This window comes from Cavia porcellus, unplaced genomic scaffold (assembly GCF_034190915.1).
Source record: "Cavia porcellus strain 051 isolate PalLab524CR breed Dunkin Hartley unplaced genomic scaffold, mCavPor4.1 scaffold_13, whole genome shotgun sequence".
Lineage (NCBI taxonomy): Eukaryota > Metazoa > Chordata > Mammalia > Rodentia > Caviidae > Cavia > Cavia porcellus.
In genome coordinates this window covers 5,316,735-5,453,638 of record NW_026947496.1, presented here as the reverse complement: position 1 = coordinate 5,453,638, position 136,904 = coordinate 5,316,735, and the positions used below count along the sequence as shown (strand labels likewise).

General features: G+C 50.6%; 6 protein-coding genes, 29 non-coding genes and 1 pseudogene across 40 annotated transcripts in view; 15 read left to right on the top strand and 21 right to left on the bottom strand.

Moving 5' to 3' along the window:
* Znf184 (zinc finger protein 184) overlaps nucleotides 1-2,227 on the bottom strand; it is an 11,751-nt gene extending 9,524 nt beyond the window's left edge. For 5 of the 6 annotated variants that reach the window (XR_010051060.1, XR_010051062.1, XR_010051061.1 and 2 more), the window contains exon 1: nucleotides 1,788-2,227. Coding sequence is in view for 3 of the 6 variants with exons in the window: in XM_005000626.4 (XP_005000683.1) it covers nucleotides 1,788-1,794 (7 nt within the window). In the remaining 3 variants the exon portion in view is untranslated. The remainder of the gene's footprint in view (nucleotides 1-1,787) is intronic. The other variant, XM_005000627.4, reaches the window with a different exon arrangement.
* A 4,144-nt stretch (nucleotides 2,228-6,371) lies between these two features.
* On the top strand, nucleotides 6,372-6,453 carry Trnas-aga (transfer RNA serine (anticodon AGA)). Its single transcript has one exon. It is a non-coding gene; the product is annotated as a tRNA-Ser (tRNA).
* Nucleotides 6,454-6,625: 172 nt separating this feature from the next.
* Nucleotides 6,626-6,697, top strand: Trnad-guc (transfer RNA aspartic acid (anticodon GUC)). The gene has a single exon. It is a non-coding gene; the product is annotated as a tRNA-Asp (tRNA).
* Nucleotides 6,698-11,805: 5,108 nt separating this feature from the next.
* LOC101788911 (large ribosomal subunit protein uL1-like) lies at nucleotides 11,806-12,566 on the bottom strand (annotated as a pseudogene).
* A 15,399-nt stretch (nucleotides 12,567-27,965) lies between these two features.
* Nucleotides 27,966-28,037, top strand: Trnaq-cug (transfer RNA glutamine (anticodon CUG)). Its single transcript has one exon. It is a non-coding gene; the product is annotated as a tRNA-Gln (tRNA).
* Nucleotides 28,038-30,337: 2,300 nt separating this feature from the next.
* Nucleotides 30,338-30,419, top strand: Trnas-aga (transfer RNA serine (anticodon AGA)). Its single transcript has one exon. It is a non-coding gene; the product is annotated as a tRNA-Ser (tRNA).
* Nucleotides 30,420-34,143: 3,724 nt separating this feature from the next.
* On the top strand, nucleotides 34,144-34,225 carry Trnas-aga (transfer RNA serine (anticodon AGA)). The gene has a single exon. It is a non-coding gene; the product is annotated as a tRNA-Ser (tRNA).
* Nucleotides 34,226-35,103: 878 nt separating this feature from the next.
* Nucleotides 35,104-35,175, bottom strand: Trnam-cau (transfer RNA methionine (anticodon CAU)). The gene has a single exon. It is a non-coding gene; the product is annotated as a tRNA-Met (tRNA).
* A 6,949-nt stretch (nucleotides 35,176-42,124) lies between these two features.
* On the bottom strand, nucleotides 42,125-42,206 carry Trnas-aga (transfer RNA serine (anticodon AGA)). Its single transcript has one exon. It is a non-coding gene; the product is annotated as a tRNA-Ser (tRNA).
* Nucleotides 42,207-43,225: 1,019 nt separating this feature from the next.
* Nucleotides 43,226-43,307, top strand: Trnas-uga (transfer RNA serine (anticodon UGA)). The gene has a single exon. It is a non-coding gene; the product is annotated as a tRNA-Ser (tRNA).
* A 2,629-nt stretch (nucleotides 43,308-45,936) lies between these two features.
* On the bottom strand, nucleotides 45,937-46,008 carry Trnaq-cug (transfer RNA glutamine (anticodon CUG)). Its single transcript has one exon. It is a non-coding gene; the product is annotated as a tRNA-Gln (tRNA).
* A 3,561-nt stretch (nucleotides 46,009-49,569) lies between these two features.
* Trnas-aga (transfer RNA serine (anticodon AGA)) lies at nucleotides 49,570-49,651 on the bottom strand. Its single transcript has one exon. It is a non-coding gene; the product is annotated as a tRNA-Ser (tRNA).
* A 2,863-nt stretch (nucleotides 49,652-52,514) lies between these two features.
* Trnar-ucu (transfer RNA arginine (anticodon UCU)) lies at nucleotides 52,515-52,603 on the top strand. Its single transcript is given in 2 exon segments — nucleotides 52,515-52,551; nucleotides 52,568-52,603. It is a non-coding gene; the product is annotated as a tRNA-Arg (tRNA).
* Nucleotides 52,604-55,054: 2,451 nt separating this feature from the next.
* On the bottom strand, nucleotides 55,055-55,159 carry Trnal-caa (transfer RNA leucine (anticodon CAA)). The gene is made up of 2 exons: nucleotides 55,122-55,159; nucleotides 55,055-55,100 (listed from the first exon to the last, which is right to left on the bottom strand). It is a non-coding gene; the product is annotated as a tRNA-Leu (tRNA).
* A 760-nt stretch (nucleotides 55,160-55,919) lies between these two features.
* On the top strand, nucleotides 55,920-55,992 carry Trnak-uuu (transfer RNA lysine (anticodon UUU)). Its single transcript has one exon. It is a non-coding gene; the product is annotated as a tRNA-Lys (tRNA).
* An 8,707-nt stretch (nucleotides 55,993-64,699) lies between these two features.
* Trnak-uuu (transfer RNA lysine (anticodon UUU)) lies at nucleotides 64,700-64,772 on the bottom strand. Its single transcript has one exon. It is a non-coding gene; the product is annotated as a tRNA-Lys (tRNA).
* Nucleotides 64,773-65,026: 254 nt separating this feature from the next.
* Trnam-cau (transfer RNA methionine (anticodon CAU)) lies at nucleotides 65,027-65,098 on the bottom strand. Its single transcript has one exon. It is a non-coding gene; the product is annotated as a tRNA-Met (tRNA).
* Nucleotides 65,099-66,535: 1,437 nt separating this feature from the next.
* Nucleotides 66,536-66,640, bottom strand: Trnal-caa (transfer RNA leucine (anticodon CAA)). Its single transcript has 2 exons — nucleotides 66,603-66,640; nucleotides 66,536-66,581 (listed from the first exon to the last, which is right to left on the bottom strand). It is a non-coding gene; the product is annotated as a tRNA-Leu (tRNA).
* Nucleotides 66,641-75,982: 9,342 nt separating this feature from the next.
* Trnai-uau (transfer RNA isoleucine (anticodon UAU)) lies at nucleotides 75,983-76,076 on the top strand. The gene is made up of 2 exons: nucleotides 75,983-76,020; nucleotides 76,041-76,076. It is a non-coding gene; the product is annotated as a tRNA-Ile (tRNA).
* Nucleotides 76,077-85,054: 8,978 nt separating this feature from the next.
* On the top strand, nucleotides 85,055-85,127 carry Trnaf-gaa (transfer RNA phenylalanine (anticodon GAA)). The gene has a single exon. It is a non-coding gene; the product is annotated as a tRNA-Phe (tRNA).
* A 1,179-nt stretch (nucleotides 85,128-86,306) lies between these two features.
* On the top strand, nucleotides 86,307-86,380 carry Trnai-aau (transfer RNA isoleucine (anticodon AAU)). Its single transcript has one exon. It is a non-coding gene; the product is annotated as a tRNA-Ile (tRNA).
* A 698-nt stretch (nucleotides 86,381-87,078) lies between these two features.
* Nucleotides 87,079-87,151, bottom strand: Trnar-acg (transfer RNA arginine (anticodon ACG)). The gene has a single exon. It is a non-coding gene; the product is annotated as a tRNA-Arg (tRNA).
* Nucleotides 87,152-87,857: 706 nt separating this feature from the next.
* On the bottom strand, nucleotides 87,858-87,939 carry Trnas-cga (transfer RNA serine (anticodon CGA)). The gene has a single exon. It is a non-coding gene; the product is annotated as a tRNA-Ser (tRNA).
* Nucleotides 87,940-91,489: 3,550 nt separating this feature from the next.
* On the bottom strand, nucleotides 91,490-91,562 carry Trnav-aac (transfer RNA valine (anticodon AAC)). Its single transcript has one exon. It is a non-coding gene; the product is annotated as a tRNA-Val (tRNA).
* Nucleotides 91,563-95,232: 3,670 nt separating this feature from the next.
* Trnat-agu (transfer RNA threonine (anticodon AGU)) lies at nucleotides 95,233-95,306 on the bottom strand. Its single transcript has one exon. It is a non-coding gene; the product is annotated as a tRNA-Thr (tRNA).
* Nucleotides 95,307-95,762: 456 nt separating this feature from the next.
* Nucleotides 95,763-95,836, top strand: Trnai-aau (transfer RNA isoleucine (anticodon AAU)). The gene has a single exon. It is a non-coding gene; the product is annotated as a tRNA-Ile (tRNA).
* Nucleotides 95,837-99,162: 3,326 nt separating this feature from the next.
* Nucleotides 99,163-99,245, bottom strand: Trnal-uaa (transfer RNA leucine (anticodon UAA)). The gene has a single exon. It is a non-coding gene; the product is annotated as a tRNA-Leu (tRNA).
* A 731-nt stretch (nucleotides 99,246-99,976) lies between these two features.
* Nucleotides 99,977-100,049, bottom strand: Trnav-cac (transfer RNA valine (anticodon CAC)). The gene has a single exon. It is a non-coding gene; the product is annotated as a tRNA-Val (tRNA).
* Nucleotides 100,050-104,947: 4,898 nt separating this feature from the next.
* On the bottom strand, nucleotides 104,948-105,020 carry Trnav-aac (transfer RNA valine (anticodon AAC)). Its single transcript has one exon. It is a non-coding gene; the product is annotated as a tRNA-Val (tRNA).
* A 14,782-nt stretch (nucleotides 105,021-119,802) lies between these two features.
* On the bottom strand, nucleotides 119,803-119,874 carry Trnaq-cug (transfer RNA glutamine (anticodon CUG)). Its single transcript has one exon. It is a non-coding gene; the product is annotated as a tRNA-Gln (tRNA).
* Nucleotides 119,875-121,655: 1,781 nt separating this feature from the next.
* Trnaq-uug (transfer RNA glutamine (anticodon UUG)) lies at nucleotides 121,656-121,727 on the bottom strand. The gene has a single exon. It is a non-coding gene; the product is annotated as a tRNA-Gln (tRNA).
* A 6,409-nt stretch (nucleotides 121,728-128,136) lies between these two features.
* Nucleotides 128,137-129,306, bottom strand: LOC100735982 (histone H2B type 1-C/E/F/G/I). The gene is made up of 2 exons (XM_003463213.4): nucleotides 128,881-129,306; nucleotides 128,137-128,238 (listed from the first exon to the last, which is right to left on the bottom strand). The coding sequence occupies exons 1-2, from the start codon at nucleotides 129,255-129,257 to the stop codon at nucleotides 128,178-128,180; spliced, it is 438 nt and encodes a 145-aa protein (XP_003463261.2). The 5' UTR covers nucleotides 129,258-129,306; the 3' UTR covers nucleotides 128,137-128,177.
* A 219-nt stretch (nucleotides 129,307-129,525) lies between these two features.
* On the top strand, nucleotides 129,526-130,028 carry LOC100734314 (histone H2A type 1). Its single transcript, XM_003463208.3, has one exon. It carries the CDS (start codon nucleotides 129,571-129,573, stop codon nucleotides 129,961-129,963), a length of 393 nt encoding a protein of 130 aa, XP_003463256.1. The 5' UTR covers nucleotides 129,526-129,570; the 3' UTR covers nucleotides 129,964-130,028.
* Nucleotides 130,029-131,298: 1,270 nt separating this feature from the next.
* Nucleotides 131,299-131,799, top strand: LOC100735425 (histone H3). Its single transcript, XM_003463212.4, has one exon. The coding sequence runs from the start codon at nucleotides 131,338-131,340 to the stop codon at nucleotides 131,746-131,748; it is 411 nt and encodes a 136-aa protein (XP_003463260.1). The 5' UTR covers nucleotides 131,299-131,337; the 3' UTR covers nucleotides 131,749-131,799.
* Nucleotides 131,800-135,321: 3,522 nt separating this feature from the next.
* On the bottom strand, nucleotides 135,322-135,791 carry LOC134478450 (histone H2A type 1-H). The gene has a single exon (XM_063259776.1). The coding sequence runs from the start codon at nucleotides 135,735-135,737 to the stop codon at nucleotides 135,351-135,353; it is 387 nt and encodes a 128-aa protein (XP_063115846.1). The 5' UTR covers nucleotides 135,738-135,791; the 3' UTR covers nucleotides 135,322-135,350.
* Nucleotides 135,792-136,031: 240 nt separating this feature from the next.
* Nucleotides 136,032-136,520, top strand: LOC100734596 (histone H2B type 1-C/E/F/G/I). Its single transcript, XM_023562138.2, has one exon. It carries the CDS (start codon nucleotides 136,052-136,054, stop codon nucleotides 136,430-136,432), a length of 381 nt encoding a protein of 126 aa, XP_023417906.2. The 5' UTR covers nucleotides 136,032-136,051; the 3' UTR covers nucleotides 136,433-136,520.
* The last annotated feature ends 384 nt before the right edge of the window (nucleotides 136,521-136,904 follow it).

Here is a 136,904-nt window from a genome sequence, read left to right as displayed (position 1 = left end):
AGTGGGCCACACGGCACAGCCCACGATGGCAGGGCCACCATGGGCAGCTTGTTGGGGGCAAAGCTACAAGAGTACAAAAGTTTCATCTGCCTGGAGGAATACGGATGTCTCTTTTTGTTTAATATATGTGTGAGTCCAAAAAAATCTTACCTTAAAGGTGTTATCCCTCAAAAGGTACAGGAAGCGGTGGGGAAAACTACTCTACTCTCAGTGTTGCTCTAGAACAGGAAAACTGTTTTGTAATAGAAATCTTAAGGGAAAAAAATGAAGATGTTAGCCTGGAGTTTTCAGCAGTAAAAGGAAATGCAGGGCATGGACAGTTTCCTAACCCAAACTCTGGGAAAACAGAACCAAGAGAAATGTTTCTAGCAAGTGGCTTTTGATTCCAAGAAGCAGAAAACAAAAAAACCAGTAATGATGACAGTTATACAAATTTGGAGGGTACCTGGCTGGCCCAGTAAATGCTCATTTAGTGTACAACCGAGAATGGTCTCCGAAAGAAAGATGAAACAAATACTTCATGAAATCATTTGGCCAACTTAATTGAGGAACTTAGAATTTAAAAGAGCATTATAAAGTGAGAGAAGGTGCAAAAAAGGACAAACATAAACAGTACCTCAGACCTACTTGAACAATGCTAACCTTTAAAAACATTATTTTTACGAAGTGCAAGAAAAAGGACTACATGGTAACAGATTAAACCAAACTGGACTGCATGGTCACACTAAAGAACATAAAGACGCTGGACATGGTGGCCCACACTTGTAACCCCGCAACCCAGGAGGCTGAGGTAAGAATTGGAGTCCAGCTTGGGCTACAAAGTGAGTTCAAGGCCAGCCTGAACTGCCTGGTGAAAAAAGAGAGAGACAGGGAGAAAGACAGAGACAGAGACAGGGAAGGATGGACGGACAGACAATGACAGTGCAGAGCAAAGCCCATAGTGACATGTCACAGCGCTTGGTCCACCCTGACGTGTTCCTTGGGATTCAGAACACCTGACCACCACCCCCAAATCGGGCAATCATAAACACAAACTCCTGACATGAAGAACAGTAACACCCCATTACACAAGAACGCCATAAATCTAGTTAGTGCCGTATAAGATACAGATCTTTGTAAAGCAAAAGAAACGTGATGTTGAGCAGCAAAAGTACGGGCAATACTTCTGCAGGCCGTTATCTTTTCAGGTTTCCTTCAAAGCACATCTAGAACTGCTGCTCTCTCTCAGACTGCGCAGAGCTAAGGAGAGGCTTGGCGCGGGCACGCGTCGCAGGATATTGAGGAAGCCAGGGATGCAGGAGATACCGGGCGGGTTCGCGACTGCTGCTCTCGCAGACGCGGGAAGGAGGAGGAGGAAGATCGGATGCCTGTGCTCTCACACAGCCAGAGCTGAGCTCCCACAGCGCTCCGGTCCAACGCGCACGGAACTGGAGAGAGAGCGCCGAGGAGCAGCAAGCAGTGCGCGCCCGGCACTGCGAGGCGACCGCGCGGGCGCACAGATGCCGGCGGCCAGGGTGTTTTCAACACCGATCCTAACACTGAAGGACAGTCACCGAGGGCATCATCCAAGACTGAACAGGGAGCAGTCATGCGGGAATCTGAGAGTTTGCGTCCTAGCTTCTTTCCATTGCCCGACCTGGACGCCGCGCAGGACGCGCCCGGGTCAGAGCCTCTGCCCCGTTCGGCCCGGCCACGCCACGCACGCTGCGCCCTCGCAGGCAGGATGGCCCCCCAGCCCCACGGCCCTCAGAGTCCCCACGGTCCCTACGCCCGTCCATGCCCCCTACCTTCCATGTCAGGCGCTCATCCCGGCCCGGCCCGCTCCTGGGCGCTGCGGCGACACCGGCGGGCACACCTGTTGACGCGCGTCGCGGGAGGCGTCTGTTGCGCGGGCCAGGCGGGTGCCACCCTCGCCCGGACCAGAACAAAGAACAAAGCGCGCGTTGGGCCGGGGCGGGACGCCCGCACGCGGGAGGCGAGGGGCGCCCCCTGCGCGGACCCCCCGGCTTCCTCCCGCAGCGCTGCGTCACGCGCCGCCGGGAGAGCGCGACGTCAGGCGCCTGCAGGCCCTGCGGTTGCCGTGGTGATACGTGGGCGCCCCACTGCCCACAGCCATCCACACTGTGGGATGCGGGCCCGGAAGCGCAGGAACCGTCGCCAGACCTAACCCCGGCCAAGCGGCTAGGAAGCCGTAGTGCGGCCTCAGTCCACGCCCACGGGAGGTGTCACGGCCACTTCCGGTCATGCCAAAGCCCCACCCCCGGGAAGATGAGGACTACAATTCCCAGGATGCGCCGCGCGAAACCTGGGACTACATTTTCCAGAGGGCCCAGCGGCTCCGACGTCACGCGCGTCCCTCAGCCACTTCCGCCAGGCCGCAGGTGAGGCTCGGGGCGCTAACTGTGGAGAGGGTGCTCACGCTCGTGTCCTTAAAGTCGCACTATCCTTATCTGACCTGCAGTGTACTGCGTGTTCTGGAAACAATGTTCACAACGCTAAGCAGATTTCAGAAACGAAGTATTGCAAGAGCGAGGGAAGCACAGGGAGCAGCTTGGGGTTCTCAGTGGGGCACAAGTAGACGAGGCACGAGCAGATCGGAGAAGAGCTGTGGGGGATGGGGGACGGCAGGAAGACCCCGGTTGAGAGATGGGAAAGAGCGAGCACAGCGGCACTGATTCAAGTCACACTGGGGAATTCAGTGGGTGCTGCAGGAAAGCGATTGGTCCTCGACGGGGTAGTCTTGATTGGAACTCAAAAGATGAAGCTGAGTAAGAGAAAGCCATTTATAGGAATTGTCCATCACAGAAGAGAGACCAGATAAAAACTGGCTGTCCTGTAACACTTTGTGGGCAGGCAGTGTTCCAAGTGCATAGCGGGTAGTAACTGACTGAATCCTCAAAACAATCTGAAGTTGCTTTTCTGTTATTTCTACTTCACCTCTAAGGAAACTGACACAAATTGCTTGATTTGCTCAACGGGTTGCATAAGCAGCAGAGGGGAGAAGCTAGGATTTGAATGTTAGTACTCTGGTTCCTAAGCACTGAATTTCCAAAACTCCCTGTGACACAACTGAGTATTAAAACACTTCATGAGAGACAGAGAGAACTATATATACATTGTCAAAGAAAATTTAGGAAAAGAAGGGAGAAAAAAACATATAAGCAGCCAAAACAACGAAACAAAAACTACAAAACTTCAAAACTCAAGATACTAGAGTTATTATGCTAGAAGCTGAGAAACAAAAAAAATTTCAGAGGACCTGTCTGTCATCCAAGAATTTTCTATCAGCAAATAATCATCTATAGATAATGATCTCAAAAATCTTAGAATCGAAATAATTCTAGATAACACTTCTTCAAATTCTTTCACTTGATCAGTATATGTTTGTGGTAACAGGTGATGGGATGCCTAGGAAACCAACACAGGTATTTGGTACAAATAACCTAAAAACGTGAAAGTGATTTTGGAACTTGATCAGTAGAAGCTGGAAGTATTTTGAGGTGTACGATTTTCAAAAGCCCAGCATATCTTGAAGGTAGAAATGTGGCCATCATGAGGATGAGGGTGAGAGAGAACATGTCAGTGAGCTTAGCGAATAACATGGGTTTATGCACAGAATGTTGGTTTTAAAAATGTGAATGTTAAGAGAATAGAGGGGCTGCAGAACACTGATATGCAAGGTAGTGATCTGCAAAACACAAGAAGGCCTCTTGAGGCAAGAAGTGCGGCTCTGCAGCAGAGCACGTTGCTTAGCAGGTACAAGATCTTTACTGTGATCCCTAGTGTCAAAAAATAAAACCAAATATTAAAAGAATTCTTGAGCCAGGCATGCTGGCGCACAACCTGTAATCCCAGCTCTCAGGAGGCTGAGGCAGGAGGATGATCATTGATAGATCTGTGAAGGGGGAAGGTAGAGGAGGAGGACTGGCGTCGGCTGAAAAGATAAGAAGTATAAAAATATAAGTAACCTTTATTTTGGGAATGCGGGGAGAAACACCCCCGACCCCCTGGGGCGTGGCATCTCCACCCTGGGGCCGGAGGAGATCTCTCCCTCGAACACGTGGAGTGAGGCACATAAGTAGCCTCGGCCTGGGGTGGAACCCAAGGGGCATTAGAGATGCACAGGTGGCCCATTGGTCTTAGTTTGGCGCCAGAGGTAATTTTCAAGGGTTGGGGGAGATAGGAGCTCCCTGGCTTTACTGGCTACAGTATCCGGCCTGGGCCAGCAACACTTTCAATCATGAGTTCAAGACCAGCCTGAACTCCATAGCAGAGACTCTGTCTCAGAAACCAAAACAAAGAATTCTTAAAAATCAACAACAACCAATTAAGAAATAAGCCACGACCGGATGTACAGTTCAGAGCTAGAGTGCTTGCCTAGTGTACACAAGGCCCTGGGTTCAATCCCTACTACAAAAAAACCTGAAAAAAAAGAGACACAAAGTTTGACACTTTAGCAATGATACACAGATGGCAGGTCAGCGTATGGAAAGATGCTTCACACCACACGCCACCAAAGAAGTGCAAATTAAGATGGCAATGAGAGGCCACTGTACACCTGTCAGAGTCCCCAAATCCAGTGCACTGACAATGCCACAGGCCCTCAAGGATGCAGATCAGCAGGAAAACTGTCTCAACACTGGGGGTAATGCAAACCGGGGAAGCCACTGTGAAGGGTGGGGTGACAATTTCTTATAAATTGAAAGATTCTATCTAGGATACCTCAACTTTGCTCCTTGGCATTTTCCCAAAGATACTGAAAACTGATAGCCATACAAAATCTGCACACATTTATAGCAGCTTCATTCACAGTTCCCCAAGCACAAACACAACCAACACACCCTCTGAGACACGGATATACTGTGCTACGGATGGACAGGGGACTATTATTCAGAAAGGAACAGAAATAAGCTACCGAGCTACAAAAGAAATGGTGGGACGTTAAATGCTTGTTACTAAGTGCAACGAGTCAATTGGAAAGAGCTACTTACCCCGTGTGAGCCTGCTATTAACATTCTAGAAAAGCCAAAGCCACAGAGACAATAACGCTCAGAGGGGCCAGAGGCTTGGGGGAAAGGAGGAAAGACGGGTGGGTGGAGTATTGGGGCGGAGAGTTCCCTGTTACACTGCATGGTGTACAGCCTGTAGGGTCCAAGGGGACCAGTATGCTAGTGAGTGTTCGCTTTAACAAGTGCACCGCACTGATGCAGGGTATCGGTCATAAGAAAGAAATGGGGAAAAGGGAAGGAATGTACTGGAATGCTGCCCTTTCTACTCAACTTTTCTAGAAACCTAAGACTGGGCAATAAATAAAGCCTATTCATTTTAAAGTATGTGAACGCTAAAGGAACTTGCGGGAAGGTCTCGGAAGGAAGCGATGGGCCTGGTATTAGAGACTGTGCAGGGCCCCGATTGCGCTACGTTCTGTAGCCGGGTGGCCCATAGCTGTCTAGGCGAGGAGCTTAGGGCCAGCCCGAGGGGGTGAGCGGGCAGCCCGGTTCTCACTCGATCTTTACACTAAAACGAGGCCAAACAGACAACGCGAGCAGCGCTGGGCAGAGCGGACCGGCGAGGGCCGGGAGCGGCTGAGTCCTGCTCGTGTGGGCTGTGGGCTCCTCCAGGCGCTGGGAGCACTTGTCCTCCTCTGTCTCTGTGCTCTTGCATTCCATCACATGAACAAAACAGAACAGTTCGTCCTTTTATTTAGGATAGGTAGAGATTAGTTTCCCATTAGCTCGCGAAGGCAATTAACCGGGAAGTTTTTGTTTCCTACTAAGTTCTGACTCTTGCAAAATCCAGTCTGCCTTGTTTTTATGTCAATCCAAACAGGACTGCATCGGTGGCCAGTCCCTAGCCACTGATACCTGAAGCAAAAAACCAAGCAATTACTCATTTAGTTCCTAAACATCACTTGCACCGGTTTTGCTGCGTTTGTAAGGGTGTGATGTTTCTGACGTTTCTTTGGCGTAGCAACTTAAGGCTAGAGTTCCAAATAAGCAGCCAATACACGCTGGGCTGATGAAACGCACGCACCACACCGCAGAGCCAGGAGTGGCACTGCTCGCGCAGGATGACAATTCCCGGAGCCCCGACTGCCCCCACAATCGCCAGGGTCCTCCGAATCCGCTGCGGAGCCTGCTCAGAAGCCCGACCTCGGCTCTCCGTCCGTCCTGGCCCTTCCTCCCGCCCGCCCCCTTCTCTCCTCCTCCGTACACGCAGGGCCAAGCGAGTCCCTCCTCTGGCCTTTTCCTCTGCCCAAGCGGAGGAGACAATCACCACGATCTCACGAGCTCTTCGCAGGTGCCCCCCACTCGGGGCGGGCGGCGTGAGCATGGCACACGCGCTTCCCGGAGCCAGCTCCAGCCAGTGGCGTAGTCGTGGCCGAGTGGTTAAGGCGATGGACTAGAAATCCATTGGGGTCTCCCCGCGCAGGTTCGAATCCTGCCGACTACGGTCATTTTTGCGTGGGCCCCAGTCCCGGGATCCCCAAGCCGAGGCCTTTTCCCGCCCAGCGCGGTCCGGTTCGGAGCCGCCAGTAGGCCACAAGGGCGCCCCCTTTTGGCCTGAGCGCAGGCGGAACATGATATCCTCATCAGGCGACACTGTGGCTCATTAAAACGCCAATTCCTCGTTAGTATAGTGGTGAGTATCCCCGCCTGTCACGCGGGAGACCGGGGTTCGATTCCCCGACGGGGAGGTGGTGATCTATTTTTTTTGAAGCGCATCTTTGTGCAGGAAAATATTTCTAGGAACTGGCACACAGCGAGTCACTTCACAGTGGACGTTCAGACAGGACGGCCAAGCTGTCGCAGTGCCCGAGGCCCGCGGGCCGCCGCTGCCAGCGCGGGTCTGACAGTTAACTTAATGGGGGAAAAGGAGCCTACCCTAGGTGTGAAAAACCTGACAGCAATCGAGGAAACGTGGTGAAAAACGAAAGGATCGTCTGAGCCCGAGCGCTTCCCGCTTTCTACACTCCGGACTGAGGACGGAGACCCCAGGGGCGCCAGGCGGGAAACGAGAGCGCGGTGGGCGGGGCCGGGCCCCTGCTGAGCGCGGTGGGCGGAGCCTGGGAACACGACCGTGGTGGGCGGAGCCGGCAGACCTCTAGCGCTCTGGGGGTGGGGTCTAGACCTGTGGGCGGGGCTGAACGGCTCGGTAAGGTACCCCTGGCGGGAGGAGGCGGGGCCCTACGGCTCCACAGCAACACCTTGCGACCTCTAGGACACCCTGAGATTGGGACATGACCCGGTGTTCAATTTCTCTATGTTCAGCCTTGTGGAGGATGTAACCGGGGTAGAGAAAAAAGACGAGAAGCAATATTGATGCTGCGATGTAAAGTGTTCGTTATTGGGAGAATCTTGCTTATGAATGTGCGAAACTGAGAAGGTCTAAAACGCTATTGGAATTATTGACTGAATGTGGTGTGCTGCTGCTTTTGTGGCCAATCCTCAAATTACCAGTTATGATAAATATACTAACAACAAGCAAGTGAAAGTGAAATTTAAAAGCTTGAATTTGTATCAGCATTAGAAACATTAGGTAAGCTACAAATAAATCTAACAAAAGCTTGTAAGAAATCTACTTTAACACTGCTGGAATAAGGAAGACCTTAATATGTGACGTGATGCATCATCAGTTTTATATTTTGAAAGATTCAATGGTGTTGGTGTGTTAATTTTCCCTAAATTGATTAATAGATTTAATAAAGTCCCAATCAAAATCCCAACAAGTAATTCAAAAATTGATTATATGTTTAGAAGTACAAAGAATCTTGAACAGTCACTATTGTAGAAGATAAACTAAGATTGACCAGGTGGGTGGTGCAAACCTGTAATCCCTGTACTTGGGAGGCTGAGGCTGGAGGATTGCTGCAAGTTCCTGGCCAGCCTGGGCTACATAGTGAATTCAAGGCCTATCTGAACTTCACAGCAAGACAGTCTCAAAAACCCAAGAAGGGGGAGAGCCAAACCTACATTAGAATTCATGCTGTCTTTCAAAGTAATTCAGGTAAGTCAAATTAGTCAAAATATTTTAGTAAATGATGCTGGAACACTGATAGAACAATCTTGATTTCAATACATAAGTGAAGGTATAGCAAGATAGATCTCTTGTGATAGAAAAAGCAAGGTTTTAAGGGAGAACACTGTAGAAAACCTTCATAAACTTGGACTAAAGTTTCTCAAGCAGAATTAAATAACTTGATCCCGCAAATAAGCTGATGAACTTCATTTACCTTAAATTCAAAATGTATCATCTGAAAAAGACACTGTTAACAAAGAAACAACCATAGGATTAAGAAGGCTTTTGCAACATTATGTCTACATATCTTTCTGTGTGTGGACTTCCAATGACAAACATACAGACAGATATGTGAAGAACTATCACAAGTCAGAAAGAATTATGCAATCTAAATTGAAAGTGGACTAGACTTGATATACTTTGCAAAAGAGATTCCAAAATGCTCAGTAGGCATATGAAAAACCAGTTGTCATCGTTAGTCATTAGCAGAATCTAAATTGAAACCAAAAATAGATAGCACTATACACCCACCAAAAAGAGCCAATTGTTGATATAGTTTTACATGCAAATAGGAGTATAAATTGGGATAACCACTTGAAAAATATTTTCACCATAATTGTAAAATTAAAAATATTTCCTGTAATTCAGAACTCTACTGTGTACATAAGTAACCAATGAAAGTGGCATATACAAGAAGATTCATCACAATTTAATTTTTAAATAGTAAATTTGAAACTGCCTGGATATTCATCATGGCTAGAATGGATGTAAATTTTGGTGTAAATATACACTGGAATAGTACACAACCGTTATAAAGAACACCTGTGCCATGACCTGGATGAATCTTGTGGATATAACAACACTTACAAGAAGACACAGGGACCCATTGCAATAGCACTGACACTAATGTCAAGGACACAGAGTGACTCTTCCACAAAGATGGCATGCAAACTTGCTCAGCATTTTGCCATTTTAGAAGCAGACCAGAGTACATTTGAAAGGAAACCCACAAAAAAGAGGTCAGACTTTACATTTCCACCTAAAGAAAATATAAAAACTGCAAAACTATTGCCAAAATTAAAATAGGAAGATGGTAAACTTAAACTCAACTAAATATTTTTCTGGCTGTAAATATACTATTTCAATTAAAAGACAGCAACTGTCATATGAAAATAATCTTTTTTCTTTCTTTTTTTGGGTAGAGGGGATCTGATCTTACAACCTTGCACTTGCCAGGCAGGCACTTATGCCACTAAGCTAAATCCCCAGCCCTGGGAATAACCTTCCCAACCTGTGAACCGTGGCTGCTGGTGTGGTTTTTTGATGGATTGATAACTGGTGGTCAAGGTGTGGTGCTGGGTGTGGAGGGCCCACAAGAGGACTGTTGCCAATGAAAGGAGAACTGGAGAGGAAGAGCAGGTTCTTTCAGGGCTGTTGGTTCTCTTAGGAGAGCGCGTCCTGAACGCGGCTGTTGTCATTGGAGGAGCTCAGGACCCCGCTGTCGCTGAGAATGGCGGGGGTACTTTCTGGGGGAGCCCTGCTCCTCACTTGAGTGCGGCTTCTTGGCTTTAGTACAGATCCCTCAACCTCCTGGCACAGCTCCTTCACCCCATTGGCATAGACTTCTAGCTTCCACCGCTGACCTTGGGGCCTTCCCAGCATAGATCCATGAAACAGGCTCACATGAGACACTGTCCTGGGCTCTAGGCCTCCAGCTGGATTCATAGAGGGCTTTGTCATGGCTCTAGGTCTTCAGATGGACTCATAAGGACATTGCTGTGGGATCCAGGCCTTCAACGATTCTTGGGTCTTAGTGTGTAGGCAAATTTCTTGCATTTCTTGTATTTAACTCTTTGGGTGACTATTACAAAATAATTCTGTAAATTGTGTGTCCTGTATGCAACTGTTTGCCCTGCAGTCCCTGAGTACAACAAGCGTGGATGTCACTGACCGATGAGCTCATCTTGGGAGTCTGTTTCTCATGTCATAGGTCCTCCTGGCATTTCTGGGGTGGTGGGGGTGGGGGATAGGGGTCCTGAGGTCCCAGGGAGGCTTCCAAAGGGCCCACGGCAGCTCTCTGCAGTACTGAGCCTGCTCCACGAAGTCTTATTCCAAGGGTGAGCCCCACCCTGAAAGGTTCTCTGGCCTCCTGTTTGGTGTTGTCCTCTCCTGCCCACCGGGTTGTCGCCTGTGATGGCAAGCTGTCATGGTGTCCTCCACAACCTCGAGGGTCACTTTATTAGGAAGCTATTGCAACCTCGTGTTTGTATGCATGTAGCAATGACATCAGAGTGTAGACAGCAGGAACCTGGGCACTGGCTGGGGAAATACGAAAAGTCCAGGATCATAGCTGAAAATGTTAACACTTCCACCAAAATAACTAATGAGATAAACAGACAAAATTCTAGTAACAGAAATTTCCAGTAGTAGGATGGATCCCAAATGCAGAAAGCTATGTTTCTTTTTTAAAAGATATTTCACGACACAATTATTGTTAATGAATTTTTTGGCTTTTTAGCTTTCTATTTTTTATTAGTACATATTTTTCATACATATTGATTGCCTTCATGTTAGGGAATTTGTACCTGCACATAATCTGTATCTTGATTCATCTTACCTCTCACATTCCCCTTCCCTCCTCCAGCTCTTCTCCCCTTCGCATTTAGAAAAGCTTTGCTTCCGTTTCTTTCTTTCTATCCTTCCTTCCCTTCTCCCCGCCCCTTCTTCCCCTTCCCACTTGAACACCGTCTTCCTACTTCTCAATATCCCTCCTCCGCTGTGCTCCTTACTTGCCCTTTGGGTTTCTCACACCCAGAACACAATCTTTAGGCCTGCATGACTGACTGATTTCACTTAATGTCATGACATCAAGGTGCAAACAGCTCAAGTTACCCCATTTTAGGAGGGAGCAGTGCTCCCTTGTGTGTGAATACACACTTTCTTATCCACGCAGCAGTTATGAGCATCTGGGCTGTTTCCAAGATGTAGCTGTTAAAATGTGGGTGTGCATATATCGCTGTGGTCTGATGCTTTCGACTCTTTCAGGAGGATATCAAGAAGGGGAATAACTGGGCTAAAGGAAACCTCCAGTTTTCATTTTTTGAGGAATCTCCACACTGATTTCCACAGTGGTTGCCCCCGTCTACACTCCCACCACAGTGGAGAAAAGTGCCTTTTTCCACAGCTCCACCAGCATTTGGTATCAGTTGATTTCTTTCTTTCTTTTTCTTTTTGAAACAGGGTATCTGTGCAGTTCAGGCTGGCCTTGAACTCCCTTTGTAAGCTAGGCTGGCCTTAAACTTGCAGTGATTCTCCTGTATCAGCCTCCTGAGTGCTGGGATTATAGGTGTGTGCCACCATGCCTGGCTATCAGGTGATTTGTTGACAAGAGCCATCCTTTCTGCAATGAGATGGAGTCTCAGTGCTGTTTTAAATTGCATATCCCAAATGACCTGTGATGTTGAGCATTTTTTCATATATTTATGTGCTGTTTGTACTACTACTTTTTCTGAGAAGTGTCGATTACGATGAGGTCCCAGTTGCTGACCCTTTGTGATATTTCCTATGCAACCAGGGCTTTGTTCATAAAGTCTTTGCCTGCACCTTGTGTCTTCCGGAGCTTGTTCTATCTTCCAGCAGATTTAGGGTTTTTTTTTTTAATGTTTAGGTCTTTGATCCATTTTCATTTTAGTGTGGTACATGGTGTCAGACATGGGTCTCAGTTTAATCTCTGCCCTCTGGGAAGCCAGGTTTCCCAGCACCTCCTGTTAAGGAGGCTGTCTTTTTCTAGTCAGAGTGTTTGGCCCCTTTGGAGAGGGTGACTTGGCATGCTTGGAACTGTTTCTGCATCTTCTGTTGGGTTCCATTGATCCTCGGGTTTGTTTCCATTTTGTTTTTTGTGGCGACACTGATGTTTACTAGGATGCACCCTACTACAGGTGCTGGGGCTGGCCATGGTGCTCTGATAGACAGAGCCTCCTCCACATTCTGCCGGTTCTTCTTAAGCGAGGACACCAGGAAGCTGACGGCCAGGTAGATGTGGTACACAAGCTCCTCATCATCTGCTGTCTTCACAGGCTGACAGCCACCACAGCCACAGGACTCTCTTCATCTGGAACTTGATCTTAGCCTTAGCCCTGTCTACCTTGTCCACCAGGTTTTCAGGAAGGGAGCTTGCCAGCCTTACTGAGGCTGGGTCCCAGGATGCGTGGGATCTGCTCAGTCAGAGAGTCTGAGGCCAGAAGGGCATCGTACTTGGTGGCCAGCTCCTTGGCCAGCTTCTTATTCGTGCCGAGTTTCTTCAGCACCTCAATGTTTGTGTGGAGAAAGTCCACAGCCTTGGCCTTGTTGCAGTGCTGCTGCTCCCCTGGAAAGCACACAGAGAACTTAGGGTGCAGAGTGGACTTCAGCCTGAGGGTGCCCCAGAAGTGCCCGTCCTTCTGAGGGTCACAGATCTTCCAGCTGTTCTGCAGCTCCACAGTCCAAAAGACTTCTGGTGCTTGCACTGGTTCCCATACAGGACCTCGTGCCCTTGTACAAGGTGTCATGGGAGACTTTGCTCCTCTTGATTCCTTGTGCTGTGATAACCAGGAAAAAAAAAAAGAGACCATGCTGATTTTATCACAGTAACTTTGTAGTATAATTTCAAGTCAGAGATCACGGTGTGCCCTGCCTTGCCTCTGTTGCTCAGAATAGTTTTTGCTATTCTCAGTCTCTTCTGGCTCCATATGAATTTTAGGAATGTTTTCTCTAGTTCTGTGAGATATGACCTTGCAATTTTGATCAGGACTGCACTAAATCCATACAAAAATTTTGGGAATGTCTTAGTTACTTTTTACTCATCACTGAGACAAAATACCTGATGCCCAAAGTTGGGAAAGCAAAGATTTATTTCTTACAGTTTTTGGAAGAAGTTTTCTTTCAGTCCCTACTCAGTTGGCTCCAAGGCAGGCTGACATGGCTGGGCCGCACCTCATGGCAGCTGCAAGCAGCAAGGCAGAAACCGGCAAAAGAGCAAAACACACTTTCTTCCTATCATTACATAACATCCTGGCTCCACCCCTTTGTGGGTGGAGCACTGACACCATCAATCCAAACACTAGATAATGAACCATCACAAATGCATACTGCAAACTCATGAAGCCTGGGGGGCCACACATATAAACCATGACATTCCACCCCTGGCCCCCAGAACTCATGTACATCTTTTATACAAAAGACATTTAGTCCACCTCCAAGAGTTGCCAAAGTCCTAATAGTTTCAGCATTGCTGAATAGTCCAAGTCCCAAGTCTCCCCCAATATCTATGGTAAACTCTTGCTGTAACTCCCTGTACTAATGAAACAAGGTTAAACATTTCTGAAATGCAAAGGCACAAGATAAACATTACCATTCCAAAAGTTACAAACAGGGGGATATAAAGCATTGGAAACATAGCTGTTGTACTCTAAGAAAACAGCTTCGTTATATGTGTATTATAGCAAACCTTTAAGTGGCTTACTAAATGTGTTTTTTTTAATCCTTTTTCCTTAACTGATATGTTAAGTGACCTAATTGATATGTTGAGCAATACTCTCCTCTGTAAAGAATTGCAAGAATCTCACTTAATTGATATGTTAACCATTGTTGCCCTCTACAAACTACAGAAGTTGTGCTAAAACAAGCTAACAAGGGTTGTTAATCACTGTTAGGCGCCTCTATTCTCTGCTAAAGAGCTAAAGAAAACTAGAATGGCCCATTAATTTACATTTGTTTAAAGTAACCTGCTTGTGTGCAGAGAGATTTGCATATGAGTTTAACCCTTTACCTGATCTTGACACATAACCGCCGTTTTCTGTTCTGTATGGCGCCTTATTGCCTCCCTCTCCCCTCACCTATCTATCTAGGCCATAAAGAATTTGGGTTTCTGGTGACCTCTTCCCAACCCGGTGATGATCTGTCATAAAATGAGCCTGCCCCAATTTTAAGAACTGTTTAGCTTCAAAGAAATTACTGGGAAATACTATGGCCCAAACCCCAATCGGTGCTTTCCTTTTGTTCTGTATGCATCAAATGAGTTAGATATCAGATCTTTGTAAAACTTAAGTTTCAGCTTCTTATAACTCTGGACCCCTTCGCACCTACTAGCAAAAACGAGCTGTCCTGGGATAATTAACTGTCCACTTTCTTCCCCAAATATTGCTGCAGATGTGTCACTCCAAGATAATGTCAGTCTGTAGGATGGGAGTAATTTGAGAAACACCAGGAACTCCCGAGATCGTCAGAGCTAAGTGGACAGCAATACAGTTTCCAGACTCGGGTCAACAAGTTTGATGGCTCTGCAGGTTTCTTTGTTGTCCCCCCCCCCCCCCGCTTTTCCTCCAGCCTCTTTTTAAAGTCCTCCCTTCAGTCTCTGGGACACAGTCTCCAAATTGGCTCCCAGAGACTGGTCACCAGGCCTGGAAATAAAGCCTTTGCCACCCAAATTTTCGGTCTCTTGCCTCCTTGAATTTTATACTGGGGCCCAAGTTATAACAATAGCAAGTCCAACATTCAGTAGGATGAACATTAAGTCCTAGAGTTCCATGCTCAGCATCTGAAGCAATCTGGTTGCAAGTTCCAAAAGGCTTGGGTGATTCTACCCCCAGGGCACTTTCAGAGATTTCAGCTGCTGCAGCTTTTCTCTTAAATCCTCTCTATTCGATTTTGGCAGCTTTCCTTGGGTCACCCACGTTCCTGGCTTTTCCAAACTTCTGGGGTCTACCTTTGACTTTACCCTTACCTCTTACAAATTGCCCTCTCAGGGGCACACTGCTTGGCCTCCCAGGCCCTTTGCAATCAAGGTGGAAGCTGTCTTACCCTCAGAATTTGTGCATCTTCCTTTCACCTAAAGTCAGCACCTTGTGGATGTAGCCAAGGTCTGCTGCCAGCTGAAGCAGTAGCCAGGCTTTTGTCTTTCTTGGCTGTAGGGGTCAGTTGCCCAGATTGCAGGGCTCTGTTTACCTAATTGTGATGAAAAGCTTCTCTGTGTTGCCGCCATTCTGGAACCTCATGTGGCCTCTGTCACCATTCTGGAACATGGTGCTCTGCAGCTTTCTCCTCTGAACAAATTCTTTCACCTTTGCAATGAGGCTGCAAAGGTTGGGGACTTGCTTCCTGGGATGTCCTAGGGCCATCTTTCTTATCTCCGTGTTTCTCCTCAGCAATCAAAATCTCAACTCTGTCTTTACAATCCACAGCCTTCTTGGAATTTTCCTTCTGGCCAAACTCACAGTATTGCAAATTATCCTGCTGGGCTCTTTGCTCTTGATTTGCAACATAAAGCTGGCTAAAAGCCCCCAACAATAGCCATGCCACAGTCTCCACATTCAGTTGCCTTGAAATTTCCTGTTCAAGATTAATCAGTCTATTGCCCTTAGTCTCAGTCTCAGGCAAAGTCTCTGGGCATAAGCAAAATGCAGACAAACTTTCTGCCAAGCCATAACACACATGGTGGGGAGTCCAATAAACAATGCAGTCCTTCTTTCCAGCAGAAACCTCCCAAGCCTGGTCTCTACCATCAGGCTTTCTATCAGCCTTCTGGTCTCCTGAGCTCTGACCAGAATCTCCCCTACAGAACAGCCTAAGCTGCTCCAGCTCTATGCAATCAGGCGAAATGTCCAAACCTTTCCAAACTCTGCCCACATGCCATTTCCACAGTCTCTCAAAAAACATGGTCAGGTATAGTCATAGCAAACGACCCCACTCCTTGGTACCAAATTCTGTCTTAGTTACTTTTTACTCATCGCTGAGACAAAATACCTGATGCCCAAAGTTGGGAAAGCAAAGGTTTATTTCTTACAGTATTTGGAGGTTTCAGTCCCTACTCATTTGGCTCCAAGGCAGGCTGGCATGGCTGGGCCGCAGTTCATGGGGGCTGCAAACAGCAAGGCTGAAACTGGCAAAAGAGCAAGACACACCTTCTTCCTGCCATTACATCACATCCTGGCTCCACCCCTTTGTGGGTGGAGCACTGACACCCTCAGTCCAAGCACTAGACAATGAACCAATCACAAATGCACAATGCAAACTCATGAGGCCTGGGGGACACAGATATAAACCATGACAAGGAATATGGCCATTTTCACCATATTGGTTGTGGCTATCCACGGACAAGGGGCATCTTTTCATTTTCTAATATCCTCTTTGATCTCCTAGTTTTTCACATTCTTTATTAGACTGATTCCTAAGTATTACATTTTTCTTGGTGCTGTTGTGCAAGACGGTTCCCTGATTTTGAATGCTATTAGATATTTTTAATTTTAAAAACAAAACAGAAATGATTAAGAATTGTTTTAAAATTGTAGGAAATTAACAATAGTTAATATATTTTCTATTTTTATCTTAGAAGTAGTTGTTCAGGTTACAAGATTTAGGCCTTAGAAAATAAACAATGAAAGCACTTGAAAGTTATTTTTGATGAACTTACACAGATTAGTGTGTATAGTTATGTGTCTACATATAACCTTTACCTTCTTCCTTTTCTCCTTTCTCTCTCTCAGTTATTCTTTCTTTTTGAGAACTTCCTTTCACTTTCATTTTCACAATACCTAGTGTGTATTTTGGATCTTATTGGACTTTTGGGGTTTTTTCTATACTAGGGAGAAAATATGACATTTACACATGTGAGTTTGATTTATTTCACTTATGAGTATGGTCTCAGGTTGCCTCCATTTATCTGTAACAGCCTCAAGTGTATCTTTCTTTATATCTGAGTAATACTCCATTGTATAAAAATACTACATATTTTTTATCCATTCCATGGTTGATGGGCATTTGGGTTGTTTCCAAGATTTAGCTATTACAAATTGTGCTCCTATAAATATGGGTGCACATATATCACTGTGGTATGATGTATTTAGTTCTTTTGGGAAGATACTCAGGAATAGCTGGATTGAATGAGACCCAGTTTTTTGAGAAATCTCTACCCCGATTTCCACAGTGGCTGTACCAGTCTAATCTCCCACCAACAGTGGAGAAGAGTTCCTTTTTCCCTACAGTACTGTCAACATTTGTTATGGGTTGATTCCTTGATGGCAGCCATTCATTCTGGAATGAGATGGAATCTCAGTGTTGTTTTAATCTGCACTTCTGGAATGACCAGTAATGTTGAACATTTTTCATGTATTTATTTGCCATTCATATTTCTTCATCTGAGAAGTGTGTGTTCATCTCAGATACCCATTTTTGGACTGGGTCTTTGAATTTGTGGAAGAGGCTGATGTTTTCCAATTCTTTATGTGTTCTAGATTTAATTCCTTTGTCTGAGGGACAGTTGGCTAGAATTTTTTTATTCTGAGGGTTTTCCTTTTACTCTGCAAAACTTTTTAATAAGATAAGATCCCAGTTGTTGATTCTTTGAAGTATTTCCTGTGTAGTTTGCATTTTGTTCATGAACTTGCCTACCCCTATGTCTTCAAGATTTCTAACTACCTTGTCTTCTAGTAGATTTAGCGTTTTTCCTTTTTAATATTTAGATCTTTGATCCCTTTTGACTTTAGTTTAGTGTATGGTAATAGACATGAGTCTAGTTTTAGTCTTTGGCATGTAGAAAGCCACTTTTTCTCCAGCACCATTTATTAAAGAGACTATCTTTCTTCCAGTAAACATGTTTGGTCCCTTTGTCAAAGATAAGGTAGCTGAGTGTCTTTATAGTTATATCTGCATCTCCTAATCTATTATTTGGATCCTCAGATTTGCTTTTATGCCAGTACCATATTGATTTTATCACAGTAGCTTTGTAGTATAATTTCAAGTCAGAGATTGTGATGTGTCCTACCTTGCCTTTGTTGCCCAGGATTGCCTTTGATATTAATGGTATTTTGATTTGGATTGCATTAAATCTGTGTAACAGCTTTGGAAGTAAGGCCATTTTCACTATGTTGGTTCTTCCTATTCAAGAGCATTTTGTGATATCCTCTTCAATCTTTTTTAGAGTGCTATAGTTTTCTTTTCTTTCTTTCTTTTTTTTTTTTTTTTTTTGCCTTTTTCATTTTTATCGGTAGCAGGGATCAAACTCAGGACTGCCTGCTTGCAAGGCAGGCGCTTACTCCACTGAGCTAAACCCCCAGCCCTGCTATAGTTTTCAATGTATAGATCTTTTACATCCTTTGTTAGACTGATTTCTAAGTATATCATTTCCACAGGATCTGTTGTAATTTCACCCTTTTCATTCTTCATTGTATGAATTTAAGTGTTTTCTTTCCTTTTCTTGATAAGGTTGGCGAGGGGTTTATCAATTTTGCTTATTCTTTCAAAGAACAAACTCTTTCATTAATTCTTTGTATTGTTTTCTTAGTCTCAATTACATTAATTTCTACTCTGATCTTTAAAATTTCCTCCCTCCTATGAGCTTCAGACTTGATTTGCTTTTCTTTTTCTAGAAGGTTAAGGTACAACATTAGGCTGTATATTTGTGCTTGTTCTGTTTTCCTGATGTGAAAATTCATTGCTATATATTTTCCTCTTAGGATCACTTCCATTGTGTACCATGGGTTCCAATATGTTGTACCTGCATTTTCATTGAATTGTAGATATTGTTTAATTTCTTCCTTCATTTCATCTATAAGTCATTGATTGTTCAGGAGAGTGTTACTTAATTTCCATGTGTTTATATAGGTTTTGCAGTGTATTTTGCCATTAATTTCCAGTTTCAGTGCCCTATCGTTAGATAATGTGCATAATTTCAGTCCCTTTGCATTTACTGAAGCACGTTCTATGGGATAACATATGGTCTATCTTAGAGAATGGCCCATGTGTAGCTGAGAAAAATGTGTGTTCTGATGTGGTTTACATTCTGTAAACATCCAGTAAGTCCATTTGTTACAAGTTTGACTCAGCTCTGCTATTTCTTTGCTGACTTTTTGTCTAGCTGATCTATTTCTTTGTTACAATAGATCTATTTCTTTGTTACAACAATTTCCTTGTTGCAATTATGTTATTGAATATTTGATTTTTCATATTTATTAGTATTGGTCTTACATAGTTGTGTGCTCCCATATTTAGTGCATATATACTTATGATTGTTATCTATTGAATTTTTCCCCTAGCCAGTATGTAGTGAGCTTCTTTATCTCTTGTGATCTTTTTTGGTTTGAAGTTCACATTGCCTGAAAATAGCTACCCTTGCTTTTTTCTGGGTTCCTGTCATATGGAATGTTGTTTTCCATCCTTTGACTTTCAGTCTGTGAGTTTCCTTTTGAGTTAGATATGTTTCTTGTATACAGCATATTGTTGGATCTTGTTTCTTGAGCCATTCTGCCAATCTAATTGTTTTAATTGGTGAATTGAGGTCATTTACATGGATGGTTATAACTAATATGTATTGGCTTATCTTTGTCATGGGATTTTCCTGCTGTTGGTTTACTGGTTTCCCTCCTTTTAAAATTGCTTTGCCCTGCATAGTGGTTTCTTTCTGTTGTTCTGGAACTGCGGAACTGGTCATTTTTATGTCTAGCTAGTATGTCTTTCAGTAATCTTTTTAGGGTTGATTTTGTGGACATGAATTTCTTCAGTTCTTCTTTGTCATGAAAGTATTTTATTTCTCCATTAATTTTTTGTTTTGTTTTTGTATCAGGGATCAACTCGCCATGCAGGTGCTTATACCACTGAGCTAAATCCCCAGCCTCTCCATTAATTTTGAAAGACAATTTTGCAGGGTACATCAATCTGGGCTGAAAGTTGTTTTCTTTCAGGGGTTAAAATACTTCAGTCTAAACTCATCTTGACTTGAGGGTTTGTGCTGAGAAGTTGGCTGTGATTCTAATGGGCTTTCATCAATAGGTGAGCTGCTTCCTTTAAACAGCTTTTAGTATTCAGTTTTTATGCTGAATTTCTGGGATCTTATTAGATGTCTGGGTGTACATTTATTTTTGCTTATGGTTATTTAGAGTTCTATATGCCTCACTTATCTGGATACCAGATTCTTTTTTTCCATACTTGGAAAATTTTCTGCTATTACCTCTGCAAATAGATTTTTCCTTTTGCATTGACCCCTGAATCTTCACTGATGCCTATAGGTCTTATGTTGTTTTTCTTTACACCATCTTAGAGCTGTTGAATTGTTATTTCATGGTCCCTTGTTATTTTTAAGAGTTCTCCCTTTTCGTGATCACTAGGTGTGATCCTGTCTTCAAGATCTGACGTGGTTTTTCCTAGATATCTCTTTGAATTTGTTTCATGCATTCTATTTCTTTGCTATATGGTTCATTCACTTTCCCATGATCCCATACTTTTTTTTTTTTTAGCAGTTTCTTCCCTAGCTATACTGAGCATCTCCTTCATGAAGGTTGTCATTTCTTTCTTTACCTGAGATTATTTCTGATCTGACTTCCTTTACAGCCTCATGAATTTGTTCCTTTACTTCACTTGCTATCATCTAAGTAAATTCAGGCGTGTGCCCTTCAGTGTTCTCTATTTTGATGTCTCCTGTACTCATTCCAGATAGGCTGGATGTTTGGGATTGCGTTTTGCTTTTTTATTTTGTCATTTTCAACTCTTGGGCTAATATTTTGGTCTTTTCAATCCCACTAGTCTTGACTGACCATCAGGTGTATCTCAGAGTTCTACTGTGTGGCTGAAATTCACCTAGCTGCTGGCTCCCACTGTGCAGGGGAGGGGCCAGTCACCTGAATTCCTCCTGTGGGCCAGTTGTGTGAGTCCTGTATTCTTCCCAGGCTGACTAGCCTAGGAGTACTGATGTGAACCAACCCTTAGTTCATATTGTTACTATGGCTTCAGGCTGTCTGAGGCCACCAGATTCACATGTCTATAGTGTGCACCCAGCTGGCACCCTAGTGTGTCCCTGGTGGTCTTGCAGACCCAGTCGGTTCCTCTGGGTGGGAGGAGTTATCCCTGGCACCCTGACCAGCCCACCCAGGGTTCTCTGTATGGAAGAAGGGCTCAGCCGTGGTCTCACCAGCTCGCTAAGGTCCTCTGGGTGAGGAGACAGTTCTCTGAGGCTCCCACTGACCCACTGAGGTCCTCTGCTTGGCAGGGAACTCATCATGCTGTCACTGGCCTGTGGAGGTCCTCTGGATAGAGGAGGGTTCCTGAGGCTCTCACCAGCCCACCTAAGTACTTCGGGTGGTGCAAGGAGTTGCTGAGTTTGTCTGGTGAGGGGGAGTGGCAGCCCAGCCTCCCCGGGCTGCTGAGGTACTGTTATGTTTTTTTTTTTGTTTGTTTGTTTTTGTTTTGCTTTTTTGACACAGGGTCTTACTATGAGTTCAGGCTGGCCTAATACCGTGTGTCCCAGGCTGGACTCAAACTCGTGGCAATCCTCCTGCTTCAGCTTTCTGAGTGCTGGGGTTACAGTCATCCACCACCACACCCAGCTTTGCTATTGATTTCTGAGTGTTGGTTCTAAAATTTCAAATAGTTGATATTTAATCCAAACTGCAGAATGGCTAAGTATTCTTAGTTACACATGAAGTAGTTATCAAATCCCTATATGCATAACAGCAAATTTCAAGATTGATACCACACAGTTTGTGGTCTCAGAGCATGGAATAACAAGTATCAACAAGATAAATGAAAATTTCTAGCCAGGCATGGTGGTTTATGCCTGTAACCCCAATACTTGGGAGGCTGAGGCAGGAGGATCATTGTAATTTCAGACCAGCTTGAGATGCAAAATGAGCTCCAAGCCAGCCTGACCTGCATGGTGACACCTTATCACAAAAAGAAAAAAAAAAAAAAAACTAAATTTCTGAATGTTACAAAATTGAGTAATATACTGAACAACTTCATATTTTTAAAAAATTGAAACTATAAAATATTTTTAACTTAAATGGTAGTGAAAATAAGACATACCACAATTTATGCCTTGAAACTTAAATAGTACTTAGTAATTAAGTTTTAGTTCCAAATGTATACATTAAAACAGAAAAATTCAAATTTATTGTTCTAGCTTTCAAGAACCTACTTTTTAAAAGCTAGTAAATTAAACTTGAGAGTTGGAAGGAAAAGCCAGACATGGTGGTGCACATCTGTAATCCCAGCACTCTGAGAAGCTGAGGCAGGAGGATCCAAATTCTAGCCCAGCCAGGGCAATGTGTAACTTAGCAAAATCCTGTCTCAAAAATAAATAAGTAAATGCCCGCGGGTGTAGCTCAGAATTAAGAAAGGATAAAAAGAGAAAATAAAGCAAGTTTTTCGTTTTTTAGATACTAAAATTGTTACTTCAAATCAAGATTCTTCTATTGAAAAGGAGAAAAATATAAAGAACAAAACATGCAGAAGGAAGGGGGCGATATTAAATATGTCCTTGAGGTCAAGGTCGGAGCCCGGGACCCAGTGCGCTGCAACTGCCTGGGAGGCGGGGAGAGGAACCGGCTCCCTTGCTTCGAGGCCGAGGCAGAGGCCAGGGGCGTAGGTTCGAGTCCTGCCCCCTGCAGCTCCACGCCCCGCCCTCCCTCGCGCACGCGGGCGTGGCGCACGCGGGAGGAGGCTTTGCTCCCGAACTGGGGTGCAGACACCCCAGCACCCTCCTGAAGCCAGACCCAGGCCCGCGCGTGTTCGCAGGCGAAGACCCGCGTGGGCCGTGGTCAAAAAGACGGGAAGCCCACGAAGGGTCAAGGGCAGCCCGCACCTGGCGGAGCACGCAGTGCGCAACCCAAGCAGCCGGGCGGGGCGCCCCAGAGACTCCAGCCGGGCCACGGAAGGGCGAAGAGAAACCCGGAGCGGGAAAGCGCGGCGGCCAGGAGACCCAGCGGCATCGCGGACACGCTGGGACCATAGAGGGCTCCACTCGCTGGAGGTGGCTCGGGGGCGGGAGCCCGGCGGCGAGTGGCACACCCCACGCGCGGGTCAGCCGGGCCGCCTGTAGGCAGCCGGTGGGGCGCAGGCAGGAACAGAGGCCCAGGCTGGACGCGAGTCCGCTGGAGGAGGCCGAGGGCTCAGGCCCAGAGTGGAGGGCCCACGAGCTACGTAGAAGAGAACCCACGCCAAGGGCCTCGCCGTAGTCACAGGGAGGGAAAAGTGCTGTCACCCCCTCCTCGGTGCCACACGAGCTTCTTTGACAAGGCCAACGGCCCTCAGTGTGCGTTCATGTGCATTTAAAGACACTAGGCCACGCGTTGGCAGAGGGGCCACATCCCAGGCTGCCACGTGGGAAGGAGGCTGAAGACTCCGAGGGTCCCTCAGTCTTTGTTAACCCTAACCCTTCAACTGATCGGAGGCGGCCCACCCACGTGGTGGAGTGTGATCCACTTTACTCAGATTCAGCAGTTTGTAAAAGCTGCCATCAGCACGGGCTGCAGAGCATAAGGACTGTGTTCACTGTGGGGCCTGCACCGCGTGGAACCCGTCTCCGTTCTCTCCTTCTCCTCTACCCTTCTCTTTTGCCAGCATCAGATTATTTCTCTTCTAAACTCATAAAGTTAATCATGCAGATTTACACCCAGAACAACTGGCCAAAAAGCATTAAACACAAAAGACGATTGCACCAAATCCACACGCACTTTTAGTCACTTTTAGATACGCTGCTCTGATGGATTACAGTAGCTTTCCCTACCTCTCTCTCTCTCTCTCTCTTCTTCTTCTTTATGTCCTTCTGATATAGAGAAACCACGTGATGTCTAGCTTTGTGTCTGATTTACTTCACTCAACACTATAAAGTTCCCAGTTTAAATGTTAAGCTTATCCAAAAACACCTCGTGGAACCACCTGGAATTGTCCGATGCATTTCAGTCCCGAGGCCCAGAGGAGAGGAGCTGGCACTGTAGGCGGCCGTCCCAGCCCATCACTTCCCGAAGGGCACGTGTGAATAGTTAGGGGCAGAGCCCCCGGGGTCGTCCAGGATCTGGGGCACCCGGATTCTCCTGCATGGGAAAGGAAACCCTTCTCTGGCTTTTGGAAATTACTTGGCCCCATCACACGCTGCGGACAGCCACAGCAGCAGGGCACATGCGTGCCCAGCAGAAGTAGGGCATGCACAGGCGCATCCGTGGCAGCATCGCTGACCCAGCCGACGGGAGATGTGCAGGCCTCGTGCCTGGCGCAGAGAGGACGAGGGGGCACCCGGCTTCCAAAGCCCGGAGACACGGGGAGATGCTGTCACAGGAGAGTAGGAGAGGCTGCCCAGGGCCGTGGGGAGCAGTGCCCAGAACAGGAGGGGCCCCTGGGCCCAGGATCCCCGCAGTTGTCATCCTGCTGTTCTGTGCCGGCCTGCAATCTCCAGCTCCCCCTTTCTCCACCTCCACCTCCTCCTCTGCTGTCCTCCTGGGTTCTCACCTGGATTAGGACCTGTGCTTCTCGACATTCTTCCTGATGGGAACACACTGCCGAGCCTGTGAATTTCCCCTCGGTTTCTAAGCTCTCCTGCCAGGGCCTGACCCACGCTCTGGGCTCAGGCTCTGTGGCAGGCAGGAAGTGGTCTGAGGCCACAGCTGCCTGCAGGATGGAGCTGGCTCACATAAGGCGCCAGCAGGAAACCAGATGCATGAGCTGTTCTCTAACTGACTTTTCATTTTTAAAATCCCAATTTTTTATTAGCTGTGTGGTTCTACTCAGTTCTAGCCATCGTTTTTAATGATGTATTTTGAGACAGAGTCTCCCTGTGCAGTTCAGGCTGGCCTTGAAAACAGCCTCCCAAGTGCCCGATTAAAGGTGTGTGCCACCAACTGGGCTCTGGCTCTGTTTGTTAGCAAAGGAAACTGGAAACCCAAAGTGGTAAACGGCCTTCTAAGACCCAGCAGACGAACGGCACCGAGCTGTGGCATGTAAGATAAATGACTGAAGCTCAGACTCTTTGCTGCCCTGTGTGTGTTTCAGGTGAGCCCTGCCCAGGGATTCTGCACAGCCTGGTCTTTGGCAGATGAGGCCAGCAGTGGTCTCAGCCGCTTGCTCAGGGTAAAAGTTCTGAGCATCCAGTGACTGGCTGACCGTGGACACAGCCCGGGGTGACCCTAGTCAGGTTACTGGGCCTCAGTGTCCAGGCTGCATCAGAGATCACAGTGGGGTCACTTCACACCACTGTTGTTGACGAGCAGCACAGGGCCTTTGGGAGCATGGGGATCTGATGCAGTCTTGATAAGCAGGCCTTGTCATTTCCGCATGTGAATCATGCTAGGGACGAGTCTGCTGGCCACTGCGAGTGTCCCTGTGGCCGTCATTGGATGCCTCCTCTGGACTCTGCAGTGCAGTCTGGGCCTCGCCACTTCCCACTCCACTTTGGGGTGGGTGTCCCTCACCCCACAGGCTGCCCTGGGGTTGGAAGGTGTTGGGAGCCATTGAAGCTGAAAACTGACTAGGTGCAAGGCTGAGCCATGGCCATCCCAAGAACAAAGAGCAACCCCCGGGAAGCCAGGAGAAGAAGCTGCTTCAGCCCAGAGAACACCTGGCCCTAAGGCACTCTGTGTCATGTGACATTCAGTTGCTAAAAGGTATGAATAACCGCCCTGATGGTGAGGGGCAGTTCCTTTCCTCCCATCAGGAGGGTAGGGGCTCCCCCTGACCCCAGCTGTGTCCCTTCATTTTCTCTCCCCTCTAGGTCCTTAACCCTAAGAACCCCAAGAGCTGCGTGGGTCGTGGCAGAAGGGTACGGCGCCCATGCTGGACTCATAATGGTCAAGAAGGGGGCGGGTAGCCGTAAGGGTAAGGACACTTTTAGCAGCAAGAAAGTTCTTCTCCCACAGAGAACTGGGGGAGGGAGTGGGTTAAGGAGGCTGACAGGACTCTCACCTGCGTGGGGAGACAGCATTGGACTTTTGGTCCGCCCTGGAGCAGGTTCCTGTGGTAAAGCCTCTCCCTAGGTGGGGCAGATACCGTGGTAACACACCTCAGGGTGATTATTAGGGTAGGAACCAAGCATTCCTAGGTGCAGTCCAGCTCTCCGGAAAGGGGTTCATGCACAGCAACACACAACCCCGGAGAAAAAAGTGCACCTCATGCATGGGAGGCCAGCGGGTAGGGCCCCCTGCCCTGCAGCCCACTCTGCTTGCTGTGGACCCTGAGCATGAGCGGGGCAGACAGCGTCGGGGCAGAGGTTAGAGGCCCAGGCTCGCTGTGCAGCTCCAGCGTCTCCTGGAGCACCTGTCCCCACCCCACGGAAGGGCAGAGCCCTGCAGGCCCTGAGCCCTCGGTAAAGCCCACCTGTTCCCTGCCCAGGACTGCGCTATAGGCAGCAGGCTTCCCATCTCCAGCTCAGGGACATCCCTGTCCCCCCTGACCAAGGGCCCTGAGTGCCAGGCGGGAACGTTTCTGGGCTTAAAGAGGAAGCAGGAAACCAAATAGGAAATGCCCAGAACCAGGCCGGTGGGCCGGCTCTTGCGGGCTGATTACAGTGCAGGTGATGATGAGCCTGCGCCGCAGGAGCCCGAGCCGCGCTCACCCGCCGCTGCGGTTCTGGGCCGCGCTTCCCCTGAGAACCGGGCCGAGCCTCGCGCACCAGAACCCGGGAGGGCCTGGCAGTGGCTCCGGAAGCCCGGCCCGGGGAGGTGGCACCGCGCCTGCCCTGCCCCGGCTGCCCCTGGCCGGCCTCCGCGCCGGCAGCCTGCGGACCCGGGCGGCCTCCCTGCTCAGGAGCCGCGTGCGGCCGCTTCGCTCGGGCAGCGGGAGGCCGAGAGCGTGCGGGGCACGCGAGTGCGGGGCGAGGCCGTGGGGAGCGCGCAGTGTGCACCGCTGTCCTCGGGACTTGGATTTCCCGACGGCGTTCCCCTTCGGGACGTGCGGAAGAGGGTGAGCCCAGCCAGCGGCGGCCAGCGGCCCGCGGGCCCTGATGTCCCCCGGGCCACCCACATCGTTCCCTGCTCACGGCCCGAAGCCGACACCCTTGCGGCGTCGCTGCCGGGGACCCAGGGCTGGGACCCCGAGCCCACACCGCCCGACCCTCCGAGGTCCACACGTCTGTCCGCACCCGGCGCAGCCTGCGTCCCCCCGAGAAGTCTGGGCCAAGCTCCCTTAGGCAGCGGGCGTCGCTGCCCCCTGTCCTGCGGTGCAGTCCGGCTGTCCCTGGCCCGCCCTGGTGGGGCGTCAGCCCGAGCGCCTCGGTCTCCCCGTGCCGTCCGCGGCTGTTGCCAGCACACTTGGCGCTGTCTGCCCGGAGCCGAGCTGCTCCCTTTCCCCGGCTCCCGTGACCTGCGCAGGGTGGAAGTCGGGCGCTTGGCCGGCGCCCGGCAGCCGCGTTGGCAGCGTCTTCCCGGTATCTCGGGCGACCCGGCCCCTCACAGCGGCCTGCCCCGCGGGGTTCCGGAGGCGGGTGGGCGCGGGCACGCCGGGGGGCTCCCTCCTCTCCCAGGCGCTGCTCCCCATCTCTCGGCTGAGTCATCCTGTTCCGGCCACGAGGAGCGTGGGTTTCATTCTCTGGTTTGGGTGCTAAGCCAGCACTTGCCTGTCGCTGCCCGCACTGTTAGCTGGCCGGCGCGGACGTGATTTCTTAGTATTTTCCCCCAGAGCCCTCGACTGCACAAGCCCGGCCCTTGGGGACACTCGAGTGTCCGCGGTCGCCCGTGGCAGGGTCCTGGGTGGCGGCGGGTCGGGGTCACGCGGGGGTGGGGAGGCGGGCGCAGTGACCTCCTGGCGGAGGCCGTCCCGACCCCCGTGACCGCGCGGCCCCCGGTCCGCAGGGCCTCACGCACCGGACGCCTTCGCACGCGGCGGGAGCAGTGCCGCGCCGGGCTGCCGGGTCCGGGGGTGTCCGTGGGGGCCGAGCCCACGCCTCCCTCGGGTTGATGGTCCAGGTCCCAGGCGCTGTCCCCTGGCTCCGGCCGGGCAGCTCGCGGCGCGGGCCTGGTGTCCACATGGGGTCAGCCTGGGGCCCGCGTGGGGAGCGCCGTTCCGGGGCGGCTCGCGGCGCGGGCCGCTGCCCACCTGGCGACCGTAGGCGGGGCCGGGCAGCCGAGCTCGGGCCCAGACGTGCACGTGGGCGGTGGCTGCGGACGCGTTTGAGGACAGATGCCCATCAGGCCAGAGCGCGACAACTGCCCATGTGAGGTTCCATGGTGTAATGGTTAGCACTCTGGACTCTGAATCCAGCGATCCGAGTTCAAATCTCGGTGGAACCTAAGGTTTTTTTTTTCCATCCCGCTTAAAAATCAAGCTTTCAGAACAATCGTCTGGGAATGGACAACCGCGCTGAGCGAACACCCCTGCGACACTGCTTTATAAAACGCGGTGCGGTCAGTTCGTGTGGGAACCAAAGGCCAGGGGGGGAAAAATCTCTCGGAGGTCCTTCCACCGAGAGGAGGAGAAGGCTTTTCGTGATGTCGTCAGGGACAATCGCCGGGCAGGTCGTCAGCGCTCGTCTTCCACTAGGAAGGAAGATGGGGAAAATGTGTCCGTGAGTCGCTTGGCCTCTTTCGGATGTCTGGATACCTCAGAGTCCCCACGGAAAGAAGTCCTGTCCACACAAAGGGTAGATTCTGGGGCGTTCCTCCTTGGCTCCATGGATCTTAACTCACCACACAGAACTGTGGGCAATGCTAAATATTTCCATGGAAGTCATCAGCTTGCGCCATAAGGATGTCTCTCTGATCACCTCTTCATAAAACGGAGTATCTCCTATGGCAGCTCAGTCCACTTCCTGGTAAATGTGTGGGAGTCTCACTATTTAAGGAAAGACAGAAAAGTTACTGGGTCTGTTAGGGTTGATACATTGTATCAACTTGAGAAGTTTAGAAGTTTAACTAAGAGACTCAGCAGGGACCTGGGGTCCTTACTTTGTAAACATCCTCAGCCTGTGTAAGAGGCGGCCATGGAGATTTTCTGAGTGTTACACCCACTTGAGGGCAGTTCTCTCCCTCCTTTCTGCTCTTGTCACTTTGCTGCCTTCTGCCACCTTGAAGTGCTGCCCCTGTGCCACACCGCCAGCCTTGGAGGCAGCTGATTATGGACTGAAGCCTCCACAAACTGTGAGCTAAATAAACCTTTCCTTCTCTAACTTTTGGTATCAGGTATTTTGTTCCATCAACTAGAGAAAAGTAACCAAGACAAGCTCCACAAGGATTTAGTCCAAAGTGCTTCCCTTAGTTTGCTCTCAGCTTTAAAAAATTGTCTTTCAGATACAAAGTATCAGACTACTTTCTTCCCTTAATATTATGTTTAAAGCAAATTATTACTTGTGTTGCATGTAGACACCCTTGATTCTTTGTGTTACCTGCTGTATAATCCTCTTCCATGTGACTGCAGCACAGTTCATTGGCTTGCTTTTATTTCATGAGAAACCTGTAGAGTTGTACATAATGTGAATTTCACTTTGAATTCTGTCAGCTCTTAGGCCTCAAGAAATTTTTTAAAAAATTGAGCACACAGATACCATTGGAAAATGCAAATCAACTCTTAGATTTGAGGGTAGTGGTGATAGTGGTGGGATGCTGGGATTGTGTCACTGTGTCAATTTGGGCACTGTAACTTCACAGAACAGGCACACAGTGGAGCGGCATGTGTTTCTGTGTTTTCTTTTTCTTTGATAAAAATGAAACTACTTTCATTTGCTAGTGAGATGCATTTTTAAAAATCCAGCACTTCATATGGATTCAGCTCTATGCCAAGAATTTTTAAAGCCTAAGCACCTTCAAACATACTAGACCATTATAACCTCACTTAAAGGGAAGAGAAAATAACAGATAGCAACTCATTCAAAAATCATGCTGAGAGTGACAGTTGAGGCTTGGTCCCATTGTCCAGCCAGGGGAGGCAGGGATCACAGCCTGGACCTTGTAAAAATTTTTTTGACTAAGACACAAACAGAGCTCCTCCAGAGACCTCCAGAGATGGTCTGAGGCTGAAAGTGATCCTGAACCCGGGCAGGTGAGCCAGGCGCCCCAGGTGTGTCAGGGCAGGGGTGACGTTGTGGAGGGCTGGAGGGACAGGTGGAAGGGGAGGGCACAGGACGTGAGCTCAGGAAACAGTTTTACCCAGGGAAAGAGAGGGAGCAGCGGGGCCAAAGCTGTAAGTGGGGGTCACAGGCAGGGAGTGTCCTTTGCCTAAGTCAAAGTCACATCCACGCCACCTCCAGGAAAATGGAGCGGCCTCTGCTGCGGTTTTCCTTTCCTCGTCATTCGTATATCTCACTTAGAGGCGATCCCAGGCTCTCGAGGGGAGGTAAAGGGGCGTCTGCTCTGTCCCCTTAGTGCACCTTTCCAGGATGCATCGTGGGCCTCGGGACACAGTGGCGTCTGGAAGGCCCTCGCCTCCTCCGGGTCTGCGGCGCAGCTCCACCTCCACTGCCGCGGTCGGATATCCCCCGTCTGCAGCAGACTGACCGCGAGTGACCTCAGCACGGACCTCGCGGGTCGAAAACGTGGCCCGGGAAAGAGCTGCAGCTCACACAGCTACTCATCCTGCGGAGCAGCCAGTTTCCCATGTAGTCGTGGCCGAGTGGTTAAGGCGATGGACTAGAAATCCATTGGGGTCTCCCCGCGCAGGTTCGAATCCTGCCGACTACGGATACCTTTTCCCAGCACCCAGTGGACTTGACTAGGGTTTTCTTTTCCCTCAGATGAGCCCAGGTCCTGGCCATGCTGTCTCAACCTGTAGTAGGCTGTTTGGAGGACCCTGTAGAGAAGGCTGCTGGCCTTGTGTGGGGTCACCTGAGAAGCAAAATCTAAAATCAAATCACTACATGATTGCTGAAATTCAGCGAAGTCAGTCCTGCTTGTTATCCAATAAAGAGCTGACTGCATCATGCCAACTCGCCTGTCCTGGTGTCCAGATGCAAATGTTGGTGGACTTGTGTAACAGATACCTCTGGCTTAATCATGGCCAAAGATGCTGACCGCAGGGTAGCAGCTGCATGGGTTCCCGGGGACGCGGGTCCACTCTCCCCGGGACATCATAATCTGGGCCTCCTTTATCCCGGAAGCTGCCGCAAGGCTTCCTGACCATGAAGTTGGCCCTGTGGGTTAGCTGTCCCCAGAATCCTGCTCTGTGTCATGTCTGCTCAAGCACTGAGGCATAATAAAGAACAGGGCACCCTTGCTGAACAGCCTGGGACAGTGGACAGGACGGTCTGAGGGGTCTCACTGACCAGGCTGCTGCTAGGCCATGACTTCCTTCAGAGTTTTCTGTGGACTCCTGTGTTCCAGCACCAACCACACATCTCATGGAGAAGGCGCCCTGTGAACCCATCACTTTTTCCTTCTGGAGTTTAAGACTCCCTGACGTCATGTTTGCTGCCTCTGTTAGTCTTAAGAGGACAGAGTGCCTGACACCGAGGTATCCCATCCCTAGGAGGTCTGGAGGCGGAAGCCTCGCCTGTCAGGGCCGTGAGAATAAACACCTGTGGAAAGCACAGATCAGGGTCCCGGTCAGCGCTGACAGCTGAGCTCTCCTGTGCAGCCTCCCTCCTGAGCTCTCTTGGATGACAAGGAGCACTGCGGCCCGGGGATGTGGGGTGAGCTTGGAGCAAGGGCAGAGGCTGATCCGGATCCCAGCACTCTGCTGTCAGACGCCGGGCTCCCTCTGCCAAACCACCTGCACCTGCACTCAGGATACCACGAGAGCCTCCGAGAAAGGAACCGCTCACCAGGCTCACGTGGGCGCGAGTGGCCTCCTGATTCACCAGCTGCAGCTGGTCACCCAGCCGCCACACTGCAAGGTTGGCCTTCCTCTAGCAGCTCAGCCACCAGGAGACATGAGTCAGGCAGTGGACAGCATATCTGGCCTCCAGAGTGCGTGATGCAGGTCCTGCCATGCTCAGTCTGTGCCAGCGGCATCTCGCCACGAGCATGTGAAGTGCTCTGATTTTACACGGCACTGGGCAGGCTGAGCCCTTCTTCCTTCCTTCCTTCCTCCCCCCCCCCCCCCGAGTTCTTTCTTACTATCTTACCAACCATGGAATAGGAAAAACTTGCTAGCTCCATTTTGCTGTTGGGGAAATACATAAAGAGACTATGAAAAATAAACTTGGGCATCAAACAACTTCCTTATCCTTCGAGTGCAGGTCTCCCCCCCCCAGGAGCCTGACCTGCCCTCCACAGGCCAACCTGGGCTCAACGCATATGACAAAGAGAGCTGATTGGAGGTCACCTGGTTCACCACTGCCAGTCCGAAATCTCTTGATGTTCACAGACTGAAATAGGTACGGGGCTGTCCTGAGCAAACGGCTTTTAAGGCTTTGCCTGGTCCAGTCTTGGGGTGTGGCCAAACTTACACTTTACCTTTTACTTCATATTTACTACTTTCTGAGGATAAACAGGAAACACCATAGGAATCCAGTTCCTCCTGATGTGGAAAGAGATTTTATCCAGTTTATAGCTTCAAGTCTCTGCTTTTGTGCTCAGTCATAAGCAGTTTCTTCTGACTGTGTTTTCAGTATAGAGTATTGATAGAGTATTAATCCTGGTTACCCAAGGAAGGGGTGAAATATATACTCTGGCTCTGAGAAATACCAAACATTGTGGAATGAAAAACTGAAATAGTGATTCCTCTTTTGCAGACTGCAAGAGTTAATAATGTTAACGTGGCCAGTTGCGGTGGTGCACTCCTGTTATCCCAGCACTCAGGAAGCTGAGGCAGGAAGATCTTGCAAATTAGGGACCAGCCTGGGCAACAAAGTGAGCCCAAGGCCAGCCTGAACTACATAATGAGACTGTCTCAAAACAAAACAAATAAAACAACAAAATGTTAACATGGCAATTGATACTCTCTGTATCTACCTACAGACTCAGTATGATACTGTCAAAATTCCCGCTGAGTTATTTTAGACATTGACAGACTGATTCTAACATATATTTGGAGTTTTAAGGGACCTAGAACAGCCCCAAACATCATTTTAAAAAGAAGAAAAACATTTTAATTAAAGGACACACACTTTCTAAACTAGCGTGGACAACCACAGTCAGGACAAGACTACTAACATCAGGATAAACTTCCAACCAGCACAACAGAATGCGGGTCCCAGAAGTCACGGCTCTACAGCCAGCTAATTTTTGACAAGGGTGTCAAGATCCCAGGGGCAGAAAGAACAGTCTTTTCATCGAATAGCAATGCATTTGAATCAGGTCAGGAAATAAATGTAGCCAGTAATATTAATGAACTCTTAGAAACCCTAGCAGACTGCAGAGGCGGTAATTGTTAGATGATACCAAAGGCCCAAGCAACAAGGCAGAATAAATCAGAGTTCATAAAAACTTAAAACTTTGAGCTTTAAAAGACAGGCAAGATGGTGCATGCTTGTAATTCCAGCACCCAGGAGGCCGAGAGGGACGATCATGGAGGCCAGCCCGGCTACACAGTGTGTTCAAGTCCAGCCTGAACTACATAGTGAGATCCTGTCTTCAAAAAACAAACACAAAACAAAGAAACAAAACACGCAAATTATGTATCTGACCAGGGGTTTGTGTCTAGTATGTACAAAGAACTCTCACAACTCAATGTTTAAAAAAGTGACTCATTAAAATTGGGCAAGGAATACATATTCTCCGGGAACAACTGAACAGAGCTGGGTGGGTGCCATAAAATAGCAAGCACTGGAGGACACCAAAGCCACCGAGGGGCCCGCACAGCCGTTTCTGAAACTGTGAAGCAGGGTGACCCGACGGCGCAGCACTCCCGCTGCTCGGAAAGATCCGGAAACAAGGAAAATCTACACATAAATAATTAGTACGGTGAAACCCGAGTTGCAGTGAAGTCGGTATCGTGAAGACTAAACTCTCTTGTGTGTGTCCTGTCTGTTCCCCTCCGTCCACAGCGGCGGAGACAAGCAGGTTCAGCGTAACTTTTTAGAGTTGACAACATGCAGGGCATCACTTCCCACCCTCTCTGCGCCGCGAACAGCAAACTCCGGACTCTGTGCCAGCTCTGTCCGCGAAAGCGCACCCTGGAGCGAGCCACAGCGCAGAGAACGCGCTGCACTCGGCTCCTTGGTCGTGAACTTTCCACTCGGGCTGCTCCAGTCTGTCTGACCCGGCTCGGCCCGGCCGGCCGGCCGGGAGCGCCCCGCTGCGGGCGGCACGCGGGCTCCGCCTCGGAGCCGGCCCGGAGAGGACAGCGGGCGGCCAGCAGCGGGGCTGTCCGGCGGGTCTGAGGGCGAAGCGCCGCCGCCAGTGCGGTGTGGCCCGGGGTCGTCACCGGAGGGAAATGCGAGCTGCCGCCTTCGGGAACCAGACCTGCGCTTGCAAGAAGCTAAACTTCAGCACAGCCATGTTACTTAAGCACCTGCCTGCTTGTGTAGTCGTGGCCGAGTGGTTAAGGCGATGGACTAGAAATCCATTGGGGTCTCCCCGCGCAGGTTCGAGTCCTGCCGACTACGGGCTCCAAGGTGCTGCCGTTTTGGAGTGGGGGGAGCCCCCACAGGGCCTGCCCGGGGTACTGCGGGGGTGGGATGAGCTCTCAGGCTAACCCAAACCCTAATCCTCCCACTTGGAGGCCAGAGAGCCTGTTCCTCCCCAGGACAGCAGTCTGGATGTAAATGACGTCAGAATTGTTCTTTAGCTCAGTGTTCTAATGTGTGGGTTCATCTCCTAGGCTAACCCTAACCCTAAACCAAACTTTCAGACAATCCTTCTTTCCAAGGAGCCACCTGCTCTGCCAGAGCCAGAGGCTTCTTAGCTCCTCACAGAAACCGACATTCTGTTTCCCTCTCCTGGGTTACGTGTAAAACAATCCGCCCTTCGGAGCCCAGTTTTCCCTGGATCATTGAATGACTTCAAGGTTCTGCCCCTGAGAAGATGAGGATCTCAAGGTCAAGCTTGGCTGGCCGATTGTAAAAGTGAATGCAAAACTGGGTGGGGTGGGGCACACCTAGAATCCCAGCACTCTGGGAAGCTGAGGCAGGACGATGCCTGGGGAATTTGGTGACTTAGTGAGAGGCTGTCTCAAACAACCGAAAGGGCCGGGGATGTAGCTCAGTACTAAGGTCCTGGGTTCAATCTTCAGTACCGACAAGGGGGGAAAAAGGGTATTTGCCAAGTAGGAGATGTAAGTAGAGGGCAGGAAGAGAGGGGAGTTCTGAAGCCCAAAGTCAGAAGATCCTCAGCCCTGCATCCTGCAATCCCGAGGGAGAAGACGCGGGCCTCGTCTTGATGTAAAATGTAAAAAAGGTCGAGGCTCAGCTTGGGGTCGCACGGCCCCGGATTCAATTCCAGGACTCATTGCGCAGATCAAGCGCCGACTGCAGCAAAATGTAACTAGCAGAGGATGGTTTCGATCCATCGACCTCTGGGTTATGGGCCCAGCACGCTTCCGCTGCGCCACTCTGCTACTGATAGATGAGCTGGGCACGTCCTCACCTCGTGGCCGTGCGGTCCTCCCATGCGCGCCTCTCGCTCCGCCTCCCGCCCGCGCCCAGGGCGACTCTGTCGGACTCGTGGGACAGCAGCAGACGCGATGATCCGGCGGGTGGTTCCGGCCAGGGAGGGGACCGGGTTGAGGGGTGCCGAAAGGCGGGGCAGTAGCGGCCGAGCCCGCGTGACCCACCCAGGCGACCGCGGCCAGGGACTGAGCCCCGGGGACTGAGCGAGCCCCTCCGCGCTCGCCCACAGTTGCCTCCTCGTCCTGCGGGCCTCCGCCAAGTCGTGCGGCCTCAAACCCGCCGAGGCGAGCCGTCCGGGTGCCCTCGCCCATTCCGGGGCGCAGCCGAGTCCGCCCCGCTCGGAAAGCAAGCGCCCCGCGCCTTCCCTGCTGCGGGGGACACGAGGGCTGCGAACGCTGTCTGCGCGTCCCGGGCTCCGTGGGGCCTCCTCGCGGCTCCCATGCTGAGACTCAGTGCCCCGGCCAGCAGCTGCGAGCTCCGGGACTCTGTGCCTGGAGGCGCAGTAGGCAGTCCGGGTTGCCCGGAGTCAGCGCCAAGGACAGCGGCGTCGCGGGGGCCACGGGCAGGAGCAAAAGGTCTCACGGAGCAGGGAGGAGCTCCCGGCGGCGGCTCGGGGTGGGACTCAGCCCGTAGAGCGCAGGATTCGCGACCCTTTCGGAGGTGGCTTTCTGTGCTGCGGATTTCCCACAGTCCCATATTCAGCCGTCTGCGCTGCTCGGTAGACACTTGTGCTACACACACAATTCCGTGCCACGCGATGTAAGGGACAGCTGTCACCGGGCAGATAGAGGAAAACATCACTGCTGCCCTCCCAGGATCGTCGCCTCTGGGACAACTTGGTCCATTCGTCACCTTGGAGAAAGAGGAAAGGTCTCAGCGGTGTGGGTCCTTGGTTCAGTGATGATGGAAATTAACACCCAGACAACAGCACGAATTACAGGCAGAACTCGCAGAGCTAGGAGGCAGTGGGCAGGGACTCGAGTGTGAGGCGCTGAGAGCTGGAGGCACAGCTCTGACAGAGCTGGCAGCGAGGGCCACACCAACCTGTGAATGGGCAGGCAGGCGTCTCAGCGCTGGGCTATGGTTTACGGTGGTCTCGGGCTGGGTTTCCCATCTCCGCTCCAGAGGAAGCTTCCGGCATTCTGGGGGACTCACTGCTCCTGCTCGGGAGGAGGCAGGTTTGGCTCCCCTCACACGGTGGATGCTTCTGTGTGCAGGGTGACCCCACCGTGAGTGGGCCAGTGGGTCTGCTTTGCCTGGGGTCCAGGGGCTGCAGGTTTAGGACATGGCCAGAGACACCTCAGTCTCTCTCCAGGGCTCTGGAGCAGGACGGTGTGGAAGGTGGCGACTGGGCAGCCTGGCCAGCCCCGAAAGCTCGCTCTCTGCACTTGCTATGTTCAGTCTTGCATTGGGGGAGCCGGGCTGGGCCGGTGGTGGTGAAGCTTTTAAAACCTGTACCCAAACCAAAGCCCCAAACTCACGTATTTATTGTGAAGTGCTGTCACTTCAGTGAAACCTGAATGCAGCTGATATTTTAATTTAGAAAAAAACAACTCATGTGTTAACATCTTTTGTCTTGAAAAACAACATGTGTGCCATGTGTCTGCACCGGCGAGCTGGGCACATTTAGTGCTAACGACATACGAGCAGAACTCAGAGGGGCCCGCGCCAAGGCCGAGAGGGAGGAAGGGAGACATGCTGGAGAAGGCAGGGGTGCCAGGCTCCATCCTCCCTGAGTGACCCATCGGGCATCAGCAGGCGCGGCCTCTGGCTGGCTCTTGCCCCAGCCCTCTCCAGCCAGAAAACACAGAAGGGTCAACTTCCCGTGTGAGCTTCAGCCTACAGCGAATTTTAAGTTCGGTTCCAACCAGTACACTTAGAGCGAGCGCCTTCTGTGCCCGCCAGCTCCGGCCTCCCTGTGACCGAGGCATTAATGCACTGGACCTAGCAGACCACGAAACATCGTTCTGCCTCTCACATGGACACAGACACAACGTGGTGTATGCAGGGAATTTGGTGTTAAAACCAGAGCTTGTGAAGCACAAGGGATAATTTTCCCTCCTTCTGTAACTGAACTGCCGCTGGACACTCACTAGTGGCTCTGTGGGCAGCAGCCCTGGGCCAGTCCACAGCTGCTCCAAGAAGCTGCAACTAGAGGGCAGGAAGAGTGAGATGAGAGTCCGGAGGAAACACCCGGCAGGTTCACAAAGAAAGCTGAGGAGCTGTGCTCTTACCACCAGCTAAACGCCACTCTAGAAGCTCTGAGAAGGTCCTCGTTTCTACAGAGTTAATTTTCTTGTTAGGCTTGGTGCTCCAGACACAGCAGTAATCAAAACAGGCCCATTTCAACTTGACTTTGCTCTAAAAAAAAAAAAACAAAAAAACAAAAAAACAAAAAAAAAAACAGGCCCTTGCTGAGATGGATTAGTGTCTCACAGGACTACTCCACAAGCAGAAATCAGCTGGAGCAGGGAGCTGGGGACACTTTTTAAAAAATTTTATTTAAGGAGAAAAAGAAAAAACAGAAAAAGGGTACAAGTTGTACAGAATTAAAAAAAAAACAGAAATCACTAGTTAATAGATTACATATTGTCATCTTAGAAATAGTTCAAGTTACAAAGTTAAAGCATGTAAAGTGGACTTTCAAACAGTGAGACTGCAAATGGTTCTGTTAAATGATCCAACAAAACCTCAGTAATATGGTTATCTATCTTATACGCTTAAATATGCATGCAGTTATATCCTTTAGAGCACTTTCTTTTCCTCTCTTTTTTACAATGACAATTACACATTTTGGGTTTTATTACTCCCACAGTTCTTATTACTTTTTTTTTGAAGAGAATAAAACCAAATGTGACATAATAAAACAGAGTCAGTCAAATCAAAAGGATGGACATAGCACATGATGTAAAAACAGAATACAAAAAAAAAAAAAAAAAACAGAATACAAGGTGATCAACAATGGTTACCATAATGCTTCTTGCTATCTTAAAAAGAATTGCATATATCATCAGGTGTAATAAAATTGAACAAAACGGTAAAGAATAAAACCAATAAAACCAAAACATTGGAGACATTACAGGACTTCAAAAGAAGATAATAGTCAAACCAGAATGGGCATCATAATGAATCTTACTGTCTTCACAGTTGTTGCCTATACTCCTAAACTTGGTACTATCAAGCAAAACAGAATAAAGTAAAATCAGTCAAAGCAAGATAGAGCAATACAGGGTTTCAAATCAAGTTAATAGGAAATCAAAGTGGGTTACTATAATATACCCTGCTATTTTTATTTATTTTTTCCCTTAATTAGAAAGATAAAGATAAAAAATTAATAAAAAAGGGGATTGAGATAAAAGAGGACATAACAACAAAACAGCGTAGGTCAGAAGATAACCATTTAAGCAAAATAGTGTTTCACCACAAGATATCCCGACATAAAAGTAGTTACCATAGTGTCTCTTTCCTTGAAATCTTTGAATATAACTTTGTATACTGTAGCATCAAACATATCAAGACAATGTAAAACCATTCAAGAGAATGACAGTATTACAGGGTATTTAGAAACAACTAACAAAAAATGAACAATGGTTTCTGTATTATCTCCTTGTCTATAAAAGTTTTTGTTTATATTATCACATGTAATAAAATCCAATAAGATACAACATGTTAAGACCGATGGAGACTGAAGAACAAAAGCTTGATGGGACTTCAAAACAAGATGATATTAAATCAGCACTAGCTATTATGATGTCTTGTTTTCTCCAAAATAGCTGTTCTTACCATCCAACCTTCTCTGTCTCATTTCTGTTGAGCTCTTTTTCTGCCATTAGTTGTCAGTTTGTCTTCATTTTGCTTTCTGCTCCATTCGTTGTGGCCTCTCTGCCACTGTTTCTGGAATCTTGGTATTTTTTCTCTTTTAGAATGTCCTGCAGTATTCTCTGTAGAGTTGAATTGGTAGTTGCAAATTCCCCTAGTTCCTCTTTATCCTTGAAGTATTGTGTTTTTCCATTAATTTTTAGGGATAGTTGTGCAGGATATATCAATCTTGGCTGGAGGTTATTGTCTTTCAAAGCTTGAATTATTTTGCCCCATGCTCTTTGTGATTTGATGGTTTGTGCCAAGAAGTCTGCTGTAATTCTGATGGGTGTTCCCTTGTAAGTGATCTGTTTCTTGTCTCTGACAGCTTTTAATATTCTGTTTTTATATTGGGTTTCTGGAATTTTGATTATCATATGCCTGGGTGTAGTTCTGTTTGGGTTGCAGGTGGCTGGGGTCCTGTATGCCTCATACATCTGAGTATCTTTATCTTTTCCCATATTAGAGAAGTTCTCCTTGATTATTTTTGTGAATAGCCTTTGCAGTTCATTAGTTTGTATCCCTGCTTCTTCCTTTACATTCTTAATTCTTAAGTTATAGATCCTCTTATCATCTTCTAGCCTTTGTATTGTTACTGCTTGTTTCCTTGTTATTTTAAAGAAGTTTTTCCTTTCATGCCCCCACATTACAAATCTGTCCTCCAGTTCAGATAATCTGTCCTTAGTTTCTTTCAAGCTGTTATGCCAGCTTTCAATAGAGTTTTCAGTTTCCTGGTAATCTCTTTCAACCTGCTTCATGTATTCTACGTTTTCTCTATTTTCTCCATTTTTTCTGTTCTTCCATCCCACCATCTGTTTTTTCTTGGGAGGTGCTTAGCATTTCTTTAACTACTCTACTTATATCTTGCTTTACTTGGTTAAATACTTCACTTTTGAACTCATCTATGAGGTCCCGGAGATATCAGCTTATGTCTATTGGTGCCGTGTCTGATATTGCATGTTTTCTGTCCTCATTCTCCTTTGCATTTACCTTTCCTGGATCAGTGTTCTCAGCACTGGGGACTGAGGACCCTTTCTTGTTGCTCCCTCTTCCCATACTTTTTGTTCCTTCCATACAAGCTATACAGGAGGCTGTTTCTTTCTTTGTCGATTAGTTTGTTTGAATTCAACTGGCTAGGTCCCACCCACTGCAGTGTACTAGGGAGACACAGACCTGGGCAGCCTCTGCTGGGCCTGCCCCTCCAGGTCAGTCAACCTTTGAAGGCTTCACTGCATTAGGGTGCACTGCCAGGTGCAAGGACCTGGTTTGGCCTAGCCTACTGGGTCTTAGTCTGCTGGCATCACCCAGGTCAAGCGCTCCCCACCAATCCCGCTTGAGAGGGGAATATGCGACTAAAGTCACTACAGCGTCCTGTTCCTGCTAGTCTGCCCCGTCCCAGAATGTCCTCTGTTGGAGCCTCCTAGTCTATGGAAGCATCCCGTTCCTCTCTTTCACCGCAGGTTGATGCAGGGCTCCCCGCCAGGGAGCTGAAGACACTTGAGGCCCGCAGCACAGAGGCACAGGGGCGTTGCGCACACCTGTGTGGACCTCCTGACTCGGTTTCCAGGGGAGGGAGGTTGAGAGGCTGCGGGGAGAGAGTCCCGCGGCGAGGACTCAGGCCTAGGAAGAGGCACTGATCTCGGCGGGAGGGGACCGATGGATCTGGCCGCGGGGGTCAGCACGTGGCCCACCAAGGCCCCGACGACATTTCTTTCATGATAAATGTGGCCGCTTCTGTCTGTGAACCTCACAAATACTCTGGAGCGCAATCGTTTCCAATAAAGCTTTGCACTCGGGCGTAGCAGGGTCATCGCACAGCGCGGGACTGGCAACGCGCCTCGATTCTCGGGCCTTTGGAGACAGATTTCAGACAAGACACTTGGGCCGTCCTGTAGCAAAATGATGGCCTTTAGGAGACAGAGCAGCTTCGGGCGTGAGCATGGGCGGGCGCCCAGGCTGCAGCTGTGCGGAACAGGCCGGGTCTCCCCTCTGAGGTTAACAGACCCCCGGAGCAGGCTACCCGCCCCCGAGGCCAGCTGTTTACAGCAGCAAGGCTGTGGGCGACCCAGAGGAGCGGGTCCCCTGCCCCCCAAAGCGGAAGCGCCCTTCGGTTTGAGACCTTGCGTTTTCTCCAAGCTCTCGCCACCCCGCGCTTGCCCTTTGCTCCGACCTGGTCCTCGGCAGCGCAGAGGAGGCCGCGTCCTCTGTACCTAGAGTTAGAAGCCGCAGTTTGAGTGGATTTCGCCCCTGGCGAACGGTAGAATGAGGAGGGAAAGCATCGTTCTTCAAGACCCCGCCGCTCCCTGCCTGGTGGGCTCGTCGCGGGGGTCAGACGCATAGTCCTGTCGGAGAAACCCAAGTTCCCAGAAAACTCCCACTCGGGATCCACCCACTCGGGACCCACCCACTGCCGCGCACGCCCTTTACACATTTTTCCCAACAACACTGGCAGGCTCTCCCCGCTCCGGGGCCACCGAGTCAGCAAACAGCTGCTCACCTCTCCCGGAGCCAGGAGCTGCTTCAGGAAACCTGCGGGGGCACCGCCGGCGGCCGCGGCCCGAGCGCGGCTGGAGAGAGACGCTAGCGCTCCCGCGTGGGTACCCGATCGCGAGGCCGCAGCGCTGTCAGGAGGCTCCGGCCTGCGGACGGGAGGCCCCGACCGGCGCCCGCGGCTCTGCCCTTGCTGCCCGGTACGGGGTGCCTGCGTCCTGCGAGGGGTGCAGCGCCCGCAGCCGACCCAGGAGCGGCTCTGCGGAGACGCACACAGCCAAAGGATGCTTTCAATACGGCCTTTTTTTTTTTTTTTTTTTTTTTTTTTTTTTTTATAACAAACAAAGCCGAAAGCATCGCCATGCTTGGGCTGTACTTAGAAGAAAAACTCAAGAATGTGCTCGAATTGCTTAAAACTAAAACGAATTGTAATTTTCCCACTTTGTTTTGGGAAATACGCTGGTTAATGTTTTTAAAAATCGAAGCCATAAAGTGAACAGTCAGTCAGGCTTCTTTTAGACAACAGCAAAACATAAGCCTAAACAGCACCGTAGTCGGCAGGATTCGAACCTGCGCGGGGAGACCCCAATGGATTTCTAGTCCATCGCCTTAACCACTCGGCCACGACTACATAGGAAGTATAGACATCGTTAGGATAAGTAGGTGCATTCGGGCACGTGGTGCACGCCTGTAATGCCCGCACTCGAAAGAGTGCGGCAGGAGGATTACTGAGAGTTCGAGGGCAGCCAGGGCTACCCGGGGAGTCCAAAGCTAGCCGGAACTAGCTAGAGAGAAACAAAGCAAACCTCTCTGAAGTGGTAGCAAGAAAGCGATTGAATGAAGCTGTGGAAAAACTGAAATCAAAAGCAATCTCTGAGATAACAACAGAGATTACCAAAATACACACCGTGCTTAGCGACGTTAGAGCAGAGAGCAAAACAAAACAAGTTGGTGCGCTGAATTTTATTTAGCTCGTTTCCAAAAAGCAAACAAAAACAAAACATAGCTCTAAATTTACTTCTAATACTGCTTTTGGATCACAAGGTATTAATCACACTGTAGAAAAACAAGTAAACACGCATAATTCCACAGCGCGGAACCCGCACTGCCAGGGTTTTGGATCATTCCTCTTCCCCAGCGACCCGCAGACAGAACGTCCGCCTCTCTCCGGTTACAGCCCGCTCTTCCCAGCATCCCTGCGGCACAGGCATTTACTGAGGCTTCAGTCGCTCAGCGTGCTCTTTTTTAGTGCCTTTGAGGTGATTTGTCCAACTAGTGGACCCCAAATCCTCCTCCGACCTCTGCTTTTCCCGATCGTGATTGGAGTGCAGGGCTGTGCGCCGTGCCTGTCCCCGCCGGGGTGCGGCTCCCCGACGGGTGCAGGCGACTCCGCCCCTTCTCACACTGCAGGCCCAGCCCGGGCCGCGATGCCGCCACGACCCAGCGCCCCAAAGGCCCCACCCGCCTGTGCCTTCGGCGGCGCGCAGGCTGCCCTCCCGCAGTCTCCTCCGCGCTCACCGGGGCGCTCGGCAGGCTCCGCACGCGGGGACCCGCGGGGTGGCCGGGGCCGCGCTCGGGGCCAGGTCGGGGCGCACGGTTCCCCGCACCCGCTGCGTTCTCTTCATAGTCCTTTGAGTGCAGGCGGAGAAGGTAGTCGTGGCCGAGTGGTTAAGGCGATGGACTTGAAATCCATTGGGGTCTCCCCGCGCAGGTTCGAATCCTGCCGACTACGATTTTGCGCGCAACGCCCTACTTTCGGGTCCTGGCTCCCTTTGGACGGCAGACAGAATCGGGGCTGAGCGTCTTGGACACGAAAAGAGCCCCTTACACCTTGGCTGGAGAGGTCCCTTAGCTTAGGGGAAGACGCGACGGCGGCGGGGCTTGTCCTCGGTTCTCCCGCGGAGAGGCCCAGGGCAGCAGGTCCTGCCCGCGCATCCCGTTCAGGGTAAAAATGTTTCCACGTGTTTCACAAGTGACGCCAGCTAACAAACAGTTTTAGCCTTTGTCCAGAAAGACTGAAACAAAGGCCTGGAGCAAAGTGAAGAGGGAATGGCAGAGGAAAAAGAAAGCCAACATTACAGATGCGGAATGTAAGCACTGTAAGGAGACCAACGCTGCAGCATTTCCGGGGTGCGGGTGGACCCCAACGGGTCAGTATCCCGAGAATTTCTTATAAAACCACGTGACTTTGAAAATAAAGGAATAGCTATTTAGGGAGCAAGTAAAACGCTCACCTTATTACTGAGGAGAAGTCTTCAGTCCACAAGATGTGTAAGGAACCGGCGGTCCCCAGGGATTTTATTTTCAGCTAAGATACATTTAGTGTCAAAGAAAGTGTATTTGTGCTGCGTGTGGTGCCGCACGCTCACGATCCCAGCACGAGGGAGGCTGAGGCAGAAGGGCTGTAAGTTTGAAGCCAGCTTGGGCCTCCTAGTGTGTCCAAGAACTCCATAGTGAGATTCTGTCTCAAGAAAACAAACAAAAAGTGCATTCACACCAGAAAGTGGTATGCGGTATTTCGGAGGAATAGGTCTGCACCTGATATATGGATGAATTTAGAACTGTGGTAAAAATTTCAGAAGAATGAGATACAATATATAGCAAAAATCATTCACGTAAAATAAAAGTAATTGCACAGATATTAGTATCTACAGGAAGTAGTAAATATTATTATAATGTAAATGTTAAATATATTTAAAAATAGACATAATCCATTATGGGAAAGAGGAGAGAGAGAGAAGAAGAGAGTAGGAATAATCCATTCTGAAAATAAAGACGAATCAGTAAGTTCAGAGAAGGTCTTTACACGGGCCAATTTACAAATAAAAGTAAACGGAAAAGCCAGCAAGTGCTCAGAACTGCTATGCCTTAAAGATGCAGTTTAAAACAAGCGTGCATTGCTTCGTGCTTTTTGATTCAGAAAAGTTAAGATGGTAGAAATTTCAGAGTCATACAGAGATATATATATGCACATGATGCTGGCGAGAAGTTAGAGAACGTGCAGAAAAGTCTGGCACCGTCTAGTTTAATAAAATGCAAATATATAAAATGATTCCATGCTTTCCGTCCAGTATCTGTCCTGATCTTTCCCAGAAGTCTATAGGAAAATATCTGTGAATCAGTTACTTATACTGCTTGGATTTCTGCTCAGTCTTTTTGCCCAGAACAGAGTGGAAGCCTGACCCGAGTACGACACCGCAGGTCGATGTAACAAATCCAATATAAGAATGACACAAAGATCACTTTACTGTTTAGATGATTTTTGAGGAAAATAAAACAACTACGTATTTCACGAGAAACCACTGGAATAAAACATTATCTAACAATTTAAAAACAGCAGATGAGTGAAATGTGGAGTTGGAAGACAAACAGTTATTGTTTGAGAAGGAAAATACTAACAAATAATTACATGGAAAGTGGGACATTGCATGGACCAGTAGCGGGAGGCGCTGAGCTCAGTTTGCAGCCGCGCTGCAATCCCACCACCAGGTCGCGACTCGCACTGTGTGGGGAGCGCGGGCGGCTCCGGCCCGGGGTCCGGGGCGCAGGGAGGCTCTGATCCTCCGTGCAGCAGGGCCGAGCACCCTCCAAGTGCCGTTGTCTGCGGGGAGCAGAGACGCCCCACCCAGGCCTGCGGTTTGGAGTGACTCTGGGCGACCTCGGGCGCGCTCACGCTCAAAGCTCTGACGCCAGCCGCCGTTTCTAACAGTGACAGCGCGGCTCACACTCTCCTCGCCTGGAGCCGGCCTGAGCTGCGGTTTTCCACCTTCCTTCCGCGCCTGCGAATCTGCCGCTGCATTTTGTAGCTCACAGAAACGGGGTTCTGGGCGTCGGGGCAGGAGCCGTCGCAGGTGCTGGTAGAAATTTGCTATTAACCCTGCGTCCTCCGATGCCACTGAATCATTCAGCGCCCGCGTTTATTTGTTTATTTATTTATGTATTTATTGCCTTTTTGAGACAGGGTCTCGCTCTGCAGTTCAGGCTGGCCTTGAGCTCACTTTGTAGCCTAGACTGGTCTTGAACTCTCCGTGATCCTCCTGCCTCAGCCTCCCGAGTGCTGGGTTTGCAGGCATAGGCGTGCACCACCACGCCCGATTTGCACCCGCATTTTTGATGTTTGGTGTTTAAATCTTAAAACATGCCCAAAGAACAGAACACGCTTTACCTGAGTACAGGCGGCAGCCTTCCGCAGGCCTCTGCTGTCCCTCGCTGCTCAATCGCATCCTGCACGCGTGGAGCTCCGGCCGGGTCTCCTCATCCGGAGGCAGGGGTGGCAACTCCGGAGGGTCCGGCGCAAAGTGGACTGCCATCACTCACGTTTCCTTGTTGGGGAGAAGGGGTGGGGCGTGAAAGAAAAGGCTAGGTTCCACCGAGATTTGAACTCGGATCGCTGGATTCAGAGTCCAGAGTGCTAACCATTACACCATGGAACCCTGCTGGGAGCAGTCTTCCTGATCATGCTACAGGAACTGTAAAGGCGCGGTTTCGCACCGCCTCTGGCGGTATTTAAGGGTGCCCGGGTACTCGGTGTGGGGCGCGGCCTGGGCTCCGGCGACCGCAGGCCTCTGTCCCTGATGCACTTTACTACTTGACGCGCGAGGGAGTGGGTGATTCGGTCCCCATGCCCACGAAGAAACCGAGGCTGGAGATTCCTTACCTTTGACCAGGTGCATCGATTACGTAGTTTTAGGGCTGCGGAATGCGAGAGATCGGGGAGACCAGTGCGGGGCAGGGGGATGGACTGGGTTCGGGTGCACCCTGGTTCCTCTTGGAGCTTTTGAGGTCCAAAAGGGCTGAGCCCCAGAACCAAGGGAAGGCTCCAGCTTTCTGCCTCTGGTTGAGGGCCTTAGCCCTTAGAACCCGGGGCGGGCAGGTGAGGGCACGGAAGCAGACAAAGCCATTAGTAAGAGAGCCTGAGGAGAAGACAGAGCCTTGCGAGACCCGCGGGGACGCGGTGACGTGACCTCTGTCCCCAGGACACAGGTGCCAAGCTTATCTGTGCAGGGCCAGGGAGTTGCAGCTACGGGCGGTAAAGGGGGGTTTACCCCTTAAGTCCTGCTTTAGTGGGTTCATTGCTTAAGCTGGGCATAAAGGCTCATTGTAGGGGGTGTAAAATACCCATATTTACTCTAAAATATTTCTACAGGTGAATTATTTTAATTTTATGAGGTTTCTTATATTAAACAGTGAGTACGTAACAGTTGAATTTTTAATGTTTACTGAGTATTTTTAGAAAAGCATCAAAATTTTCAACACCAAGTGTTTTTTGGTGTACAAAACTTAAAAAATAACTACAAATAAATTCCTATATGAACTATAGTGAAAATCTAATGGAATTCTACACAAGATAACTCGGTGTTCCACACCCATCTCACTTACACTGACAGCACTCTTGTCTCCCTTTCTTTTGGCCCTGGGAATGTGAACTCAGGACTTTGTACTTGCCAGGGTGTCACTTATGCCACTGGGCTATTCTCCCAGACTTTGCCCTCCTCTTTGGTCGGGAGCTTTCTACTCCATTGTGCAAGGTGCACTTAGCAGAAAAATAAGATATCAGTAAAATAAAATATCAAATATGTAATGAGTGCTCAGAGTAGACATCAGCATTTTCACAGCAGCTGTGTACTTGTTTGCAAAATCTAAAAGATAACATCAGAAATACAACCTATGTGAGCTACAATGTAAACCCAAAGATCTATCACAGAAATAATCTCTACTTCAACTGTCACAGCCCAGGCTGTCTTCACACGTGACAACTCATGCTCCATCTGCTCACACTGACAGCACATGTCTTTTCTTCTCCTGTCCTTTCTCTATGGTGCAGTTGACATCTTTTTTGTTTTCCTGTCATCACAGGGGGTCTTCGTGATGCTGCACCTGCCTGCTCACCTGACAGCTCAGCAGTGTGCACCACGGTGCTTTTGCATGGTTCCTCAGGAGAAGCATTTTGTTTTTCTCTGCTGTAAATGATCTCTTATGAGTTCCAATCCCAATCCTCTAAGAAAAATTTTCCATGGTATTTTGCACTTGTTATTGTTTTTGTAAAATATCAAACTATGCCACACATGTTAAGGTCGAGTAAGACACAAGTATAGGCCAGTGCTTTCAGATGGTGTCATAGTTGCTGTGTAACTCATCAATGACATCGCCTCTGCCTTTGGTTTTGTTGTAAAGAGTTATCCTCTCAGGAGTCAGTTCTGTCCAGGTTTTAGTACAGCTTTAAACAAAGGAACTGAGTCGCTCCTTTCCTTTTGTTCAAAAGCTAAAGTGGACCACAAAATGCTGGGAGATGTTCACCAGTGTGTCCAGATGGTGTGTAAATTACTTGGCCTTTTGAAGCAAAACTCCTGTTATGATTGATACATTGTGTCAACTTGGGAAGTTTCGAAGTTTAAACACTCATCAGGGACATAGAATCCTTATTTTTTAAGCATCCTCAGGCTGTGCAAGAGGAGGGCAGGCAGATGGTGTGAGTGCTAAACTCGCCCAACGGGTGTAGCCTGCTAATAACATAAGGGAGAAAAGAGAATTGCTTTGCTCCCCTCCCTTCTGCTCTGGCTGCTGCCTTGAAGTGTTGCCCGCCACCCTTCCTTGGAGCCAGCTGACTATGGACTCAAACCTCCACAAACAGTGAGCTAGATAAACCCTTCCTGCCTTCATTTTGGGTGTTCAGTATTTTGTCCCAGCAATGAGATAAAAGTAACTAAGACTACTCCCAACAATGAGTGGATAGCAGCAAGAGTACCAGTTCTTTTCCTTCTTGGTGAGTGGTTTCATCAACAAATCTCAGTGGATTTGAAGGAAACCAGATTTCCTCAGTGTCACTGTTTTCCATAAACCTTCAAGCCATGTCTGTAAGTCTTTTATATTCCTGTGATTACCATGATTCCTGTGATTCCCAGGTCTGCTACGTATACCAAACCTGTGGATGCTTTCAGTTTATCTAGTGAGCTGTCATAATAAACACATTTTTGAGTAAGACTAGTGTCACACACTGAACATTTTACTTGTATTTCATCATCTATGTATTTCACAGCCTGTGACATTTCATCTGTTACAGTTTCTGACATTGAAAGGCAGGGCTGCATTCTGTCCGGTAGGTTTCACCCCTGCCAAGATCCACACTGTGTTTTCCGGCCTAGCTCTATCACTGGATCTTTCCAATTTGCTTGTATGACTATTTTGTACCACTTTAATTGGTCAAATATGTTCCAGCATTGCTGTTCTCTCCATCACCTGAATCAGGGAGGCCCTTATTCTGTTCTTGCTCCATTTCCCTGTGGTAAGAACTTCTTTTCACATGACCAATGCCATCACCTGTGCACGACTCACCTGATTATTCATTTAGACCATGAAACTTGCAAATCTAGTTTTCCATGTGCTGTTTTACTGAACTGCACTGAATCAGGCTACTTCTACCAGAAAATCAAAAGAAAACATTAAAAAAAATCCCACATGCACACCCACTGCTGCTTTGGAGTTCCTGTACACGCCTTGGTGTTCTGCCAAACCCATAAAGGGCAGACCGGTTCCGCTGCCCACGCCCAGCTCTGAGAGCCACACCCTGGTTCCACTATGGGAAAGTGCTCATCTACTCAACAGAAGGTTGTGTGAGTGTATCCCGGCCTCGCCCCCATTCAGGGTAACATGCACAAAACCTGTCAGATGGCTCATTGTGTGTGTAAAAAACCAGTTTTGACACTTTTGCACAGGTGCACACACCTTGCCTTTCGTTGTACCAAGTGGGTGAAGACCAAGATTTCTTCTGGTGTTCTCCCAGGCACACAGCTATATCCCAGGACTGCTGTAACCCACACTGACTGAAAGTCTGGTCTAACTGGAACAGGAACTTGACTCGTCGGGCTGGGGGTGGGATGACCTTTAGACTAAAACTTCGCGTCGCTGGGGGGACGGTAGTGGGTGTAGACTCCTCAAAGTAGAACAGGCATTGCAATCTCCAGTGACACCTTCTAGGTCACCCAGGCTAAAACACACGTAGTCGGCAGGACTCGAACCTGCGCGGGGAGACCCCAATGGATTTCTAGTCCATCGCCTTAACCACTCGGCCACGACTACAACTGCCTCAAGAAATCTTCACAAAGAGTAAAGGGATCTTCCGTTCCGCACGTTCTCGTCCTTTCTGTCCCCAGGGCGCTAAGACGCGGATATTCTTACCCCAGCGCCCTCACCTGGAGCGACGGGGTCGGCCCATCGCCCGCGCCGGCTTCCTGGGATAAATCGGGCTCTGCGTCGCGCGGGGAAGTCTTCGCGTGGGTCCGCATCCGCGCAGCCCACTTGGAATTGGATCTTCTCCTGGGTTTCAGCCCAGAGGGGACCGAGGGTTCCTGGAGGCATGCAGCGCCCCCGAGGAGAAGGGCGTGGCGGACCCCACCCGGCCAACCTCGACCCCAACCCCAAACCCAGCGCCTCACGACCGCATCCCCAGGGTGTGAGCTTGCAAATGCCAGGGCACCCGCTCCTTCCAGGAGGGCAAAGAGGAAAAGCAGGTGCAGCGAGCCGGCCCAGGAGCACCCGTGGGACCCTGGCTGCTTTCTCAGAAAAATGAAAAAGTAGCAAAATTGAATTTTTGTTTTCCGAGGCGCTGAATTTGATGCATCTTGAGAAAGGTTAAGTAATCGCTTTTCTCTAAAGCACTACTTTCAGCCAGAAGCAGCAAACATTTCTCCACAGTTCTATTTAACCCAATTATCGCTGAGAAAGTAGTTTATTAAAAAAGATCTAACTTAAGATCGAACGATTACCCAGATTACGGAAGAGCAGTTAATAAACACACGAAATGCAGTCACGGAGCGGCGTGGTGGAGCGCGCCGCAGTCCCTGGTCCGGAGGCTGAGGCAGGAGTGGCGCCTGATTTCGGGGTTCCCTGTGCTGCCTACTGCGGAGAGTCCAGGCCAGTCCGGACCACCGGGTGCGACCCCGTGTCGCTCGGATTCACCGCAGATTTACGCGCAGATTGGGGGCTTCCGGTCTCGTTCCCACGCATTCCTGCTTTGTTTTCGCGGTGCAGGGCTCACACGCCCCGCGTCTGAGGTCTCGGGTGCACTTTTCTCCTGGTCTTCAGTTCGCCGGGACGAGCCGGTTCCTCTCCCGGCCGGGCTTCGGGGGTCAGGAAACCCTAATGCGCAGCCGCGCGGCGTCCCGTTCCTCCGACCCCGCGCCCAGCGCGCTCCGCGTGGACGGGACAGGCGCGACGCCGCGCTGCCCAGGCCCCAGCCCGGGAGAGGGGCCGGGACTCCGCGGCCGGGAAAGCTTGGGCCCCCGCTCGTCTGCTCCGCGCTGCAAGGGGAGCCCCGCAGCCGCGCGCGCCTGCGCCCCACACCTCTCCCGTCCGGGCGGAGGCGGTCCCGAGCTGGGGTGGGAAGCAGGGAAACCTCAGCTTTCAATCCGGAGTCAGCTTGAGTTCGGCTGCGTTGTGTTCAAAATAGGCGGAACTCGCCGAAGCCAGCCTCATTCCCTAGTTGAGCCGTGGATGTCAGCCAGGTACAGAAACGTGCAGATCAGGGACCACGGGCGCCAGGCCTTGCGCCGCTGTCCCCGGGCCGTGACAGTCCCAGCCCCGCGGACCAATAAAGCAAGAGCTTCCGTCTAATGATCGCCCGCACAGGGGAGAGGCGGTCTCATAACCGATGTCCCAGGAATCTTCAAAATTCTCGTATTCGTCCCCGAAACAAAAGCAGAAACAGTTCTGAGCTGGGTGCAGCGCACGTACTTGTAATCCCACCCGGCTGGGAGGCCGAGGCAGGAGGAGACTTGCAAGATTGGCTCCTGCTTGGGCAATTTGGTGATTTAGGGAAAACTAGTTTTAAACTATAGTTTAAAACCAGTATATATATATATATATATATATATATATATATATATATATAGAGAGAGAGAGAGAGAGAGAGAGAGAGACAGACAGACAGACAGACAGACACAGAGAGACACAGAGACAGAGAGACGGGGGTGGGGGGGGCAGGAATGTGGCCTAGTGCGGTGGTCCTGACTGTAATCCCAGTGCCAAAATAAAAGTCTCGAGGCTCCTAAGTGGAGCGAGTCACTGCAGACGCCCCCCGCCCACGGCCTGACCTGTGCCGCGCTCTCCGTCACCTTCCGTCCCTTCCCCTTCTCCCCGCGGCCGGCAGGAAACCCAGGGCCGAAGGCCAGCGCGGCCCGGCAGAGAACGCCCGGAGGGCTGCGGGGACCCGGCGGCCTCCCCGCCCGCACGCACCAGTGACCGCGGGCCGGCCGGAGCCCTGCGCGCCGCGTCCAGCCACGCGGCGGGGGTTTCCAGCCCGAAGCCCGCGGGGCCCCGCCACCCTCCCTTCCCCCTTCTCCCCCCGGTCCCCGGCACCGGCGAGAAGAGCTGCGCTCTGCGCCACCGACCAAGCCGTGGGGCGGGGGAGGGGGGTGCCGGGGCACGCGGGTCAGCTCGGCCGCTGGGCCTTCCTGCCTGGCCCGACCCTCAGCCCGGGCGGAGCCCGCCCTCCTGCGGCCAGCTCCGCTCTCCCCTCTCCCGCTGAGGACTCTGCTGGGCCCGAGTCCCACCCCTTCACTGGCGACTGTTGACACGCGGGGCGGCCGGTGGCGTCCGGCTCCGGGATCCTGGTCTCCGCCCGGAGGGTCAGTCCTGACCGACTTCGCCTGTGGCCTGGGGTCACCGAAGCCTGCGCCTCGAGCGCCGCCTGCACACCCGTACGCAGGAGCCAGCAGGGCCGGGGGACCTGGGTCTGGAGAGCCAGGCCGGACCTGTTTCCTGATTCTCGGCCAAACTCTGGAGACACGAGAGACCATCGCCATCGGAAGGCTTAGAAACTCTGTGCGTGGCCCTTGCGTCTCTGGTCTCCTTTTTGGTGAATTCACGGCCACTGGAAGGAGTGGTTAGAGCAATAAACCGAGTTATAATAAAGCAGTTTAGCAGGGGGTAGGAGCCGCATGCAGGCTCTGTGGCGCAATGGATAGCGCATTGGACTTCTAGTGAACATTGAAAGAGATTCAAAGGTTGCGGGTTCGAGTCCCGCCAGAGTCACGAGTGCTTTTGCCTGAGAGGCAAGCCGAGGATACAGCTCAGCGCCTGCCAGGAAAGCTCAAGGTCCGGAGTTCGATTTCGGTACCAGAAAAGACAAACAATGCCTGAGAGATGAATCAAAGGACATGATAAAAGGCAGTATCACTCACACCTGATGGTGTACCCATTTGTAATTCCAGTACTCTAAATTAACAATTTAGCTATTTAGAAAGATTGATACCAAAAAAAAAAAAAAAAAAAAAAAAAAGAATAATAAGAAAACTGAGCAGGATTGGAGGACCCGAATGGCCATACAGGTTTCCAGCTCGAACAGGAGACTGAGCCAGCCCTTCCCTCCGACACCTGTAAGCTCATGGAGACAGCGAGGTTCCAGCTCTCAAACTCGATTAAACCCTAATGTAGGTGTAAAACCACGGGTGAGGGTGCCTAGCACTAGTTGTAGCGGGAAGCAGTGGTCAGGCAGTGCCTTCCGCTCCCCACTGTAGGACCTCGGGCTCCTCAAAGATATCCCTCCCCCCAGCACTTTCCGAAAATGTTACAGATTATGAAGAGCAGTCTGCTTTTTAACAGGTAACACTGCATAATGCATTCTAGGAACTTGCACACACGTGTGTGTGTGTCCCCCATCTGCTGTGCACTGGGTGGACCTTACAGCAGCAGTGCTGCCCAATATGCAGGTATCATTCTCTATGCATTGCATACTGTTCCATAGCACCCGAGGCACCTTTGTGCTAAAAAAAAAAAACAAAAAAACAAAAAAACAAAAAACTCCCACCTGAAACCTAGGGCTTCTGCAAAACATGGCCTCTGGAACAGCCCTTCTGCTTGTGAAGGGACAGTAACCGGGATGTACTTTGGGTCATGGATCCACTGCAGTGTCCCCAGCACCTGCACCCTGTGAGGGGCATGGAGGCAACTGGTCAACCTCCACCTTTCCTTGCTGAGCAGACTGCAGCCCAGACCTGGGGCTGCCTTAGGCTGAACTGCCAGGCTACTGCTGCAGAAGGGTAGCAAATGGTGCTGGTGGTAACAAAGGAGCAAGTCTTTGTTAACCACTAGGGAACGTAGATGGACAACGTGTGAATCAAGTGAATAACAGCAGGTGTTGTAGTCAGGATTGCAAGGAAACAACTACATACAGGACACATAATTTATAGAATTGTTTTATAATGATCACCCAAAGAGTCAAACATGAAAAGTCCACACACTAAAGAAGCTCCAAAATCAGGCCAAGGGCCTGCATCTCCTGACAACATTCTGCATAGTCCAGCTGAAGACCTAGAGCCATGACATTGTCTCATGTAAGTCTGTTTCACAGATCTGAGCTGGGAAGGCCTGGAGGTCATTGGCGGAAGCTCTGCACCAGTGGGGTGAAGGATCTGTGCCAGCAGCTGAGGGCTGTGCATGTGGAACCAGGAAGTGATGCTCAAGGCAAGGCCCAGCGCTCCCCCAAAGAGAACCACAACCACTCTCAGGGACAACAAGGTCCTGAGCTCCTCTGAGGATGAGAACAGCTGAGTTCATGTCAGGAAAGAAGCTAGAATGCTCCTCCAGGGAAATCCAAGGCAACAAGAAAACCAAGACCACAGGGAATCCACAACACTAAGGAGAACCCCTAATGCTAGAGCCTTCCTCTCCAGTTCTCCCTTAGCACCACAGACTCAGCTCAGCTGGTGCTCCACGCTGACCACCTGTTATCAGTCCACCACAGCAGGCATGCTATTCAGGAAAACAGAAACTTGCAAACCCGAGAGACAATGTTTACTTTTATCTACAAAAATTTAATGAGTACGTGGGGGAACTGGTACCGCTTGCAACACATCTGGTGGACACCACTGAAAATGACAAGGTACACTGCAAGCGGAGCTCCGGAGAAGCCCCCACAGAGGGACAGCAGGAAGCCTTCACCTCCATCTTTAAAGCAGGCACCGCAATTGTCACCGCCCTGCACCTGGAGAAGGCTGTGAGGACGCAGCCGCCTGGGCCAGAGGGGACGCACGGACAGAGGATGCCTGCGCCGAAGCCACACTGCGCTGCAGCGGTGAGGTCGCCAGTGAAGCCTTACCCAGTGCTCTGCAAGCACGTGCCCGGTGGTACGTACGGGCGATGCCTGCACACTGTGAATGGGTGAATGTGGTCACGTATTGCAAACGTGTACTCATAAAAATGTAAAGTTTTAAATAAAAAGTTGTACTTGACTGGACAGATAGTACATGCCTGTAATCCCAGCACTCAGGAGGCGGGGGCAGGACAATAGTGGTGTTTCAGGCCAGTCTGGACTGCATAGTGAGCTCAAGGCCAGCCTGAACTACACACAACCAGACTCAGTCTCCAAGAACCAATGAAAAAAAATATTTTGTATTCAAAATAAGAGCCAGCCTGACGTCTCCAAACTGCATGCCCAAAGCTACGTAGGAATGAATCGCACAACCCCAGAGCAAAACATAACGATGTCAGAAGTGGGATTCGAACCCACGCCTCCATATGGAGACCAGAAACCCCGTTGTGGGAAGTCAAGCTTGAGTCTGGCGCCTTAGACCACTCGGCCATCCTGACACCCGCAGTCAGTGTTCCTGCAAGTCTCTGTAGCCACCGCTTGGCCGTCCACATTGCGTGCACACGAGCTGTGGCCCCGGGCGGGACCCCACGACTCAAGGGAGGCAGGGGCCTCATCCACGCGGAAAGACGCCTGGGCCCCTGCCTCGCCTTCTCCGCGCCCTGGCTCGTGTCCTCACGTCCGTCTCCCACGAACTTCCCCCGGTGACCCGAGGCAGGAATGGAGCGGAGGACGGGACTCGGTGGTGGACTGAGTTGAGGGGCGGCGGAGCCCCGGGAGGAGTCGGGGCTCGAGATCAACCGCAGGCAAGGCGGGGAGCACTGGCCCCCGCCGCCCTGGCCCCGAGCCGAGGGACCCCGCAGCGGCCCGCGCCCGGATCCGCGCCATGCGCCCCGGTCCCGCACTCCTGTGCGCTCTGCATCTCGGGGTTCTCGGAGGGCCCTCCGCGGCCACTCCGGCCAGCCCGAGAAAGGCTCCGTCCCTCACGGCTCCTGCGGGGGCCTCTGCCCAGACTGCCGCGCCTAGTGCACGGAAGAACCCTTGCTCGGCCACCGCTTCCTGGGACAACCGTCATCTCCCTGCATTCTCACTCTGTAATTGGCCGGACTACTGACGACAGCCCTGCGTGAGGTTAACGGGCTGTTGAGAAGGAAACCGAGGAGGCGAGACGCTCTTATGAAGACCCCCCGCCCTGTCTGCTGTGCCTAAGTACTGGGGCACTTAAATTATTTAAAGGATGATAGGAAAGCCTTACTTAGAGCCTGGGTAGCTCAGTCGGTAGAGCATCAGACTTTTAATCTGAGGGTCCAGGGTTCAAGTCCCTGTGCAGGCACTGGTGTTACTTTTGATTTCAAAGGCGTGCCCAGATCTTATTCAAATAATTCGTTGTTGTTTCTAAAGTTAAAACCTGATCTAGCTTTCCTTTCTTATATCCCCTAAGGTTAGATGATTTATAGATACTGTACGTTTCACACTCCTTTGTCTGGGCCCTGGCCTGTGAGGCAGTTTGTGTCCTCCCTGCTGGCTTAGGACCTCTCAGAGCAGAGGCCTTGTTCTTTCTGCTTCCAGCCCGAGCAGTGGGCGTCTGCTCCACCAGCTCTTCCACCCTGCTGTTCTGCCTTGAACATGCATGAAAAACTCTGAAACTGTGGGCTGAAATAAATCTTTTTACAATTGTCTACCTCAGACACTTTGTCCCATCAGTGGAAAAACAACTGATATGGTCACTTTGCAAACTACAGTGGATGAACTAAATTCCCAATGTATTTTGAAAACAGTTTAGCAACCTATTTTGTGTTGTCCTTGCAGCCCCATTGTCCTTACCCTGAGGTTCCCATCATGTATGAACATTCTGGAACTTCTGTACAGGTTTTGGATGGCACTGTGGATTTTGTAGACTGTGAATAGTATTTGGACAGAAAATCAAGGCTTTCGTCAGGGAATACTGCATGCGTAGAGCCAAGACTGCATTTGCTAGATGACGTTTCCTTTATGTTCCCCTCGCTGTGATTATCACTCGGAGGCCGCGTGTGCTGCGCTCGAGGTGCCACGAACATTGCCGGTGAAGTCATGAGCAAAGGCAGCTCGGAGAGTTTTTACTGGAAACCAGAAGGCAAAGAGCTCCTGGATTTTCAGGAGGGGGCCCACATGGACTCTGATCTAGAGCTACTTATAGGGATTTCTCCAGTGTGTAGGGTTTACGGGGAAATGAGATCTCTTAGAAGAAACTGCTTAATTTGCATTGTAAGTTCCTTGAAATTCAGGAATTTAGTAGGAATGGGCTGCATTCTGAGCTGCCTGAGGAAGTTCATTTCAGGCCTCTTTGCTCGAGCTGCAGTACTGGTAAAATAACTAAATAAACTCTTTGCTACAATGAATCCATGGGGGAGAGATGAGAGATGGGATTTCTCCTGGAGGAACACAGTTCGAACAAGTGTGAGGCTTCCTGTCCCTTAAACTCCACCTCAGAGGCCGGGCAGTCTAGGACACGGGGGAGAGAAACTCCCCACCGACGCCAGCCAGATGTCCCAAACGAGTTTGTCCTCAATAAAATCCAAGAATGAATTCTGGGAACAAGCCATGTTGAAAACATGACCCATGGGCTGGGGATTTAGCTCAGCAGCATAAGTGCCTCCCTTGTAAGCACGCAGTCATGAGTTTGATCCCGGTACCAAAAAACAGAAAACAGAATCTATCTACTGGAGACAGAAAGCTTTTGTCTGAAAGAGACAGCCGTGTCCTGAATGAATTGCTGAGGACCCCGCTTTTCAAGGGAATTTTATGGAGCAAAACCGCGAGGTGACGTGGGTCCAAGTGACACAGGAGAAAGAAACTCCCGTGTTCTCTAAAATCGAATAACGAATTTTAGGAACAACAGAGGTAAGAGCAGAATAGCTATTTATTGAGAGAAAGAAAGCTTCTGTCTGAGAGAGACAGAAGGAGTCCCGACTGGGTTGCCAGGAACTCTGGTCTTTTCTAGGGACTTTTATAGATTAAAACCATGAGGTGAGTTGGGTCCAAGATGGGGAAAACCTGGGAACTCACAAGGTGGGTGTGAGGTGGGACAGAGCTGTGGTCAACCAATAGGATTAATTGCTCAGGTAAAATTGATTAAATCAGTAACCAATGGGGAAGAGAGTCTGGCAGCAAGTAGATATCCAAACAGAGTGCCTCCTCCTGTGGGGGGTTGGGTTGACTTCTGGCTTCCTCAGGCAAATGGATTGACAGTCCAAATAGTTCTTTATCACCCTGAGGAAGCCAGGAGTCAGTATCCCGCCCTCCACAGGAAGGGTCTCGGCTGTTAACCCTGCCTGCTTACTATCAGACTCGCTCCCCCATTTGTTCCTGATTTAATTAAATTTACCTGAGCAATTAATCCTATTGGTTGACCACAGTTCTGTCCCGCCTTATGCCCATCTTGTAACTTCCCATTTTTCCCCACCGTGGACCCAATTAACCTCATGATTTTATTCTATTAAAGTCCCTAGAAGAGCCAAAGTTCTTGGCAACCTGCTTGAGACCCCTTCTGTCCCTCAGACAGATGCTTTCTTTCTCACAATAAATATATTCTGACCTCCGTTGTTCCTGAAATTCATTATTCGATTTTAGACAACGCGAACTCCTACCAGACATACAGTAGGTTGGAATTTCATTCCCGGTATCAGGGAGGCAGTCTAACTCTTGAGGTTCCCCATTCTCACCTGTCAGGCCAAGGGTGTAGCTCACCATGAGCATGAGAAGAAAAGGCTTCCCCTTTCTGACATCATGTCAGGCCTTTCCCTGTCACTCTACCTTTTGGAGGCATGTTGCTACTAAAGGTTAGAGAGGAGGGACACTGCATTGTCTCACATTTTTCCTCCTATCCAAAAACTAAGAAGTTTTAAGTTGAGCCATTTGAAAATGTGTGTTTGCTGACACGAAGACAGGGAAATCATCTTAGATAGAGGGACACACATCCCACCTCCGGCTCAGATGAGCCATCAGTATCTATTCTTAAATATGTGCAGGAGAATGCACGTATTTAAAGGACCAGGTCACGCTCAGTGTAAGGGAGAATCCCCGACCTCCCTGCCCTCTCTCTCCCTTTCTAGGCCTGGTTTTCATCATTTATGTGCGTGGTGGAGGGAAGCACTTTCGCTAATGGGTACAGATTTTAACCTGTGAGCTCTCTAAGTGTGTTTGCTAATGAAGATTGCCTAGGTAACTAGGGAGTGGGGTGTCTGGCCCAGCCAATGTCCCTGTCCCTCTCCAGATAGCAGCCACCTGCTGTGGAGCAGCCCCCCTCAGAGGACCCCTGGGGGACACATAGAAACCAAGTAGGGGTTGAGAGGGACAGTTACTTTCCTCTTGTGTTTCAGACAGGAAACTCAGTGTCAAATTCCCTTACTCTTTTGGAATGTGTTCTTAAATACTGGAAGTTGTTTAACCCTCACATATTGAGAAGAGCCATTTAATATTTTCCTGCACCCAAGCATGGCCTGCCTACCCCATAGACAAAATAGAATGTAGAAGGAAGGGTGGATTATGATACTGCTTCTCAGCTAGAGCTGCAGTGTCAGAGGGTGTGTTCTTTCAAACTGAAGAATGTATTCTCAGAACAGCAGAGGTCAAGAGTAGCATGTATTTATTGAGAGAAAGAAAGCTTCTAAGAGGGACAGAAGGGGGCCCCAGCGGGTGGCCCAGGGACCCCACTTCTCAAGGGAGTTTTACTGAGCAAAGCCAGGAGGTAGGATGGGTCTAAGGGGGGACAAATCGAGGGTCAACCAATAAGATTATGAGTGCAGTTGCTTAGGTAATATCAATTAAACGGAAACCAAATTGGGAAGCAAGTCCACACAGGATGCCTCCTCTTCCTCTTCCTCCTCCTCTTTCTCCTGCTCCTTCTCCTGTCGCTGCTTCTGCTTCTTATTTTGTTTTTAGGGTTTTTGAGACACAGTCTCACTTTGTAGCCCAGACTCATCTCAAACTCAGGCCAATTCTCCTGCCTCAGCCTCCCAAGGGCTGGGATTATTACTGTGCGCCAGCATGCCTGCCTCACGGTTATCTTCTGCATTGACCTGTTTCTCCTTTCCCTGAGGAGTTTGGGTGCATGGCTCGAGGAGGAAGGAGGCCAAGCCAAGGCCCTGGGGTTACCCAGGAGCTCAGGGCAAGCTCCAGCTGGTGTTGGACCTATGCCAGAATCTGACCGGAAGCAAAATGTCACAAAGAGACTGCAATTGGTACTTGAACCCTGGCCTCCAGAATGAGAAACAGGGAGATGCAGCACTGTGCTAGCTGGGAGGACCAGCACTTAGGCCTCAGGGATGCTGGTTGAAGGACATGTGTGTGTTTGGTGCTGAAATTTCTTCTTTGCAGAGAATTCCCAGGAAACTCACAAGGCTACACATTGAGGACTATGATGAGTGCAGGAAACAGCTTTGCCAAGTTACTTTGCAAATCTAAAAGTAACAAAAGTTTATGATCAGCACCTTAAATACCTTTTAAGTCATGAATAATGAACAAATGTTCATCAACAGTGAACACATTCAACTTTCTCCTCAGGCCTGCCTCCTCTGGGGATTTAATTTGAGCTTCGCCTGATGCTGGGACGTCGTCGCCCAGGATGTGAGTCAGATGCCCCTCCTGTTTCAGTTTGCCATGGACTGCTTTGAGACAGGGTCTTCTCTGTAGTCCAGGGTGGGCTCCAATTTGGAGTCTTCTTGTCTCAGCCTCCGTAGTGCTGGGATCACAGGTCTGCACCATGACCCTAGGATCCTATTTTAAATATATGATATACATAAATTTCTACTTGGAATAAAGGTTAGATGGTTCTTAAAATCTAGGTCTTAGATTTTGCAGCCTTGATACTAAATGCGTCTGTTGTTCCTGCATAGCATTTTAGTCCTAGAAATCTCATTCCTGGGACCATTCTTCAGTGAAATCCAGCTGAGCTCTGCAGCGGGCTCACAGAGGACTTTACTGCTGTAATCTGAGGCAGCAGCAAGTTGCAGGTGGCCTGGGTCCTTCAGGACATGAGTGTGTGTACCGAGAGGGCAGTGGGAGGCTTCCCAGAGCAGCTCTGCTCCAATATCCAAAACCCAGGAGTCAGCAGGCCCCTCCCCCAGCTGCTCAGGGAAGAGTCCGCCTGGCTTCCAGCGGCTCCAGGCTGGTCACCCAGCTACTGCACCCTCTGCCAGGGTCCCCTGGCCTCGGCACCTGCATGTCCTCCCCTCTCCTTATGAAGATGCTGTCCCTAGACACAGGCCCCAAAATCCAGTGCAAATGACCTCATCTCCGTTAGGCACAACTGCAGAGACTCTACTTGCAAGTAAAAGTGTTAACAAGGTGATATTGGACCTTCGAATAACTCAAATGTTCCAAGGGGAAATAAAACATGCGGCTGCTGATATGTGATAGGAGGAGTGGACGGTCCCCAAAACTGAAGAATGAATTCTAAGGAACAACAGAGATTAAGAGCGGGAAATATCGGTCAGGTATGGTGGTATGGGCCTGTGGTCCCAGCACTGGAAAGGTTAAGGCAGGAGGATTGATCCCTGTGAGTTTCAGGCCACCCAGCGCTACACAGTGGGTTGATAGCTAACCTGAAGCAAAACAAAAACAAAAACAAAGCTGAGAACAATAGGAAATATTTATTGAGGGAAAGACTGCTTCTGCCTAAGAAAGACAGATGGTGGCCCTGAGAGTGGGTTTCCACAAGCGCATTTCTCAAGGAAGTTTTATAGTATGAAGTCACGAGGTGGCACAAAATCACCACATGGGCCTACAGGAAACAAAACCATGGGCAACCAGTAAGATTACAAGTCCTGTTGCTAGGTGATAGTGATCCCGTAGAGAAGCAGCCAGGCAGCGTGCATGTAGGGCCTTCCTTAGAAGGGATGGGCCAAGGTCCTGGTCCCCCACCCAGGTGATGGATGCTGTTGGCCTACTCAGGGGGCCCAGGGGAGATTTTCAAGGGTGAGGTCCCCAGGTTAAAAAGTGCACGTGTACAAAGCATCAGCAATAACAGCAGGCAGCGTGGAGCAGAGCAGAGCACAACAGTAAAAGAGCAAGGGCTGCCTGCATCTTTATTGTGTAATTCTTAGGCTGTCTCATATTTACATTCTTACATAGTGCTGTAACCAGCGCATGGCGGTTCACCTGTGGTGAGTCAGGGCTCCATAACTGTATTCCACTGTGCCCCTGTGCTAGACATGCTGGCTCACATCTTCAGGAGTCCTTAAATGCCCCTGGGCTTAGAGGCAGTCTGAGTGGGTCCCCACGATGCTTAGTTAGAATGTCGACCATTACTGTTTACCCCTGGGAAGTAGATGAGTCCCTCCATCTTTGTCTTGGCGTCTGGCTTCAAGGACTGTGTCTCCACCGGCAGTTGTAATAGAGCTTCTGTGCTGACTCCTTCGAGGGCCTGCCCTGTCTGACAGCTAATAATTCTACCTAATTTTGCTGTCTGTAATAAAGGTCTGGGTAGACACAGGATTTTTTTTTCCTTTTGAGACAGTCTTGCTTTCTAGCTCTGCCAGCCTTGAACTCATTATGTAGACCAGGCTGGCCCGGAACTCACAGCAATCCTCCTGTCTCAGCCTCCAAAACCTGAGACTACGGTGTGTGCCACCACATGCAGCCTAGGCCCAGGTGTTGAGGGTGACCCTACTGAACACACATCTGAGGGTGAAAGGCAAAGCACTGATGCTTTAGCTTGACTAACGGCACCACAGCGAACCCTCCCCGTTGGGAAATACGAATAGAGAAGGTTGTGGGCAGCAGGGGGGAGGTGAGGGAGGTGCACCTGCCGCCACTGGACCTTCATCTTGGTTCCCGCCAGAGCGCTGGCCTGAGACAGAGGAGACAGCGCTGTTAACCACCATGCAGCCCCAGAGGCAACTAGTAGGCAAAGTCACATTTCTGAAACCATTAGAACAGGTGGGCTGGAGAAATAGCTGTTTTAAAGCAGACATTATTAAAGTCTTAAGAAGCTAGGTCATGGTTGTGGGTAACAAAATGAGTATCTTGAAGAGGTCATTTCCTTCTAGACCACTCTTTTTATTAAAAGCAAATCTGACTGAACTCTGAAGGTGTCATCCAAGGACTCTGCAAATGGCTGCAGCCTGCCGAGGTACAGCACAGGAGCTGGAAGAGCAGCAGCTAACCTCGGAGCTGAGGCAGCTGATGGGGAGAGATCAGTGGCCGGCCCAGGCCAAGGCAGGAAGGCTGAGGCAGGGAGGCTGAGGCAGGGAGGGCCCACTGGGAGGGGGAGGGCCCACCTGCCCGGGAGCCACTTTCCGCCTGTATCTCATGCCTTGGTACTAAGGAAACAATTGGGAAAGGTGGGAGTGTGATGCCTGAGCCCGTTCTGAGACTGGATCCACCTCTGAGTTAAACATTAGTCCAGAGCCAGGGTGTCCAGGCCTATGCACAGGAAAGGCTGAGCAGGTAACTTAGCACATGCGTAAGGTGGCCAGGCATGTGCCTAGTGGCACCACTGGACCTGATTACCAGGGTACCACTGTGCAGATTTGACTCTCCATCAGCGAGAGACTCCAAGTGGTTCCTCCAAGGCCATGAAAGGCCTGATGGAGGGGCCCAGGCCCAGCCTAAATCCCAAGGCTGGACATCCCTCAATACTCCATCCCCTTGATGCCCCGTTCTCAGTGGCCTGGAGCAACTCTGTGAAGCAGAGGTTTTTTTCTCTTTCAAGCAAGTCCTTGGTCCTGTGGCTGCTCAAGCCTTCCTTCAGGGCACAACTGGACGGGACCCCAGTGTGGGGTCAGCAGGAAACCTCGAGCCTTCGAGGAACCTGAAGCCATTGAAAATGCCAAGCCCAGCAGGGCGGGTGTGGATCACCCTGTTAATCTGTTCTCTCTGTGCCTCTCCATCTGGCCAGAAGCTGTGGGCATGATGGGTATGGGGTGCACGGTGGCCTCACCTAGCTGAGGAGCAGAGCAAGTGACTGACGCTGGCAGCGGGGCACTGGACCTGGGGCCTTCACACAGCGCTGCAGCCCAGCGCTTGATGCCTTACACTGCAACAGAGTCCAGTTAAACTGTTTAGGGTGCAGGCAAATGAACTCGAATGCAAACAAGAGAAAGATATGAGAAGGTCATTGTGCTGCAAGATCTCAACCTGGAGTCACCATGGCTCTGAAGCCCTTTTTAATTTCTATAGGACATTTGGGGAAGGCCAAGGAGAGGCTCTGTTATGGATTAAAAACTGGTGGTCAACTTAACGCCAGCTGTATTAAATCAGCATGATGCTGAGCATAAATGTTCTACCTGAGGAAAGTAGCCAGCATAGAGACATAGAGAAGGAGAAGCCAGGCATTGTGGGTTTCTCTAAGTGTTGCCATTTGAGCCATTTGTTCTCCTAAAGGAGCTTGTCATGATAAGCTCCCCCAGTGTGAGTTCGACCATTGTCATCAGAGGAGCTCAGGACCTTGTTGGTGGGAGTGGCTATGGCTCACTTTGTGGGAGCTCTGGTCCTTACATTGATCATTGCTTCCTGGCTCCAGAGGGAAAGACGTGTGCCATTTAATCCCCAGGACACATTTGTCACACTGGGTTTCTGGCATGTACTCAACTGTTATTATCATTGAAGGAGCTCAGGACCTCCATGTCACTGAGGATGGCTGTGGTGCTTTTCAGGACAGGCCTGGTCTTTATTATGAGCATGACTTCTCAGCTCTAGGGTAGAACCCTCAACCTACCGGCACAGCTCCTTCACTCCGCTGGCAGAGACTTTCTAGCTTCCACTGCTGACCTTTGGGCCTCCCCAGTGCAGATCCATAAAACAGACTGGCGTGAGTCCTTCTTGTGGACTCATGGGAGGCATTGTTATGGGCTCTAGGTCTCTAAATGGACTCATGCAGGACATTGCTGTGGGATCCAGGCCCTTGGCTGAATATTCTTGGTCTTCAGTGCTGTAGACAGATTTCCTGCATTTTCCTGTGTTAAACTCTGGGTGACCATCATAAAATAATCCTTTAAATTACCCAGACTACTACAGTGTAAATCACGTCATGGCTCCAAAGACACAAAACTCTTACAGGCCACCTGAACAGGGACTTGAACCCTGGACCCTCAGATTAAAAGTCTGATGCTCTACCGACTGAGCTATCCAGGCTCATTATAGATTTTTTTTTTTTTTTAGTACTTGGTCTAAAGTGACTCACAGATCGCCAGTGGGATGCAGGCTGCTAAAACAGCCTAAACCTCGGGGAGAGGTGAGGTCTGCTCGGCAGGGACGGACCCCGATGTAGGTGCTGTCGCCGTCAGCCTCCCGGTGGCCCCAGCTGCCAGAAAGGTTTAGGTGCAGCAAAAAAGCAAAACCAGAAAGAGGTGGTACTCATCAAGACCAGAGATGGAAAGTAAAGCTGCTAGCAGAGGATGGTTTCGATCCATCGACCTCTGGGTTATGGGCCCAGCACGCTCCCGCTGCGCCACTCTGCTGGCAGGAGGACAGTTGTGGCCCAGTCCTTAGCTCAGCGCCGATCCCGCTCTCACGGTTCCCCTGCTTCTGCCGCGCCCCCCAGAATCGCCCTGGGCGAACGATCCCTGCGTCCCCGTCCGAGCCGCCCGGGAGGGCAGAGGCTCCGTGGCCTTTCTCCAAATTCGCCTCCCGCAACCTGGGCTGCGGGGGCTGCGCCGGGCGAACCAACCGTGCGGGACAGAGCGCGAACCGAGCGCAACGAGCAGCGGCCCGGACACCGGGCGGGGGCGCGCGGTCTCCGTGTTCCGCACCCGTGTCGCCGGGAAAGTAGCGGGCACGTGCGAAAGACGAAGCCCGCCATCCTGGTCGCGATCCGGCCACGCCAGGTGTTGCCGCACGGGGGCCGCTTCTGCCCGCCACGTCCCGGGCCCGCGACTCGGGTGGACGCGCTGAGCTCCGAGCTACGCTCTCCGCGGTCCCTGCCACTGGCCACCTCCCCGCACCCCGCCCTCTCGCACGGTGGTGCGTCCTCCACGTGCCGCTCCTGGGGCGGGCGAAACCCCCAAGGCCGCGTCCCCACCAGGCCCTGAGCCTTCGGTGCGCGCCTTGCTCCCGGTTTGCTCCGCGTCAGCTCAGCCCCCGCCCTGGTGACCGCACTGGGGGGTCCCGGGTCAGCCCACTGGCGCCGTCTCCTTCGCGGCTGCGCTCGGTCCACTCTTAACTTCCGCTGCTCCTAAAATTCGTTCTTTGACGTTGGAGAGCGCGATCTGGGCGAGTCCGGTTCCAGCAGGTCGTGGCGCGTTTCTCCTACTTGGAGCATCTGGAGGTCCCATGTTGCACCGCCTGTATCACTTTCAGGGAACAAAGAAAACGGGACGCGGAAAAGTGCGCGGTCACTGGAAAGGACGCGTGGGCCGTGGAGATTTCAGATGCGATCTCAGGGCACCACCAGTGGGTCAGAGCGCGGAGCCTCCGCTGAGCCGAGGACCTGGCAGGAAGGGATCCGGGCCTGGTGAAGCTCCTCGTCTACCTGGCGGCGGTTAAATGAGTCACCGGAAGGTGGCGGCTCCGCTCCCTCCGCCTGGCGCTTTGGTGTCTGCCCGCACTGCCGGAGCTCGCTGTCCTGAGGAAAGCGCAGATCCGTGTGCGTCTGCATCCTGAGTGTGCAGCCTAGTGCCCTGGCCTCGGTTAGGTCGCTCGGTGACCTGAGGGGGCCCAGTCGCCCGCGGCCCATGGTTGGGGGCGACTCCTCGTCCTGTGGCTCTTGAGCCCAGGCAGCGGCTGCTTCTGGAGGAGGGTGCAAGGGTCCTGGGGCCCCAACTCGGAACCTTCCTCTGTGGAGGGTTCGAGCTCCCTGCGCGGGGAGGCTGGCCGCGCAGGGCGGGATCCAAGGGCAGGGCCGTTACCAGGAGGACACTAGAGGTAAACCGGACTAGAAAAGAAAAGGGAAACTAATGTGTCAGAAGTGGGATTCGAACCCACGCCTCCATGCGGAGACCAGAACCCCCAAAGCGGGAAGCAAAGCTTGAGTCTGGCGCCTTAGACCACTCGGCCATCCTGACACCTTCAGGTTAACTGGAGGGGGGTCTTAGTCACCAACACTTATCCAGAGGACTTGATGGGCCTAGGGGACTACAAGTGGACTGGCAGGGAGCACCGGGTCACTGCAGAGCCTAAGCCACCTTCAGGTGAGGGAGATCAAGGTCGAGGGACGCTGGGGCTCCACCCTCTCCAGGTAGAGAATCCGGCCTCCCTAGCCCGCACTCAGACCCAAGACCCTTCTCTTCTCCTCTTCTGGAGACTGGTTTCCCTGTGCAGTCTGGGCTTGCCTTGAACTCTCTATAGCCCAGTGATCCGCCTGCCTCAGTCTCTGAAGTGCTGGGATAAGAGGGGTGTGCCACCACACCCACAGATTTTACTCTTCTTAATGAAACCTATTCATGCTTACCACACAGTTACAACTACGCAAAATTTACAATGTGCACTTTTATATGTGTGAATGCTGGGCTTTTGTTACTTCATTAAAGTGTCTGCATATGTCAAATGCAAACCTCTGACTCTGAGTTAAAATATTTGAACACCTGAAAATAGATATTTTCAAAATATAAGGTGATTGTCAGTTGCAGCTGATATGTGTCACAATTTTCTTCTAAGATCTTCTATGCAAATATAGTTAAAATAATGCTGAGATGATGTCTTGACGTTTTGCGTTACGGTGTTTTGTGGGCTTTCCCATCATCACCTCACCACCACCATCGTCACCATCATCTTCATCCCCACCACTGATCATTATCATCATCACCATCATTACCCTGGCTCCAGTGCTGGAGATGGAGCCCCAGCCTTCTCGTGGTGGACAGGGCCTGGCTAGGACCAGACTCGCAGCCCGCTTCCCAGGTACTGACACCGAGTTCCTTTAAACATCTGAAGAGCTGCGTGGTTGTCCATACAGCGAGTACGTGGGTAGTGTCTGTGTATTGCACACTGTCACACTTGTATACAGTACACACCTACCACACACACACCTGTAGCACATGCTGTGCTACTCGTAAGCTAATGGGTGGCCACAATCTGTTTTCTAAAAATCCAGATTTGCAGCCAGAGAGGCCTGAGTCTGCTGTAAGGTCACAGTATCTCTGGGGCATGACCCAAAGGCCGGTGTGTGTGTGTGTGTGTGTGTGTGTGTGTGTGTGTGTGTGCCCACATGCATGTGTGGTGTAGGGCTTAGGAACAGGCTGCTTATCCACTCCCAGTTTCTACCAAACCCTTTTTCTCTCACTGGAGATTGAACCCAGAACCTTCACATCGAGCTACATCCCTAGTCTCTTATTCTTTTATTCTGAGACAGTTTGGCTAAGTCATTAGATTGCTTGGACTGGGTGGGAGCTTGCGGTCCTCTTGCCTCCGCCTTCTTCAGCCTGCCAGGGTTGCCATCACACGCATCAGTCACTACGGGAAAAGGCTTTTGCCTTTCTTCTTTATTCTTTACTCTGCCATCACTCAGCCTTCCCTCAACTACCCCTCCTTTCTTGTGTGTTCAGACAAGCTCTGGATCAAGCTGGTCTTGAACTCATTATGTAGCACAGACTGGACTGCAACTGGTAGAGATCCTCCCGTCTCAGCTTCCCTAGCGCCAAGATTACAGGCCACCCTGTGAAGAGTCCGCTGTGATTCTGACGGAGCCTCTCCTAGCGAACCTTTGTGAAAGAGGACTCTCGCAGGTCCACTCTGCCTTCTCAGAGAAGTTACGCGCAAGTCCCCGAGGCGTTCTGCTGAAATTGTGGTAAAGAGAACCTCAGTGCACGGTCTCGCCAGACACACTTGCAGTGTGGGGTGAGTGTGTGCAGTGTGCGCGGTGCACACCTGAACGGGGCCAGCTCCTCCTGACTCTCCGGGCTCCTGGAGGCACGGGTGACGCGAGCGTCCAGCAGGCAAATTGTCCACATGTCGGCGATGCCACGTGGCAGAGCGCACCGGGGCTCCGGAGCGACCGCGGGAGTAAGAGAGGAGCCCGCGGTGACATTGGGCGGGCATTACACACCAGGGATGCGCACGGACACAGACACACTCAGTCACACACGCACAGAGCCCACGCGCGGCGCAGATCCACGCCCCCGACCGCTCCTCCTCCACTCACGCCCAGGCACTGGGACCGCGCCTCCCCGGCAGCTGCAGACGGCGTCCAGGCTGCAGGATCCGAGCGACCTCGGCTTCTCTGGGCCTCAGAGCCCGCTGCGCCCTGGGCTGGATCCGTTATGTGTCTGTGGCGACTCTGGTCACCTCCGTGTCGCCTGGATCCCAAGGGCGGGTGCGCCTAGCGCTTGCACTCCGGTGCTAGACCGGCCCGGGTTGTTCCACTCGATCGAGCAGCGTGAGGCGCGAGGCTGCGGTGTGGGGGAGCAGGGCAGTCTTAGGGCCAAGGCCCTAAGAGATGGCCAAAGCCCTCAAGATGGGGCACACCTGGCTGCCAGAATACCAATGAATGTATTTAAATGTGCAATTGCAACAATGTATTGGGGCTCCGTAGCTCAGGGGTTAGAGCACTGGTCTCGTAAACCAGGGGTGAAGGGCCTCTACCAGTTTGAAAGAGAAACAGGGAGTTTTCTTTGACCTAGAAGTAGGAATACTTTAGTTTTACCCTATCTTGCAAGCATAGGAAGAATATGCTGCTTGTAAAAGTAGAGAAACAGAAGTAACACTGCCAGATACCTGGAAGTCAGCTGAGGGAATCCCCAAGACCTGTGAATACAGTCAGTGCCGCCTGGCACAGGCGGGGAAGTGCACCACCCACACCTTTGTTACTGAGCTTTGTCACTTACTGACCAGCACTGCTACTCACAGCACAGTATCATGCTTGGGATTCTGCCCTGCCTACCTAGGAGGTGCCCAGCTGGCGGCCCCAGCCGAGAAGCTGCGTGAATCTCACCCAGGTTCAGAAATGCAGCGCCAGCTCCCCTACTTCCTCATCTACGTCCTGCACGGCCACACGACCTCCGTGTGGGGGTCTGCAGGCCCTGAAGCAGGCGTGACCCTCACCTACAAGCTGAGGACCTGCCATCAACTAGTGCATGAAATAAAGACAAAACCCTGCTGAAGATCCTGCCTACAGCCAGTCTCCTGTCTCCTTGTGCTTGGAACTGTGCTGCCCACAAAACCCCACGACAGAGGACCATTGGCACCACTGCTAAAACTAGCATGGTCACAGCGTAATGAATGAGACCACACAGTAAGATGGGACGGCTTCCCAACACCATGTTTGCATCAATTAGTGATATAGTAATGCCCTTAAGACACAAAGAAACTCAAGAATGTAGTTTGGAGTCTCAAAATAATCCGACAAGGTGCCAGCCTTAGAAACCCACCTGAGTTGCTAAAGAACCAGCCCAGGCACAGGGGAGTGGTCTCAGGATACATCACCTGGAGCAGCTGTCTGCAGGCTGCAGCCTAGGATGGGGCAGCTCCAAGTCCGTGGGCTGAGCAGTCACTGAGCTGCTGCCTCACACCCAAAGCCTGGGCTTGGTCCCCCAGCACCTTGGGGAGTAAAATAATAAATGCAAGAGTTAAAGCTGCATTTCTGAACCAACATGTATGTGTTCCACTGGTAGCTGGAACTATTGGGAAAATTACTTAACCAGATGGTGCAAGAAAATAATACTGCAATTAAGTCCATTTTCTAATACTTTTATTGGGCCAATTTCTATAATATTAAGTGTATTCACTGAACTTCAGGGGCTGTGGTTTTGATGTATGCTGTTATATCTGCGTCTAGATGTCCTGCTAAAACCTCACGCAGTCATAGATTGGGCTTTTCCAGAAGTGGCTGGATCTAAGGGTGCGATGCTGGGATGAAGGGTGTGCAGGCCCTAAATGAGCCCGCTGATTGGTTTATGACCCACCCTAAGCCCGGTCGCCTAGACAGGGTACAGCAGGGACTGAAAGACGCTGCTGAAGTCACTTGCTGTCTTCTGCTGGCTGTGAGCTATTTTTCCTCTGTGAGGCCCCTCTGCTATGTGTCACCCTGCTTGGAACCTGCTGATCGTGGACTGAAGCCTCTGCAAACTGTGAGCCAAGGAAAGCTTTCTCCCTTTAACTTTGAATTTCAGGCATTTTTTTTTCAACAATGAGAAAAATACCTAAGACAATTGGTTAAAATGTCATTCATTTTATAGCATCATTGGTTATTTTAAAAAGCCAACACACTGAACAAAACAAACCTCTGCTGGTAATGTAGGGTTTCATTGGTTTGACAAGCTTTTTGGTTTTAATTTTGTCATATGCCTATGCTTGCACTTATCTGGGTTCTCTTTCTTACTAAAATTACTTACAAAAATTAGGTGTAGTGCTTGTTCTTAATTTGTGCTTTTACGATGAGAGAGGGAGAGAGGAGGACAGAGACAGAATGACCAGCGACCACTGAGTATGTCTGTGGTGAGACCCGCTGTCCTACCAGGGTCATTCAATACACAGTCCTAAGGTCTTGGCCATGTAGTTCAGGTTGGCCTTGACCTTCTGGTAACGCTCCTGCCTCAGCTTCCTAGGTGCTGGGATCACAGGTATATGCCACTTTGTGTACACACACATACACACACACACATACACACCTTAATGTTGCAACACTGTTGTAGTCAGGGTTTTCAAGGAAAACAATTTAATACAGGACACATAATTTACATAATTATTTTATAATATTCACCCAAAGAGTCAAACACAAAAAGTGCAGGAGATCTGTCCACATGTTAAAGACTCAAAGAATCCAGCCAAGGCCTGGATCTCACAACAATGTTTCACATACATCAGTTGAAATCCTAGACCATGACAAAGCCCCCCACAAGTATTACTGGAGGCCTGGAGCCCACCGCAAGCCTGCTTCATGGATCTGCACTGGGAAGGCCCACAGGTTAGTGGTGGAAGCCAGAAAGTCTGTGCCAGTGGGGGGAAGGATTTGTGCCAGCAGGCTGAAGGATCTGCCCTCTAGCCAAGAAGTGATGCTCAAAATAAGGTCCAGGGCTCCCCTGAAAAGTACCACAGCCATCCTCAATGACAGTGAGGTCCCAAGCTCCTTTGGTGATGAAACAGCCAAGTTCATGTTAGGAAGCCAGTGTGACGAGCCTCTCCTGGAGACTGAACAGCACAGGTCTTCCCCTACAGAACTAGGAAGCGATGCTCTAAGTAAGGACCAGAGCTCCCCCAAAGTGAATCTGAGCTCCTCTGATGACAACAGCCAAGTTCATATCTGGGGATCCAGCATGACAAGCTCCTCCAAGAGAACCACCAGCCTCCAAAAAACCAACAGCTCCTGCTCTTCCTCTCCAGGTCTCCTTTTATGTTGGCAGCGGTCGTCAGGTGGGCCCTCCCCACCCAGCACCATGCTGATTCAGTTCTGCTGGGGCTACATGTTGCCCACCAGTCGTCCATCCACTGCGAACACCCACTTTTACTTTATGGGCCCTGACATCAAATATCCAAACTGCCAGCTCCATGATCCTCTGATTTCTAGAATTCACTCTCGGAATAAACTCTTGTGGGCTGATGGAAATAAAAGCATGAAAAAGAATAGAGTAGGGGCTGGGGATTTAGCTCAGTGGCATAAGCACCTGCCTTGCAAGCAGGCAGTCATGAGTTTGATCCCCGGTACCAATAAAAAAGAAAAAGACCAAAAAAAAAAAAAAAAAAATAGAGTAAGAAGAGACAGATGGCTTCTGTTTTGGGACCAAGGTGGAGTGGAAACACCTCTGCTTTCCTGCTGGCCAGGTATGGCTGGAAACCCTGGGCCCTGAGTCCAGCATGATGGAAGGACAAGGACCAGGAGAGAAATGAGGTGCCAAGTTCGCTGGGCTCACCCACTGTTAGATGGCACCCGGTCAGACACTGGCAGGGCAGCAGTGCTCACTCTCCCTGGCTCAGGAGAGGGCAGCCGGCAGGGTGGACTGAAGTGCAGCTGGGCTTCTGCCGGTTCCCCTAGAGGCAGAGTCCTGTGCGGGCCACTGACACCCGGGCCGTGATTCTCGTTGTCCTTGTGGCCTGAGTCTGCAGGGCAGGTACAGGAGAGCAAGAGCTTTCACTCTGTGGCCATGAGTGGACCGTACTGTGCTCCAGGCTGGGGCAGCTGGGCAGCCCCAAAGGACACCGTTTCCTCCTCTCACACAGGCAGCATGGCCCACCCCCTCAGACACAGACGAGTGTGTTTTGCTCAGATCTCTGACCAACAGCAGTTGCCCCTCACACATTTGTGCAGTAGCTTTTACCAAGAAAGGCAGATTCCTGCAAGATCAGGGGCCTCAGATCCCGGAGGACAAAACATTACTCAGCCTTCCAGCACCCCCGGGCTGTCCTGGCACCTGAGATGGATACTGGACACTGTGACCAGACAATAGGGACCTGGTGACATCTCAGACCCTTCCTGAGTTGAAATCAGGAGTGAACGTTGCCTGGGGGCCACGAGGAAGGCAGAGCTGGGTAGTCAGGTGGTTCTGCAGAGAGCCACTGTGGGTGTCAAAGCCAACAGGATCCAGGTAAGCACAGGTCGGGACAGCAGCTGGAGACCTCCAGGGTAGCTGGATGTCCCTGGGAAGCTCTCACTGTGGGGTCCTCATTCTGAAGGGGGTGAGCATCCTGTAAACTCAGCGCTAACCAAGCCTGCCCTAGACAAACACTCCCTCCCAGAAGCAGAGCCCAGAAGAGACCTGACCCAAAACTTCCAGTCACAAAGGTTGCAGATGAAGGTCAGGCCTCGCTGGTGTCTCGCTCCCCGCTGGGCACCCACAGGCCCAAGGACTGTCACAGTTCATAGCAAATCTGGCACACAAGTTCCTGGCTGCCCCAGAAGGAAACTGGAACCACGCTTTCAACAAGCAGCAGGGTGGGACCCAGGGCCTGCCTGGTCCCCATCCCTATGGGTGTCCTGGCCTGTGTCACAAGTGCATTCCTAGGATTTTGCTCAAAAAAGTGGGGTGCCCAGGAAACGACAGCGGCTCCTGGCTGTGGACATCCCAGGCCTGAGAGCTGTGAAAGCCAGGAGATTGCACGGGACCCACTAAGCCTTCGCTTCTTGTGTAGGTGCTGTTGGATGGGTGGGGGTGGCAATTGGTGTCTCCTAGTCCTAAGAAGACTACAGAGAGTTGGGGTACTGCAAGGTGCTCAGTCCCATGGAGCCCATCCGGACCCTCCCTTTGTGGCTGGGAGGGCTGGGATGAGGTTGTCACCCCAGCTTTAATCACGGGCAGGTGGCATCTGGGCTGGGACGAGGTTCCTTGGTGACCCAACTGCAATTTCTCCTCCGCTGCTTGCACTCGGGAAGGAAGTGAGCGCCACTGCACGGGGCAGCTGGGAGGGTGCCCGAGGAGCGAGGAGGAGCTTGGGGAGCAGGCAGTGAGAGGGGCCCTTTAAGGGGGAGTTCTTGCTAAACCAGCTAGACTGGATTATTCCTAAAGTAGTGCCTTTTACAGGGGGACTTGGGTATCCATATCGGGTTAAAGAATTTAACCCACACCAAGAGAGTCAGTGTGGAGGATGGAGGAGCGTGACCTTTGGGATCTCACGCTCTGTGGCTGCTTCCGGACACAGGGACAGGGACACACCGTGCGCCTTCTTCTCCATCACCAGTGCCTGTGTGTCATGAGCAAAGCGTGCACCAGAACATGCCGGCACATGCTGACTCAGTCTGGGACAGGAGAGGACTTGTGGGCGCACTGAGGCCTTTGTGGGGATAAACAGGCCCCTTGGAGCATGCAGGGTGACAGGATGGCCCTGAAGAGGCCTTTGGATGTATGGACGCCCCCATACATCCAAGGGGATGGCAATTTCTTTAGGCAGAGCTGACTCTGGCTCCTTCCAGAACATCGTGGTGCAAGCTGCAGTCTGGGGCTTTCAGGACCATCTTTCTGACACTTCGACTACTATTGAGGTTCTACGTGAAATAACCCTCGCTGCCACATGGAACCGGTTTTGTGCTGGGTTTGCTTGTTTTTGCATACTGAATGGGTCTAAAGTGGGACCCTGACCTGGTTGTGCAGCAGGCTCTTGGTCCCTGCGGCAGCATGAAAGGCTGAAGGTTTAAGGCAGAGGTGGGGAGAAAGGGTAAGGAAGGCCAAGGGCCAGCAGCTGGCCTGGAGGGGGCAGGCCTTGACCCCGTTCCTGCTGGTGGCGGGAAGACGTATTTACTGCTAGAGGGGCTCTGACCCTGGGCTCAGTTTTGAGGTGGCTCTGCTGGAATCCAAGGAATGCAGGTTTCAGGCACAGCTCGGTGGTTGGAAGTCTCTGCGACTGTTCTGTCTGGGTATCCCTCAGACGTGCTTGCTTTGTTTTTGAGCCAGGGTCTCCTTGAGCTGCTCATGCTGGCCTTGAACTCACTGTGCAGCCTCAAATGGCCTTACCTTGGGGAGATTTTCCTGCCTTGGTCTCCTGAGCGCTGGGATTCCAGATGTGGATCACCAGCTCTCTGGCAGGAGAGGAGACATAAATTCAGGACTAATCAGGGTATTTAGCCAATTTTTAAGCAAATGCTCCCTGTGGGACCGCCGTGCTATCGGGAGCAGAAGGGCTCTGCACACTGGACCAGAGAGGGCTTCATTGCGAGTAGCGCTGCGAGGTCCGCAGGAGTTCCTCACGATGGGGCGTGGCCACATGTCCTCGTCCACTGGGGCTGCAACAAGATGCCCAGAGCGCGTTCCGAGGTGCACACGTTCCGATCCTGCAGTCTGGAGGCAAGCGGCCCGCAGCCAAGATGCCAGAGGACCCATCCCGGGAACTTGGTGGATTCAGGCGGCACAGAAAGTGGCCAGCATCCTCGGAGCCTCCCTCCCAAGCTCAGCAGTCTCACCTTCGGGGCCTTGCTCAGGGCCGCAGCTCTCCACACCGCCCAGCCTGCATGTGCAGGGGCCTGAATGTTCAACTCCGGCGTCGTGGTGCGCCCGTTCCGACAGGGCCTGACCTCCCCTGTGGGGTCGCGGTGGGAGGGTAGGAGCTTCTCTCGTGACCTGCTTTCTCCCACAGCCTGCCTGCTTCTGACTGCTCCTTGCCCTCAGGTGTCACTTCAGGAACTGCAGTGACCCAGCAGAGCCACCGAGCAGCATCCCTCAGTCCCGGCAGGTGCCGTGATTGGAGCTGCACACGATTCTGCGACTGCAGAGACCGTGACAGCACCTGTATGCCGCCCTGGGCGAGGGGCGTGGTCGGCCTTGGTCCTGGAAGCCCCGGAAATCCTCGGCGGCAGGCAGGTGCCCAGGGGCGAGAGGCGCGTACGCTGCCTCGGCTTACCCAAGGTACCGGCCAGCGGCTGCGCCAAGTGGCTACCACGCGCACTAGGTAGCCGCAGCCTCGGCGTGGACCGGGTGCGGGTGCGGGTCCGGTCCCGGTTCGTGCCGTCCCTCAGCTGTAGAGCGCGCACGGCGAGAGCGGGAAAGCATGCTCCAGTGGCGCAATCGGTTAGCGCGCGGTACTTATACAGCAGTATATGTGCGGGTGATGCCGAGGTTGTGAGTTCGAGCCTCACCTGGAGCATGTTTTCTTCCCTTCGTGGCTTTAGGGGGGACGTCGCCGGATATTTTTCTTCAGGAAGAGTCTGCCGTGGATTCATTTTCCACGCCTGGAGCTCAGTTTTCTGTGGCGAAGGTTCCAGGTGTGGGGAGAAAACGCACCGAGCAGGAGGAGGACACCACCGCCGGGACCGCAGGGGAGCACGCAGGCCGGAGCCGCCTTCCAGAGCGCCTGTCCCGCTCCCAGTCTCTTTGCGGCCCCGCCCCTCCCTCCCCGCCCCTCGCTCCCCTCCCCTCCCCTCCCCTTCCCTCCCTTCCCCTCCCCTCCCCTCCCCTCCCAGGCTAGCTGGTCGCGGCCGCGCATGCGCGAGGGTCCGCGGAGCTGAGTTTACGCGCGGGCGGCAAGCGCTGAACCCGCGGGGCACCGGGCTTCGGTGGAGCCCAGCACCGCTGCTGTGTGAGAAACCAGACGGGGAAGCGAGCCAGGCGTCTCCCTCAGCGGCTCAGCCCCCTGTCCGCGGGATGGGTGTCTCTTCCTGTCTCTAGCAAAATAAGCGCACTCACTCTATGACCAAGCGCCGCGGGACAGGACGCGGGGCGGCCGGGGTCAGCCGGGCCCGATCGAGGGCCGGTCGGGCGTGCGGAACGGGGAGGGCCGGGCGCCGGGCAGAGGCACAGCCTGGACAGCTCCGGGCTGCTCCTTCCCTCCGCCTCCAGCTTCAAGCCCTGCGATCTCCCCAAAGCCCCGCTTAGGCCGGCTGGGAAATCCCGCCTTGGTTATCTTAGCCTCCTCGACTCCTAACATTACCCACTCCACATCCGTCCCTCTCAGCTGGACACACAGCGGGTCCCTGGACCGTGGCCGTGCTCTGCTGCCCATACTGCGTGCCCTTGGCCTCTAGCACGCACTTGAGATGGGAGGACCCACGCCACTGGCCTGAAAGATCTTGGCCATTCGTGGTCCTGCCGGGACCACGCTGTTGTTTCCATGGACCTCGACCACGGACACGGGAATACCAGGCGGTGCCCCACCTGAGTTCAGCCTTCCCCGGCAGGCAGCACTGGTCTGCGTGGTGGATGGTGGAACGCCTGCCTCGGCCTGCTGGAAGTGAGGAGACACGAGCAGGCGCAGTGGAGACTGTAGTGCGGTGGGATCCTCGCTCCTGGGAGCACAGCCTTGCCGCGGAGCACTGGACAGGAAGTTCAGAGGGACCCACAGGTCAGCGGCGCAGGGTGCGGCCTGGCACCCATTTCCACCTCTCTACTCCTGGGCCTGTGAATGCTGCTGTAGGAGAAGCAGAACTGCACACAGCCCTGGCTGTAAGCTTTGTCACCTTGAGGACACTACCTGTGTCCTCAGAAGGCCACTGCCACAGGATGGTAATGACAGATGAGACCATGCAGGCCTTGACGTGCTAGAGCCCTTGGTGGCACCAGTGCTTGTGGAATTGGCATTTGGCAAGTCCATGGGGGCGTCCTGGCAGATGCATTGCCAGATAGACGAGTCCAGGCCTCCAGGGAGTGTTTCAGGAATGGCAAGGCCTGTCCACTTCCCTGATGTGACCAGCCGGCCACCAAAGCCAGCTCTCCCTAGGAAGTGCATGCTCAAGGCTGGAGTGGGTGTTCAGCTGTGACCACAATCAGCCTCAGCGTGCAAAAGCCCAAGGTGCTGGGCCTCTAGCCAGGCCACCAAGGCCACTCTTCATGAGCCCACAGGTGATGGGACCGTGGCTGACGAGAGACTGGGCAGCATCTCTGGCCGGCAGAGGACTCCTATCATTGCCGTTCATTCCCAGTGGTCCGTCCATATCCCTGTGTCCCACGTGACTTGGCCATTGGCTTCTAACCACCCCCCATTTGGTCAAACACTGGCCACAGCTGTGAACTGGTTCATAATCACGCACGCTGCGCAGCCAGGCTCACGAAAGCACCCCCTCCTCACGGTCCCTCGGAACCTCCAGGAGGTTCCCATGTCACGAGGCACCCAGGTGTTATACAGAACCCTCTGCAAGCTGCTGAGTCTTGGCTGCTTCTGTCGTTGGATGCCAGGAAGCTCCCAGGGAGGCCGAGGCACAGGCTGGGAGAGAGGAAGTGTGGGTATCACAGCATGCAGCCCTACTGTGTGCAACTTCCTTCACCCTCAGAACTGCTCTGGCCTGATCGCCTAGACCCTCTGTCACTGGGTCACAGGTCACCTCTGCCTCATGATTGATAGCTGAGGCCACACAGGTCCTGGTGGCCCAGGTCCTGTGGCCCAGCAGCAGGCCAAGAACAGAGCAGGACATGGATGAGGGCTATGCCACAGTCCTTCAGGCATGACTTCCAGGGCACGCAGAGGCTGGGCCAGGGCTCTGTCCGGAGGGCCGCCTCTGAGAACATGCAGTACATCTTCCTTGCCCAGAGCTCTCTGACTCAGTCTGATCTGAGTGCACCGGTCTCTCAGGTACCCCGGAATTCCCTCCTGTGACAGGAGTCCACAAGCCTGCTCCCTGGGCTGAGCTGAGCTTCCTGTATGCAGGGAGCCGTCAAAGCTAGAGACTGATCGCATGTGTGGCATTAAAGCAGGGCTAGCCCTGAAAACAGTTAGACGGCCCGGCAGCCAGTACCAGAACCGTGCATAGCCATGACCGTCGCTGGTACTCAGTGGGGTCACTGTGGTCAGGGAGCTTATAAACAGTGACGAACACAGTGTACTTCTATGTCTCTGTTTCTCTGCCTGTGGCTTTGTGCACCATTTTGTCCCTCAGGCCTGCGAATGTGTGACTACTGCCAAATACCCCCATCAAGAGCTGGGGCCTTAAAGGCATCTAGGGTGCCAGTGTCTTGTCCTTCTGGCTGTTTCCACTGAGGGGTATTAAGGGGAGCAGCTAGGGGCCTTGCTCCTGCTGACTTTCAGGCCCAGAGGGTTGGTCAAGGGGTCCAACAGAGATGGTCGGGTCACCGTCTGAGGACAGACGACTGTAAGTGAGAGGATGTGAGGGTCAGCGTGTCACACAGGGTCCAGATGTGAGGGTTCAAGGAGCAAACACGGTACTGGATCTCATCCATGTTTACCACATGGGTCCAGGGGACAGGGCACATCACCTTCCCAAAGCTCAGGCTGGGATCTGACAGGGCCCAGACTCTTTCTTGTCCTGAGTTCTGTGAGGCAGTCAGGGTGGAAGAGCCCACTCAGAACAGTTCAGCAAGGGGCTGGGCACTGGGTGGCAGGGAAGTGCCCTTTCCTGCTCCCAGATTTGGGATCCCATCCCCTGCACCCTGCTGAGTCTGTGCCTGGGCCACCAGGGCGAGATCTGGGTATTGTCCCTGCTCCTGAGCTTTGCGCTCTTCCAGTAACTGATGCCAACTCAGGATGCCTCCCTGCTGTGACGCACTCCGTAATTGGTGTCCCGTCAAATGTCTTGTAAGGATGGCGCCTGACACTCATTCCCAAAGTGTAAACTGAGCTGAACTAACTCACACTGGGTGGGTACAGCAGTCTCGGGATCCACTGGCCTGTACACTGGACTCCACCGCTCTCTGCATGGAAACCAAAGCACTCTCAAAGCAGAATTATGGCCATAAAGTTACCATGTACCTTTTCTTTTCTGTCTAAAAGCAGTATTACTCCTGAAAGTGACAGAAGACACAACAAAATGTACGAGCCTAGGAACACAATGCTAAATAAGCGCAATGGAAAGACACAAGCCACAGCTTCGAGAACACAGCAGCCTGAAGCCTCGAGCTGAGTCTAAACTACTTCACCAGAGGCACGAAATCCAGGGTAACCTGCGAGATGGCAGAAATCTGGGGAACTGGATCTTAACCACTCAGGGAGCCAGCAACTGAGTCATCGCACCAGAGAGACCCCATGTTCGGGCTCGAGGGACACCAGTGTGGGCTGAACAGGCTCCCCACGGGGAGGTAGGGACGTCACACACCCAGCCACCCAGCCACCAGGTGTGGTTCTCAGACCTCCAGCTCGGAACAGGGATTCCAGGGTGAGTCAGGGCGATGCAGAGAGGGGTCAGTGGGGCGGAAGTGAACGGCACAGCTTGGGCACAGTGTGAGTGGGAATCCTTAGGTGTATGCGGGGAGAAATTTGTGGACTCTGTGAATCTGTAGAAACGTTCAGGCTCAACGCCAGGAGAAAATCAATGGCCCACTCGCAGGTAGATGGACAGTGGCTGGTGGACAGATGACAGGCATGGCCCAGGCGGGTGGATTTTCATACGTAGCTGGTTACAATCATCTCACCAAAAACATTCTTCAGCCTCCCTGAATCCGTTTCTTTCTCCTAAGATCAGATGTTTGCCCTTTCATTCTTTCTTTACTTTAGAGACAGGCCTTCCTCTGGAGCCCAGGCTGCCCTTGAACTCACTACTAGCCCAGGTGAAACACAGGAAGAGCTCAAGAATTCACACTCTCAGCTCCAGAACCAGGGTGTGATCTGCATCCAGGATTCCTGGTTCCTTGCTGTGGGAAGAAACTGCTGACAATCAAACAAGTCCTCACCCAGAGTTTGGCAGGATCCCCAGCTTCAGAGGGGCTCTGTTCACAGTCCGGGCAGTGGTGGGGGTGGGTGCTATGAGATTGAAGGGGGATATGTGGGAGACTGAGATGGTGTTTTGTGTGTGTGTGTGTGTGTGTGTGTGTGCACCCGCTCACATATGCTATGGGGCACTGAACCCAAGGAGTGCTGAGGTACATCCCAGCCCTTTAAAAAATATTTATATTGAGATGAGGTCTCCATAAGTTGCTCAGGTTGGGCTCAAAACTTGCAATCCTCCTGCCTCAGTCTCCAGAGGAGCTCCCACATTGATGAGTCTTTCTTGTTAGTGGAAGGAGTCTTCACTAGCAAAAATGACCCCCTAGGACCAGTGGACATGTGTAACCCACTAGACAAGGACCAAGCACAACACTGTGACATCACTGTAGGACCTGACTGCCTGTCAGCCTTAAATAGGACAACAAACAGCATTTCCAATTCCAGCACGCAGGAGGCTGAGGCAGGAGGATCACTAAGGTCCAAGGCCAGCCAGAACCAAATAGCAACATCCTGTCTCAAAACAAACAAACGCAGAACACCATTTCCTCCCTTCCAAGCAGAGTCCTCTCAGGCACAGACCTGCGTGTTTCACTCAGATGCCCTGACCACAAGCAGTTGCCCCTCACACATTTGTGCAGTAGCTTTTAGCCAGAAGGGGGAATTCCAGCAATGCAGGGACCTGGCCCAGGGAACAAAACATTACTCAGCCTTCCAATGACCCTCTGCTGCCCTCAGACCCGAGACCGACACTGGACACTGTGATCAGATGACAGCAACCTGGCTGATGTCTCCTGACCCCTCCTTGAGCTAAAAGCAAACATGAAGGTCCCGGCCTCGCACCCCGTGGCTGGGTACCCTCAGACTCATTGCTGCTCTGCTGCAGGGTGGCAGTGAACGCCTCGCCCCCGCCCCCGTATTTCTGAGGGTCTTAGAGCCTTCTATCACTCGAAGCTCTGCCACCCCCCTGCACCTCCAAGCAGAGCAGTCAGCAATCACAGGTCCCTAAGGCCCGGCAATCCCAGCCGCCATGCCACTATCTATGGCCTTCTTCCCCCGGATCAGACCGAAGAGCGGGCCTGAGGACGCGCTCCAGCTCTGCCCTCTGTGAACCAGGGTCCCACCCCTGCTGAATGGGCCGTTTTTCAGCATTGAACCCCCTCTTGCCACAGATCCACAGGGTTCCACAGGACTTCACCGTCCAGCCCCTCAGGCTCACAGGCTATCTCATGACCCAGTACTTTTAAAATCCTGCTTGATACCATCTCTTTGTGTGTCTGGCTGATGCATCCAGGAAATTCTTTTCTGGGATGAGAACAGAGAACCTGCTACCTGTCCTGAGAGTGGTGTGAGTCCTCTCATCTGGGACTGTCTTGGACCTGTCTAGTGAGAGAAACTTCTGGCCAGAGAGATTTGATGTTCCCGAAATACTGATACCAGTTCCTGTCAGGCAGACTGCTGGAGTCCATGAAACCACAAACAGGGTGGTAGCGTCAGACAGCTGATGAGACATCAGTGGGCTTGAGGGACTGGGGACGGGAGGTCCAAGGCAGCACGTGTCCTCCATGATCCTTAAGCTGAGAAACCAAAACACCAACATGTGGTACACTGATAACACTTTGTTAGGTCTCAGACCCAAAGCGATCCACAGAGCGCAGTGACACACTAGGGTCACATGTCAAGCACAGCCTTCCCACACCTGGCCACCTGGCCACCCAGGGCCACAGCAGGACACACAGCACTCTGGGTGCCATGGCCTCCGCCCCATGACATCAGACAGCGGATCGTTCTTAAGGCCTTCTGGCCTTGGGCTGAGACTTGATCGGGATCTTGACAAGATTTGGGACCCTGAGGGAACTCTGAGCACCTGAAAGCAAGGGGGATCCAGATGTGGGCAGCGGACATTCCCAAGCAGCCCTGGGAGAGCTGTTGGCCAGCGCTGGGATCTGCGCAGCTCTCTGAAGCCAGCAGCAGCTCCTGTGTGCAGGGGTGTGAACCTGAAGGTGTCCTGGCCGAATGTGAGTCCAAAAGCACCAGGTGTCCACTGCCCACCTTCTCATTTGAAGGCACCTCTCTATTTCCCCCATCCCCCCCCTCCTCTGCTTTCCCATAAATCCAACCAGGACTTTTGCACTCTGTGTGTCCTGACTGAATCCCTTCATGAAGGACACAAGAACCCAGGACCAAGGGATGAGTGACCAGCGCCTCACTGGTCAGGACCCGGCTCCTCAGTGACACTATGGGGCTTTAACATTTTTAATGGGACAGAGCCTTATGTGGGTTAGAAATTGACAGATCATTCTAAAATTTATGTTGAATGATAGCTGAAGAGCACTCTAAAATAAGAAAAACAAAATGAGAGACAGGAAACATGTCTTGTTTCCCTGTGCGTGGGCTTTGTTTTTTCTTCTATTTTCACTCAGGGCACTTTGGGTCTCATCTACTCATCGATTTGATTAAAAAAAACAAAACCGGGGCTAAAGAATTTAGCACAACGGTGTAAGCACCTGCATAGCAGGCATGAGATTGTGAGTTTGATTCTTGGTACCCCCCCAAAAAAAAATCTTTACTTCACTGGTATAAATATTATTTTTTATTGTTTTTATTATTTTTATTTAACACTTTTATTTAAAGTTCAAAAACAGTGAAAAATCCATCTGTGGTGACAGAGGTCAGAATAGGGATGACTTTGGCAGAGGGGTCTGCGGGAAGAAAGGCATGGCCATCTGCGCGCTGCCTCCTGAGCGCGGGAAGCTGGAGCGCCCCTGTCTGGTGTCGAGCTGCATGCTGGCATCGGCCGTGATGCACAGGTGACCGGCTGCACAGGTGACCTGGCTGCGTTGCTGCTGCCCAGAATCCGACCACGCAAGAGCCCAGGACACCTGGACTCCTTCCTCTTTCTAGTTCCCGCAGGTGACAGACAATGCCAGATTCACAGTTGTCGACCCGGGGTCTGGATGGTGACCTCTGTTTCCAGGCAACCCTTCCCTCCAGGGCCCCAGCTTCCTCAGCGTTTGATGATTCTTGGTTTTGTGCAGTTTCCTTTCAAACTCAAAAACTACAGCTACTCAAACTCAAAAACTACTCTCTTGTTGCTCCAGAGTCTCCAACAATGATTCAAGGATAGATCTGCAGTTTTGAAAATTTCAAGGCAAAACAAGAGAAAGTGAATCCTCAGAGTTTTCATGGCACATTCTAAAATGTTTTCACATCAGCCAAGACTGATGAGCTGTAACTGCAAGCCTGGCACACAGAGGGCATTGCCCTGCTTAGGATCGTCCTGCATGTGTGGGAAGAGAACTTGATCCATCCTCGAATGACAGCTCACAGGTTTTACAGCTGCAGAGGGCTCCTGGGCAGGGCCCCTGTCCACGGGACTCTGCAGCTGGGAGGAAGCTGGAAACAGCCCCTGGCTGTGCCGGCAGGAGGCTTTCCCAGCTGTCACGCCTGTGTTCCTCAGGTCCCAAATGGTACATCGTGTGATTCATATTTTTCAGAACTTTCCAGAAGCTGAGACTTTTAAAGGTTGAGTGCGACTTTGGTTCTGGGCTGTCCATAGTAAAAGTCACTAAGTGAGAACACCAGACTTCCTTTCTTGGGCTCAAAGGCCTTGTTTTGACCTATTAGACCTGATAAGCCTGTTTTTTCTAGATCTTCAGAGCTATCTTCTGGGTCTGGATCCCTGAGTGATGCGGAAGTGAGGCAGGACCAGGCCAAAGGGAGACACCAGAGAGACTTTAGAAGGCAGCTTTATTATGCTAGCAGCCTGACGGGAATCTCAGTTACAAATCATCAGCCCGACTGGGTTTCCTAATCATTTATATTTGTTCCTAAAAGGAAGTACCAAAGGCAGAAAACGTAACATCCTACGGTTGGTCACAGGTGTCTTTGTCATTACCTGCTAGGCAGACTTACAGACACAGCAGCTAAATGAGGTTGCCATCGTACAGCACTATCTGAAACCGGCAGAGACGCCCTGGCAGCGGTCAGTCTCTGGGCCTCTGAAGCAGGAGAAACCCTCCTTCCCGGCTGAGCTGCCCTTACCTTGCAGCTGGCACCCGGCCTATAGAGGTTTGCTAAGTTTGTAGCTTTCTAACCGCGGGAACGGGCTGTGCCTTCCGGTCTTACCTTTGAACAGTGTTAAAAACATGCTTCGTATTACAAATACAAGGGTTAAGATTTTCTCTGCATTATAACAGCTTCTACGAGAGCAAAAGGTGCCTGGTCCTAGCGTGGCTGTTCCAAATGTCTCAAATAACTGGTCTTGATTTTGAAATTGCCTGCGACGGACAGAATTTCGGAGTCTTCATCACTTTCAAGTTCTTTCTCTGCATAATTGTCTTTGAAACGAGCAAAATGTATTTTCAGAAAATCAGACCACGATTTCTTACATTTTCTGGAAATCGAACAGAAATAGGCCAGTTACAAAAACATTGTTTTCAACTATGTGATAAGACAAAAAAGCAGTTTGAGGAGGAGCCGAAATAGCTCAGTTGGGAGAGCGTTAGACTGAAGATCTAAAGGTCCCTGGTTCGATCCCGGGTTTCGGCAGAAGCGCGTATGTCTTTTTTTTCCTCCCTTTTGAGTAGCTTTAATTTCACTTTATTATTGTAGCACAGGCTGAACGACCCACCTACTCCCTAAACCAAGCCACAGTCGTCTGCAAATAAAGAAATCCACAGTGCCGTGTGTACAAGGGACGACGTCAATTTACCATTTCCACGCAAACCGCGGTGCAAATCCCGCGCTTCCCACGTGCCCAAGTCCTCCCACGGCCTCGCATCTGGAATCGAGCCGCGGTGCATCTCCGGGGCTGAGCTCGTGCCCGCGTCCGCGAGACCTGGGTTCTTGCCCCACAAAAGTCTTTTAAAATATTTTTAAATAAATAAGCACACGCAACACACGCGTGCTGTGAAACGCCCGGGTCACCGTCTTTGCTTCCCCTGAGCTGGTTCACGAACAGAATGCGCGCGACTTCTAAAACCTCCGCAGGCGCCGCAGGGTCCCCTTGGGCGTGAGCGGAGCATTGATTGAACCTTCGCTCCACGGTGCGTGGGTTTTGTTTGCGTGGGGAAGACTCGCGTGCTCTCCGAGGACGGGCGAGCGGACGGTCACCCAAGACCTCGCTGGAAGCGCGGCGCGGAAGGACTCGGCGGCCGGGCTGCGGACACGGGCCGAGGCGTGCTGCCGTCGCTGCAGGCCGGGGTCCCCGTCGCGGGGCGCACAGTCGCCTCGAGGAAGGCGCGGTCCCCGCTGGCCGCCTCGGGAGAGCGGACAGGGCCGCGCGCGAGCGCGTAGCGACGCTCCCTCCGGGGCGCCCTGTGCAGAGTGCGTGTGCGCGTGGAGACGGCGCGGTCCGCCCGGCCGGCGCGGACTCAGTTTCCCGCGCGGGCTCGCACCCGCCACGCCTGGGCGTGTACCCTGGAGATCGCCGCCACAACCCGGACCGGTCCAGGAGCCACAGACGCGTGGTGGGTGCTCGGAAAGGAGTCACGCCCCGGGAGCCCGAAGGGAGGCAGGGTTCCCGCCTCGGTGTCCCGGGCCGGTCTTGGTCTGCGCGGCCCTCGGGGGTCAGGGGCCCAAGTCGGAGCGCGTGGGTCTCCCGCGTCTCGGCCTTGGAAAGCCGGAAAGCACTCACAGGACAAGTGCGAAACAATAAAGAAAAATCTGCTTTGAGCAAAACGCACTGAGAAGAACTTTATGAATCAGCTAAGGAGTCACTTGTCGGGTGGCCGGTTAGCTCAGTTGGTTAGAGCGTGGTGCTAATAACGCCAAGGTCGCGGGTTCGATCCCCGTACGGGCCATTGGGAGTTAGTTTTAGAGCCCCGCTCCCTACTGCGCCACGTGGATCTCTTCAAGTTCTCCACAACTGAAATATAACTGAAACTTTCCCTCTTACCGAGGCGGAATCCTCCTTTCATTTTGCTTAAAAGCCTAAAACCAAGCCCAATGAGGAGTCGTGGAGGAAAAGAGTGTAGTGATGGGGGCGTGGCGGGCCTGCTCGGGAAGGAGGGGGAATAAGAGAAGAAAGCATCTGCCGCAGGGCTTTTGGTGGCGCTGCAGGTATTTTCAGGCGGAAGCGGGGGCGCGGACTGCCGCGGTGTGGATGCACTGTGCGCCCCCAGAGGGCCCAGGCTTTGTGCCCTCTCCGCCTGAGCGCTCCCGCACCTGGCCCGCAGTTGCACCCACCCAGTGGGCCCCGGAGTCTCCTGCGTCCCGGACGCGGCGGGAACCCCTATGGTGCCCATGGGGAGGGTTCCCGCGGGAAAGCGTCGGTGAAGACACCTTAGAAAAACTTGTGCCCTGCAAGCCCCTGGGGTTTAAAGCCTGTGTCTCTGCCTGCTCCCCACACACTGCGCTCTCAGGTTCACGAGAGCCCGAGTGGAAAGCGCCTTAGTGCTGAGGAGCCGCTCGGACTCGGCGGCTGCAACAAGGGGCGCCTGTGAGCTCGGGTAGGTCAGCTCACATCCGCAGGCTCCAGGAAGCTAAAAGTTAAGCTAAGCGAGCCAGCCAGGAGTCGAACCTAGAATCTTCTGATCCGTAGTCAGACGCGTTATCCATTGCGCCACTGGCCCGCGCCCAGGTTGTCTTTGGTCGGCCCTGGTGTTGAGTGGTGCTCTGTGCCATAGGGACAGAGAGAAGGTAATTCAAGTAGCGACTACTATGAAAGCCTGTTCTAGAAAAGCGTGTTTATTTGCGTAACACAAAATATCTGCATTGAAAACCATGACCAAGGCGGGCCTGGTGGCGCACGCCTATAATCCCAGCACTCGGAAGCCTGAGGCAGAAAAACTGCGAATTCAAGGCCAGCGTGAACAGCATAGCGAGACAGTCTCCAAAACAAACAAAGAAAGGAACCATGGCCAATTGTGTCTTTGAGACGTTAGTTGTGTGATATCATTCCTTCCAAGGAATATTTGTCTTTTTTTTTTTAACGCCGCGTTCTGAGTCTTCATTCGTTTTTTTCAGATCAATTACCTGTCCGCGCCTGAACTGCACTGACTTTTCTTAGCTGGCTGTTCAAACAGCAAAGCAAGCAAAAATCGGTGGAAATTAGCAGCGTGAGAGTGTGGGCTTCGCCTCCTACCCTCAACGGAGACCCGGCCCTTGCCCAAGCGCGCTCAGGGTGGTCGCTGAGTCCCTTGAGGAAAGCAAGGAGGTTTGCGTTTCTTTGGCTTGAATTTAGCCCACGCAAATATCTGGTGGCTGAAGGAGAAACCGGGCTGAATGAATGAGCACCCAGCGGGGCCAGGTATTTGGGATCCAGATAGAAAACGTGACCGCTGTGAGCAGGATTTGAACCTGCGCGGGGAGACCCCATTGGATTTCGAGTCCAACGCCTTAACCACTCGGCCATCACAGCTGAGCGGGCCTCCCTCTCCTCGAGGGACTGAAGACCGACCGGAGCAGCTGCCCTGGCGGGAAGAGCAGGGGCTTCCGCGGCCGCCGCGCGCCCTCTGCCGGTCTCCTCGCGACCGGCCCCGGCGGGCTGCCCCTCATCCGCATCTGTTTTTCGCGCTGCGTGCGCCGCTTCCTTCCTCGGCGGAAGTCGGGGCCCCCGGGGGAAGGGGACGGAAACCCCTGATCCCGGCCGCAGTGGTTGGAGGACTGGGCCGGAACCCGAGCCCGCTCCCGCCGAAGCGCCGAGTCGACAAGCTCCCTCGCACGGGGCCACGCAGCTCACCAGCTCTTTACTGTCCTCATCGCAGACATGCAAGGACAGGGCGACAGTGGTCTGGGGTCAGGCTGGGGCTGCAGTGCTCTCCCTGGTCCCCGAGAGTCTGTCCCCACCTCCCTCCTTACTTCCCAGCCCCTGTGAGCCCAGCTCTAGGCTCCTGGACACCCACTCGACGTGCCTGTGGCCTCCCGTTGGGTCAGTCACATTGTCACTTGAATACCTATCTGCGACCTTTGCGGGTCCTCCCCGACCCTTCTGCCTGTCTACCTGCCTGCCTTTCACCTGTCTCGGGCAGTCAACTCCTGCTCTTTTATATTATCCACGCTGCAGGGCCCTTCTCCTGGTTTAGATAACAGGCCTACGCTGAAAGTCGGGGGCAGCTCTAGCCTGATGTCCTCCTTGCCTTCCAGACTGGGGCGCCGGCCCGCTGTCGGAACTCCGGCTTCTCCTCACAGACACCTCAGCTCTTGGAGCTGCGAGCCGACTCCGGTGTCCCCAGGAGTGTGTCCGGCTCACACATTTCAGTTCATGGCAATCTCCCCCCCCTCTCCCCTCCCCTTCCCTCACTCCCCTCCCCTCCCCTCCCCTCCCCTCCTCTCTTCCCTCCTCTGCTTTCCTTCCCTAATACAAGGTATCACCATGTAGTGCAGGCTGGCCTCAAACTAACCACAATCCTCCTGCCTCAGCCTGTGGAGTGCTGGAATGATAGCACGTGATACCACACCCAGCTTTCATGGCAATTTCAATTTTTCATAGATTACAGCCTGTTTTAGTTAATTTTCTCACTGCTGAGACAAAATACCCACACCCAGAATTAAAGGGGGAAAAGTTTCAATCCATAATCGACCAGCTCCAAGGCAGAGTGGCACATGGCAGAGGGCATGGCAGAGGAGGAATGGCCTATGGCATGCTGTGGCACGTATAAAGGCAACAATCAGTCAGCTGTTCCCTTTTGTCCCATCAAGGCTACTTGCCTTTTGGGTGGTGCCCCCAGAACTATGATAATTCTAATCAGTGTATTAATTTAGAAATCACTCACCCCTCATCCCAAAATCACACCCTTTATTCCAGCACCACACACTCTGGATCCAGCCACCTCTGAAATGCCTCTCCCCTACGCCCATGAGCGCATGAGGGTTTGGGGGGACATCTAGATACAGCCATATCAAAGCCACCACATTTAGGTGACTTCTCTAACTTTCCTTTAGCCCCATTCTACATGAGGGAATCCTCTGTTCTGCCTTTAGAATGAATCCAGACCTGAAAAACTCACCAATGAACCTTTGCGTCTAACAGACTTTTGGTGGAGCTCTGCTCAATAATCAGCATCTCCTCCTTTCACTGGGTGAGGCCCGGAGCCCACAGGGCTGTGCCTGAGTGCTCAGCTCCAGTTGTACCTTGAGGCTGGTACCCCGGGCCTCTAGTACTTCCCTAAAGTACTAGGGACCCTCATTGCCTCCGGGTCTTTGCATGGACACCCCCTGTTCGGAATACCCCTGCTTTAATACAGATGGCTCAGTCTGATGCAGAATTCAGAATCAGACCAAAGGGAGATGCAGCACCAGAGGGATTTGAGAAGGCAACTTTATTGAGCTAGTAGGCTGAGGGGAACCTCAGTTCCAAATAAATCATCAGCCCCAAGGAAAGTTTTCCAATCATCCACATGTTCCTTTCCAAGAGGAAGTACAGAAGGTAGATAACATAATAGCCTGCGGCTACTCACAAGTGTCTTTGTCATTACCTGCTAGGCACAATTCAATATAACAGAAGCAGCAGCTAAATGAGGTTTCCATCATACAGCATAGAGAAAGAATCCATCCTTGACTGAGACCGGCAGAGATGTCCTGGCAATGGTCACTCTCTGGGCCTCGGAAGCAGGAGAAACCCTCCTTGCCAGCTGAGCAGCATTTACCTTGCAGTTGGCATCCAGAGCCAGTAAGGCTCAATACTGAGGCTCAGTAAGTTTGTAGATTTCTAACCACGGGAAGAGGGCGTGTCTCCTAACCTGATCCTTGAACAGAGTTAGATATATGCTTCATGCTACAAATATAAGTTTTAAAATTCTTTCTGCATTAGAACAGCTTCCACAGGGCTGGCGATATAGCTCAGTAGCACAGCACCTGCCTGGAAAGTGCAAGGTTCTGAGTTCAATTCCCAGTACAAAAAAGAAAAAAGAAAAGAAAAAGAATCACACACACACAATAGCTTTTACAAGTCCTTTACCTAATATTTTATCAAATATCACCCAGTGAAACAATTATATCTAAAATTAGAAATTCCCCTTATTCCAGCACTTTCTCCATTTTTTTTGTTTTGTTTTTTGTTTTTCTCTTTTTTATTGGAACCAGGGATCGAACTTACAACTGCCTGCTTGAGGCAGGCACTTATGCTGCTGAGCTAAATCCCCAGCCCTGTCTTTCCCCATTTTTGACCTTTCTCCGTATCACTTATAAAAATCTGCACACCAAATGACTCATTGTAGCATTGTCTGTCTCCCCCGTGAGATTTTGTTTTATTGCTAACTTCCTAGTGTTGGGAACCAAAAATTCACCATGGATAATTTTGCATATTTCCCTATGGGGTAAAAAGAAAAATTTGGATTATTGGTACCACCCCTCTGAGATTTCCCATGGGATCTTCTGAGCAGATCGTCTACACCTTCTTTAATCATCACAGGATTGTACTCGGGTCAAGATACTTCACACATAAGATTATCTACACCCTCTGAAATCTATTGGTGGAATATTATATTTGTCTCTGGTTTTTATTTTTCTCGCCGCAGTCTTGAGACTGACTATCGGAACTCTTGGCCAGGTTCCCGATACCAAGGACCCACAAGAGTGGTGAAGGGATGAAACGCCTTAAATATTCATCGAACACGCGAGCAATCACTTTCTTATCTCATTTCGAACGAGGAGATAAGATAGAAAAGACCGAGGAGGTTACTGAGTTACCCAGCTCACAGCATAATAAACGCCGTGGGCAGCATATGTAGGCTGCAGCAGGTCCGTTCGCTCTTACAGGAGCGCCTTGAGGAGGGAGGGTTAAAGGGTTCATTGAGACTGCAGCAGACAGCAGAAGCTACCCGAGCTCCAGTCCGATCCAAGGCTCGCAGGGTGCCAGAGCCTGTGCCCCGACTGACTGCACCACGGGCCCTAAAATGAGGTGCAGTTGAGGATTCTAACCCAGAGATCATGCCAGGCACCCGGGAACCATCAAAAGTTCTCCGCAACACTGTTTCCGCCCGGTTTCGAACCGGGGACCTTTCGCGTGTTAGGCGAACGTGATAACCACTACACTACGGAAACCACCGGTAGCAGGGGTTTCGGACAATAAGCATAAGCTGTGCCCGGTGCCTGGCGTCGCCCTTCCCCTGCCGCGAACCCGCTGAGCCGCCAGGTTGCGGAGAGAGAGGGCCGGCCGCACAGGCGGACGCCGGGTGCCAGCGACCTCGGTCAGGGCGAGACCGCCCGCGCGGCTCCGTGGTCCCTCCGCTGACAACGACAAAGACAAAGCATGCAGGACGTCTGAGTGTTTACCGACGTGGTTGAAGCCAAAGATAAAGAAAAACATTTTAAAAGCATCTGGGGAGAAAAGATTCTACGTTTGGGTTATGCAACATTCAAATTGGGTCATAAATATTAATCCAAAGAGGGCAGAAGGAACAAAGGCGCAGGTGCGTTCTTTCAGGCAGGAACAAAGAACAGGTTCCCTGGCCGGCGCACATCCGATCCTAAATAGCACGTCGCGTGCAAATGTGATGAGCCGTGAAAAGGCAGAGATCTGCAGGCCGGAGAAATCAAATGCAAAGACACGGGGGCCACTTATAACTTGCTCCCCGAGGCCCGCGGAACACAGTGGAGATGGAGAGCGGGGCCAAGAGCACACGCACCGGGAGAGAGCTGGCGAGAAACGCTGATTTATCCAAGAGGAGACGGGGCAAAACCTCAGACCCTAGGTGAAGAGGGACCTCGCATGGTGGTGAAGTGACCAGCTCATCAGAAGACACTCAACTTTATATGAAGAAAGTTTTTTTTTTTAAGTAAGAAATATTAAAAAAAAAATCCACCGTCATGGTTGGTGATTTTAAAGACACCTCTGGCCATCAGATGAACAGCTACAGGAGAAAACAACCAGGAATACAGTAAACGTGACCCGTGGCTATGAACCTCTCACTTTGACCCGGGTAGCATTTATAAGGTGTCTCACCCACATAGTGCAGAATACACACTATTTTCAAGTGCATGTGGAGAACTCACCAAAATAATTAAGTCTTGTTCAATTTTAAAGGATTGCTGTGGTTTGTTGAAATGTTCCCGTCCCCCAAAGACTCAGGCTGGCAAGAAGGCAGATGAGTCTTTGTGATTGGCTCATTGTCTAGTGCTGGGATTGGAGGTCATGGAGGAGAGAAGGAGCAGGCAGGGCCCCCCGTCGTGGAGCCAGCTGAGGATGGACTGAAACCTCCACAAACTGTGAGCTAAATAAACCTTTCCTTGCTTCACTTTGGGCGTCAGGTATTTTGTCTCAACAAGAGAAAAGTAACCAAGACAAGGATTGAAATCATTTTTAAAATATGATTTCTAACCACACAAAGTGGAAGTCGGCGACAAAAAGATAGGTAGAGAATGTATTGGGAAGGATAAACGCCGCACTTCTAAATGAACCCCAAGGCAGTAAAAACGCAGTGAAAACTGGAACGAAGCGAGGTCCTGTATTTCGAGTCAGTCTGGCCTAGTGTTGAGATGGAGCTCCCTGGCTTGCGGACAGGAAGGCATCACAGAGGGTGAAGGACGCTGATGGCCCAGTCCTTCCAAGAGAAGGACGAGGAGAAGCCCTGCGTTTGGGTTGCAGAGAGTCTCAGCCACAAGTTTGTGAGGCTCCGGGGGGCAATATACTTGGCAGAGTCAAGCGTCACCCCAGGTTTCTCACAGAAATGTGGATGCGTTCAGTATGTGGTGTGCCTGCTAGAGGTTCCTGTGTGAAACCCAGGTGAAAACAGAAATACGCGTTTGAGGCTTGGGGGAGACTTCATTTAGACATGGATTTTGGGGGTTATCCGCTCCAGACAGGCCATCAAGAGGCTCTGAGCAATGTAGGAACAATCAAGCCTTTTCCTTTCCAGGTATGGTCTTAACCAGCTGCTGATGGCAGCAGAACCGGAGGTCATGGAGGAGAGAAGGAGCAGGCAGGGCAGGTGGGGCACCCCTAGCCACCAAAGCCCAGCCAGGGCAGTGTGTGGACAGCCCCTGCCACTCAAGGGGTTTCTGGAAAGCGGAGTCGGCGATCACAGATTTCAGGAGAGCCGAACTGGGGTTCAGCATTCACCCTGCACCCACATGGTCTCACTGCCAAACCCCACACACACACCCTGCAGAGCTGTACCGGTTTCAGACATCGAAATCAGCTTGCCCACATTTATCCAGCACCAATGTTGGCAACTGATACTTGGATCAAGGAGAAAGAAGCACACATCTGGCCTCAGGGGACACCAGGCTCACTTTAAATCACGAAAACAAGGGGACCACGGCACAAATCACACTTGGCCCGTGCGGAAGCAGGCACTCTAAATAAACCTAAGTCAGGAAAGAAACAGTGTCTGATTGCAGAGAAGTCTGTTACCAAAGATGCCGCTGTGAAAGTCCAGGGCTCATTTGAAAACTGCTTTGCAGAGTGAAGCATCTTCGTCTTCTAGTACTTCGGAGCTGAGGATGTTTCTGCAGCATATTCGGTTCTCCCAGCGCCCTGCATGGCCCCATTCTCAACACAGGACTGAGCGAGCTGTTGGGCTATTACGGAAAGGAGGAGAAGCTGCTTGGGCGTGACCACCACTCACAGAATTTTGTGCACATCATTTAGATGGTAGAGTGGATGCTGGGCATTCGACACCTACTCTGAAGATGCAGTTTAGAATGTCAAAAGAAACATAAAACAAGAGCTTACAGTACAATACAAGCCATCATTTCTTCCTTAGACTTCCTAGCCTTAAGTCTTTCTTCTCTTTAAATTTTTCTATGCATTGCGCGTTGACCCACAAAGCTATTGATAAGGACACATGTGTCCATGGCAAAGAAAATTAGAAATTTCACCAGCCACTTAATAGTCCATTGTAAAACCTTCAGTAGTTGGTGAGCTAACAGAAAAAACTTCCTCTCAGGCAGGTAGAAAGAACATTAGAAAGCATCTGTTTCTAAAGCTGTGGTATTTCCATCCTTTGTTCTCAAACAGTAAACACTGCCCAGTATGACTTCTTTTTTTTTTTTTTATTTATTTAAGGAGGAAAAAAACCAAACAAACAGAAAAAGGGTACAAGTTATACAGAATTTCAGAAAAAATAAACAGTAGGAAATCACTAGTTAATTACATCTTGTCATCTTAGAAATAGTTGTTGAAGTTACAAAATTAAAGCATATAGAGGGGACTTTCAAACAGTGAGACTGCAAACAGTTTTGTTCAATAATCCAACAAAACTCAGTAATATGGTTATCTATTTTATACACTTAAATATATATGCAGTTATATCTTTTAGAGAACTTTCTCTTCCTTTCTTTTGTACAATGACAATTACACATTTTGGGTTTTATTAGTCCCACAGTTCTTATTACTTTTTTTTTTTGAAGAAAGTAAAACCAAATGTGACATACCAGGACAGAGTCAGTCAAATCAAAAGGATGGATATAATACATAATGTAAAAACAAAATACAAGGTGATCAACAATGGTTACCATAATGCTTCTTGTTATCTTAAAAAGAATTGACTATATCATCAGTTATAATAAAATTGAACAAAACAGTAAAGAATAAGGCCAATAAAACCAAAACATTGGAGACATTAGAGGACTTCAAAAGAAGATAATAGTCAACCAGAATGGGCGTCACAATGGATCTTATTGTCTTCATAGTTCTCTTCAGGACTGACAGCTTGCACCACACCGAGTATAGCAAACAGCAAAAGAGAGCACAGAACCACCGGCCTCCCTCAGGCCCCGCTGGGGTTTGAACCCAGGATCTCCTGTTTACTAGACAGGCGCTTTAACCAGCTAAGCCACGGAGCCTGCCCTGAGGGCCCTCCTGCTTCGGTGCTATTTGAATATGTTTTTCACTCTGTAAGGCGCAGCAGTCTACAAATCTGCGTCACCCGACTTGAAAACAAAAACCGTCCCATCTCCGTGGCTGGCGGACGCTTTCCATGTGCGGGATGGGTGCAGGCGCCGAGCTGAAACGACTGCGCCGCTGGCCCGGCTCTGCGGGATGAGCGACCCCAGCCCCCGTGTCTCTGCCCCCGCGTGAGCACCAGGGTCGCCTGTCCGGGTCGCCGGGGGATCCCAACCAAACCCCAGGCGCGACCGTCCCGAGCCGAGAGGAGTCGCACAGCGGCGGGGAAGGCGGAGGCCCCCGGGACCGTCTCGGATCAGAACCGGCAGGTTCCCCAGGCTGGTCTCCCAGGAGGGGGTCGGAGGGGGAGAGCGGGGCCCAACGGGGTTGACAAAGGGCAGGCGCCCCGCGGCGGTGGCCGGTTAGCTCAGTTGGTTAGAGCGTGGTGCTAATAACGCCAAGGTCGCGGGTTCGATCCCCGTACGGGCCAGGCTTAGGGTCGTTTTGCTCTTGCGCGGTGAGGCATCGTAGGAGGAAAATCCCCTGGGGTCCCCTGCTCCTCTACCCCGCTCGCTGCTGTGCCCACGTCTGGGAGGTTTCTTGAGGTGAAATACTGACTTCTTTGTTTCTGCCCACTGTAAATTATCAAACCACTCACACTTCCATATAGAGACAGTAAGAGTTAAAAGGAATAAAACATGTAAGGACCGTGTGTGTGTGTGTGTGTGTGTGTGTGTGTGTGTGTGTGTGTGTGTGAAGAGGGGGACAACTATTTGGAAGAAAACTAGGGAAAATAAGATAGACAAGTGAAGCTCTCCGGTGGACTTGTTTTGAAACTTGTGTTTCTTTAAATTGTTTCCTTATAAAAAAACAAGCGTGTAGGGCTGATAACCATATTACTAAGTTCTTGTTGGATCGTTGAGCAGAATTGTTTGCAGTGTCATTATTTGATATCACTTTGTATGCTTTAATTTTGTAACTCGAGCAACTATTTTTAAGATGACGGTATGTAACTTATCGACTGGTGATTTCTTACTGTTTATTTTTCTGAAATTCTGCACTGTTTTTACCCTTTTTTTCTTTTTCTTTTTCTCTTTAAATTAAAAAAAAAATCATGTAAGGACCATAAAGATCTCGCTTTGACACCCTCTGCACTTATTCCCATAAGAAAGCTGCGTGTTACTTTACAAACACTTGTCTAAGGTCTTCTGCATAAATGGAACATTTGTGTGACTCAAAAGCAGAAACAAGAAGATACATTGAAAAGTTTCCGCACTGTCTTCGTTCTGTCAGCCACTTTTCTCCAGGTAAGCCCACCCTTAGATTCTCCACGGATCCTACTTGGTTTGCATGTACACATGTGACTATTTATCTTGATTCTTTTTTTCCCCCCTCCAGGAAAGCCAGCTGGTTACTTACTGTTTTGCTCTTGGGGTCTCTCGGGTTCTATTTGAGTATTTGCTGTGGCTGAACACCTGGGCCAATTGCCGGCCAGGCACCAGTAGCTGACATTTTATTAGTCACTCGACTTTGCTCCTGGACATAGTTTCTTCTTGCTTCAGAAGCAGAAAAAAGAGCCACAAAGATTGCCCTGGCATTGGTGCCAAGGAAAGCTGAGAAGCGACACAGTTGTCCAGCAGATGTGGCAGTGGGACCTGTGTGGGCACAGGGTGAACGCTGAACCCCAGTTCGCCTCTCCTAAAATCTGTGCTCGCTGACTCTGCTTCTGGAACCTCCTTGGGGGCAGGGGCTGTCCACATGCTCCTGGGCTGGGAGCTGGGGGTGCCCCACCTGCCCCGCCTGTTCCATCTCTGCTCCCTGACCTCCAACTCTGCTGTCATCCACCTTCCTTCAAGAGAGCTCTGGGCCTTGAAGGTTCCAGGCCTTTGGCCTCCTCTGCCCGTGCTCCTCCCTAGGGTCTTAGGGATTTTAGCCTCCAGGAAGGTGATTTTCTGGGGTCTCTCTGTGCCCTGGTCTCTCTCATCCTGTGGTTGTGTTTTCCACACTTTCTTGCAACCTCTTCACTGAGCTCAAACACAGACCAGTGTTTTCCAGCTTCCTTTACCTCCGTGCACAGTGAGACACTCACTGGATCGCAGACTCGGGTGCAGGCTACAGGAATTGGCCATTGTGCATTTGCAAAGTTGCCCACCTGCAGGGTGCTGCCACCTCCAGGCCGTTAGTTTTGTGATGGAGAAAACTGCTCAGTGGAGGCCTTGACTCTCACAGGACTTCATTCAAAGGCAGCTGTGTGAGCATGGTCCTTCCTGACTGCCCAGTGGCACACAATAGCACCCTTGTGCTTGGCCAGCTGTTCCTGAAAGAACACCAGTCCCGTGAGGACAGGCACCTTCTCTGAGCTCTGCTGAACCCATCGGAGGCAAGCCCTGCATGCCTTGGCTTGTGCCTGCTCAGCAGTGCATGTGGGCTGGATGAGCTGGACAGAGGCCAGGATGAAGCCTCCGTGGGACAGGACCACAGGGAATGATGAGGGGAAAGGTGTGTGCTGAGAGGGTTGACGTAGAAGGAAGAACAAAGTGGAAAGAAGAATTAAAATGTTGATATGACACTCAAAGTAAGGACCAGATTTCCCCCAAGTGAACCACAGCCGTTCTCAGTGACGACAAGGTTGTGAGCTCCTCCAATGATAATAGCTGAGGACCTTGTCATCACTGAGAACGGCTGTGGTTCACTTCCCAGGGAAGGAGTGGACCCCACACTGGAAATCCAGCTCAGAGTCCTCACTCTAAACTACCAGACACCAGGAGTTTCAGACCAGCCCTGGAATACAAGTCCCACCTCTACACCAGCGGTGGGTTACTGTAGCCCACCATCTTGCAAAGCAAGCTTATCAATGTAGCGGGAAACACCACCCTCACAGCTGTCCTCCTGCCCACAGGTCTCCTGCAGGCTAAGACAGCCCTGGGCCTAACTTCCTCATCACCAGCACTGCTGTGGACCCTAGGCTGGAAGGAAATTCTTCCAGTTAAGAACTGTCTAGAAATACCAGGGCAAGAGGTTTTTTCTAAAGTTTTACTGGAAGGATTCCACAGTTCAGTTTTGCTTTTGCAGTTGTGCTGGGTATGTATTTTGACATAAAATCAAAAGGATCGTTCATCTTTTCTTCTTTGCTATTTCTGAATTTGGTTTTTTGCCTTTTCTCTTTTACAGGTACTATATTACAGAAGACTGTCATCAGCAGTATGTGAAACACTGCCGGGCAGCAGTGCATGCATGTGCGTGTGTGCACCCCCAGTGCGTGGCCCACATCCTGGAGGAAAGCACTACCAATGCATCTTGTGCTAGGCGTGCCTTTGAAAAGGGCCCATCATGCTAGAAAAACATAACCTAATGTTGTCTCCTGAACATCCTTACTAAGAGATAATAGGTGACTAATTGCTCCATTTTCATTTATTTATTTATTTTTCAGTCGAAGGCCAAACCAGGGCCCCGCCTGCTGGGGCAAGAGCTGGACTCTGAGCGACATCCCCAGTCTTGACTTAGGAAGGGGCCCTTCTGCTCGTCACAGATGCTGTAACCCAGGCCATGCAGAACAAACCTCCCTCAGGGCGCTGTCCGGGTTCCACACTAGGAAGATCAAGGCCAGCAGCTCGGCCGAGGAGGCCCGGGCCGTCCTGCCCGACGCCGGCGATCCTGTGATGTGGGCTTTTCCGGGAAGCAGGTGCGGCCTGGGAGGCACAGCGCTCTGGGAAGCGGGCGCCTGGCGGCCGAGCAGCCTCTTGGGCCAACAGAAACTCAGGCGGCTCGCCAAAGGCTGAGACTGAAAAAGACACGAAAAGAGAGAAAAACCAAACTTACCGAGAGTGGGGTTCGAACCCACGCGGGCACCAGCCCATTGGATCTTAAGTCCAACGCCTTAACCACTCGGCCATCCCGGTGACGGAAACACTTGCGCAACTCTCTACTGTAGGTGCTGAGCTTCGGGGAAGCGCGACCCCTCCCCCCGCTCCGTATCAAGGGATTGAATTAGAATAGGAAGGGGGAGGGGAAGGGGACAGGAAAACCCTGCGTTCTGAGAGCATTTCCCCGAGCCTCCTCGCTCCTTGCGTTCTAGACAAAGTTTTGTTTTTGATTGCAAAGGAAAAACCTTGGGGTTTAGTTAGCCAAAGTGCCTGTCTAGTAAACAGGAAGCCCTGGCTTCAAGTTCCAGTGAGGACTTCTTAAATTTTTTTTAAATTTTTAAATTAGTGAGGACTTTTCTTTGGCAACTTCTCTGATCCACACCTAAGGAAGCACTTAGACCTCGAGTGGCTCAGGCACTTTGTAGTGATGGAAAATAGCAAAATTAGGATTAGAGATTATTAGCAACCAGCGCTGGAGCTGGGGCCTGGAGTGCTGCTCGGTGGCAGTGTGAGGCCCAGGCTGGGGCGAATTCCCAATGAATTAGCAAGGTCGTTGCGGAAGCCCTCAAGTAGGGCCAAACCGTAATTTCAAAATCTACCAACCTTGCAACGTTTTCTGAGAACTAGCTTTTGCTTTCGATACAGTTCGAAAAGAAAACCCCTCGCTCGGATGACAGTGACATTCCTCTCGCGGAACCCTGAGCTCCAACGGAGCCTGAGGCGGTGCGCGGACCGCAGCAGACACATTTGTGTTCCCTAAAATAGAATGTTTCCGCCCGGTTTCGAACCGGGGACCTTTCGCGTGTGAGGCGAACGTGATAACCACTACACTACGGAAACCACACTTCCCGGGGGCTGTCCGCACCGGCTTGAGTGACCCCGCGGGCGCCCAGAACTCGGCGCCGTCGAGGAGCTGCCGCTGCGGGGCCTGCGATTTCACTTAACTTCTTAAATTCCCTCGGCACCCACGCCTTCTCACTGCGCTGCACCCAGGGGCGTTTCTAAGCCGCTGCCAGGCAGCCTCGGTCTCACACGGGGCCCACAGCAGCCGAGTTTGGGCCGCGCTCTAGGAGCCCCTCCTGCCTGTCCCCACCGTGGTCCGCAGGCCCCCAGCCCACCCTAAAAACCCCGCAGAGCCAGGAACGCAAAGCCTCTTTTTGCTCCGCAGGATGGTTTCCTAGCATCCGTGTTCCCAGCCTGAAATGCGCTGAGCGGACGCAGGGTGCACTCCGCGGAGGGGCAGCGACTTCCCACGCGTGGAGCCCGCCTGGGGTCTACGCCGGCCAGGGTGCCTACCCCAGAACCCACATCTCGTGCGCAGACAGGGGCGGGCGGGGTCTGTTTCGGTGGCTCGCACGCTTGGAATCCTGCAGGGGGCGGAGTAGAAATTACCCAAACGCCGCTCTGGAAAGCAGTGGCACGGGCCGAGCAGCGCGGTCCACTGGTCCTCCAGTGGCGGAACGTTGCTTGTTCCGGACGGTCGGCAGTGGATGGGGACCTTTCGCCTGGTCCTAAGTGAGCGGGCAGAGGCACAGGGAGGGAGGACACGGTGTCTCTCGGGTCGGGGGACCGGGTGCTGCTGAGCAACCTCCAAAGCACAGGACAGATCCCAGAAAGGGAATCGTCCAGTTTACAGAACCAGGGACGCTGAGACTCAGAAACTCGAAAACGCCAGTGGGTCCAATGTGTCGGAACCTCGGAAGGCGGAAACTGACATTTCTGGGTCTCACCTCTGTGACGCGACTTGGGCAAGCTGAAGCAACTTGATGGGAATTCATGTTACTCCCTGACCTCTCCAGCTTTGGAGCTGCCAGCTTGTGGAGCTGGGCATCTGTGATCATCACTTTAACTTGCGTTTTCCTGATGATGAGCACGTGCGCGCTCGCCGTCTGTGTGCCTTCTCTGGTGACCTGTGATGATGTAAAGCCCAGATTTTAATCAGGTTGTTGATGTCTCTGACGTCTCCACACACCTTGAGCAATGGTTCTGACGTAGATGTGCCTTTTGCAGATATTTTCTCTGGCTCACACATTGTCTTTGCCTTCTCTTGATATTACAGAGCTTCTATCCTCTGCCACTGCATCTTGTTTTTAACTTAGAATTTCCGCCTCTGCTATTGGCCATCTGTGCTTTCCTGCCGCCTACATTACCCGTTAGACCTTGGCATCTAAATCTTAGCTGTTTGCAAGTCCTGATCAGATGACTCCAACCTCCTTGCCACCGTTGAGTCCAGTTCTGATGCTTTAAACTATAGTATTTGCACTGTAGTGTGTCCTGCTTTTTCTCCATAGCTGCACATACAGGTGGAATTGCTGTAACCACCTCAGTACAAACGCGGTAAGGTGTGGAGCGGGGTAAAGAAGCACGTTTTACATATTGGATATTTTATTTTGTGAGCAGCACAGGCTCACTCAGAGGCTGGGGTTTCCTCTGGACTGTAGACTGGCTCCCCACTCCAATCTGCCAGTCTTTTTTTGTTTGCTCTGAAACAGGTCTGGCTACCTAGTCCAGACTACCCTTGAACTCACTGTGTAGCACAGGCTGACCTTGAATTCACAGGCTCCTCCTGGCTCAGCCCCAACCCCCCTCCCCCCCAGTGCTGGGATTATAGGCGTGGAGCACCAAACTTTGTCTTATTATCAATTTTACCATTACGTTGTAATACTATTTTGTTTTTCTTCCCCATATAGGAGGCCAATGCTATGTCTTTCTTAAATCTACAGATTGTACTATACATTTTGTTGGGAGCCACAGAAGCTGGACACTGATCTAGGGCATGAACCAGAGGTGACCCTACCAGGAAACAAAGGTGCCCAGGTCAGCCACCTGAAGAAGTTGCTACAGCCCAGAAAAACACCAAGCCCCTGGACAGTCCAAGCAATGAGTTGCTGGGCAGAGGGGCTGAAACTGACATCATTCTTCCTGGTGTATAAATAAACACACTGCATTGGCTGAGCAGCTCCTGTCCTCCCATCAGGAGGAAGAGGACTCCACCTGACCCCAGCTTTGTTTCTTCTTTATTTTTCTCATCCTCTTCCAGTCCTTAATCCCAAGAATCTCAGAAGCCTTTCGGGAATCCTGCCTTTGATTTTGTGAATAGTTGACCTCATCTGGTATTCTTTTAGCAAATGTAATCATTGTACACTAGCAAATAGAGCTTTGTTATATTTGTATTATACCAAAATACCTGTAATAAGGCCTACTGTTCTATATGCGTGTTTCTTTTTCTCTGGGTGACCTAATTGATATGTTAATCAATGCTCTCCTCTGCAAAGAATTGTAAAACCTAACCAAATTGATATGTTGACCATTGTTGCCCTCTACAAATAACAGATGTCGTGCCAGCACAAGCTGACAAAGAATTGTTAATTACTGCTAGACTACTCTATCCTCTGCTAAGGAAAACAAAGTTATTCCTCATTAGCAATTTGGCCCGTACCCCCTTACTTTGTAAACTGTGATACGTACTTAAAGGCGGCAAGTATAGAGAAACAATACACAGCTTTTGCAATCCCCAACTGCACTGTGTCGCTGGGCCCAAGATAAGATAAATGAGCACTGTTTTTTAAAATATGTTTTTGCCTCATTTTTTTGAACTCAAGTTTGGGGGCTCGTTTGTGGATTACAAGATAACCTCAGTGAATAACTAGTGAATCAGTTGTTGAATGGGACATTTGTGGACACACAAAAACTTAGTAGAGATGTATAATGCAGGTAAAACTCCCAGTTGGCACTTTGACACACTTGCACACACCTTGCTGGTCTTCTGGGAAGTGAGTGACACAAACACTGCTTCCTGTATCTCTCTGCACAGCTGCTGGGATGCACAGCCAGCTGCTAAAGTACACATTTTTATCAGAACTTCATGGTAGGGGCATCCTTTACCCACCTGTAATGCCCCTAGGGTTTAAGGACACACTGGTGTATTTCAAAACAGTTGTCTGTCTCCTCACTGCTGAAGTAGACATTTTTCTTTCCTGTTTCCTGTGAGAACCTTGTTGAGCTACTAATGTCAAATTTTCAAAATTGTGGGGCCCAGGAAGTGCATCCTGGAGGTTTTTCCTTTCAGCCTTGTCCAGAGGAGCTGGTGGATTCCAGGCCTTCCTTGGTAGCAGAAAGGATTCTGCTCTGGTAAGCAGTGATTCTCTGCATTTGCTGATCGGTTTCCAGCTGTGGGGCTAGTGAGCTGATGGGCCTGAGAAGGGTTTTTCAGTTTGTTCAGCTTTTAAATTATTTTTAAAGACTAACTAGCTAGCTTCTTACATGCCACAGCAGGCAATTTATGCATTAAAATTTATAATTTTCTCAGCAATAACAGTTTCAGCTGTTAGCTAAAATGTTGGTATGTTATACTTTATTACTTTTAGCTCATGCGATGTTTTATTTCCTTTACAATTTGCCTTTGATCTGTGGATTATTTAGAAGTATGTTGTTGATTTCTCAGCACTTGGAGATAGTCTGGTTTGCGAGTTTGTTACTGACTGCCAGCTTAATTCCATCAGAATTGGGAAAGGCTTTGTTGTTTTACTTCCTTAAAGTTACAGAGAGATTCTGAATGCTCTGCTTTTGGTAAATTTTCCAGAAGGACTTAAAGAGTGTATATTTGCAGGTGTTTAATTTTTGGGTCACCTACATATCCAGTAGTCCAAGTCTTTGGGTTAAGAGTGATTTCAACCAGGCTTGACAGCGCACCTATAATCTCAGCCTTTGGGAGGCTGAAGCAGGAGTATTGCATCAAAATTGAAGCCATGCTGGGTTATGTGGTGAGTTCAAAGTCAGCCTGAACTACAGAGTGAGACCTTGTCTCAAGAAAAATGTTCAAACCTTTTATAGCTTTATACCACTGTATTATTTATGCTTGATCTATGTGTTACTGAGGGAAGTATTTTAAAACTTATAGTCATAAACGTGGATTTCTCTGTATTTAGTTACATGCCTTTTTTTCTCCTTTTTGTTTCTTTGAGATAGAGAATATAGTCCAGGGTGGCCTTGAACTCACTACATAGCCCTACATCAATTCTCCTGCCTCAGCCTCCCGAGTGCTGGGAAGGTTCCATATTAAAAAAATCATTATACCCACAGGTGCTGGACCAAGGGACAGGGCGCAGGGCGTCTCTCCAGGCTCGGGGGTCTGTTGGACCTGAGAGGAAGGTGCAGCCTTGCAGGACCTGTAGCTCAAGCTTGGCTGTCAGATGATTCTGGTGGCTTCGGGCTGCAGAGGTTGCCAGAGTCCAGACATTTGTTGATATTAATTACCAAAGTGAAGCCTCCTGACAGGCAGCGCCTCTGGCGGGGAAGAGGAGGTAGAGGTGGGGAGAGGCGGGAGGAGTAGGGGGGGGGCAGTAAAGGAGGAGGCGGGGGAGGGGCGGGGAGAGGCGGGGGAGGGGCGGGGAGAGGCGGGGGGCGGGGTCTCAGGGTCTCAGGTGTGTGTGGTGCGTGCGGAGTCTGAGCTTTTGCAGCGCAGAACCTTGGCCCTGCCCTTCCCAGCCCAGACCTGCAAACCCAGAGGCTCGGACGGAGGGAGGCCTAAGGCCTGGGACCTGAACCTGTGCATGTCCCTGATCGTGACCGTTGACCTCTGAACCTGACCCTTACCCTGTCCCGGTGCCTAGCCGAGGAGTCCGGGACACCCGTCACGCACCTGCTCAGCTCCTTAGCGCCACGTCCTGTGCTGTGACTCTCGGGAATGGAAACTCGCTTCGCGGAAGGGGAAAAAAGTAAAACACATATCCACCCAGTGTTTCCGCCCGGTTTCGAACCGGGGACCTTTCGCGTGTTAGGCGAACGTGATAACCACTACACTACGGAAACTGCTGGACAGGCGTGCAGCTTTCTTGCCCAACACCCGCACCTCCGCCTCCTCCTCCACTTGGGGCGCCCAGTGACAGCCTAGCGGGTTCAGTAAACCTGCCGGTTCCTCTAGCGCTGTCATATGCGTTTCTCAGGAGCTACTTAGGACTTGAAAACATGGACAGAATTATGTGGAAAACCAACGTTAATATTCATGAGTCTGTAAACTAATTTTGTAACGTATTTGTCGACCTTAGCTATGGTTCCCATTATTTGATACCTTTGTAAATATGGGTTAATTTTCAGATTTACATTTGTTTTAACGTTTAGTTTTGCACAGCATATAACTATAATGATAATTTGTAGCCACCGGCTGCAGCTGTAGATGTTTCTGGGAGAAAGGATGGCGAGAGGATGAGAAAATAAAGAAAAGGGGAAGGCCGGGTCAGGTGCAGCCCCCTCCCCCGAGGGGAGGGAGGAACTGCTCCCCACTGCAGCCCCTATTTCTACACTCAGGAGGAAGGTGTCACTTTCAACCACTTGCCTAGCAGCTTGTCTGCCCGGCTGGCCTTCCTGGAGCTGGAACAGCTTGTTCACCTGGCTTGTGGGCTCTCTGTGTTTCCAGGGCTGGCCTTGCTTTAGCCTCATGCATGTGATCAATCACCAGCTTCAAGAACTCCTTGAAATAATTCAATCAAGAAGGATTCTTACAAAAATAGAGCCTTATACTCCCTATAACATGAGTAAATTAATAAATATGGTTAATCAACATTTTGAAAACATATCAGGAAAACAAAGGTAAAAATTATTTCTAATAACCTCTGAACATAAAAATTATTACAATAGAAGATAGACTGTGGAAAATAGGTTCAAAACATGCAAAATAATTCGATTTTAAGTATATATATATATTTAAATATATAATATTCGATTTTAAATATACATATATATATAAAAAACTAGGGATTAAACCCGGGTCTTTGTACTGAGCCACATCCCCAGTCCTTTAATTTGTTTATTTTGGGACGAGAGTTTTGCTAAGTCATGAATTACCCAGGATGGACTTTGAGATTCTCCTGCTTCAGCCTTGCAGTACTGGAATGACAGGCGCCTCCCAGGTTGTGGTGGTGCAAGCCTATAATCTAGCACTCAAGAAGCTGAGGCAGGAGGATTGCTGCGAATTCAAGGGCAGTCTGGACTATATAGTGAGACCTAAACAGTCAGTTTAGTTATAAAATATTATATATAATGTAATCTGATGCCTCCCCACCGATCACAGGTTAAAAAGCAAGTCTGGCTGGATATCCTCCCTGCAGTCTGAGTCTTGTGGTGTCTGCCTGGCCTCACCCGTCAGTGTCCCCCCAGCATGCAGGGGCAGCCTCTGCATTTCTGGACAGCCTGGCTCCCTGGTGTCCCTGTCCAGCTCGTGGAGGCCCATAGTGACTGGATGAGGGGTCCTGTATGGCTCCTTGTGTGGCTCAGGTCTCTCAATGGTTGCGTGTGACCCTGGTTCTCAGTCACAGAGGATGCAGTGGGGCGCAGGGTGCTGACTGAGCCCAGTGTGGGGCAAAAGTGAGACCCAGTCAGACCACAACCGCGGCTGCTCCTCTCCCACCTTCAGGCTCGGAGCTTGCTTGCTCCGCAGCCCTGTGATCGTCCCTCTTCTTCCTCCAGATTGCAGCCTGAGGGATCATAAAACTCACATGTGCTTTAGGATATTCTGCGAGTCCTGGCTGCCCTGTGCAGCGCTCCATACCAGGGTGTGGCTAGTGTTCCTGCTAGGTGTGGATTTCCTGCCTTCGCTCCTGGAGTCATGACCCTCGCCAGACCCTGCGTCTACCCTGATCAAAGTCTTCCACCAGTTTTCTTGCAATTACTGAGCTGGGAAGCCTGCAGTAGGTGGGAAGGGGAGAGGGCATTTGCCCACGGTCTGTGGCTGCTTTGGTCTCAGCTCTCGGGGAACTGGTCTGGGCTCCTACAGTACAGGACATGTGGGAGCACTGGGGACCAGCTGGACCTATGCCAAGCTGCCGGTGATTGATACTAACAAATGATCATAAGAATAATCTGAATGGAGAGTCTGGCCTAGGCCCGAGCGGCGGTGGGGAGACCCATGGCTGGCTTACCACAGGTTCACCCTTAGGCCAAAGGCCTGGCAACAGGTCTGTGCAATCCTGGTGCCTCCAGGCTAGAGAAACACTGCACTGAGGACTCTGACTCCCCCAGTCCTGCCGGCTGAGTAGTCTCGGTCAGCATTCAGGCCACGAGCAAACAGTGATCTGTTTCATGTGATTTTTTCCAGGACTGCTCTGTTCTTTGAACTCTCAGGCCTTGCCTGTGTCAGCTGTTTGCACCATCACTTCCTGAGCCTCAGCACACCTCCAATCATCCGTGCACCTTGCAAAGGCCAGGGACACCGTGCCTCGGGGTCCTGCTCCTTCTGTGACTTTGATCACCCCGGAGCCCTTTGTGACTAAGACACATCTCTTCTCTGTGTTTTATTCTGTCATCTTACCCTTGGGCAGGAGATCTGTGGCTCTAGGCCCAGGCCCTGATAATGGAGCAGGGACAGGAGGTGCCTCAGTGTTGGCTTCTGGGGGAGTCACACCGAAGGCAGGGACAGGGTCAAAGCCCAGAGTGTGTGACACATCATCCCATGCAGGATGGTGCTAGGCTCCCAGGCTTCCTAGAGAAAGTTGTCCAGGTGTCCTCTGGGACCAGTGCTATCCCTGCCACGGGTGGGGACAAGCCACTTCCTGCCTGGTGGCAGGTAGCATAGGCAGTGGGGAGCTGTGGAGAGCTATCCAAATAAAGCCTGCGGTGCCTGCCTGGCAAGTTAGGAACACACAGTGGACAGCAGCAGTGATTTTAAAAACACTGCTGTTTAGCTGTCTCTCTCCCTGTTACTGATTTAACTGTCTCCTGCCCACTGTGACCTGTTCTCCTCTGCAAAGGCATCCTGCCCTGGAACCAGCCCATTATGGACTGAAATCTTTGCAAGCTGTGAACAAAATAAACCTGTCTCCCCTTTAACTTTGGATATTAGGTATGTTATGTCAGCAATAAGAAAAGTAAAACAGAATTTGGTTTCAGGAGTCCTTGCTCTAACTATATCTGACCGTGTGGTTCAGGAGCCTTTGGGAATGGCTTGTGGGAAGAGTTTGGAACAGTTCAGAGATGCAAGCTGAAAAGGCAGCTCTGGAGCACCTTGGGCTGTTTTGCATCGGATATTCTGGTCAGAGCACAGAGGACCAGAAAACCAGTACAGACCAGGCTCAGGACGTTTCCGCTGGGGAGGACTGCACTGGGCACTGGACTCCAGACAGGTTGTGTCATGGCCTGGCAGAAAGTTTGTGTTTTGTTCATGTCCAGAGACTTTGCTCAAGACTGAGATGAAGGGCAGTGGACTAAGCTTTTTGAAGGAATTCCAAAGCAGTTGAATGTTGAGGTGTACTGGGGCAAAGACCCTGATCTCCTGTTTGGTGCTATGATGCAGTGTTGCAGAGAAAAACTGAGACAAGGCAAAAGTGAAACAGTGAACGGGGATGCTCAGTGCCTGATACGGCAAAGACCCTGCAGAGCCAGATCCATGGTATTTATTGGTCACACAGTGTACAGAACAAGGTGAGGCGGCCTCGTGTGTCTGCTGGGGATAAGACCCTGACACAGGCAGGGCTTGAAAAAGTGGGAGCAAAACATCCTTCTATCAAGGACACCCAGGAATAGGTCATGGTTAGTGACTAGCTCATTTTTCAAGCAAGATAAACTACGTTTCTGGAAAAGGAATTTGGGAAGAGTCGCTTGTCCTCACCTGCCACATTATCTCGCATCTGAGCCCACAGCTTTATGTGCCACATCTTTGGTCTCTCCTGGGGCCACTGGCAGGGCCAAAATGCTAATCCCTGCATCATTCATACTGCTCTTACGAGTCATGTAGGCTTCAGCCTGACTCACTACTTTAAACAAGTCAGTTGTGAGTTAATTACTCACAGCCCACACTGCTTATAGCCTGTTCTGGGAAAAATCAAGGGGTGGTCTCACAATGGGGCCTCCCACAGAGGTGGTGGTGTGGCTACTGTTGGGAGGTTGTAGCAAATCTTTGTTGAGAACCAAGAGCAAAGAATACAGCAAAATTATTTACAACATTGTGAGTGTGACCAGAAGGAATGCTCCTGTAAAGCTGTGGACTGTGAAGACAGAGAAGAGAAGATTTTGATTGCTGAGAAATAATAGGAGAATAGAAAAGATGGCCTGAGGGAATCACCAGAAGCAGCAGGATACCACCCTTGGCAGCCTCAAAACTGCAAAAGTGATGGACTTAATCTAAGAAAGCCACAGAGTACCATGTTTCAGAAGGGCGGCAGTGGCTGCATCAGGTTCCAGAACGGTGGCAGCCTAGATAATTTGTTCCTCAGAATTGGATTCAGAGTGCCCGGTGGTCCAGGCACTTGATTCCTACATCCAAGAGGGAGGGAAGCCTTGGCTATTGCTTCAGCTGGCAGTAGACTTTGGCATCATCCACGTGGTGCTTGGTTTAGGCATATGCAGAGTGCAAGAGTTATGGGGTTATAAAGGCTTCCACCCCAATTTCAAAAGACCTGGAAGTCCAGGCTGTACCCCTACAGGGCTGTGTGTGAAGCTGTGAGGGTAAGCCAAAGCGGCAGTGGAGCCCCCAAAGTTTGGAGAAAGTGGATCGTCTAGGGAAACCTGCAACATGGGAGCAGTGCAGGCCCAAGAGAGGAGCTGTGGGAGCTGTGATAACTGGAAGTGCTGTGGGGTGGAGCCCCCAAGCCTCTGGAGCTCAGTGTGCTGCAGATTGCTGCACATGGACCCACAGGACTTAACGTTTGCCCTGCTGAATTTTGCACTTCGTTGGTCTCATTCCTTTGTATCCCCCACTTGTACCCTTGGGAATGGTAATGTTTACCTTGTGCCATTGCATGTTGAAAATGTTTCCTTTGTTTTCTTTCCTACAGAGGCTCACAGCTAAAAGTCTGCCTTAAATCTCAGAGGAGACTTGGGATTTGGGCTTTAGCAATGCTGAAACTGCTAGGACTCTGACAACCCTTGGAGATGGGCTGAATGCCTTTTGTGTAAAGGAATGTGCGTGAGTCTTAGTGGGGGTGCTAGGGGTGGAATATGATGGTTTGTATCTCGATGTGCTCCCAAAGCCTCATGCAGTCATGGGGTGCAGGATTTTCAGAGTCAGCTGAATCTAGAGCTTGTTATGATCTGTGGTCCAGGGCTGGGATTAGGGTGTGAGTGCTACACCCGTGCTAGGGTGGGCAGGCTGCATACAGTACAATGGACTGAAGAGTCTTTGTCTACTCTTGCGGGTTTGCTTTTGTACTCTTCTGTCGACTTAAGCCATTTCTCCTCTGGGAAGTCCTTCTGCCACATCACCCTGCCTCTGAACCAGCGATTATGCACTGAAACCTTTACAAACTGAGCTAAGTAAACCTTCCCCCACTTAATTTTTTTTTCTGCAGTGAAGATGAACTAGGAGCAACACGCTGGCGCATAGGTCCCCAGTGTGTGTGTGTGTGTGTGTGTGTGTCTGCGTCGTCCCTGCAGCTATCCCTGCGTGGAGAGGGAGGTAGTGCTTCCTGGAGAAGCGTGGTTCCTGCCTGGCACGCAGCTGTGGCGGTGCCTTTAACTCTTAGTGTTACTGTCCGAGTTTTCAAGCCTCTCTAATCACTATCTGTCCTTGCCCCTGAGGTTTGCATTTGCCCGGTTCAGGCTCAGACGTTAAGGAACTCAGCACTGAGCATGCGCGGCAGCTGTTGGTCTCCAGTTCCCTTGAGAGGCAGGAAGAGAGCGCGGATAACGCGCTGGAGGCGGCAGGGAGGTGAGGAGGTCAGGCCGAGACAGGCTGGGTCAGATGCAGCCCAGGGAGGGAGTGTCCGGGGAGTCCTGCCAGGCCAGGGCCTCTGGCTTTTATTTACGTTACAGGAAGCGATCGTGTCAAGGAGCAAGGAGGCCTGCTTCGGGGCATTCTTTAGGTGAATCTGAGCAATTTATCAGGCAGGGGAAGGACAGAGGCTGAAGCAGAACCTTTCTGTTTCTGACCGTACCTTCTGGTACCCATGCGCTGGAGCCCCCGCGGCTTTTCAATCTTCCATACCATCCACGGAGAGCAAGCCCTGCAAGCCCCTTCCTAACCACTCAATTTTCTGGCCAAGATTCCCACAAGTAACACCTGAGACCCCTAACCCTCAGCAGCCTGTATCAACACTGAATTTCTTCCCCCTGGGCCCAGCCCCTGATGCCTTCCTTGAGGAGGAGATTGCCTCTCCCTGTTAAGTGCAGAGGAGGCTTTTAGGCCTGGCGTGGCTGTTGTGGGGATGGCTGGCTCTGTTTAGCAAGCAGACTGAAAATCAGCTCACTGTTGGGGTCATTTACACATCACCTGTTTTCTTATCTCCAGAGATGGAAGCGTTTGGGTTGGGAGGGTGGATACAGAAAAGAAACAGGAGAACCAGGCACTCATCACGGTCAAAATGCCTTCCTGAGACACCCAGGGAGAAACAGGTCTTGTCCTCAGTCACCCTTGGTTGTCATCCATCGCCAGCTCTGACCCTTCCTTTCTTTGGGGCACAAGACTATGTACTGCAGGGCCTCGAGGCTCCTGAACCCAGGGACAGCCTGAGCCACCTTCACTGGAAATTACCCTGTTCAGATGCAGGGAACTCAGAGAAGTGTTTCCCAGGGACATTTTAGGCACGCTGACAACTTGTGGTATTGTAAACCCAAATTCGAGTTCACTCATCCAAGTATTGTAATCCTCCTTCTAGCTGTCCTTACAATCTAAAAAGTTTTATTTGTAATCCCACTGAGACGTTATTGGAATCCCAGCAAGTTAATTCCAATCTACCTGAAAGGGCTTTGGCCCAGACAGGACTCTGTAGCCAAGAAAGCCTCAGCCGGAAGCAGGAAGCCCCCATCTCCCCCGCCCCTAGGAAGTTACCTGCGACACCATCTTCCGGCTGCTGGAAATTTGCCTGTGGCGCCAAACCTAGGACCAATGGGCTACCTGTACATCCCTAATGCCCGCCTTAGGTTCCACCCCAAACCGAGGCTACTTACATACCCCCCCACGCCACGTGTCCTTCAGAGGCCAGCAGTGGGGGGTGCCAGTCATTTCTCTCCCTGTTCTCAGAATAAAGGCCGCTTTTTATTTTATACTTCTCATCTTTTGGAAATACTTTTCATCTTTTGGAAATAATCCTATCACTACCACCACCAATGCTTTCCCTGACGAGAGTAAAGATACAAAGGCATATTCCAAGGGAAGGGTAGCCAAGGGGTCCTGAGTCCAATCCCTATGAGAACATGTGGACAAAGGCCTTGGTCCTAGGCCTCTCCCAGCATTTATTATCTTGTGAAGAAGGGGGATGGCTCAGGAAATTATGTGAGTAACTTGAGTTGGCTGGCCAGGTGCAAGAATGCATCTCTGTAAATGCAGAGATAAAGATATGCAGAAGGATCAATTTACATAACCCAATTAAGGTAGCAGTGGAATTGTTTGGAGGGCTATCACTTTGGTTTCTGATATGCAAGCTCTTGTGCCCTAGGTAGTCATAGCCTCTTATCTTGAGGCTGTACCCAGCTGACAGTCCCAGAGCTGTTTGCTCTAACATCTCCCATGCTCATGTCCTGTACATATCTGTATTGTAGGAGAACACCATGTGAGGAAACAGGACTGTCTGTTGGCTATAGAGATTGCATATTAACACCTCAGCTAGCCTTATTTGCAATGTTCAGAGCCAATGGAAGAGACAAGGAAACATCCTAGCCAGCTTTTTACATATCATAAGGAGATGAGTCTCCAAATAATCAAAGTCACAGTAATTGTTTTGCATTCAAAGGAAGTCACTGGATTTGACCCATTGTCAACCAATGGGTCATTGTTGACCCAATGTCTCCAACATTGTCGCATCTTAAATCATTTTTCACAGCTCTGTTTTTCTTGGCTAATAATAGGACAATGAATGCTGCTCCTAAGTCAGCTTCAGTTTGGATGGTGAAAGGCTCGAGTCACCCTGGGAAGAAGGGTTCTCCTGTGTGTGCACAAACCCCAGCTTCTCGTGTGCACCCCATGTCAGAGAGAAGCACATGTGGGGCTGGTGCTTCTCCAGGGCTCCCTGAGGAGGGGTGAGCTGGCCGCCTGCCCCATACTGAGCCTTCAGGAGAATGCAGGTGGCACCTTCTGCCCTGCCCAAGACAGCAGTTGCAGCCGGGATTTGCAAACGTTGGTTGCTGGGCCTTGACCACACAAATACAGAGCCTTCCAGTAAATTAGAAAAGTATCTTTGTCTTCTCCTAAAATTAGAAACAGTGATTCACAGGAGAGCACAACATACAATGCACACTTCCATGTTGTAAACCATGGTTCTTCCTGGCTAGGACACAGCTTCACCGCCCTTGCTTGCTGCCTCCTGTACTGTGGCCTGGCCTCTCCCTGCCACCTCCCCAGCCACTGCCACCTGTCCTGGTCCCACCTGCCCTGAGGACCACTGCTGGGGTCTCCTGAGTGTGGCTCCTCCTTCACAGAGAAATTGAGAACCCATGTGAACACCACTCTGCACACAGCGCCCGCTCGGCCCCTTCCTGTCCTGTCTGCTGTCTTCCTCGCCAGCTGAGCATGGGCTGCCTCTTAGCTTGAGTTGCCCCCCTTTGTCGTCCTGGGGCACTCACCCGAGGGCCACTTCCCATGTCTCGTCTTAGTCTCACATGTTCCTCTGCTTCCTAGGAGGAAAAAACCTTTCCTCACCACCTCCAAGTGGAGGAAAGCACTGTGTCAGGTTAGGCCAGGTTTCCTGCATGTGCCTGTGTGTGTGTGTGTGTGTGTGTGTGTGTGTGTGTGTGTGTGAGTGTGTGTATGCGCATGTGCGTGCACAAGTGTGCTGATTTCCTTCCTTTTTTATTGTGGTACAATACCTACAACATAAAATTTACCAGCCTAGCTATTTTTAACTACAGAATTCAGTAGCATTTAATATATTCATATTTTTGTGCAACTCTGACCACAAACCATCTCTGGGAATTTTCAGTCATCCTACACTAACTCCATACCAATGACAAAATAACCATTACCCACAAGCTCTGTGCATTCATATACTCCGCACTTTAGTTCTTTCGGTATTAAAATAGGTCATGCCAGGCAAGAGGCGCATGCCTATAGTCCCAGCACTTTGGAGGCCGAGGCAGAACGATAACTGCAAGTTCAAGGCCAGCCTGCGCTACATAGTGAGGTCAAGGACAACCTGAACTGCATAGTGAGACCCCGCCTCAAAAAGACAAAAATTAAAACAAAATAAGTAACACTTTCACTTGGACAGTTGGACAGAGGCACCCTGTCTCATATATGGGCCACCAGTCCAGTGTATTTGTCCCTCATAGATGGGCCTGAGAAGCCTGTGTGTCAACAACCACGAAGCCAAGCAGCCAATCAGCCCTGCAGAGGGAAAGTGAGATGCCGGTTTGGAGGCAGCAGGTGTTGCCTGCATTGCCGTCGGGCTCTGGGTGGGATCAAAAAAGCACAGCTGCCCCCGCTGGAGGGATCGCTCTGCTGTGCTCGGAAGCTGCTGTTGCCACCAAAATCCGAGTCTTGGCACCTCCAGGCTTGTGCATCAAAGGACTAAAAACGAGTTGGCCAGACCCGAGTGCAGCAACTGGACACTGCAGGACCTCTGTCCAGCCCTGATGAGCTGCAGTAACCCTCACGGCCACGGATACACACTGGGGGTGACCTTCGAGGGTAGCACCTGGCCTTGGCCAACACCATGATTGCTGCCCCTGAACTCGTCAAGGCCCAGCGTTTGTCACTAAAGCTGGCAGTTACAGGTAGGAGAACACGGCATCGGAGGGAGCCTGTGTGCCCTGCCACCCCAGGCAGGAAGCACAGTGGAAGCTTTGCTGAGCCTCAGGAGAGGCAGGAGGGAGGGATCCCCCAAGGGAAGGAGCAAGGACAGCTCTGTGTCTGCCATGACCCTCTGGACTTTCTGCACCTGGGCCAAGCACAAGGGATGCTGGGCCTGGATCACCTGACAGCCGCAGAGGGCTGGGCTACTGCAGGAGTTCTGAGGCTGCAACACACATGGTGGATGGGCAGGCGACGGCGAAGTGGGCAACGCTGACCAGGAGCCCACGGGGATGCTACCTGGACTTTCTGACATTCCCAACAGAGCCCCTTCCTATTCACCTTACTGGGCAGGCCCTACCCCCCACCTCACCCCCCACTCCCCACTCCCCACTCCACCCTACCGCCACCTACTTCCTGGGCTGGGGAGGTGCCGGCTGCCTGGTGTGCAGTGCATTCCCACCTGACCTGGAAGTGCTGACCCTGCGTGGGACAGGCCCACTGCCCCAGGGCCCAGTCACTGCCCGGATGGGGCAACAATGGCCCTGACAGTTGTTTTAGGTATTCCCATGTACATCACCGGCCATCGGGCGCAGGGGGAACTCGCCTGTGCTCTGGTCCGGATGCAGAGGCGCCCCAGTTCCTGACAGACGCCTTCTTGGGGACAGTGGAGGGCTGCCTGCTGCCCCAAGCACGTGGCGTCCTCCCGTGGCTTCGCTGTTGTCGCCCTGCAGCCCCAGTGCTCAGTCCCCGCCCTGAGGGTCGCTTGCTGCACTGTTTATTATTGGCCAGGCGTCCTGCTCCGTCTGCTTCTCTCAGTACCGACTCGCAGGCTGGATTCCCCGGAGCCACCCAGAAACATTCGAAGCCAATGGGGAGATCGTGCGTCTGCTTCCAAATAATGCTTTGTGCACCAGAATTCCACGGAGAAACCCAGCAGGAAAACAGGAGTCTTGCGGATATATTTATGAAAAGAAAAAATTACTAAATTTACTAAATTAGAGACAGGCTGGCCCTGAACTCTGTCGTGATCCCCTTGCCTCAGCCTCATGAGTGTTCAACCTCAGCCTTACGGGCTTGTGCCACCACACTCAGCTTTGTCTTTAAGTTCTGAGACCGTGTGAATGTTCTGCACTTTCAAAAATTAATATTAAACCAACAGAAACTAATACTGAAAGCGAACTAGAGCAAAGGAACTCAGTTCTGCCCCACACTCTGGCTCCCTGAAACAGAGGAGCATGATTTGTACCCAGAGCACAGTGCCGCAGTCTCTTGCCAGGCTGAGGCATGGAGAGGCTGGGGGAGAACTGCACATAAACGCTGCCTCTTTTCAGTGGATGCTTTTTGGAAATAGATGGGCAAAGCAGTTCTGAAACCATGGCAGTGATAGTCTAGGGCAAAGCAAGTGAGGAGCCGCTGCTGTGCTCCAGGCCTCGGCGTGGATAGGGGTTGCATAACACAGCGTGGGGATGCAGGCAGGAACTCCACACGGTAACGTAGGACTGGGCCTGAGCTGAGAGTCCCGCAGCCTGCAGTACCCGTGAACAGCATTGGGTACACATGCACATGCATTTCCTAGGGCTTTCCATCAAAAAGATCAAGGGGCAGGTGTCAGAGGTGCAACCATCACCTCGGGCTGCGTGGCGTTGGTGTTTGACTGCTGCTCCAGGGAAGGGGTGACTGTCTGGCAGGTAGCTGATGAGGAGCTAGGTAAAGTGGATGCCAGACTAGCAGGGAGCCACTGTTCCAAGACTGCTCAAGAAGCCCAGCAAGCTGGCCCACTGGACACCGCGTAGCTGAAAGCCAGTGTTACCAACAGCCATGGTGAATTCTAAGCCACTGGAAGAAGCCGCATTCCAGGGTCAGTGGCAGGTGTTTAAGTACGCGAAGAGGTGGGCAGGCTCCTGACCAAAGCAGAGCCTCGAGTGCAGCCTGGCTAACAGGAACAGGCCCAGGACCAGGCGCTCGGTGTCTGCCTCCCACCCTCACAGTGGTCTTTAAGCACAGCACCCCAGCCCCACATCCTTGTCTCCTGCCCATGGTGTGCCCCGTTTCCCTCAGCCCTACTTCCCACTCCAAATGTGTAGCCATCCCCCAGAGAAGCTCTCCTGGCTTCTCTGGCCTCTCAGCCCCATGGAGCCTCAGCACCCAGCCACTCTCCCATACCTCCACTGTCCAGAGCTCATGCAGTAAAGCCTTCCTCCTCCTCTGTGGACCCCTACATGGGATCTGTCCCGAGGCCTTGCTGAGCGAGTTAGTACCAAGGTCGGGAGCCAGCTGGAAACCCTTGCTGGGATCATGGCCTTGAACCTCTGTAATTTGACCCTGAACCCAGGACGGTTCAGTCCACCTTCTGTCCCAGCCCATTTGCTCTGGTTGTCCCCAAATCATCCTCAGAGGATGTACAGGATGCCTGTGTGTCCCCTGACAGAGGGGAACCTAGTTCTAAAGAGGCAATGGGATTCATCTTGGAGAAAAGTGTTCCAGATCTCTGCATTCCTGGCCTCCGCCTCTGTGCTCATTTGTACTCATCTGCTGTTCATGGCGGAGGACTCATCTCACTCCTGCTCAGTGCTTGGAAGGAGTCATGTGACATTTGTTGCATTTGTTGAGATCTTGAGACCTCACACACAAGAAGCAGGATTTACATGGACCCTGCTGACCCTACTCGCGCTCTGCCACTCCCAAGGGCCTACAAAGAAGAGCTCTTCTTCTAGGGGCCCTGACTCTTGCCTTCCAGCAGGAGCTTCCTCCTAGCAGCCCTGTCTGTGCTCTGCCCCTGCGAAGCCGGGTAAGGGCTCACGAGTCAGTGGGCCCAGTATAAGCAGATCCAGTCTCTGCCAAGCTGCCTCTGGCCAAAGCGCAGGGTCCGGGGTCTTGTGATCATTCCGTTGTGAATCAGCCTGTACTTCTTCAGGGATAGATTTCACCTCTGGGGTTGGAAAAGACTTCTATATACCAAATGTCCAGAACAAATAAAGCCATTTTATGATCTTTTGTTATTTTCTGGCTCTTGTCAAAACTGCCTGTTTCACCAAGGAGCACTCCAGAACTTAGTGCACCAGCGTCACACTGTAGATGTCTGGGATGGGAGCCCAGCTCCTGGGATTTCTCTGCTTCCTATTTGTGCTGGTGACAGCTTCATTTGTTCTTGCCAGGCAATGTAAATCACAAGATGAAAGATGTCCTCGTTTCCCTGGGCCTGAAAACAACAAATATCTTCTAGGAAAAATGCTCTGGAGCTCTAAGGTAGTTAAAAGAAGGGCAGAAGGAAGACCTTAGCACAGCCATATGTATGGAGAGAGGGAAACAGATAAACTCTAAGATGGGTAATGTATATGCAGAAAGCTAGTGTTTCATTTCAGTTAGGCAAAGGTTGAGAAAATCGTTTTAGATTAGTGCTTTAATAAAAAGCTATAATTTGGAAGAAACCATAGTCATTTGAAAACTTTCGCATAGCAAAAAGCAACAAAAGCTTGGTAAAATATGATTAGTGAGTGCCTACACAAGATAAAATATACTCCAGAGGTCAACAGTTTCATGGGAGAAAAACACTTGAGATATAAAAACTCAAGAGGCTGAGCCTGCTTTGAGGAAGGTGGTGCCTTGTTCTGTTGTAGCACTGCTGAATCAAAACAGTATCTCCAAAGTATGTACTCTTGTCTTAGTTACTTTTCTTTCATTGCTGAGACAAACTACTTGACACCCAAAATGAAAGAAGGAAAGGTTTATTTAGCTCATAGTTTGTGGGGCTTTCAGTCTGTAATCATCTAGCTCCGAGGGAGGGTGGCATGGCTCCATTCATGGTGGTGGAAGACAGTAAAAGCTACAAAAGCAAACAGGTAGGAGCCTACACAGAGAAGATTCTTTCTGTTCCTTTTGTTGTATGCAGGCCACTGCTTAGGGTGGGTGTAGCATTCACACCCATGATCCCAGCATTGCACCATGAATCAATCACAAATTGTAGAAGCCTACCTCAGGACTGCATGAGGCTTTGGGGGGACATCCAGACACAAACCATAACAACTGTCTTAGGATCTTTAAGAATTGTCACTTTTGCTTTCTCATATACTGTTTTCCAATAATCGTCTACAGCGTTTCTTCAAAAATTTAAGTCCAAAGAATATATTTGCCAGCAAATAGTAACATTTGAACATTCAGAAAAAGTCTGAAAGCTCAGTGAATTCTATCCATTGGGACCCAAAAATAATTTGACACCATTTAAAGACATATTTCAAGTGGATCAGGAGATAGGGTCCATCAACATGCTCTATATAAGAAATATAATTAACCTGAAAGAGGGTTTAAAAACATGTTTCAGAGGTTTTATTTGCCTGTTGAAAAGACATTTGTGGGACTGGGGGTTTAGCTCAGCATCATAAATGCCTGCTTGGCAAACATGAGGTTGTGAGTTCAATTGCTGGTACAAAAAAATTTATGAATACTTTTCTCTTTTAATGATATTTCTATGTTACTATCAGTGTATATTTGTACGCCAACATAGTAAATGTTTGTGCTTAAAGGTGGTGGTGGTTGGTTAGCCTAAGTGTAGAAATAATGAGACATTATGTTTTGGCCAATATTTGTATTTTAAGTGCTTTTTTGATGTTTTGAGTTGTTCTTAAATCTAATATACAATAGCATACAACTGACAAGAAATGAATAAATAATTTTGATAACTACTTGTACAGTCTAAGAAAAACAGTATTTGTTGGAAATATATCTCTAGTGAAAGAGGGTAGGTGTTCCTTCTCTGCTCCAGTTTGGCCCAAAAGTCTGCAGAAAAACTATGTATTACTATGTCTCCTTATCAGAGCCGGGCTTGGAGCCAGGGTTTTTGGGGTGCTAACTGAAGGCCAAGTCCCAACCCCGTTTGCAGGTGATAACTTCCTGTGACTGGCAAATGGCAAGGACTCTGTGAAGAAATAAAATATGCATGCGAGGTCCCACCGAGATTTGAACTCGGATCGCTGGATTCAGAGTCCAGAGTGCTGACCATTACACCATGGGGCCCCACAATGTAGCTATTGTTTCCAAATTCTTGCTGATCTGGTCTCCCATCCCTTCTTCCCATCCCTTCCCTTCTTCCGCAGGAATCTGATGGCTACCTGGACCCCACTGCCACCCCCTACATCCTTCGCACCTGGCAGAATTCGGCACCACACTGACTTCGGGGCGCCAAGACCCCTGCTCTGTGCGTCTCGCTTTCCCCAAGGGACTCAGGAGCCGGAGGCCTAGGGTCAGACCACAGCAACCAGAGACGGCGCCCTCCGTCGCCGCCGGAGAGTGAGCCCAAAGGCCTGCTCTCCCCATCTCTATCGGGCCTTTGGCTCCGGAAAACTGTCTCCCACATGGTGGCACCGGGGACTTTGGAGGACGCGCGTGAAATCACTTCAGTCACGCGTGTGTGGAGGGGGCTCTGGCGTTTACGGAACCTAAAATAAACGTGCAAGGACCTCGGGGCTGCGGGATCCAGCAGCCCTGGGTGCAATGCACGGACAGTGGTGGGAAGGGGACCCTTCTAGCCAATGGTGACCCTAAGGTCCCAGCCTTGCGCGCGCCTTTCAAGGTGCTCACTGAGACCCGCACGGCATACCCACGCGTGTGCACAGACGCGCACACACAGGCACGCGCGCGTCCTTCCCACGAACTCCTCGTGGCTTCGGGTTCCCCCGGAGTTGTGGAATTCCCCATCGGAAGACCCATAGGACGGTCCATAGGACGGCTGCGTCCCACGCCCCCTCCTTCGCGCCCGGGGACGCCCGCTGCAGACCTCAGCTGGGAAGATGGAGACGATCGAGCGATTCCAGGTGTCTGCGGGGAGGACAGTAAAGCCTCGGGCGAGGCTGGAGTGGTCCACGGGAGATTCAAGCGCCAGACCCCGGGCAGACGGAAGAAGGCGCCGCGACAGCTCCCACCCGGTCACGGGCGTGTGATTAGCGCCGCCCAGAGGTGGCTCCGTGCCGAGCTTCTGAAGCAACGGGAAGGCAGAGCCCGGGCCCAGAGAGCTGCAGGACCTCGGCCGCGGGGACCTCTCTGGGGAAAGCGCGGTGGTCCGATCCCACCCGTCCCTCCTCATCTGCGGGAACGCAGTGGCCTCCAGGGACCGAGTCATTGTCGAGGTCCACACCTCAGAGACCTCTGCTGCAGTCTTTAGAAAAAGGCTCGGGGTCAGTGAAGAAGAGTGAAATTCATCTGAAAAGAGGCAGAGGATTTGGAACCAGACACGGACCAGCTGTTCCTCGGCCGAGGCCGTGCGCGCGCTCGTGCCGTAGGTTTGCTCTCCGCGGTGCGCCAGGCACGGGGCACAGCAAGAGCCGGGCCTCCCCGGAATAGGTGTCTATTGGGGGAGCTTGGAGAACAAGCAATCCATCCGAGCGGGTGCGGGCAAGGAGTTTAGGTTGCGGGGAGCCCAGGTCAAGGGGCCCAGGCAGAAGATCCCACGGGCGGAGTCTGGAAATCAGGAAAGGAGGGAGTCGTGAGAAGAGGGACCGCCAGTCCGTGGAAAAGCTACGCTCCTTACGGCTGGTGACCAGAGCAGGAGTGCGGGGGGCCCATCCTCAGAGCCAGCGCTGCCCGAAAGGGCAAGGACGGACGTCCGAGCTGCAGCCATCGCAAGGGGTCGCTCCCAGCAAAGCCGCACACCTGTTCACTCACAGCACACACAATGCGAACCTTACCTCAAAAGAAGTTTTAAACAGAGGCACACATGCTTTCTAGGAATCAAGCAAAGGGAGGGGAAAATCAGGATTCTCCGCTCGCACTAAGCCAAGTGTGTGCAAAAGTACTTGTGAAGGTCCCACCGAGATTTGAACTCGGATCGCTGGATTCAAAGTCCAGAGTGCTAACCATTACACCATGGGGCCGGTGAGAAGCCCGGCGCGATGAGCTTTCCTTGTGATAAATGTTCATCCGAGGCTTTGCTCAGCAATCGCGAGCTTCCGGTTGTTTTCGGCAGATCTGTGCCGCCCCCTAGAGGGGGCTTGGAAGAGCGCGGGACTTTTGTCCGTCGCTCACCCTGTAGGTCCGAGGTGCCTGAGCCCGCGCTGGGTCCAGCCTCAGGGCCGGTGTAGCTCCCAGGGTGTTTTCCTGCGCGGCTTCCCAGCTCCCCTCCAATCCCCGGCCTCCGCGAGACACTGAGGCCCCGAGGGTCCTTCGAGGCCCGGGGTGCATCCCGCGCCCACCCTGCTGGGCTCCAAGCCGCTCCTGCCGCAGAAACAGGCTGAGGCCAGGGCATCCCCATGTGTTTGAGGCCAACTGTTGCAGTCAGCGGTTGTGAGAACAATTATAATTAGAATACAGATATTATATTATTTTATGATGGTCACCCAGAGTTAAAACAAGAAAGTGCAGGAAATCTATCCATAACACTAAAGACACAGAATATTCAGCCAAGGGCCTGGATCCCACAGCAATGTCCCACGTAAGTCCAGATGAATACCAAGAGCCCACGACAAAGCCTCCCACAAGTCCAACTGGAGGTCTAGCGCCCAGGAGAAGGACTCATGCCAGTCTGTTTTATAGATCTGCCCTTGGAAGTTAGAAAGTCTATGCTAGCAGGGTGAAGGAGGTGTGCTGGTAGGTTGAAGGTTCTATGCTGGAGAAGTCACACCCAAAACAAAAACCAGGGCTGTCCTGAAAAGCACCACAGCCATTCTCAGTGACAGAGGCGCTGAGCTCCTCCAAGGATAAGAACAGTCGAGCATATGCCAGAAAGCCAGCCTGAGGAGTTCATCCTGGAGATTAAGTGGTACATGTCTTCCCCTCCAGAGCCAGGAAGTGATGTGCGATGTAAGGACCAGAGCTTCTCCAGGCGAACCAAAGGCTCAAACTGCCACACTTAGAGAAACCCACAGCGCCTAACTTCCCCTTTTCCACATCTCTATGCTGGCTACTTTCCTCAGGTGGAACATCTACGCTCAGCATGGTGGTGATTTAATTCCTCTGGTGTTAAGTTGACCACCAGTGTTTAATCCATAACACCAACCTTGGCTATGATATTCATAAATCATGAAGTCAAATGTAAAATGAAATAAAGTAAAATTCCAATAATTAATGAGGATATGGAAACTCATCTGGTATGCTTCACATCTAGAAATAAATTCTAGGAGGTAGAAGAAAAATGGACTGTCTGAGATGAGCTATAATTCCTTTACAGAATTATGGAGTTATTTCTTAGAAATCAAGTTATCTTGTGTCCTTTGGTTTTTAGCTCACTAAATCAAATTCTGATCAGTAACTTCTCAGGCCAGGCACATTTTCCACCACAATATGGTGATGTCCAGTTTCACGGCTGCTTCTGGTAAAGTCTAGCATTCTGAAAACATTCCTAGGATGCAAACACCCTAATACCGCCACAATGGTCAGGTTTCCACCAGGAATCTGGGAGACACACTCAGGCCCTAGCAGTTCGCGTGCTGAGGCATCAGTACCTCCTGTTTATAAACGGAGGCTCAGGGCCACAGTGCTGAGGGAGAAAGCAAGGCAGGCAGCGCCTGGCCCGCCAGAATCCGCCCGCAGCCCTAGATTCCGGTGGGGGAGAGCGGGCCCCTTGGGGGTGCTTAGGGGGCAGGATGCGCCTAGATGGATTAATGCCACTCTGTTGGGGGGATAGAGTTGGTGCTGGGCTCTTCCTGCCTCTGTCCCTCCCCAAGGACACTGTGGAGACCAGGCCGCCCCAGACACACAGCCTGCTGGGCTCGGGCCTGCACTCAAAGCTCTGTTCCTAGGAGTCACCCAGCGCCAGTTCGTGGCAGCAGTGCCCACGGACTGTGACACTGCTCAGGGCCTTTCAGCTTTCAGTTCCACGGAGGGCTCAGCTCCAGCTGGTGGGCAGAGGGAATGGTCAGTTCTGGGAGGGAAACGTGGTGACATTTTTAAAAACTGAGAAGCCTTGTGTGATAGAAATTGAATCTAGCTACATATAAGAAGATAACAAAACAGCTACAAAACAGGCTGCACTTACTCTTTTTTCTAGTTTATGCAAATTATTATTATTGTTGTTGTTGTTGGCTTCAGGGATCAAACTCATGGCCTCATGCTTGCCAGGCAGGTGCTGTATCCCTGAACTGTTTCTTCAGCCCAAATTTTATTATTCATTAAAAATGAACCACCCGGGGCTAGGGATTTAGCTCAGCAGCATAAGCACCTGCCTTGCAAGCAGGCGGTTGTGAGTTCAATCCCCAGTACCGACAAAAAGGAAAAAAGACAAAAAAAAAAAAAAAAACAAAAAAAAAACACCTATAGTACTTTAAAGTTTAAAGAGGTGCGTACAATTATACATGTCAGACACTGTGGACTGAACTAATTTCCTCTCATTGTTCAATCAAAAACAGAGAAAAGCCATTACTATTTATACCTTAAACATCTGAGACTTTTGCCTCAGTATGGAGGTCTGAGTCTGACATGGTGACTCGAGGATTTCCCAAGGGGTCAATTTGAATGCACACGGGGGGTTCATAACTGTTCCCCCAGCTCATCTAGAAGCCGAGCTGCCATTGAGTCTCTTAATTGAGTTGGTGAACATTTTTCTTCTGAAGAATCAAATACAGCAGCAGCATAAGAGATCTACAAACCTAGGTTATATCTTCCACAAATGTCAAGGATTTATTTTACTCAGAAATTATGTAAGTGAAAGGATTTTGCCCCATTTGGGACACTGTAGCTGGTAAAAAGCCTTGGAGGCGAACCCAGGGGTTCTATCTTCCCCATCTTCCCCGCCCCTAGGAATTCACCTGTGGTGCCAAATGAATACTAATGGGCTACCTGCCAATCACTAATGCCCCTTAGGCACCAGCCCAAACCTAAGCTACATGTATGCCCCCACACCACGTGTTCAACGGAGAGAATGCCAGGCCACGGAGACAATGCCAGACCCCGGAGGGTCAGGGGTCTCTCCCCCCATTCTTAAAATAAAGGTCATTTATATTTCATACTTCTTATCTTTTCAGGCGCGCCAAAATTCTATCGTATGGTTCCCTGATCGGGAATCCAATTCTATCAATAAGGAGTTTCAAAAGATCTTTATCTCATTTTTTAAAACATTACTTAAAGGAAAGTTAAGCAATAACAGATGATGATATAATTTCTACATGTTGGTATAGGATATATTTTGAATAAAATCAAAGAGATTAGGCAATATAAAGAAACCAAACAATTATAAAGCATGGTTTTGAGGAAGTGTTTGTGATCTGGGGTCCTTTGAGATAATATTCTATGAAGGTCGGTCCCTCACCTGAGAACGCTCACAGATTCTCTGGGGAGCAACAGGAAGGATGCAGGATATATGTAAGCAGCGTCAAAAACAGATTTATTGGCTTTATACTTTTTTTTTAAAGAATGTCTCAAACTCTTTCTGTGTGAAAGTAGAATTGGAGAAACACACGTGTGTGAAAGGGTGTCCTCAGTGGCGCAGCCATTGCTGCCTCCTCCCGGTCCACACTGACAGGCTTGGGAGACGCAGGGCGGTGCTTTCTTTTTGCTCTTTTGGAGAAAGGGAAAGTCCCAGTTTTTATTGGGGGAAGCAAAGGTGCCTTGGTGATGTTCTTTGGGCTACGATGAGGAGATGGAGCGATGGGCATGTCTCAGGTGGGGCACAGCAGGAGTTTTATTTGGCTAAGAATCCCACATCTCTCTTATCTGTGCGTTTCTTAGATCGAGGCCTGGTGACTGGTCTGTTCCTTGTGCTTGTGAGATTCTGCGTGTACTTGCAGTGGGAAAGGAGAAATCAGCAGAACCTTCCCCAGAACTGCTGGACCCACAGATGCCACCTCAGACTTACTGCTGTTTTCCTCTCTGTTCAAGTCAGCATTTTCATTTTATTTTGTCTTTTCTAGATAGGGTTTCACTGCATAGTTCAGGCTGGCCTCAAGCTCACTTTGCATACTAGCCTAGTTTCAGACTTGCAGTGATCCTCCTGCCTCAACCTTCCAAGTGCAGGGATTACATGTGTATCCCTGTGTACACGTGAGGGCGCTTGGCTGGTGTTCATTTTTTTGCAGCAAAGGAGAGAGATGAATTGTGTCTTCCAGATTAAAATTGTGAATATCAGTGGAGCTGATAAATTTCTCCAATTTTTGAGAGCAGTTTTTTGATTTTCACTTCTGTTCCATTTATACTTTGATGTAGTCTTAGATTTTCTTCTGTTGGCTTTTCATTTGTCTTTTTTTCTTGTTTGTACATCTCTGGACTTTTTTTTTTCCAATTTAGGTTCTAAAAATTACTTCTTTCATTTCGGTAAACTGTCCTATAGAATCAGCTTTGGAGATACATTAAATTTGTCTTTGTTCCATCGGTGGGCAGACATTTTTTCTTCATTTTTTGGGATGTGCATGTTTACTATGGAATCTACATATCTGATTGCTTCCAGTTCAAAAGACTGCACTCCAAATGACTTCATCGTCACCTGAGGTGTCACACTGGCTTAGATTATTAAAATGTCTCTTTGTGTGGCAATAGACCTCGCTCCACCTGACTCCAAACCAGAGCATACTGTTTTGAGGACTGGGAAGACTTCATCGTCACCTGAGGTGTCACACTGGCTTAGATTATTAAAACATCTCTTTGTGTGGCAATAGACCTCGCTCCACCTGACTCCAAACCAGAGCATACTGTTTTGAGGACTGGGAAGTGTTTGTTCTTCTGTTTGGATGGTTCTCCTTGTACTGGAAGGTCAGTTTCTCAAAAAGGAGCTGGCGTGAGCAGTGTCTTCTGTTTGTTGTAAGTCCTTCTTTCAGTGCGTACACCTGACACGCGAGGTAGAAACACGCTTCTTAGCTGTAGAATGATATCTCAGGCTTCTCTCACTTTGGATTTCTTATTTTCCAAGCTCAAAACTAACATTCTGTTGTTGTCTTGGTAATTTTCTTTAGCAGTGTACAAATGTTGGTAATTACTTGGTTTCCCAGTCTCTGCCAAGTTTTTCTTTTCTTTCATTTGTTTCTTTATGTCTTCAGGACTATCTCGAAAGGATCTTTTCTGACATCTTTCCTTGGCCATCTTCTGCACTGGCCAGTAGCTGTGTGGCTGTCACCCTCTTCCTCACATCCTCAGCCTCTGCAAAGCTGTTACGCCTCAGCTGAACCCTGAGCTCCAGGCCACCTGTGCCCTCTTGCATGGCCCACTCCAACTGTGGCTTCATTCAATCTTCAGGAATATGATTTCTTTCTTTCTTTCTTTCTTTCCTTCTTTTTTTCCTCTCTTTTCTTTCTCTTTCTTCCTGAGTCAGGGTCTTGCTATGCAGTCCAGGCTGGCCTTGGGCTCACAATGATCCTCCTGTCTCAGCCTCACAAGTGCTGGGATTAGAGGAGTGCGCCTCCAGGCCTGGCCTAAGCGTACGCTTATTCTTTACAAGGCTCTGTGCACGTCTGAAAGGAGGAAACCTGCAACTAAAAGGTAACCAGATCCCTGTCGGTGGATGTGACCTGCTCCCCATTTTCTGAAGAAACAAAATCCTCTAGAGCTTTTTCTTCTGTTTCTTTGGGTACAATATCCACTGTGGCCTACTCTTTCTAATAAGGTTCACTAAAGAATTTCAGGACCTTAGGTGGCCTTAAAAATGAGATACTATAATACAAGATACAAGGTTCAGAGTGAGCCAAGTCAGGTGAGGGCAGGATCCTGCTCCCATGGTTAACCTTCAGATACAAAACTGCTCAGAATGTGATGTGGCCGGTTAAACTCTTTTTCACCTGCACATGGGGATTTGTGCATTTTAAATCTGTTGGTGTTGCTATCCCAAAATACACTAGGTGATCTATGAGTGACAAAGTTCTTGTCACTTTATAGAGGCTGGGTAGGCGCACAGGAGTCCGATCAGCCATGGCTCCGCCTCCGGAACGGCAACCGTCTTGTTCTGCTTCACTCTCCTTTGTTGAGGTCGCCACCATTCCTGACAGGAAACCTCCAAAGACTGCATAATCCCGCCGCACTGGGGCTCAGGTTATAGTACAGGAGACTGGGGACACAAGCATGAAGCGCCTAACAGCGTCTCTATCTTAAACGGGTTCCCCACCCCACCCACCCGGCTGCTCAAACTCCTGTAAACGCACAGCCCCCACCAAGAGCCCTACAGCCTGACCTCTCTTAGTGCAATCCTCTCCCGCGGTGGCAATGTTTTTCCGGCAGCCAACACTGGTATGATCCCTCCATTAATTCTGAAAGGAATGTACTTTCTCCCGCTTGCTCAGGGAGCAAAGAAAGCCCTATTATATTAGTTTAGCAACTGTCTTAGTTCCTTTTTACTCGTTGCTGAGACAAAATACCTGAAGCCTCAAGTTGGGAAAGGAAAGGTTTATTTCGTTCAGTTTTTGGAGGTTTCAGTCCACACTCAGTTGGCTCCAAGGCAGGCTGGCATAGCTGGACCGCAGTTCATGGCAGCTGCAAACAGCAAGGCAGAAACTGGGCAAAAGAGCTCAAGACACAACTTCGTGCCATTACGTTACATCCTGGCTCCACTCCTATGTGGGTGTAGCACTGACACCATCAATCCAAGCTAGACAATGAACCAATCACAAATGCACAATGCAAATGTATGAGGCCTGGGGGCCACCAACATAAACCATGACAGCAACGAACTCAAGTTACCTTGGGTTGAAATAATCACCCTCAGTTTAAATTGTGCCTATATTTCAGAATTTTACATGGTTAACTCTCGGTTCCTATCGTCCTGGTAACTGATATCCCACCCAACAAACAGGGTGGACCTGGGGTCCTGCTGTCCCTTGGCACCTCCGTGCCCTTCCAACTTTTGGTCTGAGGCACATTTGCTCCACTGAATGGGCTAGCCAGCCCCCAGCCCCCAGCCCCAGCCCCCAGCCCCCAGCCCCCAGCCCCCAGCCCCCAGCCCCCAGCCCCCAGCCCCAGCCCCAGCCCCACTATGTTAGGGAACATTTATCACAGGTTCCTGGCCTTTTAAAGGTACTAGAGAAAGTGCTAGTTCTCTTTCAAATATGTAAATGGCTCTGAAAAGAGCCTTTGGGAGTGGAGTGCAGGCAGCCCAGTGGCGGCGAGCGCGCTCACTTGGAGCTCGTGTACTTGGTGACCGCCTTGGTGCCCTCCGACACCGCGTGCTTGGCCAGCTCCCCGGGGAGCAGCAGACGCACGGCCGTCTGGATCTCCCGAGACGTGATGGTCGAGCGCTTGTTGTAGTGCGCCAGGCGCGAAGCCTCGCCCGCGATGCGCTCGAAGATGTCGTTCACGAACGAGTTCATGATGCCCATGGCCTTGGACGAGATGCCCGTGTCCGGGTGCACTTGTTTCAGCACCTTGTACACATACACCGAGTAGCTCTCCTTGCGGCTGCGCTTGCGCTTCTTGCCGTCCTTCTTCTGAGCCTTGGTCACCGCCTTCTTCGACCCCTTCTTCGGGGCTGGCGCAGATTTCGCGGGCTCGGGCATCCTGCAAACAGGGTGGAGAACAAAACAGGCTGGCTGGAGGCCGACCGGGCGCTGCCCTATATAGCCAGCGTTATGCAAATGAGGCTCACAGACGGTCTCTGGCGATTGGCGAGTTCTCTCTTGTGACGTCACCCTGAAGTCCCACCCAGCGGGGGAAATTACGCAGCCCTTACAGCCGCGTCCCATTGGTGTAAACGAAAATCAAAAGCGGCCAATCGCACGGCTTCCTTTTCGCGCCCAGAAGACGCTATAAAGGACGCTTTCTATACTGGCGAGTCTACTGACCTGTAGGTTCACTGTGTATCTCGTCACAATGTCTGGACGTGGCAAGCAGGGTGGCAAGGCTCGCGCTAAGGCTAAGACGCGGTCTTCCCGCGCTGGCCTGCAGTTCCCAGTGGGTCGCGTGCACCGCCTGCTCCGCAAGGGCAACTATGCCGAGCGCGTGGGCGCCGGCGCCCCTGTCTACCTGGCGGCCGTGCTGGAGTACCTGACGGCCGAGATTCTGGAGCTGGCGGGCAACGCGGCGCGCGACAACAAGAAGACGCGCATCATCCCGCGTCACCTGCAGCTGGCCATCCGCAACGACGAGGAGCTCAACAAGCTGCTGGGCAAGGTGACGATCGCTCAGGGCGGCGTGCTGCCCAACATCCAGGCCGTGCTGCTGCCCAAGAAGACCGAGAGCCACCACAAGGCCAAGGGCAAATAGAAGTTGATTAAGATGACTTGGCCTGTCCCGACCAAACAAAAGGCTCTTTTCAGAGCCGCCAATACTTCCTTTGGAAGAACTGAGCACTGGTACAAAACATCTTACTTATTTGTTCTGAATCACACAGCAGAGGATTATCAGCCTTCAGTAACTGTATCACCCCGCTTCCTTGTACTTCGCTTTAGCATAACAGCAGATGAAAGCTCAGTGTAGTGTTTCTCCTTGGGCTTTGCTCTAAGATTTTGCCACTCTAGTTACCACAGAATCTCATGCTTCCAGCAGTGGGTCAGTTTTAAGTCTAGATGTAGCATTGGTTTTCCCAGTCTTAGCAAATGTAAGAACCTTAGGACACAGCTTCCAACCCAGATTTCCAAAGTGTCATAAGCTTTTTTGTTTTGGAAATTAGGTTTCTGAGCCCCAGTAACACCAGGATAAACAGGTTTACACTACTAAAGGATTTTATTCAGGTTGTAAATGTGGACATTAATTGGGTTGTCTTCCCAGTCACTTCTCATTGTTTACTGAAGTGTTTTCTAAGCCTTTTATCCCACCCACGCAAAGTTTGTGCAAAGTTAAGATAGCTATTCATTTGTGTCAGCATGATAAAATTCTTTTAAACTGCATTTGATCTGATATTTTTAGCCTGATTTATGCACTGCTGGGCTATTTACTAGCACAGGAATTAAATTTAGAATAGCAGGAAAGAGTAGTGGAAGTTTTATATTATCTGAAACCGAAAGCTAATTGGTACAAGGAGGATTTCCTTGGAACGAATTATTAGGCTTTAAATTCCTTATACAAGTAGGAATCTATTAATGTAAATCTAGGAATCTATTAATGTAAATTAAGTTCTAAAAGTGAAGGCAAGAGGTGAGGACGGGTTTTAACTGCTCTAATTCGGTAATCATTAACTACTGATCATTGGGAATTTGGTAGCCTGAATCATAGTGTTGTGCATATACAGAGCACGCAGGGTTTCTAAGACTTAGTGCCAAAAAAGTAAAATATTTAGCACTATTTTAGATTGATTACATACTGAATTAAAACCAAGCAAAATATTGAAATTAATTTGTCCTGGTTTTACTTTGTTCTGTTTTGGCTTCTAGAAAAAATTTATTTCACTTGTATTTATTTCCGTTGTAATTAGCTGGTATAAAGTACACTTACAGGGCAACAAAAAATATGCCCCAGACAACCAAAACGGTCAACAAAGTTAGGGGAAAAAAATATTTGAAATAGCTTTTGCTTTCCTTGACCAATCCGATTACAGTTGGGTGAGCGTTGGCTGGTTTTCGTCCAATCGCCTTTAGGCTCCGACTATAAATTAGCGGCCAGTCCTGTTCCTCAGATTGTGGTGGTTCCGGCCCTGCAAGAATGGCTCGTACGAAGCAGACCGCTCGCAAGTCCACCGGCGGCAAGGCCCCGCGCAAGCAACTGGCCACTAAGGCCGCTCGCAAGAGCGCGCCGGCGACCGGCGGCGTGAAGAAGCCGCACCGCTACCGGCCCGGCACTGTGGCGCTGCGCGAGATCCGGCGCTACCAGAAGTCCACCGAGCTGCTCATCCGCAAGCTGCCGTTCCAGCGGCTGGTGCGCGAGATCGCGCAAGACTTTAAGACCGACCTGCGCTTCCAGAGCTCGGCGGTGATGGCGCTGCAGGAGGCGTCTGAAGCCTACTTGGTGGGGCTTTTCGAGGACACCAATCTGTGCGCCATTCACGCCAAGCGCGTCACCATCATGCCCAAGGACATCCAGCTGGCGCGCCGCATCCGCGGGGAACGAGCCTGAACCCCGTGCCACCCTCCCCGTCCCCAAAGGCTCTTTTCAGAGCCACCCATATGCGCTCTGGGAAGGGCTGTAATTCCTGGTTGCCTCCTTTCACTTGCTGGGTACGTGTGTGTAACAGTTACTTGCGGGAAGGGGGATTTTTGTAGGTTAAATGCTTTCACAATATTTGCTTTCTGGCAAAATCACTGGTGGCTGTACTTGCGTGTTAGCTCTGGTAGAATGACCTCACTGCTGTTCCTACCATGGTATCTATTGTCTACTGCAGCACAAATCTTTAAAAGATTGCTGTGTTAAGGCTTGATGCCATTTTTTCCTACGGTTCCGTGCCTTGTAAATGGGCAGTAGTTACTTGTGTCTGCTAAAATCGCTAGTGACGGCATGGTTTGTAAGTCATTTGCAGGAGAGACAGCTGAGGCAGGTTTCCCGGTAAATTCCCTGTAAAATCTGTATTTCGGATACTTCTGTCGTAGCCATCCTGTTTTGCTTAATGAGGTGGTGCACGCCTGTAATCCCAGCATTTGGGAGACAGGCTGGAATCCTGTGAATTCCAGACCAGTTTGGGCTCCAACGGGAGTTCCAGTTCAGTCTGAACTACACAGGGAAGACCCTGTCTCAAAAATAAAAGGTAACTAACAGCCTGACAAACCTGGCTTTTGTGTAAATACTCTCATCAAGGGTTTGTCAGGCTGTTAGTTGGAACTCCTATAATCCCCACGACTTCACCAGTGTATGTCACATTGTATCACTTGGTTAATGTGGTGTGTCCCTTTAAAATTCAGGTTTAGGAAAGAATATTTCTGCACACCTAGCAAGTTAGCACTCTTTTTTAAATAAATGAGTGCACACATGGGTGCACAGCAATTGTGGAAAACCCCAAATGAAAGTGAAAACTAACCCAAGTGTAGGCATCAGCTTCCTGTGTGGCCCACACCTGGCTTTACTCCACCCATTCTTGTATTCCAAATTGTGTCTGTAAGTTTTTCCTGCCATCTTCCTTTCTCATCTGAGCATTCTTCACACCTTTCCCTGACATATTCTATCTGCCTATCATTGTCTCTTTACAGTGAAATCAGACACAAATCGTCCTTAAATTGTCAGCTTGTGATAATACGGAAGTAGAAACGTCACAATTTTTGTAGTTTTAAAAAGCAGTCTGCTGTTTCACTTGGTGGTTTATGCATGTTATCAGAATTGGCCACAAGTGTTCATATTTTTCTGAAATCAGATAACTTGAAAATATTGCAGTCTGCTCATGCTGCTGTGAGTGAGCCTATAAGAAAGGATACCCATGATTTGGACAGATGGGACCTTCATAATGTTCACATATGGTATTTATGATGATTTCAATATATTATGAAACATTCAGTTTCATAATATAGTTCTAATACTTTCTGTTGGGATCACATTAAACTATAAAAATATGACTGTCCTCTCTCCAGAATTAGTCTGCCTCAGGAAAGGAAAGAATGCGATTCTGCAGAGAAGCAATGCCCAGAAAACTACAGGGAAAGGGGATTCCTGGTGATCCAAGCTTGGGGCAACTGCTAAACACATTAGTATTCTTGAGGGTGTCACCTGTGTATTTCCTTGTTGCATACTGAGACACTAACACTGGAAGGCTACATGGAGATTTTTAAAGTTTAAAAACTCATCAGTACTCTTGCAGGACTAAAAGACTCCCTTTTCTGGAAATAAGCAGCCAAAACTATCTTCCCAATTAACTTTTCCAGTTTAGATCACAAGTCATTATTTATTCCTGCACAGTTAGGTATAGCTAAACGTGCATTGATATTCTCTCTGAGTATACTTCCTGTGCTGAGCTGCAACAGTCTTGTAATTTTCTAGCTGTATTTTCTGAAGTTTGAGTATGTTTCCATCTTACGAGAACAGAGCTCTTCACTGTAGCGTGTAACAGCACAGAAAAAGGAATACTCCAAGATGCCAGATCAGACTTTTGCTAATAGTGATGCATTTACTAACATTTATTTACTAAATGAGAGTAGAATTGCTGATGATCAATCAGTCTGTGATAGATATTTTGACTTTCTTGCATGTAAGAAATCTAGAAGGTAGATGAATATGTATGTCTTAAACTCAGATTTATATTGTCTGAGATAAACATAAAGAGCTGAGTCATTAGTGTTTAAGAAGTATTTAAGCTAAAGGCCTACAAATCCTCTGTGTCGTGTCTCTAGCAACCTTTGGATTACTGCCAATATTGAATTTCTTGTAACTTGCCTGGCTCCTAGTAGAGACCTGAGCCTGGTGTGTGTTTTCTGCTGGATACCTGTACTGTTCTCTAATTTATTCTAATCCTCAAATCAGCTTTATCCTCCTCAGATTTTACTCCTCCCCGCTACACCCCCCCTAATTCCCTATGCTGATTTATTTTGTCATTGTTGTTACATTATGCTTTTGTGTGCTTTTACCCAATACATTGTTTCTTTGTGATAGGCACTGTTTTATTTATGTTGTATTTTTAATGTATGGTATCTCAATGTGAAATAAATCACTCTTTGAAATGAGTTAGAATTTAATAAAAGAGGGAAAAGATGTAAGTCCTTGCCCCTGAATTTCCTGAGGTGGCAAGACAGTAAATGGCATATATATTCCAGTCCTCTTCAAGTGCCAAAACCACAGACTTAACTTGCTGCATGTTTCATAGGTTTCCTCAGAGGAGTCCATCTAATAGTGCTCTTGGAATGACAGCAGAGCTCACTTCTATCGTTATTCAAAAATCAAGTTTGACTACTATACTTTGCTCTCTACCTACCATGCTGTGCTCAAGAAATACTTGATTCATATCAAGACCTGTTAAGATAGGCCTATTGAGCCTAGGCCCAATAATGTTTTACAGCATAGAACTACAAAATATCAGAACATGGCATGTAACTCTAAGATAAAAATTTTGTAAAGTATCATCTCATTGGTGCACCAACACACACAGGTGACGGGCTCTCGAGTTCTAAGGACTCTTCACTGGCAGGGAAGGATCCCCAACTCCTTTAATTATGAAAACCAAAAAGAAAAAAAAAAAACCCACTAAAGTTAATGTACTAGTAAATACCTACATTTTAATTTGCACAAACATTCTGAGTCCTTTTGAAGGGCTGAGGAAACGGCAAAGGACTATAAGTTAGCGTTAAAACTGTTACCTGGCACCTTTACCCTGCTTGTTCAGCTGTTACTATCAAGTACTAGCTTCAAGTAGTTATGAAAATCAAATTTGTAATACTAGGTACCTCATACTCTTGAAATGCATGATAGGTACTCTACTTACATTCCTAAGCACCTCTGAACGTCAGATTAAGCACAAATGTGCATCTAACTTTCACAGCAAAACTTTTTGCTCGTTTTAATTTCCAGTGTTAATCTCTATTGCACCTACAATGTTATGCTCATCCTGGAACCATAACCGACTCTGCACGGGGAGGAGCTCTAATGCTGTCAGTGTGATCAGAGTTAAACCACTTTAACCATGACAAAGGCCCATGAAATCAGCCAAAGTTCCACACACTGTAAGACCTAGTGTTACCTTCTTTTACGACTAGGTAAGTGGCTCTGAAAAGAGCCTTTGTTTTTCTCGAGACAATTGTAAAAGTTCACTTGGCCTTGTGGTGGCTCTCGGTCTTCTTGGGCAGCAGCACGGCCTGGATGTTGGGCAGCACGCCGCCCTGAGCGATCGTCACCTTGCCCAGCAGCTTGTTGAGCTCCTCGTCGTTGCGGATGGCCAGCTGCAGGTGACGCGGGATGATGCGCGTCTTCTTGTTGTCGCGCGCCGCGTTGCCCGCCAGCTCCAGAATCTCGGCCGTCAGGTACTCCAGCACGGCCGCCAGGTAGACAGGGGCGCCGGCGCCCACGCGCTCGGCATAGTTGCCCTTGCGGAGCAGGCGGTGCACGCGACCCACTGGGAACTGCAGGCCAGCGCGGGAAGACCGCGTCTTAGCCTTAGCGCGAGCCTTGCCACCCTGCTTGCCACGTCCAGACATTGTGACGAGATACACAGTGAACCTACAGGTCAGTAGACTCGCCAGTACAGAAAGCGTCCTTTATAGCGTCTTCTGGGCGCGAAAAGGAAGCCGTGCGATTGGCCGCTTTTGATTTTCGTTTACACCAATGGGACGCGGCTGTAAGGGCTGCGTAACTTCCCCCCGCTGGGCGGGACTTCAGGGTGATGTCACAAGAGAGAACTCGCCAATCGCCAGAGACCGTCTGTGAGCCTCATTTACATAACATGGGCTACATAAAGCCGCGCCCGGCCGGCTTCCATTCAGTCTGTTCGGTTCTCAACCCTGTTTGCAGGATGCCAGAGCCCGCGAAATCTGCGCCAGCCCCGAAGAAGGGGTCAAAGAAGGCGGTGACCAAGGCTCAGAAGAAGGACGGCAAGAAGCGCAAGCGCAGCCGCAAGGAGAGCTACTCTGTGTACGTGTACAAGGTTCTGAAGCAAGTGCACCCGGATACGGGCATCTCGTCCAAGGCCATGGGCATCATGAACTCGTTTGTGAACGACATCTTCGAGCGCATCGCGGGCGAGGCTTCGCGCCTGGCGCACTACAACAAGCGCTCGACCATCACGTCTCGGGAGATCCAGACGGCCGTGCGTCTGCTGCTGCCCGGGGAGCTGGCCAAGCACGCGGTGTCGGAGGGCACCAAGGCGGTCACCAAGTACACGAGCTCCAAGTGAGCGTGCCTGCGCTGCTGCACTGCTGGTACCCCACCCCCAAAGGCTCTTTTCAGAGCCACTCACGTTTTCTAAAAAGGAGCATTCACTGTTTTCGCTGCCTTTTCAAGTTTGTTGGGTCTTACATATCTGTGTTAAGTAGGTAAGCTTTTAAAAACTAAAGGTATATAGTTCTTCGGTGCTGGTCGGTCCAGGTATGTGTGAAGTTTGGAATGGGGTAGCCTGTTGCTCTTTGAAGAGAATAGAATAGTGGTACCGGAACCCCGTCTAGGGTTGAGATAGTATGAAACTCAAAAAAACACCCATGAGGTTGTTTTCACTGCTGTGGTTTTCTTCCAAGGCACCGCTAGGGTGCGCATTCCTTAGCTGCGCTATAATCGTGGGTACAGTTAGACTTGAGTTCCTTTTTCTTTTCCTTTTTACTGGAGATCGAACTCACGGTCGCGCGCTTGCAAGGCAGGCGCTTAGGCCGCTG

Excerpts from the sequence above, each read along its gene's own strand:
- LOC100735982 (XM_003463213.4), bottom strand. The coding sequence starts at position 129,257 with ATGCCCGAGCCCGCGAAATCTGCGCCAGCCCCGAAGAAGGGGTCGAAG. Across the intron at positions 128,239-128,880 it reads ACCAAGTACACGAGCTCCAA|CTGCCATGAACTGCGGTCCA; the intron begins GTGAGCGCGCTC and ends TGCTGTTTGCAG.
- LOC100734314 (XM_003463208.3), top strand. The coding sequence starts at position 129,571 with ATGTCTGGACGTGGCAAGCAGGGTGGCAAGGCTCGCGCTAAGGCTAAG.
- LOC100735425 (XM_003463212.4), top strand. The coding sequence starts at position 131,338 with ATGGCTCGTACGAAGCAGACCGCTCGCAAGTCCACCGGCGGCAAGGCC.
- LOC134478450 (XM_063259776.1), bottom strand. The coding sequence starts at position 135,737 with ATGTCTGGACGTGGCAAGCAGGGTGGCAAGGCTCGCGCTAAGGCTAAG.
- LOC100734596 (XM_023562138.2), top strand. The coding sequence starts at position 136,052 with ATGCCAGAGCCCGCGAAATCTGCGCCAGCCCCGAAGAAGGGGTCAAAG.